We start from the raw sequence: 118,517 nt of genomic DNA, 5'->3' as shown, positions 1-118,517 counted from the left end.
AACCATAGTAAAAGAATTTTGAATTTTAAAAATTCAAATACCAAATACAATTATGTTCATCGGATCAGCCCGTCCAGGTTCGATATGGACCATTAGGCTCATAGAATTCCATCGGCTAAGCTCACAAGATCTTTTCCCTATACATATATAGAGAGAGAGACTATGTGTGTGTGTTGCAGTAGCAGTAGTGAAAAAAAATTGCACCAGCTGTAAGGGAGATTTTAAAGGGGGCACTCCTGCTATTTCCAAAAGTCCAGGATCCTTCAAGATAAGATTGTGAAAACGAAAACACATGGACATCTCTGACCTACTGGAATTAATTCCTCTCTTTCTCTAAAACTAAACATCATCTCTCTACTGTAAAATTAATGGAATTCAACGTACCTCTGATACAAGCCTCTCCTTGTCATGTTCCAACGCTTTGAAGCTGTGTTTTAGTGAGTCATAACTGACTCTAAGCACCCCATATTCTCTCTCTAGCTGTTTGGTTTTCCACCTCGCCCTTCTATTCTGAAACCATATGGCCACTTGCCTCGGCTGTAACCCCAAATCTCTAGCAAGCTTCAGCTTCCTCTCAGGCTCAAGCTTGTTTTCAACATCAAAGCTCTTCTCCAATTCTCTCACTTGCTCTGCACTCAACCTCCTCTTCTTCATCTCTCCACATGGTTCCCCATCAAAACCATCCTTCAAGCTCCATACTCCATCATCTGAAAACCCAACAAAAAAAAAAGAAGAAACTGTAAGATTTTCACAAGATAAGGAAAAATTGAGAGATGGGTTCTTTTTGTTTCTCCCTCTTGATCGCTCATAACATGTTGTAGAATATAGTTCAGAAGAAAAATGTAAAATGTGTTTTTTCTTTTTGCTCTCTCTCTAGATAATCATCACCTGTCATGGGAGGGTATGTGGAGACAGGGCTGCCCAAAGAGTCTTCTAAACTTGGGGACCTCTTCATGGCTGACGAGCTGTGTCACTTTTAGACAGAGAATGGAAGAGAGTGACTTGGACTTGCCATGGATCTAGCTCCTTCTTATAGTTTGGAACTAGCACAGTTCTCTGTAAGAAAGAGACTGGGTTTTGAAACTGTACCCTCTTATTGGGTTTAGAGAGAGAGAAAGCCAAGTGAAAAACACCAAGGAAATTGAAAGGGTATTTGGAGATGAGAAATTGGTCCTTATATGGGTCTGGAAAATAAAAGTTTTTAAGGGTTGTATTTTATAAGTATTTTCAGTGTATAGGGTATGTATTTATAATTGATAATATATAAAGAAACTCACTTAGGTCTACAGTAAATACTTTTTGGTTCACAAAAGCAACGACGGTAGTGGTTGCAACCACATGTCACAACACACAACTCTTCCAAACAGCGTGCCCATGCAACCTCACCGCAACTAACTTGTTTTATTTGGAGACAAAGATGATACAATCATTATTTGCGATTAGATGTGAAATCAAAACAGTAATTACAGATATGTTATAGAAAAAATTTATATGGAGTATCAACTTTATACCGTTGAAATAAAATGTACTTCAAAAATCTCCCTTGAAGGAGACTTCTTTTTTGGATCACCCTCCCATTTGATCATATCGACTTCAATATGATTTTTTCGACAACGATGTATTTCGTTGTGGAGTGAATAATACTATCCACTTATTCCGTTACGTGAAAAATATATAATGAAATTATTTACTTTTGATACAAGGTGGTCATAATTAATGCGGACCATTAAATGTGAAATTAGATGGTAGCATTTATTCCATGACTAAGTTCCAACTTCAAAATAATTTTTTTTCAAATTTTGTGACACACCCAAACTATCAAATAGTCATAAGTAAATGTGACCCCCTTATATTAAAGGTAAATGGACTCATTGTATACAATCCTAAACAAATTTTATGTGCAATTTTGGGATCGACTTAATAATTTTTAAGTGATTATTTTCATAAACAAAATTTAGGATTTTATGTTTTTTAACGGTTTAGATCCTGCTGTCCACACTTGGATGATCTATGTTTTAGAACATTTTTTCAAGCTCATAAATTGTGAGTTCGAATATTTTTCTTTTTAAACTATGTCAATAGGTTGGAGGGGATCCATCCCCAAAATTTGGAGTTCTAAAACACCCTTATGTTGGGGATTCATCCCTAAAATTTGTAGTCCTAAAGCACGCTTATGTTGGGCTATGTCCGAGGGAGCACAGGATCTGTTTGAAAATCCCAAGAAATGATAGTTTTTTCGGTGAGAAAAGCAAAGTAACTTGTTGCTTCGTTTGATTTGGTGGAAGACTTCGATTTTTTTAATTTGATATAATTAAATTATTATATTTATAAATAATAATAGTAATAATTAATTAATTAAAAAAACAATTTTTACATAAATATGTTTTTTGCTTCTGCCGAATCGACCCCAAACTTACTGAAACGGCAGTATTAGGCTTTGTTTCGCTTCAAGCTAAATTTAAAATCCGGCCGAAATGAAATGAATGAGAATACTTTTTGAAAGGATTTAAAATGACAAAAAAAAAAAAATTTCTCATGTACATAAACAATCTGTAATCAATCATCATTTCAAACATTCAGCACCCAAATTCTTACGCATCAAAGGTGGCTCATTACGTACGAGAACGGCCGGCGTACTAAAGAGAGAGAGAATATGTGAGTGATGTAACTGGGTCTGGCGTGTAAGTTATGTTTTTCCTTTGTTTTGCATATATTCATGAGCGCTTATATTAGTGGTCGGAGGAAAAGTTTTTATTTGTTTGATTGATTGATGAAGAACCTCGTGTATAGTTTAGTTGCTAAAGACACATTTTCATGTCCTTGTCATCAAATTCAATATAAAGCAAAATAAGTAAATTCTTACAGCAAAACTTATAAAAAATTGTAGTCTTGGTATCGAAAAATGATCATCTTAGCTTTGGCATTGTAACAAAAATAATAGGATTTCAACATCTAAAAATAATATATATTATAGAAAAAATATCCAATTATTCTTTATTTTTAACTTCTATATCTCATCCGACCCAAAATTTGAAAATATTACTTGTAAGCAAAAAGACTTAATCTTTTCTATCTTTCAACCCCCTAAACCCTTTTGACTACGTATTATTGATCTCAACAACTTATGAAATATCTTTATCTCTCTCTAAAACTTCATCTCTCTTTCACGTCATCGTCTCTCTCTCAAAACTTCATCTCTCTCTAAAACCCAAACTCCATCCCTCTCTCACGTCATCGTCTCTCTCTCAAAACTCCATCTCTCTCCCTAAAACTCAAACTCCATTTTTCTCTTTAAAACTCAAACTCTATCTCTCTCACACATATAAAAAAGTGTGCTCGTGTTTGAGCTCAAGCTAAACCTCTTGGCTGGTAAACTCACCGAGAAGTGAAGAAAGAGAGATGGAGTTTTAGAGAAAGAGAGATAGAGTTTAAATAGGGTATCATTTTAGTGTGGTCAAAAATTTATGGTCAAAAAAGTCTAGGGGATTGTAAGATATAAAAAATGGAGACATTTTACTTACAAATAATATTTTCAATTTTTAGATCTCATGGGATACGGAAGTTAAAAATACGAGATAAAGAGGTCTTTTTTTATATTATAATATATTATCATCAATTTCACTATAAAAATAAGTATTCATAGATCCACAAGATTTGTACTATTTATTAAGCTTCAAACTTTATAGTTGGAGTTGAAAATTGTATATGGAGTTAATCCTGGAAATTTTTAATCCTCAAAATGCCTTATGCGAATTACATCTATTCATAAATTTATGAACCCATTTTTCTTTCTCTCTCTTTTCTCTGACATGGGACAAAGTGATTGGCTATTTGGAGGCCGCGTATTAAAACTTCAAATATTTATGGACCACGTGTCAATTGAATATAATATAGTTCATTTTTCTTTTATTTTTTATTTAACTCGCAAACTTCAATTGGCTGCTGCATTTATCTCACGTGAAGTTCGTTCAGTAAAATTGGGATTCATGAGGTGGCAAACATGGACATGTGAAGTAGCAATTAACCCTTATGAAGCGTGAATAGCATATTTATCACATGGGAAAACAATTATGGGAACTTGTGGATAACCAACCTACGCCTCCCATCGGGGTAGATTGTATACAAATTATGATCAAAAGAGTTATTTAGGAGAATCTTAATGACTTAATATTTGAGGTCCGCTATATAAATCTGAATATATCATTATACTCTAATAAGAGTTATATTCTGATTTCATAACTTCTAATAATATCATCTTGGGTATACTTTTTGTTTTTTTTAATCCTTCCACTTGAATTAATTTACATTTTGTAATAGGTGTTTCACTGGGTATGCGCCTCATATGATCAACCCACCTAAGTATTGACTTGATATTTGGATATCCATTTAAGAAATACTTCATAAAATGGTCATAACTTAGTGTTGGTCCTGCTTGAGCAAGGTCCGCAAAGGGTGAGCTAATAACATTTGACTTATACACAAAGTGGCTGCTCTCAGGACTCAAACTCGCGCTCTTGCGCTAGCTACTGGATCCTTTTACTGTCTCAGCAAGTGACTGCCCCTTCTAACATTGAAATCATGCCTTCAATGAATTGGACAATTCCTATTCAACCCTGGGATGTTACTAGAGTATGAGAAATCCCCGAGATGTTACTAGAGAGTTTGATTTCATATTTCTCAATTAGTCGCTAAGTTCAAGAAGTTATATCCCCAAAACTTGAGATCTTATTATTGAGGGGAGAAAATTCACAATATCTTTTATGAGAGTGGTCATCTCATTTGAGGTCTTAAAACCAATAATTTAAAAAATGTCAGGTCGGCATGGAATCGTCCAGTCCGATCTAAGAATCAGTCGTCCCATTCTTGTTCTACATATATAGGAAACAGTCAAGTCTAGAAGGGAATTGTTGGTTCCGCACAATAAAATGACAATTATCTATAGTAAAACAACGATCCAAACCGTCGATCCACCAATCTGCACTGTTTTTTTGCTTGTTCACTAGTTTTTCATATATTTTTTCACCGATTCACTATTTTTTTGTACAATAAAGTAGCGATCCTAATTGCCGATTCCTCGATCCAAATCAATTTTGTGGGTGCCTTATCAGGGTGATCAGTCCATTCTCTAAGTCACTTGGTACAACTAAACTCTAAGCCCTATATTCATGTGTCATTTTACTCCTCAGTAACATGACTTTTTTTTATAATGAGAACAAAATTGACTGACTGGAAATCGTTTACGCACCAAAAATGAATTTTATGTATCCAAAAAAGTTAGAAGTAAAAAGAGGCGTAGGGGGTTAGAAAGTCAGCAACCGACCACGACGATGCCGACATGGTTGGCGGTGAGGGGGTGGGGATTCGCAAAGGCAGAGAGGGGTGGGCCCCACTCAACCCCCATGAACCTGCTCTTAGCTGGCGTCACCTTGTCCTTTCCCCCCCCCCCTACTCTCTTCTTGGACTAGGGTTTGGTTTCTCAGCATTTCCCATCCCCCCTCCCTAGTCATATCAACTCTCTTTCTCTCTCTTCTTTATGAAGAGTGATATAATTTCTCTCTCTCTCTCTTCTTTATGAAAAGTGATATAATCTCTCTCTCTCTCTTCTTTTGACAGGATATATCATCTCTCTCTTCCCTTTCTAATACCCTATCTCTCTCCTCTTCTGTCTTTTTCATCCTTTCTCTGTCCTCTTTTTTTTTTCTCTCTCCTCTGCTCCCTCTCTCATGAGTCATAATCCAGGCGTGAACCACGATTGTATATTTTTGTCTAATGTCAATTTCAGGAGGTAGATTTGTCAAAGCATGCAATCCACGTACACTTTATTCATCCGTTTCTTGCAAGCACACTCACTGGGTTTCAATATCGTGATAATTTTTTAATTTTGCCCCGCATCAAAAATTTAAGTCCTTTTTATGGAGGCAAAGTTTTCGATGACTTTGGAGCCACGAAATGGGACCTAACAAAAAACTTTTAAACAAAGTTTTTATTTGGCTACTTTGTTTAATTAAATATTTTTTTAACCTCTTTAATTTTTTTGGATACTGAGATCCTCTTATCCTACAATATAGTAAATTTTCGGTTTAGGGGGACATTTTATGTTTTTAATCAACAATAAAGTAAAAAAAAATTGTAGAAAGAAAATCATTTATTGATCATATATTAGGACTAGACATCGCCCACATAAAGTATTAATGACTTGCTAACCTTTAATAGAATGCTATTAGTTTCTTATGTAAATATCTAATGACAAAAAAGCCTTTGCCCAAATAGTTTTTGTATCACCAAGTAAGGGCAATGAGCACCAAATGAATGTTTGGTTGGTTAAGTGAATACCCTATGAAAGGGGGTAGCCTAACAAATTCTTCAAAAAAATTGATTTTAAATTTAAAAAATAAAAATGACACTATGATACCCTCCTACACCCATGTGAATAGGACCCCAAAGAATCACCATTAAATTTAGCACAAATCCCTAAAAAAGTTATCACATGGGTGTGGGACTTTCTAGATATCTATGCCAAATTTAATGGTGATTATTTGGGGTCTTGCTCACATGGATATGGGAGGGTCTCATAGGATCATTACTCGTTTTAAAAATATTAAAATATTTTAAAATACAAATTCCTTAAAAAAATATTTTAAATATTTTAAAATTTTCATATTTTTGTCATGATATAGATCATAGATCCCTAAAATTTTGGATCCAAACCATGTCTAAATGGATTATGGAGGACACATATAATGAGCATACTCATTAAAACTGAACCTTTTACAAAAAAGACCTGGTTTCTATGTGGCCAAGCCTGTATATGTAGAAATGCGGGCCTCTTAATAAATTTGTTTGAGATGGATTTTAAGACTTAGTTTTTTAGGACATGCAATTTCTAACATAGAGATCATAAATATGAATAAATAAATAAATTTTAAAACTATAAATAATAATTCTAGTAAGAAAACATTTGGACCATTAGTTTCCATTGTTTTTAGATGAAACACCTAATTGCATCTATCTTTAAGATTGATGCTTTACACTTTTTGGACCGCATATGTAGAAATGTGGTCTAGCCCACATGAAGCAATTTTCCTTAAAAAAAAAACTATCAGATTAGATAATTATGTTTAAAACAACTATAATTCATAGGGAGTTTAGAATGAGATATTAGCATTTAAAAACACCAATGTCTTGTAAAAAGTTAAAGCCCTTGGCGTATGGGAATTCAAACACAATTATCTCACAAAGTGACATTGAAATATTGGTGTTTGAAAATACCAATATCATGATAACTTAACTTAATGAGATAGTGAAGCTGGATATTGATATTAAAAATATAAATTCCACAGGTGATTTTCTAAAAAGGTTTATTTATTTTGATGAATGGGCAAAATTGAAAAATCGTCAATTCAATTTCTAATCCATTGTTGCCCTATTAATAGCAGTATCTTTTGAGGATTCTTGATGCTAGTATAAAAAAAGAAAATTGTTTCACGTGGACTGCGCACTTCTACAGTCCGTAGGTATAAAGCATCCATCTTAAAAGGTGGTCTAACTTGTAAGTAATAATTCAAATATTTTTTTAATATAAATATTATTTTTATTTTTTATTTTTTATATTTTTTTCATATCATGACCTCTATGTTAAAGATTATATATTCTCTCAAAATTAAGATCACGTCATATTTAAAATATATTTATTACGAAGCCTGCGGTCTACACTATGCAGTCCGGAAGTAAAAAGCGTCCATCTTAATAGTTGGTCTATCTCTACACTATGCAGTCCGGAAATAAAAAGCGTCCATCTTAATAGTTGGTCTATCTTAAAACAATTGTAACTAACGGTTCAATATTTTTTTTTAATATAATTATTATTTTTAGTTTTCATTTTTTTTTCATATTCATGATCTCCATGTTAAAGATTATATATTCTCTAAAAATTAAGATCAAATTATATTTAAAAATATATTTATTGTGAAGCCTGCAGTTCTACAATATGCGGACTGGCCACATAGAGACCGTATCCACAAAATAACTCGGTAAAATATCAAATAAATGTAGTTCTTAGTTTTATATTGTTTTGATATTAAAGTTTATCAAACGTGCCACATAGAAGCACTAATTGTCATAAATACATTATTGGGGAAATAGTCCTTCGCCACACCAATGTGTCTAAACTCTAAAGGCATCTCATCTCACCACCAGAACAAGTGCGTCATTACCACCTTTCAAATCCACACTTGCGAAAAGCCGAAAGATTTTCTACTCCTGTGGGAGTATGTTGTCCCCATCGACTCTCTTGGGCAAAATTCATGGTACATTTTTTAGATCCCAAATTTTGAGCATTAACCCAACGACAAATCTCAAAGCCAAATAAAAAATATTAACTCTCATTCTCCACATGCCTAAAAGAAATGACACCCAAATATCGCACAAGAATCATTTAATTTTTTATCGGAAAGATCTAGATGTTTAAAAACTCAAAATCCAATTTTGTAAATGATAATTAGATTGATCCTGAAATTTAGAATAAAAATATCCCTAAGTAGCTATTTTGGCTGAAGGATTTGTTGTACAATATGCTCCTACAGAAGCATAACGTACGTGCTAGTTGTAAAAACCTCCATGTAACTATTCAACCAAAATCAGTCTCTTTCTCCATAAGCTAAACTAATTATCCCTAATTCCACCCAAGTCCCCAGCTACAAAAAGTGTTACAGAGAAAATGCTTATGAATTAGGTTATTTCAATACCAGATCTTGGAGCTCAAGGGCACACAAAAGAGAGAGGTGCACAAGAATCATTATAATGGAGGAAGGCTGCACAACCATTCTTATAACGGTTCAGATTGAACAAGACCAAAAAGTAATTTTACTTTTATTTTTAAAAAATTTTTTTTATATATATATATATATGAAATTGGGGTATAGAATTATTTTTATATGACTGCCAAATAAAAATAATAGATAATATTTTGAATATAAAGTTTGAACCAAAATACCCTTAAAATATTAAAAGGTAATTTGGTTTTTTTGTTCAAAATGCCAAACTTATCCGTCCTTCTCTATAGAGGGAAAGGTCTGGGTGAGTGGTCCATTTAAGTTTTTGTTCAAAATATTTTTTTATTTGTTTTATTTGATGTGCCATGTAAACATGAATCTACTCCTCAAATTTTGGATAATTATACTTTTAAAATAAAATTTAAGCTAAAAAATATTTTGTACCCGGGCTATCGTTTGGACATTCACTATTGGTTGAATGTTTGAAAGAGGGTTTGGAGGGACATTTGGGCCGTGATGGGCTTTTGTTTCGAGGGATGTGTACCATGTAATCTTCTCCTTTTTTTTCTTTTATTTTTATCTAGCTTCGAAAGAGGATTGCATACATGATCACTTACCTTTTCATACAAAGCGATCATATCCATCCGATGTGAAATCTGATAGCATGGGTGTATCACAAAGTTCGAGATTTTATTTTTTGTTTTTAAATTTAAATTGGGTCAATAGAATAAATGAAACAACCTAATTTCACATCTAATGGTAAATATTAATTGTAACCATCTTGTACCAAATGTAAATGGTTTCATTATTATTATTTTGTAATTCACTAGGAAATATAGACCCCTACCCATTTTTAAACGGTTAGTGGATTTTAAATGTATCAATGGGAATGAAAGCTACAACATGCAACTGATACATGAGGGTGCTACCACCTCGACCCAGCCCCTTTCGTTTATTATATACTTTTCCTTTAAAAAACCCTATATGTTATAATTGGTTAGAAAGTATTAGAGATACAAATTTCAATTTTGCCCCAACAACGAAACCATAGTTCCCAAAAAACAAAAAAACAAAAGGTATGTGTGAGATATTGGTATAGATCAACATCTTCCTCTCAACACAAACCATGAATGCACACCTCAAAGAACGTTTGTGTCGGGTGGTTCTTGAGATGAAGAGTTGGATAAGCAAAAAAAACAAGGAAGAATTGGAAAATTGGGGTTTCAATGGCCTCCTCAAGCAACACAAAAACAGCAAATTCATTCACAAACACAACCCCTTAACTTAATCCTATAATGAAACCCGAGTTGTTTCTAGACATTTCACCAAAACCTTTAGGAAAGTGGACATTTCCTATGGAATAATGGCAAACTATGATAAATTTGAGGGAGGCCGGGTGGCACTGAAGCATCACATGAACTTCCAAATATGGCATCCTCCTAACATGCTATCCACATCCAATTTAACAAACCCTACTCCACCATCCTTTATACCCTATCCGCAATCTATGCTTTCAATAACCACACCACTCAATGGGATCTATGGTTAGTGTAAAGAGTCTCAAGTTTCTCTTAAGAGACTCAGTGTCTATTAATTAATATGAGTATATAATGAAAGACAGACGTATGTGATTTTTTACCAAGGAATACATTTTTTTTTTTTTTTTCACCCCTTTTTTTTAGCAAAGGATCACTTACAGGTGGTATTTATTGTAATAAGATAAATTTCAAAATAAAATAAACAAAACAATAAAACCAAGATCTTAACAACTTGATGCCATTGAAATAACTATGCACTATGCTTGAGAATAAAAGATAAGATTGCAAGAAACAAAAGGAAGAGTTCCGGATATTACTTCAACCGGGCTTATTATACCCCACACCGAGTCACCACCATCCAATGACGCGGGATCAACGGTCTAGCCACACCAATGGAACATGAACCCCTTTGATCACAAACAACAACCCTAGATGAATTCTGTTAACAACCTAATTTGAGAGAAGTGGATTCTCTTTTTGCTAAACGCTAAAACCCTTAGTCATAAATCCATATTTGAGAGATAGGAGAGAATAACTCTATAACCTCAACCCTTTGGTTCTTTTACAATGTCAGAGAGAGATCAAATATAAGATGTTCTTTCGCGAGGGAGAGATCAAAGATAAGAGAGTGATTTGTGCTCCTTTTGTGGGATATGAGAGATAAATATGGGAATTAGGTACAAGAGATAAGGTGTAGAGATTTTTTTGGTAGAGACAAACCCTTTTTATAAGCTTTGAATAAGATTAGGGTTTCTTAAGGTTTTCTTTAGCAAGGGTGACTTGTAAGGTGAGAGATCTGAGCTATTCATTCTATAGATGGGCCATCAACATTATGGAAGGTGCATGAACCATTATCCCCTTTTCCTAAACCATTTTCCCATCAATATATTTAAATAAAATAAATATCATGCATTCTATAAAATTGCATGATCCATGTCACATATTCCATAAGGATATGTCAAATAATATCAAGTAGATAAATACTACCAAATATAAATAAGATAAGATCCGTATAAATTCAAATTGATCATATCTCTTTAAAACAAACCTGCTATAAAATAGATAAAGCCATGGTCAATATATCCCTTCCAAACCACATGCCACAAATCAAACTAACTTTATCTTAAAAGCAAACAAGAGAATCCAAAGAGGGTAGGGCATGCCACCCTTTTGTGGCACATGTGGGCCCCCACCCACATGCCACATGGTGGGCCCATGTGCACTATGGGCCTCATGAAATATTATAAAAAATATATATTATTTTTAAAATTGAATAAAATAATTTTAAATATATATTTGAATTTTATAACTTTGTAAGAACAATAACTGTATTTTTATAAGTCCAAAAATCACAAATGAAATATTGAGCGATTCATAAAAATTCAAATAATAAAACTAAAATCATTTCAATAATAAAATGAACACAATTAAATTAATATGATGGGAAAATGATCCATATAGTTTAGGAATCAACAATCATGGTGCACTCCACCTTCAATTGTGGACTACAGACCGCACTTGCTTTATCAGACCGACCCAGTGTTTCCCATGACCCATAGTCCAAGTAAGGGCGCATTAGCGAGTCACCAAAGTCCGACCGATGAGCTAAGGGATCGCAATCCTAGTCTGTGGATTTCAGGTCCTTCTCTAGAGACAAGTCAAGGTCATCAAGACCTTATTTGACCACAACTCTATGACGTATAGGGGTATCTCTCGCACATGTATACACTTCACCTTAAAAGGTGGATTTCTGGCTTTTTCGAAGATCTATCGATATGTATGCCGTGTGATGGTACATGAATGAGGTTTTGGCCCCTGTCTCTGTTGGTCACCATCACACACAATGGTCACACAGTCTCTCGGCTCACTCATCCGGGCATATTCTCCGATCTCTTCAAGGGCTATCCCATTAGAACCATTCTCGGTTTGTTCTTTATACCCAGGTAATGTGGGTTTTTCCCAACCGACTGGCCTAGATCGTCAAGCACAGTATGGTATCTGCAAACATCGTTTACTTAGTATGGTCCATGAGGGACCACACTCCCACTGAGTTCGTGTTCCACTATATCATTTCATTTTACAGGCACTCAGAAGGCCTTTAAATGCCACATAAACCCAACACACAATCTTGTCTTATATAGACAAATACATATGACAATAATAAAAATAAATTACAGATACCCATACTATACCCAAACTTACCATTAAATACAAGATATTATAACTACCATTCTCGTATATATATTGATTACACCTTCCATATTAACCTAATAGACAATATATACTTTCTTTTCATAGTTGGAACTCTCAAACCTCCTCGAAAAGGGGTTGGGGTCGTGGTGGTAGGACCCCCATTACCTTAGTCGCACATTGGCTCTCCAATCCCCCTGATAGCTTAGAAAACCTAATCATCTAAAAAAATTAGTTGAGGTCTATATTCCCCACTTAATTACCAAAAGAAAACTCTCAAGCCTTCGCCCAATTATAACTTAGGCCACATGGCTAGTCGCTAGTGACTTTAATTTCTCAGCCTATGAGGATGAGAAAAGAGGGGGTTACAACCAATCCTTCAGAAGTATAGAGAGGTTCTTTTGGATATGATTGTGTTCTTATAGTCTTAAGAAGAAAAAAATTCCGATAGATATTATGGAGAAATGGAGCCTCTATCATAGAAAAATTGGATAGAATATTGGTATCCAGCTGAGCCAAAGTATTTTCCCAATTCTAAAATTAACTACCTTCTTAGATCATATCTATAACATAACCCCACCTCAAACCACAATCCCAAACAGCTTCATGTCGACCAAATTATAGATTGGGGTTCAAAACCTTTTAAGATTTTTTAACATATGGTTTAAACACAAAGTGGGGATATAGTAAAAAAGTGTTCATGTGAAAAAAAATAAAGGCCGTACAATATTTAGGGTACAAGCAAAACTTGAAAACACTAATGGATCGTTTGGATCCTAGGGTATCCAAAACCATATTTTATATAGCTAGAGTATGTTGCATAAAAACATGTTTTAAAAGATCATTAAAATCGTGGAACTTGAAGACATTCAGTTGTGTTCACTTTACAATTACGAACTTGAAGATATTGAAAATGACAATCCAGATAATGTGTTATGAAATGCATTATTTTTAAGATTTGAAAACCTTTTTTTTTTCATATCTATATATATCGAGGTTGAGATGATCAATTTGAGAGCTTTCTAGCATTAGAATAATCATTTCAAATAAGTTTTTAGGCACACTTGAATTCTTTGTTCTTATTATTCTCTTATGCAAACCCAAAGCCTACTCTTTACAAAGACAAACCTACTTATTTGTATCTCCCTTTTACACTAAGCAAGCTCAAATATTGTCTTTCTAGAAAAAGCCAATGCTATTGGTCGCCCTCATTCTCTTTTACATGGGATTGTACACAATGAGACCACTTACTTTTGATTCAAAGAGGTCACAATTATTTACAGCTATCCAATGTAAAATCTGATAGGTTAGGTGTATCAAAAAGTTCGAGAAAATTCCATTTGAAGTTTAGGCTTGGTTAATGGAATAAACACATTCATCTAATTTCACATATAATGGTCAAGATTAATTGTGACCACCTTTGAACCAAAGATAAATAGTCTCATTGTATATGTTTCCTACATAAAGTTAATACAACTAGTGCCTCTCTCGATTAAATGCAGACTCTCTCTCTCTTTCTATCTCTCTCTATAGAGTGGGTAGTTTGGTCGAATGCTAGTCTTCTTTGAGAGTACCAATAGGATTAGCTTTTCTTTTATTTAATTTTGGGGAGAGAACAAGCAGTAGCATCGGCTTTTTGAGAAAAAGAGGGTGGGATTTGTGTAAAAAGAGAGATAAGTTAATGAGAAGGGAGAGCATGGTTTTAACTGGCCGGTTCTCCTATGAACCGCCGGTATTGTCAGAAACTGACCGATTCTGTTGAACAAAATGAGTTGGTTCTGCCGTGAAATGGCAGACCGGCCCCACCCTTATGCTTAAAATAGAGGTGGCAAGCGGCCACCCTTCTCACTAAGTGAGAAGCGACCAGCCTCCCTTTGTCAATGCACCCATATTTTTCTTTTCTTCAAAACCTTGGGTGTTAAAAGAAAATAAAATTGTACAATGTCTTCTTTTGAAAATTACCTAATGTTTCAAATAGAATGATGCAAGAGTCCATTATGTAATTTTGGGAGATTTTTGGCGCTTTTATTAATTGTTTTTGGTATTTCTTGAAACAATGCCATTTTAATGTACAACAACTTGGAGTGATAATGAGAAACGAAACAAAAAGAAAAAGGAAAGATCAAGTAAAAAAATGAAGCAAAAGCGGATTTGCAAACAAAATTAACGGGTAATGAGCAAATGAGGGAGTTTCAAAAAACAGATGGAAAAAATTAGAAAAAAATGCTTTGATTCTTAGATTTATACAACTTCATTAAAATAAAGATACAAATGAAAACAAATAAGTCGATAAATTAATTAAAAAAGAGAATAATAAGAAACAACTAGACAATATTCTTATATTTACAAGCACACGTGGTAATGGAGATTATACATATATAAAAACAAACAAAGATGAGTTAGAAAGATCAATTTTATTTCATGAGTTCCATTTTAAACTTCAGTTTGAATATAAAATGGATGTAACAATCAATAAACACTAAGCCATGAAACATATTCTCAGTATTTATATATTTTTCATAAATAATTAAAATTTACAATGCAATGTCCCCACTTTCTCTAGAAACACAATAAACTATATTTTTAATAAATTTTAGGGATTTTTTATTTTTTATTGCTAGTTTATTGATCTGGACCGGCAATTTGCTAATCTGGACCGGTTTTTTAGATAGATGATCCAAGTCGCCATGTTTTTAAACCTTAAGAGTGAGAGAGAGAGGGGGAGAGTAGGATGGCAATTATGCTTTATAAAGTTTATGTAAGGAAAAAGTTTATATAAGTTCGAGGCCCTAAACAATTAAATTAAAGGCGCACCTAAAAAATCCACTAGAATAGGTTATTTTGATGCCCAAAAATCCTCAATTCAATCATCTCGACCTCAAGATGTGTGGACATGAAAAAAATAGATTTCAAGTCTTGGAAATGGCTCATTTTGTAATGTATTTCTGGATCGTCAATTTTCAATATTTTTAAGTGTTCATAGATCTGCTCGATCCACACTATATTTTATTTTAAATTTATAATTAGATATGAAAATAAAGTTTCAAGCTGTTACAAAGATTTCCAGAATGAAAAACATATTCTAACACTATTTTAAGGTACACCTTAATTTAATTGTTTGGCCTCACCCTTTATGTGATATATAGACTTATAAAGTATCCATTATATATAGGAAAAGTATACAAAGAGACTATTTACTTTTCATACAAGAAGGTCACAATTACTCTTATTTGTCAAATTTCAAATCAGATGATTGTAAGAGTGTTATTGAGTAGACTCAAAGTTCAAAAACAAAATCTCAAACTTGGTGATACATCTAAAGCAATTAATTTGACGTCCAATAGCCAGAAGTAATTGTGATATCCTTGTAACAAATATAAATGGTTTCATAACGTACAGTCTCATATTTTCAAAAGTAAAATAAATACTAAGTTAGGTCTTTAATGGTTATCATGAACCTATTCTTCAAGGTTTTTTCACACTTTTATTATATGCTTTTATGAAATGAAAATCAAGAAGTAAAATCTATAATGGTAGAGATCTCTTAAACTCTTTAATAGATTTGTAAGATAATTTGTTCATTTTTAATGTAATCTTGAAAAAACCACACAAGTATGGGTTTACTGCATGACGAAGCAAACTAATAGTACTTTATTTAGCATATGTATGGGTGGACTATTTAGCATATGTTATCTTTTGATTAATTTCAAAATACCATGGAGACATATTTTATTAAGTTGCAAATAATTTATCTCTTGATACTTTGATAATTTTCTCATAATTTATGAGTGATAATCGGCAAGAAATACATCAAAACGAACCATTAAAACATGAAATAGTTTCCGTCCCCCGAAAGATTCAGAGGGGTCAAATCGAGTAGTAGTAGTGTTTCAAAACCCGGATCAATTGAACGGATCATTCACACCATAGATCCTTGTCGGAGTGCTGGATCAACGATCCAAATCTGTCCAAATCAATCCAAATTGGTGATCTAAAAAATATATTAAAAAATTAAAATAGAGGTTTATGGATGGGGATTTTTGGAGATGTTGAAGACATTTGCATACGTTCCAAAAAATAAAAATATTTGAAAGAGGACCGATGTCATTTCAAAACTTATTTGGTCCTTGCAGATTCTGATCCAGATAGGTGATTCCAAGGTTTAAAAAAATGGCAATTTGGATCGGATTTTATATCAGCTATTCTGGATCCCCTCATATATCGAGATCCGACCGTGTCCCCCTAAATCTCCATTCCACTATTTGGGGCACAGAGTCCTAAGTTTTTAAGACTTTCGACCCGCATTTGGAGCTTTTAGATTTTTTGATCTATCTTCAAGGGGCTTTTTTTTTTTTTTCAGATAAATATTGCTCTAAAGTGATTGAGAATTACTTATAACTATTATTCTATCGATTTTGAAAAAACAACATGAGATTTGGCGATCAAAATCGGGTGAAGCTCTTTGTAGAAATCCGCCTTTACATCTATTTCAGCTTCGATTTATCACCAAATGTCCTGAAATTTGGTTATCTTTGTATATAATTAAAGCCTACACAATATTCTACTGCTAATTTGTTTGATTAAACTAGGATTCCCCATTGATTTTGTTTCCAAATTTTTAAAATTGAAAAGATCCTGAAGTTTTAACAATCAACGAAAAATGGACAAAATCAATGGGTATTTCAGTTAAGGGGAAGCTTTCTATGTTCCCCCTACCACATAGAAGTTCTATCCTCCCCTTATTCAACCGTCCATTTTTTAATAGAGGGCTAAGATTGTCCTAGTCACAATGTCATGTCTCTACACTATTTTATTTTTATTTTTTTTTATAAACTATTTTGACACCAAAATTTGAACGTCCATTCCTCTATTAAACTCGCACTAACGAAAAATATAAAAAAAATATTTTCTATAAAATAAAATGATCAAAATATCCCTGAAAGATTCAAGGGGTATTTTGGTAATTATATTTTATCGAAAAATTATTGTTAATATTTTTAATAGGTGCACCCATTTGAGAAGATGGCATGTACCAAATTTCATATTAAAAAAAAATTTATTAAAAAAACTAAAAATAAAATACTTTGAGACGTTGGATCTAAAGATCAAATGGTGAGTGGCTCTCTTGATAAAAAATAGACGGCTGGATGGTAGGGGGAGGATATAGCTTATATGTTGTAAGGGGAACATAGAAAGCTTTTTTTTCAGTTAATTTGGATCAAATCTACATGGGGTTTTGATCTAAAGAGTTTTAGCTTTGATATAAATCAAGTAGATTTCGTATTTATTTTGTAATTCTTTTCTAAATTTTTTTTACATGAAGGTAGCACAAATTAGGGTTACACATTTCAAACTGTTCTCCCTCAAATTTGTATCAAATTTATTGAAACTTGAATCAAAATGATCCTATTGAATCTGTAATATGGAAGATAGATCCAATACAATGTATAAAAATCGAAAATAGCATGGATTTTGGGCCTAATACGGACTGGTGTTTTGGGATGTTGAGAACCTCTATATTTAACAAAAGAAAATTAATGATTTTGTGAAGATACTAGGTCTTTCAATGCATTTAGGTTATTGATTCATATAGTACGTGTTTAGTGTTCACAAAATCAAACCACAATGATTTACCGGATATGGGCCCAAGGCCGGTTTAACCAGCCTAACCGATTCAACCGTTCTAATCGGGCAAGTCCCTGGAGATAGTACTACCGAGCCCTATAATGAAGTATTTGATTTCATTATCACTAAATAGTAGGGTCCAAAATCCCCATTAACTTACCATTTTTTAGGAAAAGAGCTCAGACTTAATTGGTTAGTACTTTTTGAAATGCAATGTCCTAGGCACAATTCCTTTGAAGGGTAGGGGCTCCCTCTCCATTTACTCACCCAAAAGAAAGGTCACAAGCACTCAAAAAAGTGTTGAAAAAAATAAAAAAGATACAAAAGAAAAGCTACTAAAATAGGAAAGGCATATAAAAAATAATTAAGACAAAACATATTCAAATGAAATTGAAAATTAATTGAAAAAATAGATCTTAACGAATTGATTTGTGCTTTGAGGTATTTTTAAAATTTTATGAAAAATATGAGAAAATATAAAAGCAAGTATTAATGACCAAAACAATATTTAATCTTTACCATAATGTAAATAATATTAAAAACACATTGCAAACCAAGTTTCTTATTTTTGAGAATTTATATACATTTTTTTGCTTTTTTGATTTTTTTAATACCGGTCGATTACCAAAACTGCCCAAAACCAGAAACGGCCAGTGGCCGGTTTCAATCTAACTGGGTGGTTTCAATCTAACTGGGTGATTAGCAGTTAGATCACTTGGTTTTTCTAACAGTGTACATGATTCATTTTTTTCATTTTTTTATTTTCCCTAATTTCATGTCATTATTTTTCATTTTTTAGGGGAATTTTTTTTTAAAGATATATTTTTAAAATGTCACATCATCAAAATTTACGAAGGGTTTTAATTTATATTTTGGTAGTGTTTTAAATAGTTTTTGTTACATGTTCGATGTATATACATTAATAACCAAAGCATGTATTTTATTTATTAACTTTTTATATTATAAATTCCATAATGTAATTTTTTTTATAGTTGTAATTAAGATTTTTTAAATTAGATGATATTATAAGATAAAGTTTAAATCTTTTCATACTTGTATAGTAAAATAAAATTGCAAACTATATACTAATAATTTCAATTCCGAAGTATAATATTATAATTGGTTAGGTTGTGATGATTTTGAATGTGTGGAGAGAATTAATAATGTTTGATAAATTGGATCTCATATTAGGTGAGGAGGACCATTAAATTGGACAACCACAATATTAGTGTGGGTGATGGTTTGATTGGCATTTTAGTTTGGGGCAAGCTTTCTATGCTTCCTTTACAATATAAAACTTATATACTTCCCTCATCCAACTGTCCATTCTGAATGGAGGGTTAAGATTGGCCCAATCACAATGTCACATCTCTACACTATTTTATTTTTAATTTTTTGTATATAAACTATTTCGACACCAAATTTTGTACGTCCAGTCCTCTATTAAACTCGCACTAGCGAAAAATATAAAAACAATATTTATAATAAAATAAATGACCAAAATACCCCTGAAAGTTCCAAGGGGTATTTTGATCAAAATATTTTATGGAAAATTTATTTTTAATATGTTTATAGGTGCGCCCCAATGAGAAGATGACACATACCAAATTTTATATTCATACAATTTGTATAAAAAAACTAAAAATAAAATACTTTGAGACGTCGGATCTAAGATCAAACAGTGAGTGGCTCTCTTGATTAAAATTGAACGGGTAGAGAAAGCATAGATCTTCTATGCTATAGGGGAAGTATAGATCTTCTATGTTATAGGGGAAGTATAGAAACTTCTCCCTTTGGTTTCAGTGATTAGTTTACTTGTGCAAAAACCATTAGATGGATACTTAAAACTGAGATTTCAATCAAGTGAAATTAGGTATGTGTGATTTTAGATGAAAAGACATCATTGCTTATCTTGCTTAACATAGAATTTCGTAAAGTGTGTCATCTCTATGTTTGTCGAGAGAGTGAGAGTTGGTTTCTTACATTTATAGTTGAGACTTGAGATGGAGAGAATGTGGTTTGTCATTTTGGTTGGAAAAGAAATCACTCCATAACGCACAAAAGCATTGTTCTCAATTTTTGTAAAATAATAGAAATACATCATGCATGATTTTATTTGTTTGTTTTTTGAAAACTTAAAAGGTACATTATTTTTAATTTTTTTTAATTAATTTTTCGAAAATTGGTTAGAATAAACTCGGTCGATTCTTCAATTCGATTTCCCGATCCGCCTATCCAACACGATTTTTGAACTGACCCGTCCATGTCATCGATCCGTTTTTTTAACCGAGGGCCATTTATTGAGAATCCCCCAGCTATAAAACGCCTGTGTATAGTGCAAGCAGGCGCTACCGGCGAGGCTCTGTGCGTGCTGCTTTTCTTTCTAGGAGCGCTCCTTCGACTCTTTTGCCCATTTACCCTCTCTCGCACGTACTCGCCCCATTGCAGTGGCTTCGTTGTCAGCCATGAGAGATGAGAAGGCAGAGCCCCCCTCCTCCTCCTCCTTCACATGGACCAATTTCTTCAGCCCTTTCACCAGTAAGCTGCTCCTTCTCTCTCCTCTGTATACCCTTCACGCACACACACACACACTTTCTCTCAAACTTAGGGTAAACCGAGGTGGAAATTTTTGGCTGTTGCTCGAAAATGATTTCTCTGTATAACTCTTTCTCTTTCTAATTTGGTTTCTATCTCAGAATGGGATGTATTGCTGGGAATGGTCTCCGCGTTTCACCTTTTCATGGCTCCCTACACCAAAGTAGAGGAGAGCTTCAACATTCAGGTACTGAATTGGATCAGCAAATTCTCCTAGGATTGGTCCATCGTTATACCTTCATTGACCTGGTATATATTGTTATATCTTGTTGAGGATGGTCTGGTGAGCTAATGTTGAATAACTTGGGATAGACTAGAATTGTCTTCTCATTTTAATCATTTTGTGTTTTCGTCCTGCATTATTTGAACTGCGCAGGTTCGAGATTTTAGTGTATGTTTTATGTGTTATTATGGTACTGTGCAAAGGGATTGATATTGAATAATGTTTTATACTCGGTTTATTATCTTGCATAATGTTTGTGTTTTGCCCAGTTCCTTCTAGTGATCAATTTGCATCTAGTCTATGTTTAGTGAAGAATGTATGCTCTCTATATAATACATGGAATTGTGTAGCCAACAATGTCCTCGAGCACAGTTATTTATGGTTGTTCATGAATGTACAACTGATGTATTGAGTTTGAATATAGAGTTTTATTATGCAAGTGACTTTTGACATGTAGAGTTACTCTCATTAAGTGGTGGATTCTTAAAATGCATATTATCAACTCGGGGTACATGATCTTTTTTTTTTTTTTTTTGATTGACTTTGATCAATTTGTACTGGGAAGTATAGACAGATGGGAAACAAGTGTGAAGTTTATGGAAATTAGACATGTAATAAAGCATGCGACAAAAACGAAACTTGGGTAAGTGGGAAAGGATCAATTCCATGAAGGCATCTTTTGCCACTCATTTACTGGAAGATTGGCTTGCCATTATATTGTCATAGGAAATGGTGAAAGGAGTTTTTTGCCATTCGACCAATAGGAGGATTCCTCTACTGGGTTAGCTATCCATTGACTGGAAGCAATATCCTGTTGTCCCATCTAACGATCTCAAGTAAATCTCTCTCGACAAAATTGACCTTCCAAGATGAAAATGGCAAACTTTTAGATCAATTAAAGAAGACTTCCAAAATAATCAAATTCATAAAATCTAACACGCCTCAAGGAAGGACTGGATCTTCTTATCATCACCCAATGGAGCGAGCCACTTTCTACATTCGATTCTTGTCAATCCATATTGGTTGTGGTAATCCGTACACAAATAGCATTGGCCATCCACCATCCATCGTTGTCCTTGTTCTCACTTCTCCGGTTCCCAGCCCTCGGACTCTAGAGACGATGAATCCGGTCTCGCTTCATAAGGCGGTTCGATCACTCCACTCATTATGGATGGAATCCATATCCGGTCGGTCTCGCCCGGTATGGGGTTGGCCAGTCCTCGTTTCATTGATGGGGAGACAGAACCGTAAAAGCCGATGCCAGCGCTCTGGACCCTTGAAGCACCAGGTCGCAATGCCTTGAGGATCGCTCTCCCTGGCTGTAGCAGTTTCCATCATGATTTCCCAACCTATAAAGCCTTCTAATTGCACTAAAGTTGTCACTCAAGAAGCCTACAATTCGATAAGGTTTTGGGTGTCTAATGGAGCTACACTTGAAATTAAGCTTTAGTGTTTATGTAGGTGGAGGTTAAGCCTAGAATAATTGAATATTTCGTTCTCACTCAAAGCTCGTAGTCTTTTATTCTCTGATAAGATTTGATGCTTTAAGACACCAAAAATCCTCTTTGGCAAAAATGCCTACTTTTCAATAAGGTCTCATACCTGAGATACTATAGCTACACTAACGAATACAAAGTACAAAAGCCAGATAGAAAAGACAATGCCATTGTATCTTAACACATGCGATTCTCTCAGGGTTAGAGTGTCACGTAAGGTAGATTTGCTAGAGAATGGTTTAGTTATTTGAATAAATTCTCTTCTTTTTTTTAGCACTTAAAAAGCTGACCTTTCCTCTATCCTGGAATTAGATGACGTTTTTGCCACACAAGATTGTTGAGTGAGCATTCTTTCTTCGTGCTTATAGAGTATTTACCATGAGTCCTATTTTCTTTATCATCATCGTCAGAGCCTTTTTCCAACTGATTAGGGTCGTCTACATGAATCCTGGTTTGCCATTATGCTCTATGAAGGGTCATACCCTAGTGAGGTCATAAATCCCCATATTTTTTCTCACTACTTCCAACCATGTTCTTTTGGGCCTACCCTTGAGTTCTATCGTATGACATGTTTTAAACAAGCGTGCTTGCTTCCTTTGGCCTTTGTTTTTCCATCTTTTGAATATTTCTTCTCTCCATTAGATATTTCCAGTGATAGTGCATGTAATGTTCGAAGTTTTGCATTATATTGCATCCAAATTATCCATTTTCTTTATTAGTAAATTTGAATTGCTAGTTCTTACCTAATTGCCATACTTATGCTTTATTTTTTGTAGCCTTCATTTCATACAAGCCTTCATTTATCTATCTATTTTGTTGCTCTACTGTGGGCTTACACCAAGTTCTTCAACTAACTAGTCTTTGTTTTTCCTGATATTGCATATGCTGCTGATAAAGGCGATGCACGATATTCTATATCATCATCATAACATTGAAAAGGCAAGTTCCTCAATTCCATATTTTTTTGGTATGTGCTTAATAACTAAGTTTAATAAGCTTCCAAGAATAAATTTTAGTTCCCTGAAATGCCATGGCTAAGATCTTGAATTCTTACAGTATGATCACCGTGAATTTCCTGGAGTTGTACCTCGAACTTTCTTGGGTTAGTCATTCTTTCCCCACACATAAACTTTGGATACTTCTCCACTCTTTGTTTTTTATGAAGCATAGCAATTGTTGGATTAAGAATTTGCGTTTTTTCTTATGAGATGTTGAAATTTGACTTATTGTTTCCTCAACTCATTCATTTTATTTATTGATGCTCCTAAAATCATCTGGTTGTACTTTCTTTGAGTGCTTGTTTGACTTTCTAGCTTGTATTAAAGAACTGGTTCTTCATATATTTGTCTAAGCTGGAGGCCTGCTCCCCATTTTTGCCTAATTCCTTTAAGCATTTAGTTCCTTTGATCAAACTTATGACTCATTTGGCTCTAGGATGTAATTCTAGGCAATTAGCTAGGTTTGCAAGACTGATGTTCATAGGTCAATGAGGGAATTGGCTTAGTGATATTTTACTTTTGACAGGTAATTAATGCATGATCCTTCATTCTATGTTTTGAACTCCTTTTGCATTTTTCCCAGAACATTCTCAATTATCTTTTTATAGTTCTGAAAACCTGAAGAGTAGAACTATGAATCCACCAAACGCCTTAAACACCGAGCCCAAGCCACCTGAATAAAATAACCCCATTTATATGGTTATATGACATAGGATGTGCCTATGTGGAAGAGAATAATATATGGATCTAATACGCTTAGGCTGCCAAATGTTTCAACAGTAGGTGCCAATTTTATGCATCTGATTTTCCTCCTTTTATGACGAGTGTATTTCCAGTCATAACTTCTTTTTTCTTATATGATGGCTAACTATATTTTCACTTTTTGCCCAAGTATTGCATTTGTAAAGCTTATGGTCCATGAAATCCTGTCCAAATGTCCTTTTTCGTACATCTAGAGTCAAGGGGACCACTTCTGGGCTCTAAAATATCCATCCAAAGTAGTATGGATTCATGTGGAGCACATTCATTAATCTTTGTTATACATATAGGAAGTTCATGGCTGCAATCATTGATCTTCTTGGTTGTTTCTGCAATAGTATTTCTTTATATCCTTGTCGCAATGGCTAGCAAAATAAATGCTAAAAAATTATAAGCAATAAACAGTGAAAGGTAGGTGAACAAGTAGTTTGGGCAGCATTCATATCGACTTAACTTTGGAGTCCTAGAGTTTGTCAATATCTTATGGCATTATGTCATGGATCTGCCATCCCAATCTTTAAGTTTTGGTTTGTATTTCCAAATGCTTACTTGTGACCTTCTCATCACTGATAGCAGATCTTATCGTTGTTCTTATGCTTTTCATAAGATATCGAGACATTTTTTTTGTTTTGAGAAAAGTTAAGATATTGAGACATTTTGTCATTCAACATACTGTTTTGCCATTTATAATCTACTAGTTTAACATTCATTGATGAGGAGTTATGGATAGAGCTGTTGACTTCATTTTTTTTTTTAATATTGGATATTCTGTTTCTCTTCCCTTCACTTGAAGTTTTTTAGCATTCAAGTTCCAAGGGACTGAATTTCTTAATGCCTACCTTGTTCATTCTTCATAGTTCAGGGGCTGATATGTGCAACTAGACTAATGTGACTATTTTTGCAGGTGCCTTTTTTGTATCACTATTATCATCTCCATTTGTGGTAATCATGCACCTATTGAATCTGCCAAAGCTTTATACTCTTCTTGCAGGTTAGTATACTTTACAGTTTGATGTGCCATGTGCATGGTCTTTGTCCAATCATACCCCATGTGAAAGTAAAGTAATACTATAGAACAAAATAGATACTGAGTTTTTGGTGCCTCATAGAATTTCATTATTGAACAACTGGTGAGGCTTCATACTTCAATAATTTGTTTATACATTTTTAGTTTCACGTCATTGCTGCTGAAGTTATAAAAACACACAACAATGCATTGGTCCAATATAATAGAAACCTTATGGGGATTTATGATTTTTGAGTCATAGTGGGTTATGCAAGGTAATCATGAATCTGAATCTTCAAATCCATTGATGCTATGCAAACAACTTCCTTTTCATTGTCAACTGACAAAGCAAGCATGTGGTGAAGGGCTAATATATGCAAATCATACAGTCAGGCCATATGTGTTAATAGCATGTTATTGAAATTCCAATATTGATGGCTTCGTTCTGGACTGATTTGAACAGTGGGTTCACACAATCATAAGTAATTTTGAACCCTCAAATTTGAACAACTTAGAAGAATTGCTCATGCTTTGAGCCCAGAAGTAAGACTTTATTTTCACATGTCAAATATCTAGTACTAGAATAGGACTAAGTAAACCCTCAGTTTCAAGGAGAATTCTGGATGTCTGTTGGTAGAGTCTGCGTAATTTGCTGATCCTGCAGATAACATTTAGAGCATGCCATTTGACAGTTTTCTTCTCTAGTGAAAGTCTCTCTTGGTGGAGTGATATGAATTTCAAACGTATCTAGGTTCGCTTCGATAGTTTAAACTTTAAACTCACCTTTTAGTCTGGCTTGTAAACTAGTTTCTTTTAATAATGTAAAAGTGTATATTTTATTAAATTAAGTTATTAGTTCTACTTTAATGTGACTGTATGTTTTGCATTGTCCTAAGTCTCAAGTGATGCTGTTGGCGTTTCAATGCATGCTTATCTGGTTCGATCCCTTGAATTTTTTTTTTAATAACCATGCTTTACATTCGTGAATGGTTTTGCACGTATGTATGTATAGTTAGTGCTCTTGCAACTTTTCCTTTTAATCTTCTGGAGTTTCTTGGGTGTGTTTATTTATGGCCATTCTTATTTGGAACTAAAAGATTTCATTATACGCTCCCCTTTTCAATGTTTTGCCTTTATTCATAGAATAATACCATAAATGTATATACCATCTTTTTAGTGTGAGGTTTAGTTTGGAATCAAAAAGTCCTTTGGCTGAAGCAAGATGTATATATATATATATATATATATATATATATATATATATATATATATATGTACATACACGAAAAAGCTGGTGTAGGCGCACTAGCTCACAGCTGCATATGAGCCCAACAGCCTAGATTGAATCTAAGACGATCTAACAGCCACGACCCTGTTTTGTATTTGGATTTCAACTTTTTTTTCTACAAATCCAAATCACTTGAAAATTTGGATGTGGGTTATTCAAAAATAGGAGAATCTAATAAAAACATTAAAAAAATAATTTGCAAGAAATAAATTAACCAAAATACCTCCAAAAATTTGAAGGGGTATTTTGGTCAATTTATTTATTGCGAATTTTTTTAATATTTTTATTAGGTGCGCCTTGATGAGAAGAATGGACCTCTTAAATTTCATGTGATTTGGATTTGTAGAGAGAAATTAAAATACAAAATGAAGTCGTGACTGTCAGATCCGCCTAGATTGAATCTGAGCCGTTGGGCTCATATGTAGCTGTGAGCTAGTGGGCCTACGCTAGCTTTTTCCATATATATATATATATTGCCAAGATGGCTTTCTTTTGGTATTCATTTGTTGGTTATAAGTTTTTATGTTGGGGACTTGAGCTAAAATTTTGTTGTTTTTTCTGTACCTAGTTCGTTTGGTTATGGGGATCATTATGCTGTGGACATTACGCTTTCTTTGCATTCAGGTATCTTTTGAAACTTAAATGTTTATGTTTCAAATTTAATATTTTAGATACGGAAAAGTAGGATAATTATGGAATGAAGGTTTTCATGCTTGCATTTTTTTTGGATAAGATAATTATGGGCTGATGCTTCTTTTTATTTTTTATTTTTTATTTTTTAATGTGGGACCTTGGTAGGAGTGAAACTTCTAGACGCCACAGTGTGGCTGTTGCTCTTTATGCTAACTTTCTTTTAAAGAGATTCATCATGTGTCATTTCTTAGTAAATGAAGAAACTTTCCTGTCCGTAGATAAAAAAATACTCAAGAACTACTTGTTTTTTCCCTAATTAAATCTATCTTATAACTCTCTTAACAAATGGCAGTAAATTCATATCAATTGTGGGAGAGACCTTTCTTTTACCTTACTTGAAGCTACCTTGTCATCTTAATCTGGTTCCCCACATGTCAAAACAGCATTACTTTATAGCTTGTTCTCAGGTCTTTTTTATTATTGTAATTTTTTTGTTTGGTAATTTTTTGTTCTTCTCATCTGAAAATCTGCCCATGGATTGAGTGTTCCACTTCTCTGGCAGTTTGAGTTGACTGTTATTTTCTGTCTCCAATCCGTAAAGGTACTATAGAGGGTGCTGAGAAGTTGAAAATCTATTGTTTTTAATCCCTCCTCTTTTGAACCTCTTCAATGAAATTCATTGTTGTGTAGTATGCCCAGGGAGGATTGGCTGTCAGACTTAGTAAGGAAGAGTAGTGTTGATTTAAAAAAGATGTTGAGATTGTCCTTCTTCACTGTTGCTGTAATGCACAAGATATGTGCTAGCCCAGCCTATGTATTGCAGTCAAAACTGAAAAGTGACCTTCATTAGCAAAAGCTCTATTAGTTATTTGACATAGATCATTTTCTTTTGAAATAATTCCTAGTTTAGATTTGCTTTGGATTCTTAATACTGAATGAAATTCCTGTTGTGTATCTTGATACTGAAAGGAGTTCATGACTTCATGTTTGTGTATTGTGAATTTGTTCATGCACATTTTTCAGAACTATAAAATTGTTTTATAGCTTCCGGCTAGTACGACTTGTAAGCTTACTTGTATTCTCATATTTTGAAAGTAAAGTATTTGCACATCTATATAATAAGATACTGACATAAGGTTATGCTTTATGTTATACAGGTCAAAAGAAAGTTTGGTCATCAAGTTGAAAAGTTCTTTGTATTATTAACAGCTCTCCAATTTCATCTTCTTTTTTACAGCACAAGGCCACTTCCAAACATCTTCGCTCTATGTTTAGGTGGGTCATTTTGTTGATAGAGATGGATAGTCGTTATTATTTTTATTATTATTGTCATCATCATCATCATCGTTGTCGTCGTCGTCGTCGTCGTCATCATGTGTTCCTTTTATTATGTGCCATTTCACTGAGAAATATAAAAAGCTGCAGAAAGTAAGGGCTGCAATGATTTCAAGTGCTGACTGTCATTTATGGGTAGAGTTTTATGTTTAGGAGTTTGTCAGTTGTATCTGTTAAAGCAGAATTTTTTTTCAGTAAAGTTATTTGTTGAAGTAGTTTTCTGGATCATCATCATCATTATTAGTGTTTTGGATAAATCAGTGGGAAGAAGGGTCACCTACCCGTTTTCATTAATAAAAAATAAAAATGCACAAGATGATTAGATCAAAAGATCCTTACCATCAAGCAATGAGATATATCTGAAAGCACGAACATGGAGAGTAAACCAGGAGGCCTAGCATGATCATTATGTGATTTTCCCCATCATCATTGTTTGTATCTCGTCCGTTGTTATGCTTGACAACAGTATATGAAGATCATAGGTTTTGTGGAACGTAGATCGTTTTTTTTGTCAAATGAATCTTGTGGTAGATTTTGATCTAGTTTAAGTATGATTATAAAAACAGTGAAAGGTTGGACTGTTGGTACTGGATAAAGTTGGCATGGCTTGCTCTAGATAACTAAAAACAATGGTGAAGGTGGAATTCATGTCCTTTCGTGCATGTACTCGTTCATCAGTCCATGTGTCTACCCAGCTGTCCTTCCATGTATACATTATCTTCATGAGTTCGATTCATTCATTGATCAGAAGAGATTGATTCTCTTGATTCTTCATTGTGATATATTGTATCAGGTGCTACCCTATTCTTTCTTCCTTTTGGGGTACAGGGGCTGATGCTGTTTTGGTTTTAGGGACTTTTTAAGTCCTTTCTCTGGCCTATGGATAAAGGATTCTCTGTTTGGAGCCTTTGTTTTTATTCAAAGCTCTTCAGGCAATTGGAATTAGTCTGATCAGAATTCTCTTAAACTGGGCTTCACGGCTGGGATGGGGCTGATAACAGCGTTATGGTCCATTTATGATATGGGCAGCTTCTTTGGTTGTTTGATTGGACTTTTGAGTGGCTTTAGTGGTACCTTTGAGTGTGGTAGGGTTTCTCTGTTTGATCCAGTTGGTCACATTTATTGGTAGGTCAGCCATTGGCACATGGAGTTTTGCCTCTAGGTTGTTAACCCAAGGGTTGATGCTGTTTTAGGAGACCTCTGAGCTCTATGAGACAATTGTTATCTGATCATACTTATTGCAGTCCTCATTGAATCGTCTTCTACATCTTTAGTTAATTGTCAATGAAGAAATCATGGAGATGCAGATATGCTCTGACCTTACCTTTCTTCTAATATTTTATCTAATCCTGGCATTCCTTGAAGCAACAAAGTCAGTTGCAAGAATTTGCATGTAACTGCTTCTTTGCTTGATCCTTGTGCTTTGGTTGAAAACTTGCATTATTGTCCTAGTTTGAAATGATGTCTAATATTTAGAACAATAGCGTCTTATGAAAACTGAAACTCTTACTGTTATGTTGTTTTGTTTGAACAGTCAACTTGGCATATGCCTTCTGGTTGAAAGGAAGTCACATAGCAACTCTGAGGTGCCTGGTATGTGCGTTTCTTCCAGTTTTGTGTACTGCTTGTTTGAAATGACTAGTGTCGAATTTTGGTATAGAGACTGTTTGAGAATTTTAATGTGATAATGTGGGATAGGGATACTTCCGGAAAGGTGAGAGGTGTTAAATGGTAGTGGGCTGTATCTTGAAAATTTTGTTTGGAAGGAGAGCAGAGGGTGGGGAAGTGAAATCGATCCTGTAAATATGTCAAATGTTGTTTCCAAGGGTTTTGAGTGTACTATCAGCATTTTTAGTGTACGATCAGCTCTTCATGCAGATTCCTTTGGATTTGATTATTGGATTTTTAACAACCATTTGCATTTCTTCTTGCCATAGAGAAAGAAGTATTGGAATAATCCAGATCCAAAATATCTATAATAAAAAACTTGAGCTTCAATAAGGTTTCCTAGGTCATTCAAGAACATAATGGGAAATGTTCCAACATAATGACTTCATGTGAATCCATATGCATCGGAATATCTCAAAATAAGGCCATTCTACTTAGCACTCCAACTTTCATACTGGTTAATGTTCCATATTTTAATTCTGACCAAGTGTGGGCAAGTTTACCTTGTGGATTCTGAATTAAGAGATATTATTTTCTAATATATGGATTCGACATCCTCTTTCAAGGGTTACTGCAAATAGGAAAGACATCAGAACACAAGTTCTTTTTATAGGTCTTGCTCGAGGGTGCTTTATGACTCCCCATGCATGGTTTCGTGACTTCCATTCTGGCAAATACTTTCCCGTTTCTTTCATCGCCGCTATTTTAGTTCAAACTATGGTTTTTATTTTGCTTTGCTATTTTGAGCTCTTTTAGTTTTCATGATTTTTATCTCAGAATCCTTTGTTTGCTCCTTTGCAGATCTTTGCAACATTGATATTTAGATGTGATATTCTTTTACTCCTGGGACCGATTGGCCTTTTGCTTCTATTGGTATGGCCATCTGTGCTCTCGCAATCGTTTGACCTATTTATAGTTGTAAATTGCCCCAGGATAAAGCTCTATTGAGTTTGCCCACTTTCTGCTCTTATTGTGGTATGCATTGTTTTGGCAAATATATTGTTTCTTGGTTTCTGCTCCATGTCCATGACAATGAAATCGATGGGGAAATAGCCATTACAGTTTTTTTTTTTTTTTGGTGTGTAAAAAATTTATTCCTGATGGAATAGTTCAAAGTTTGGACCATTGTCTTGGCTTGCCATAGACTAGGGAGATAGTTTGAACATGAGGCTGTGGAAATAGTCATCCTGTTTATGAAACAGTACAACTTTGAAATGACAGGAGATGTATCTTGAGCTACTTCATTTACTTTATTTACATGTTCTAATGGAAACAAAAAAAAAATCCAAGTAGAAATTTCATCTTGGGAGGTGGTAATTCTTATTCGACCTACCTCAATATGCAGTTGACTCTACCTGGTTTTGACCTTTGAGTCATGTCTTTTCCTGTTATTAAGTACATCTCAGTCTACCATTTGTTCTACCATAAGAATACATTTTTGTATGCATATAGGTAGAATCTAGATTTTTATGTTGGTGTGATGTAGGATTTGGGCTTGGGCTTGATTGGTTAAGGTGATGACAATTGCAACGCTATGTCCCAACTTCCAAATATATCACTGAACTACCCAACAAAAAATATGTCGGTGGATTGTAGATTCTGGGCTCTTGGCTTGTTGGGTCAGCTCCGAGGGCTTCAATACTTATCCAAAATTTAAATCCCATTTAACTTAAACAAAACAAAATATGCATATGGAATGCTGTTAAAGAATGTTAAGGAAGAGTTATTGCAAAATGAAGTATCTTAGAAATAGGACAAATTTCGGAAAAACAAAAGAAGAAAAAGATCTATGGTTAGTTCTTTGTGTATGCACACATGTGTGTGAATGTGTGCATGCAGTGAAAACAGTTTTTTGAGTGCTTCTGAAATTAAGTCTTTAAAAGAATCACTGAAGAAATAGATTTTTGGTGTGCAATAACCAAACAAAAGAAGAAGAAAAAGATCTATGGTTAGTGCTTTGTGTATGCGCGAGTGTGTGTGAATGTGTGCATGCAGTGAAAACAGTTTTTTGAGTACTTCTGAAACTAAGTCTTTAAAAGAATCACTGAATAAATAGATTTTTGGCGTTCAATACCCATGGTTTTGGAGAAATTCTGCTTTTAAAGTCTGAATTTTTCACTGCAAACCGAGTCCTCACGAATTAGCCAAAGGTAGGGGTGGCTATGGGCCATGCTGCGCATGGCCCTAGCTAGGCCCTAGCCCTAGGCTGGCACAGCCCTGACAGGACCGAAGCGGCCTTGCGACCAGGCCAAAGACTATAAAAGTTAAAAAAAAAAAAAAGAGAAAAAAGGGTTGGGCTGGGCCAAACTGAGCCGGTCCTGGCCCTTGTTTTTCAGGGCCGGGCCAACCAGCCCGTTGCCTGCCCTAGCCAAAGCCTTGGTCGGTATTCTTCTAACGCAAAATTAATGTTTACACTATTGTCATGTAAACAAGATGTTTCGGTATATGTATTCTACCTTTTAGGTCTGAACTTAGTGAAAAATTAATATTGTTAGCTTTTAGGCCTGACATATTGATCTTATACAACTTTGATCCATATTCTTGTCAAATCATTGTGTGACCAAACCCATGAGGCTACTTTTGACTGTTTTCTGGATATATTTGTCGACCTACTTTTGGAATTTGTTATTTTGTGCGAGTCATGACTCAATTGTTGTAGACATCGTTATTTTCTTTATCATTGTATGGTGTGTGCTGGGTGTCAGTTTTTAGACTTAGCCACATGCCTCACTACATGCTCTTTTGTACAACAGACAAAAGCTATTTCAGTTACACAAGCATTACGTTGTGGCATTTCTACTGGCCTTTTGTGCATAGGTTATGCCTTTCCCTCCCTTCAAAATCTGGATCTTTTGGTGATTAATTTCTTTATGGTATGCTTAGCATGCTGCTATAACATACCTCACTTATTACAGGTTGCACAATTCTGGTCGATTCCTTTATGTGGCGAAGGATACTTTGGCCTGAAATGGAGGTTTTCTGGTTTAATTCTGTTCTCAATCGGAGTTCTGAGTGGGGTGTATCCTTATGCAATTGTCCTTGTACAGTTCTGTTTGTATTGATGATTATAAATTTAATCTAAATAATTATTCTTATACTGAGTAATACATAGTAATTAAGTAATATCAATCTGTGGATGTAGCATAGTAATTAAGTAATAATTATTATTATTATTTTTTCAAAAAAAAAATCTGTGGATGTAGCACTAGTTGTATCTGAACTAGATTTAAGCATGATTTCTTACTCCAACATTTTATTAGGGAGCAATTTATCGCTTCGTATGTGATGATTCTTTTGTAGCTTTTTCAATATTTTGCAATAGTGGCGATAGTGATCTTCTGGGCGTTCTCATGAGAAGTTCTAAAAGCTTCAGCATGCCAACTTTCTGCTTTGTAAGGGCACGTAAAAATTCCTGCTTAATTTGATGTTTTTCTTTGATTACACTTATTCTAGACGCATCCCTTCCACTGGTACTTTACATCAGCTCTTCCACGGTCATTACTTGCAGCATATCCTCTTTGCTTTGTAAGTTCTGGAAGCAAACTTTCTTGTTGACGAGATTCACACTATGATCCTCTTTTACATGCTGGTTCTTGCTGTAGTCTGAGAGAATACTGTTGTGGTTGCTGCCACAGTTATAAATGATTCTTTTGTACTATGAATGCAATATATGTTTATGCGCAAAATATGACACATTCAAACTTTTTATGATTGTGTAGAGATATGATAGGCTTTTCCCTACCCAGTGAATAGCTCAGAACTAGCTTCCTTGTTGGAACTTAAGGATCTTTGCATTTTTGGAGGGTTTTGTGGAAATGCTTGAATTGCTTGCATGTGAAATCCATAAGCTGGTTTGCCTTGATACGAGTTGTGGTATGAAGGTTTTCTTTGGAAGCTATTTTTTTTTTTTAATTTATCAGTGGAAGTATAACTAATGATAGCTTCATTCATAGTAAATATATTTGGCTCAGCTTATTTCACTTTGTCAACTACAACATACAGCTGATGTTTTATTATTTGGTTTTATTACTATTTGATCATGTTATTATGTATTAAATTTCAAATGATCATATTATTATTTGCATCCAATTCCACATTCAAAAAAATCATTTGCATCCAATTCTATATGTTCAACTTTTCAATTTTAAATCTGCTAGATTTTTGCTTCATTATGAAATAAAAAGGAGGTGCTGAAATTATATGACTTTGGAGTCTCGAACATTTTTTTAGACAAAGTGGACAATAGCACCTGTAACTACCATTTCTCACTTTTAACTTCGAAAATCCATGATTTGCTTAACCTTTGTACTTGTGTTTGTGTGTATTCCTCATCCTGATATCTCTGGTTTGCCTTGATATGAGTTGTGGTGTGAAGGTTTTCTTTAGAAGCTATTTTTTTTTTTAAATTTCTCAGTGGAAGTATAACTAATGATAGCTTCATTCATAGTACATATATTTGGCTCAGCTTATTTCACTTTGTCAACTACAACATACAGTTGATGTTTCATTATTTGGATTTATTACTATTTGATCATGTTATTATGTATTAAATTTCAAATGATCATATTCTTATTTGCACCCAATTCCACGTTCAAAAAAATCATTTGCATCCAATTCAATATGTTCAACTCTTCAATTTTAAATCTGCTAGATTTTTGCTTCATTATGAAATAAAAAGTAGGTGCTGAAATTATATGACTTGGAGTCTCGAACTTTCTTTTAGACAAAGTGGATGGTAGCACTTGAAACTACCATTTTCCACTTTTAACTTTGAAAATCCATGATTTGCTTAACCTTTGTGCATGTGTTTGTGTGCACTCCTCATCCTGATATCTCTGGAACCTCTTAGCATGACTGTTCTCATTGGTCTCTTTGTGTTCTGTGCATTTTTAAATTTCCTTATAGAGGAAAAAACTTGCTTCAACGTGTATATCTGGTATGCAAGTAATGAAATCAAATGGAAAGTTCGAACATGATTATGCCCATTATACATACCTTTGTGACGTTAGGCAGCCAGTTTTTACTGGTAGTGTGTCCCAGGATTCTGGTGCGACCACAGAATTTGTATGTTGTTTTCCTATAAAATTAGGCAGTAGTATTTGATATTAGTGAGCAAACTCTTGTGATATTATTTCTTGTTCATTTTACCTGGTTACTTGTGATGTTTCTGACATGATTTTTTTAATCATTAGTTGGGGTTCCTGGTGGATAAGAGGATGTTACAGTATACTCTTCCAGTTGCTTCGTTTGTTCTTATTTACTCAAAACTTCCACACAAGGTATTTAACTTATTTGTGACTTCCAGCAATGTTTTTTCTTGACATGTTGATGGGTATATAGTTGGTCGGATTGGAACCCAATACGTCACGTTGTAGCTCCGCCACCCTGACTCACAGGCCTCCCGCTTATTGCTACTTCCACAGTATGTTTTCTAATCTGTCTATTAACAAGAGAGCTTTTGCCATTATTATTTGTCCTTTCATGTCTCAGGAGCTCCGGTTCATAATGGGTGCAATTCCAATGCTCAATTTATCAGCAGCAGTTGCAATTAATCGGATGTATGTGCTAGATTATGGCTATTGTTATTCAAGTATGCAAAGTACTTCATTTTGTATGCTAGATTATGGCTATTGTTATTCAAAAATGCAAATTACTTCGTTCATTGTTACTTTCACTAAAGTATCCTCTTCTTAACAAACATGTAATTAACTTTCTGAGAATTTTGGCATGTAAATGAGCTGGTAGAATTAGGCCCATAAAATACTGTATTTATGCTCCACATAAATCCTGCTTACTTATGCTACATATAAATACTTTCTTATGATTGATGTCTTACAATCTTGCGTTATTTTTCTATTCCATTGACTCAATTTGCTTAGAAGATCAACATATTAGTTGTTACCTAGCTGGCTTTGCGAGTCTGAGTAGCTCGTTGAGTCTCCGAATCCCCAAAAGAGGAAAAAAAGGAATATTGCCCAGAAAATTTGGGTAAATTGAAGAAAATAAAAACGAAGATAAAATGTATTTCTAGGGGAAAAAAGAAAAAAGTTACAGATACTTTAAGCAATCAGGTCGGCTTAATGGATTCAATTGTGGTTCCTGGGGCCCGGTCATTACCCACCTGCAATATGTCAATGACACCACAGTATTCCTTGGCGCGTCGCATCCAGAGCTGGAACCCCTTCGCCTTTTCCTCAAATGTTTCGATCTGCTGTGGGTTTCAAAGTTAACATGGCCAAATCTAAGGTGATTGGGGTGGCCAGGGATTTGCAAGACACATGTATGCCTTTGGGCCTTGGCAAACCCAAGAAGAGACAGTGGTCTAACGTCATCGACAAAGTAGGCCGTTGATTGGCAGGATGGAAAGGTCTTTTTCTCTCATTAGCTGGCAGGGTTACTCTCATCAAGGCCACACTATTTAATATCCCTATCTACCTTATGTCCATGTTCCATGTGCCTGTGGCGGTCACCACCTGATTGGAGCAATTGATGAGAAACTTCCTATAGGCAGGCGATGAGGAAGTATATGCCAGGCCAAACAGTTAGGGGGGTCACGGTATCTGGCAATTAAGGAAACACAACACTGCGTTGCTGGGAAAATGGTGGTGGAGATTGGCGACCCAAGGGAATCAACTTTGGATTCATGTTAACTGTAGATAATATCGTCTTGACCCATCTGCCTGGTTGCCCATAGGCAGACCTTCCAGCAGGGCTTCCAGGGCCTGGAAATCCTTTTTAACCTCTTTCAACCTCTTGCATAGTCTCATTAGATTTCATCCCCAGGAGGGGATTCGGATATGCTTCTGGTCCGACTTATGGTAGGCCATACCCCCCTCAAGGACCTCTTTCCCTCTTTTCTCTCTAACTTTAAACCAAAACTCTATAGTAGCTGAAGAAATGCCTCCTACGGGTCACTCGAGAACTTGGAACCCCTCATTCAGAAGAGCCCTCACTGACTCTGAAACAGCCGAATTCCTCAAATCTTTCTGCCCTTCTCCACTCAGCCTTTCTTGCCCTCAATGGCCTTGACCAAATTATCTGGAGCAGCTCACCTTCGGGATCCTTCTCTGTGTCCACTTTCTACAAAAAGCTGCTCATGCCACCTACCTTCCCCCTCCCACTTCTATTGTCGCTTCAATGTTCAGCTGACAGCAGGTCACCTTGCCGTCCATTCTGGCTCTTTTTCGTTTGACTCAATCGACTCCTTGGCCCAAAGCCGATAGGATCCTGTGGAAAGCCTCAATAACAGCTACCATTGGGGTCATCTGGATTGAAAGAAATAGTAGAATTTTCAAAGGTGAGAAGTGTTCAATGGCTGCTCTCATTGACAACATCGTCGGTCAGCTTCTGCGCTACCAACCACAAAAGGTTCAAAGCCTATCCTTCATCAGCTTTCCTCCAAAATTGGCCAGCCTTGTTCCACACCAGAACACCGTGTAACCCTGAGGTTCACCGCTAGTCCCCACCTCCTTAGGGACAGGCTGAGCTGAACTTCGGTGGTTGCTCCCTTGGCAACCCTGGCCTGGCAGGCATCAGTGGCATCCTCAGGGACCACAACGGACATGTCCTCGCCTCCTACTCCAAGCATATCGGTCACGCTGAACCCCAGTCTGCAGAGTCCTTGGCCCTCCTGGAAGGCCTCAAACACTTTAATCCCCTTTGAAGCCAGCTGTTGATCAGAGGGAGAGGCAAAGAATGTTATTACTTAGGCCTCAGGCTCATGTCCTTGCCCCTGGTCTCTCACCCAGGTTTTTGACGAAATCACTCATATTTGTAAGGGATATGGTTGTCTCATGGAGGCATGCCTGGCGGGAGTCCAACGCTGAGGCGGACACCATCGCTAAAGATGGAGCACACAACAGTCCCACTTGATTGTTTGGGATACTCAGTCTTGAGAAGACTTTTGTATCATTCTGTTTATATCTATAGGGCAACCTTATGAGGTTTGGCCCATTTTTGGTATAGGGTTCCCATTCGGTGGGATGCGTATTTTTTGGGTTGTTGCTCCCGGCTTGTTGGTATCTATTCTCATCTTGAAACTCCCTTACCTTAACTAATAGAACAGTTAACAGTTTCAAAAGAAAAAAGGAACTTCAGGTTACAAACAGTTATTTGTCTGTTTCAATAATTGTTAAACATTCAAGGCCCAATTGAATCATTATTGAATGTATACTACAAGAGTGCAAATGTGCAATTACATTAAGCATATAACAAAATTGTGAGGCTTGTTGGCTCCAAGTGTTCCAAATTTCTTTATTTGTGCAAATAGTATATACATATTATTAGAAAAAACTACATATTTGGAAAAGAAAAAACATATTCTTGCAGTTGCTTGACAAAAGAAAACCAGATCGATGTAAAATAGACCCTAGATTGATGTCGACCTAGAGTTTTGAAGAAAACAAGCCACATCTAAATCTATCATATATATAATATCACATTGAGAAAAAATAAAAATTATGAAATAGAAAGATTGTAAATCAATTGCCAATTGTAGATGTTACTCAATCTTTGCCAAATCGAAGCCCCAATGTTCTGCTCAATTCGAGGTTTGCGGACTCCTTGAGAAACTCAAAGCCTCCAAATCAAATACTTTGTGATCCTTGTTTTTGTTGAAGTTTTTCTGAAAATTGACTGAAGCAAGGGATAGAGAGTTGCAACCTATGTCATCTTTCTGAGGCCTTAATACCCCCCCAATGGCGGCAAAAGAATGAATGTTGTTTTCTTTTTTCTTTTTCTTTTCTTTTCTCTCTTTTCTTTTTTTTTGGCCTAAGGGCAAATAGAGCCTTGATATCATTCAATCTCACTAAATTTTACTTGGCCAGTTGGGCGAGTCCAATGTGGAACTTCTCAGGCCCTTACAGATACTGGAACAGTTCAGGTCGGTGCCCTGGGACACCTGGTTCGTGCCCATTAGGACCTGCCTGTTCTGAGTGAGTTGGGGTGATTCAGAGCCTGAGTAATTGAGTTTTCAAACACTGCCATTAAGTACAAACATGTTGATTTATCTAAATGTGGTATACAAGTATATGTTTATATAAATTAAGGTAAGAACTGAAAATATCAAAAAAGATATTTGTGTCCAAAGTTGGTTCCAACTCATAATTTCCTTTCAATTCCTTGCAGCTACAACAACAGAAGAAAGGGTTCATGGAAGTGGGTTTATTTGATAACAATCTTGTTGCTTCTTGTCAGGTTAGCTCTGCATTTATTGTACAGAGTGTGATTCTTGCAGTCTACATGCATTTTCCTTTTTGTCTGCTAATGCTGCTACTGTTTCATTAGTCTAGGTTGCACTACTATAACAAGCATGGCTTCCTATGAGAACTATCCAAGTGCGTATGCTTTGAAACTGTTGCATCAAAGAGGTAAGATCGTTGTCTAGCATCTCTGTTATTTTTAGTCCGGTAAAATGAGGGAACTAAATCTATTAAATACCATGAGGCAGAATGCTGAAAATACCCCTATGGGTATATAATGGACATCTTTGTAAATTGATTTATAAAAGAATAAACAACGGTCGAAATGCCCACTGGAAGTTACTTCAACACTCTTTCAGTATACGCACTTTTAAGGTTCTTTTGTTTCTGTTGGTCTTTTATTCTATAATTAAGACAATTGAGAATGGACATTATTGTACAGCTGAGTCTATGCTAATGGACTTTCTCTGTCCCTTACTTTTTTTGGGATTGTAGTAACTAAATTTTAATGAACACAGTACATACTAAAATTTCCATAACTACTGTTAACTTTATTCTCTCCAAAAATTGAGTTTAACTTGAAAGCCGTGCACAACATTACAACAATGAAATATTAATTTAGAAATAAGTGCATATCTCACCAGTCTCCTTATTGCACTATTTATTTGCCTCATAGAGTAATTTGGCGATAAAATTGTATAACTGAATGGTTCTCTCATTCGTGGTTCACAATAGCTAGTTGTTCTCCTTTACAGGTCTTGATCCCAATCAAACTTTGGATCAATGGGTTCATATTGATACATTTGCAGCAATAAATGGAATCTCTCGCTTTTGTGAGAATAATTTCCCATGGAGGTAATCTTCTTGGTCTATTTTATTGGTAACGACTCTGTGTATATGTAAACCCCAAACAAGAACCGGCAACAATGCAATTTGTAATAAGAGGAAAATCTGTCGACTTTATAAATCGTGAGGGTTCAAGTCCCTCTATCTCCAATTAAAGAAGGGCCTGGTTTACTCCCTAATCATTCATTCTCCCCACTTGGCAATAGTGAAAGTTACCCTTTATAACAATTTAATTGAGTTTTACATCTTTCCAGATGCTTGTTCTAACCTTTGAATTTAAACATGCAACTTATTTCCAAATTAGTGATTTGTACAGTAATGTGTAGTTATCTCGGAAGTCATGATGCCTACAAGGGAAGCTTAGGTTCCTTTACCGGGAAAATATAACTCAAGAATTTAGGGTTTTGGCATCGAACATGTCTCAGATGTTCGCGACATCTACTATTCAAAAGTCAGACTCTGTGACATGTTCGACATTGGCATGGCACAATTGGAACTTGAATCAGCCTCCAGGAAAGCTGTTTCATGAAAAATAATAGGCAGAATATCTTATCCAAAATTGTAGAAATGCCAGAATACCATTGTGGATAGAGATTCAAATGTTGGTCTTTGTTATATCAGTTATGGTTTTATGCATTACCATTAGTTTTCTGCTTAATTGGTGGGCCTTCAATCTTGTATTTGACGTAGTAGGTATTCCAAAGAAGAAGGAATCACCATCCAAGAATTCCGCTCTCGGAATTTTACATACCTATTGAGGTAGGCCTCTTCTAATGTCCAGCATTTTACGCATCCTCAGTACTTGGAAGGAAATTTTCTTTTCTAGTGTTGCAATAAGTTTCATCAATAGGAAAGCTAGCTAGCGACCCTGCAGAGAAAACGATGCTAGCTGCTTCATATTCCAGGCATTTCGAGCTTTGCTAAATTAACGTCCCATAAAAGAGTCGAAGAAATTATGATTATATGGGAAATTTATGGATTGTCTTATTTTCAATTGAAATATTCTTCTGTGTTATAATTTCATCTGTTTCTATATTGTATATCAGTGAGCATCGGAATATTCCAGGGTATGCCTGTTTATTTTCTGTGAGTGGATTTTCAAGGGTCCAAATTCAACTAACATTCCCTCCCTTTCAACTGGTGCAAATCTTATGCTTCTTTTTTTTTTCCTTATTCATATATGCAAATAATTATGAAAAAACTCATTCTGATACTTTTATATTTAATTGTGTTGATTATTAGAACAGGTGAAGGAGCCAAAAGTTTTTGTTCATGGAAATATGAGAAGCCAAAATTGGCAGCATAAAGACTGGCCTGGCTGTGAGTAAATGTAGGAAGGCCCCTGTTCTTGAGGGCCATGGGGGTCCACCTCTTCTGGCGTTTGTTTATGTTGAAGTTTTCAATTTTGATCGGTAGTTTGGATTCAAATGAACATGTTCACTAAACATAAAAATGTTGTGTTCTGTAGTTAATATAATAATATCCAATGTGTTGCTAGGACATGATTGCCACCATCTAGACATTCGTTCCCCCCCCCCTCCTTCTGGCTTTACTGTTTATCTATCAGGTTGTTCATATTCTTGAAATCAAGTAGTTTCTACTCATGATGCAAGATGTAAATCCAAGTTGGGATTTAAACTCATTAGTAAAATGGAGAGGGAAAATTGTTAGATAATGCGATTCAACATGTACTAATTTCCAACTAGGAAAACGCTATATTGAGATGGGGATCGTGATCTAATCATTGAGGCCAATAAAAGGAGTTCCGGGCTGTCTTACATGACCATTTTCCGACGTCCAAAGTAGAGCACTAATTAGTAGCATTTTAATTTGCAAATAACTTAAATATTCACTGGTTTGTATATCAAACAAAGGCCTCAAATGAGCAGGAAAGAAAATTTACTCTCTAAAAGGGATTTGGAGGTGGTAACACCAATGCGATGAATTCCCCCCCCCCCCACATAAAATGGAGAGTTAAGAGTTTTTATACGTGTTGGAATCTGGTTGTCTATTCTTGGATCATGATACATGCCAAAAGATTATTTTACTTTCAGGAATGGGATGTACGTTTGCTCCCTCAAGTAAAATGCCATCTAAAATCAAAAATCAATTTTAGGACTTGAGGATGTAACCTCTTCAACCCATAGAATAACCTCAATAAATAAAAAATCCTATTTGTACCCTCTACGAACTTGAAAAATAGTAATATATTGAGATTGAATAGATGCCATCCAATTTTTAGATAAGGAGATCTAAGTGTTAGAAAATTCAAATTTCAATCTTTTTGAAAAAATTCATCTACTAATTCTTGAGTCGTTCTCAAAATTTCATATTTAAAAAATGCTGCCAAGTCTGGCTTCTAACGAGGGAGTAGAAATAAACTATGATCCAATGCAACATAGTATACATGCTACAGTATTTTTGAAGTCCCCGCTTCCCCGCTTCCTACAGCTTCCAAAATAGCAATGTAGTGTCTTCCATAGTCCTCATTAGAAACTGCCACTCCGAAAGTTCATAGAAGATGCATCGTCTTCCTCCGCATCAAACACGCCCAAGACAGAGGCAGGAAGCTCACTCAGCCCCTCTTGTGGAGTACAGAGAAGGGGTGGGGATTGTACGATTGTGACAATAGAAAGGGTCATCACCATTAATCAAATGATGAAGTTTCTATAATGCTTAGGTTTTATGAAGACAAAATAAAGCTTTATCTGAAATCCTCATCTCCATCCGAAAAGCACTTTCAGCAATAAAAATCTCTATAATGGCTCTAAAATCAATTTTCAACACCAACAATAAAATTTGAAACAAAAAAAATAGTACAAAATCTTACGGATCTATGAGCACTTATTTTTAGAGCGAAATGAATGGCCTAGATAATTTGTTACAAAATACACTATTTTTAGATCTTTAATTCCTAAATTTTTTTACAAAGATAATGTTCAAGCTGAGATGATCGATATAAAAGTCTTTCAATACTTGAATTTTAATTTTCATAATACTATGAAGTGAGGCTTTACTTTTCAAACCATTTTCCAATATGATGAACGATCGTCTACAAAGATTGAACCCACAAGATGTCATGAGCCTATGGTACGTCTCCTCTCTTCACTCCATCCATGTAACTTGTACGGTGATAGATACTGATGCCTAGTTACCTTTCAGATTTTTATGGTCATATGGATCCCACTGTACTTTCCCCGCCACGAATATCTCAAAGCCAAAGTATAAAGAAAATACAAAAGCCGAGAAAAAAAAAGCAGATATTCCCTTAGATTAGGGTTTCTCTCTCTATAAAGGGATCACTGTGTAACGATATACCCCTCTCTCTCACACACCTGTGAAACTCTTTCTCTCTCTTGGTTCGTAAAGTTCTCTGCCTTTGTAGGAAGATGGAGCTGACGTTCATCATGATCAAGCCTGATGGTGTTCAGAGAGGCCTCGTATTGCATCTATCCCTGTTTCCTTTTCCTTTCTTTTCCTTCTTCCTGATAAGCCTGTTGGTTTCTTGTTTAGACAAAGTCTCACTATTTTTAGGGTTTATGCCTTCTTCTTCGGTTGGACTGGAAAGGGCTATTCAGTCTCTGCAAAAAAAAAGAAAAAAAAAAAAGCTGTCTATTCTCTTCTTCTGTTTCCTAATTTCTTCTACTTTTTGGGGACTGTACTTGTTTGGTTCCTAATTTTGTTCTAGCATTACATGATTCATGAACTCTGTGATGTTGTTGAGTTTTTTTCCACTGATCAAAGGTTGATTAAGGTTTGAATTTGAAATGAATGTATTTTTACTGGAAAGAAGAATCTTTTAGCCTTTTATTAAGCGATCCTGCTGTTTTTGTAGATCAAATACGTCTCTCAAACAATGTGAAAAGGCTAGTAAGCTGGCATTTTTGTTATATTTATGAAAAGCAGTTAGCTTTATTGAGTTGGGTTCCATGCAAAATGAAAAATGAGCGTTACCTCCTTCATTTCTATTGGTTTTTACTTGCTTCCTCATTCAAACAAACTTGCTCGTGTTTGAGTAGTCTGATGGACATTGTCACTTGATCAGATTTATAAGTTCTTGTTCTTGGAGACGAGATTTAAAATTTTTTGCATCAACCTTGAAATTCAGGAATCCATTACTGACATTGAGAGAAATAAATGTATATTTTTACTATTTTGCTTTGTTTCTTGACTCTGTCACTCTTTCGTATTATTTTTCCATTTTTAATGAGCATAATTGATTTTTTTTTTTCTATTTCCTATATTGGAAAATCTGAGCAGCCTATGCCATATTATGTAAATTCTGAGCCTGTGTCTATTGTGCTTCAGGTTGGTGAGATCATTGCCAGGTTTGAGAAGAAAGGTTTCTCCCTTAAAGGTGAAGCTTTTATGCTTTAATTGAAACTTTGTCCTTCTGGGATTGCCCAGTACTTTGTTGTTGGGTTCTTATTGCCCCGAGGGGCCTAAACTGAATTTGAATGTTTTTTCCCTTAATGTAGGCCTGAAGCTCTTAAGTGTTGAGCGTCCTTTTGCTGAGAAGCACTATGAGGATCTCTCTGCGAAACCCTTCTTTAATGGGCTTGTTGATTATATCATTTCTGGCCCTGTGGTTGCCATGGTTTGGGAGGGCAAGAGTGTGGTTTCGACTGGTAGGACGATCATTGGAGCCACAAACCCCTTGGCTTCGGCACCTGGAACCATTCGTGGTGACTTTGCAATTGATATTGGCAGGTAAAGTAATTGATTTTGTCATCGAAAGATTATATGATGTTTAATGCTTGTTATCTTCTGCTTTGAAAGTTTAATTTTGATTTGTCATGAAATCATGGGATTGAGATTTGTAGCATTAGTTTTATTACATCATTTTGTGTGGGCTGTTTGGTTTAGAACTTGTGCTTCTTGATGAGATGATTTTGAAAATTTAAAAGGGGAATTACTAGTTGACTAGAGAGAAAGGGCTGAAAGGAAAAGAAAAGAAATGTCGATCTTACATATGAAGGAAGTAGCATGAAAGGAATGTGCATGATGAGAACTGCATGTGCATCGTTGTTTGAATTGCTTGTGGTTCTAAATCTTTAGTAGAGATTGAGGAAGATATCATACAAAGAATTAGAGCGAGGTGGGTGAAGTGCATATGGCATCCGGAATTTTATATGATCACCACATACCATTGAGATTGAAGGGGCGGTTTTATAGGACGGTTGTAAGACTAGCCATGCTTTATAAGGACGAAATGTTGGGCGGTCAAGAAACAACATATCTATAAGATGAGCGTCTCTAAGATGAGGATGTTGAAATGGACGAGTGGCAAGGCAAGAAAGGATAGAATTTTGGAATGAATACATACAAGAGAACTTGGGTGTGGCTTCAATAGACGATAATATGAGAGAAAGTGGACTTAGATCAGCTGGCCATGTGTGGTGTAGACCTAATACAACATTGGTCAGGAGGTGGGATTTGGTTGTAGAAGGCTCTAAAAGGGCAAAGGGAAGGCCCAAAAGGACATGAATAAGAGTAGTGAGAAAAAATAGTGACTTTTGGTCTTATTGAGGGGTATGATCTTTGATATAGAACAATGGTGGAACATGATTCCTAATCCGTGATAATTGGGATAAAGCTTGGATGATGATGATGATGATGATGATGGTACTAAATATTGAGTTTGACCATCATTGATTAATTTGTTCTTAATTGACAAAAATTTATTGTAATTAGTTAAAATTACTTGTATTGCTGATCCCTGCTAATTGGGATAAAGCTTGGATGATGATGATGGTACTAAATCTCGAGTTTGACCGTCACTGATTAATTTGTTCTTAATTGACAAAAATTTATTGTAATTAGTTAAAATTACATATGTTGCTGAGAAGCATATTTTTTAAACCAATTTTGTACCGCATTACTTGTCATTAAGGCCCTAGTTTGGCACATACAGATGAAACATTGTTAATTGAAGAAAAAGAAAATCACATGTAGTTGAAGTTTACTTTCTAACATTACATACTTGTTACTCACATGTGGATCATAGCTTATTGGATGTTTTAGGGCACATACGCTTTGATGGGTGTCTCGGTTAGGTTAACCTTCAAATGAGTGGCGATATGAACCCGAGATGTAAATATCAACCAATCATATGAGAAGCCTGAGGCATGGGAATAACATTATCAAACACTGAATTGGTTTCATCGAACCAGATATTTTATTGTTCCTCTGTTCAGATGGGTTAAGGTGATCAACCAAAAAGTGTAAATTGGATTAAATAGCTAAACTATAAAATAAGGGGAATAAAATGTTGAGTTGTAATATAGAAAAAGTAAGAAGTTGTAATATCTTGGCCTTCCCTTTACTCAAAGTGACGTATTTATGAATGTAAAAAATATGAGGAATGGGGCTCTGCGGCTATGTGCTTGTTTTTTGAGATCGGATTTTTTTTAACATTGACGTTTTAATGCTAGTCTTGCTCCTACTAACAGTTGTTTAAAATTTAGTAGTATTGGGGATTTGTGGTTGTGTTCATGGGATCACTGCCAGATAGGTATGAGGTTATTTCTCCTCTTTATGCAGTTGAATAAGTTTTATTTGCATTTTTTTTATTAATCTAGATTGACAGCCTAAAGATTAAGCTTTTTGGTTAGAAGAGCTGCTTGCGATTATAGCTCAAATAAAGATGAATCAATGAATGGATTGACAATCTGGCTCTCTCACACTGGTGAATCATATCGCTTCCCATTAAAAGGCCGACTATTGAGCTTTCCTTTTGTAACTTTTCTTTATTGATGGACAATGATAAAAATTGGCTTTTTATGCAATCTGTGATGAATCAAGGGTGTTAAGTAGTCATCCCGTGTTCCATAGAATCTAACGTAGTGGTCATTTGTGGGCAGGAATGTGATTCATGGGAGTGACTCGGTGGAGAGCGCAAAGAAGGAGATCGCTTTGTGGTTCCCTGAGGGAGTCGTTGCCTGGCAGAGCGCTGTTCATGCCTGGATCTATGAGTAAACTTCATATTAATTCTAGATATCTAATTGCTACTGAATGTTGCTTGCCCTGTTTTGAACAATAATTATTGGCTTAGAATAGAAGCCTTTGATTATGTGAGATTAAGCAAAACATCATTATTGGCAGAAGCCTTTTTGAGTATGAGAGATTTTCCATGAATATTTTGATTTAATGTCACATTTCTTCTACTACAGTTTCTGTTTGACATCTTATATAAACTGTCTCAAAAAATATTGTGATGACTTCAAAATTTATTTTTATTTTTAATTATAATGTTTTAAACTCTAAAAATAGTTAAAATCAAGTATATCTATAGACACATGAAAATCTTAAAAATGGATGGTCTAGATAATGTGCTAAAAGATGTTGTATTCTTTGAGACTCGGTTTTTTATTTTTTGATTTTTTTATATTTATTTATTTTGATATCGAGATGATTAATTGGAGGGTTTTTTTATGTCATTTTGATGGAATTTTGAGGTACACTTTAATTCTGAAGGTTGCAACTTTATATAAAACTTTTTCTTGTAAACAAGGGGAATTTGTCAAATTACTCGTAGCTTTTCAACAATTTAACACTTGGCCTTTCCAATTATTCCAATCCATGATGTGCATTTCGATTGGTATTTTGAAATTAATTAAAAAAATATAGGTAAAATATTAAATTTGTGATGGGTATTTTGATATTAATTCAAAACATACGGGAAAATGTTAAATAGTTGAACTCTTATGTGTATTTTGATAAAGGGTAATGATCCTATGAGACCTACATATGTGTATGATTTTAAAGGATTATCATTAAATTTGACGCATATCTTTAAAAAAGTTAAGTTTCACATCCATGTGATAATTTTTTATAGATCTGTATCAAATTTATTGGTGATCTTTGGGGTCTTATACACATGGTGTGGGAGGTTCTCATAGGATCATTACTCTTTGATAAATTTTCTGAAAAATGCATTTATTTTCAAAATAGGATCTCACTTTCGGTTTCACACATTGTGTAAACCCTAAGCGAGAGCATGCATATATCCATTGTAATTTATATTATTTAATTTTTTCACATGAGAATATAGGAGGGATATGAGGATTTCATTTTCAATATATTAAAACAAAGGGTCCGCAAAATGTTGAAGGCAAACATGTTGTCTAAATAAATGAATACGATAGCAAATGTTTTAACATAGCTATAATTCCTCCTTATGTTGGGTGATCTTTATTTAGATTTTGGGATGAAGTTTCTATAGGAACTAGGCTTTTTGAAAACAAAATAAACCCTCCCTATAAATCCTTGTTTGGAAAGCACTTTTGGCAACGAAATCTCCATGGATCTAAATCAATTTCCAATATTGAAAATAAAATTTGGAACTCTCAAAATGATACATGAACACTTAATTTTAGGGTGAAATGGACGGTCTAAATAATTTGTTAGAATATTATTTTTAGAGTTTAAAATCTTAATTTTTTTTACATCTAACAAATCGAGATGATTGATGTAAAGGTTTTTTTTCCGGTACTTGAAATGTAATTTTTGATGAATTATGAGGTAAGGCTTTACTTAATTTGATAGACCTGCAGCCCTATCAAACTATTTTCTTTTATGGTATTTTTGTTTTACAGCTCATTAGCAGCAAGTCGCCCTTTTTCAAGGGCCTATTGTTTGGGGAGTTTGTCCATGGATTAACCAATTCTACCTGTCTTAATGAGAATATTCTCTTAAATATATGCAATTTCTTATCCTTAATTTCTTGAACTAAACTTATGAAATTCAGGGTAATAAACTTCAAATTCTTTGAAAAATATTTGATAGGGCTGCAGCCATATCAAAATTAAAGCCTTGCCTCGAAACGTGCCAAAATTTGCAGTTTTAGTGTTAGAAAATTTTCAAATCAATCATTTCGGCCTTAACCATTATGGTTATGAAAAAAAAATTAAGATTTTAAGCTCTAATAATAATATATATTATAACACATTATATAAACCGTCTATTATATAAAAATAATCCCCATTTTTTATATTTTACCTTGAGGTCTCTTTTCTTGTCAGCAGTCTCCTTTTTAACCAACGTCTACCATCGAGCTTGTAGGTGAGATATACTGAGCCTAGTAGATACTGAGTGCGAACGTATTAGTTTCTTCTTCTTTTCTTTAGTTTCTAAGTTTGTGAAGTATATAATCTCAGTTTTTCAGATATACATCAGCATATATTCAATTTATTGTATCTGATTTTTTAGGAAATAATAATGCCTGATGCATCCTTTATAAATCTGTAATTTTTTAAAAAATAATCAACAAAAGTTTTATAAAAGGAAAAAGTTTACATAGAGTGAGACCTTGAACAATCAAATTAGAGTCCGCCTAAAAAATTTCACTAGAACAGGTTGTTTTAATGCCCAAATATCCTCAAATTGATCATCTCGACATCAAGATGCATGGACATGAGAAAAAACTGGATTTCAAGTTTTGAAAATAGTGGATCTTGTAACACATTCTTGGGCTGTAAATTTTCAAGATTTTTAAGGTTTCATAAATCTACTCGATTTACATTATTTTTTAAGCTTTAAATTTTATAATTAAAGATAAAAATATATTTAAAGCTATCACAAAAATTTCTAGTATTGAAACCACATTTCTTGACACTGTTTGAAGGTGCGCTTTACTTTTGGTTGTTTAGAGTCTCGGCTCTATACAAACCGCACCCTATATATAAAAAAAAGTATGCCTTTATTATGCCCGCACCAGTTGAGAGTAATATGTTTATAGCGTATACGTATCATCCTCATCCCAATAGTGGTTAATGATACGAGAAAATCATGTTGGGACACTATCTTCTCCTTTTTTTAATATTGTATGAATATATTTTTTTGCAAGTATTACAATGACCCCACCCCTTAATTGCTCATTTATCTGGCAATGACAACTCCGGGCGGCAGGAGAATACCGTGACCTATACAACATTTTTATTATTTGATAGTGCACATCAAAAACCCAACAAGCTCCGAGAGAGAGACAAAACATCCGATATTGGACAATTTTAAAAACAAAAAAAAGTTGCTGCAGGGGTGCTCATTGTAGTTTTCACAAAAAATCATCATCATCGTCAAAGTATTTTTTCAATTATTTTAAATCGGCTACATAAATTTTGGTCCCCAATTATGCTCTATTTAGGATCTCTAAGTGAAGCTATTAATCCAAAAAAATAGAGAGAATAAAGAAGATGTCACGCACAGAATTAGAGCTGGGTGCGTAAAATAAAGATATGCAAGAGAAAATATGAGATGGGACAAGAGTTTTGAGAGAAAAAAATTATGATAGTGGAGAAGAACATGATAGGTGTTTAGAGGAAAAATGTGAAAAGATGGAAAAACAAGTCGAGTTTTTAAAGAGAGAAAATGAGATAGAACTTGAAAAATTAGGCTTTTAGAGACGTGACAAAAGGGGTGATAAGAAATCATATAAAGAGATCATGCAAGATGAGAAAAAATGAGACTTGGAATTTGTTTTCAAAAGAGGGCAAAATAGTCCATTTACCTCTTTATATTAAAAAAAGGAAAAAAAAAAAAGAAAAAGAATTTAGTAAGGCTTTTTTTATAAAAACCCTAAAAATACATTTAAGGGTATTTTAGTTCTTTTTTATAAAAAAGGAACAGTTAGCATACGGATGCATCCATAATTGTAGAGATAAAGTACACCTTCAAATTTTATCATGGTACATAATTTTGATGTAAAACGTTTTAAGGATTATCTCGAAATCTATTTTTATATCTAATTATAAAATTTTAAATTTAAAAAATGGTTAAAATCAAATAAATCTACAAACATAAAAATCTTGACAATGGACAGTGTAGATAATATGTTGCAAAATGTACTATTTATGAGACTTAAAATCTTTTTATTTTTTATAGTCATACATCTCAATATCGAGATGATCAATCAAAAAGTCTTTCACCATTAAAACTACTTTTTCCGATGGATTTTTTAAGTACATCCATAGTTCTACATTATAAGCTTCCATCCTTATATAAACTTTTTCCTTATAAGAAGCATTTATTGTTTAGGGGTACTTTGCTTATTTTGTTTAAAATATTTTAATTAAAAGGAACAAAAATGGAAAGTTAGGATACTTCGTCATATTTTACTTTTAATTTTTATACAACTAGGATTAATTTGAACTTTTGGGCATCCATAGCTCTCAATTAGGTACACAAACAATATAAAAAAAAATGCAAAAACTAAACAGACCAAATACTCGTGCATTTTTTTTTTGTGTTGATATGGTGCAAAAACCTTCAACGAATTCACATAATTTGAATGCTGGGAAAAACCTAAAATTGTGGCCATCCATGCTTTTCCCTTGGTTGCAAGGTCGAGCGTCCACACTGGGCTCCCCCTTTCGTCATGGCATTTATAAACCAAATATTATGGAAACCGGAAATTGTACAATTTAACATGTTTTAGAAAATGCACAACTTGCTTCTTAATTGTCGGAGGCAAAATCTAAATCCGAATGAAAGTGACATTGAAACTCCTCCAAGCTTGCAAAGCATGAGCTCGTAGCAAGGGGAAGTCACCTTTTTCTTTGATCAGCTGCCCATGATCAAAGCACCTCCACATACAAAACCCCGTGTTTACGAAAGAAGCATTGATGGATTAGATCGTTAGACGTAATGCATGGTGTTGATCTCACATTTCATAAATCTCAAATGAGAGAATTCCGAAATCACAAAGATGATCGATTGACATCGGAAGCACCCCATTAAAGGGAAAAGATATGACAAACAAAAAAGAACACTCGAAAAGAAAATAAGTGCATAGCTACAAGTAGCCTCCTCACTACCGAGCGAGCAATCTGAATGAGGGCATGTCTTCTAATCGGGTTATGTCTTCAGGAACTAACTCTCTTTCCAGTTGCAACCGTGTGGATTTCATTACAGACTGTAATTAGAGAAAACAGGAAAAGTAAAATCAAAACCAAAATCATCATCATTGTTAGTCCCATTGCTGCTCCTATGATACACCTCAACCAAACCAAAGTCATCATCATTGTTAGTCCCATTGCTGCTCCTATGACACACCTCAACCATTCATTCTTGACATCGCCCAGATGGGGGTTTGCAAGTAGGCTATCTTAACCCAATGCTAGCATAATATACATAGAAACCCTTATTATGATAAATTTGTTGTTGTTATTATCATTACTATCATTCTTATCGTTACTTATTATTATCATTATTACTGTGTTATTGTTAGTGGTAGTAGCAATTAATAATAGTAACAATAGATGAAGATGACGACACAGCCAGATCCCTACATATAGAAGGAGATGGGGCCTAAAGACATGAGGAAACATACATTGAAGTCCATGTATGAGGCATGCATGGCGAGCCATTGCTGATCCATCAATTTGAATGTGATGCAGTAGAGAAGGTCGAAAGCATGTTCATTTTCTGTTTCACAATCAACCAACCATAGGCGAGGTAATCTCAGGAAGTAACAGCTAGCCATAATTCATACATATAATCTAAGGTAAAGTAGTTTTACATGCTCAATTGAATCAGAAAAATCAGATGGGTAATTGTCAGCTTTCAAAAAAAAAAAATTGTTATAGCTCATAGCATTTATAAATAAATCACATACCTTGTCATGAGCACACACAAGAAAATCAGAGGTATTATTCTTAATTTCCAGAGGATAAGGAACATGGTCATTTCACAAGGGTGTGAAGCACTTTAATCAGGTTGAATGAAAGGAAAGTGTGCTATCTCTTTTGTTCCTGAAAAACTCATTTTGGCCCATTTCATAGAGAAAAGGGGGATATTTTCAAAGAAACACTGGCAACTTTGGACAATGTCTGGTAGAAGAAAGAGAACAGATACTGTTCTGAATGTTATTTTTCCATTCCAAAAAATGGAAGTGACTATATATATAGGAAATACAAGTTGCTGACTGTATCGTCAAGTCTCAAGATATTTCAGATGGCCACATATGTTTGCATGAGTGTGGAGCAAACTTACCAGACAAGAGCTTCAAAAATGTTGCCCCCATCAGTGTGCGTGGTTTGACTAGGGAAATCAAAAACAAAAAACACTACCTTAATGATAATATTGCACACACATAATGCAAAGAAAGTAAGCAAAGGGACGCTACAAACCTGCTTGGAGATCAAGCATCTGAATGAGCATAAAAGTTATATTTACCCCAGCTACAGCAAAAGGGTATTCCCACATAGCTCGATTCCCGTCCTGTTTCCGGAGGAGATCTTGGAATGATTTCTGCAAGTGCATAATTATCTTATCAGACAGCATGAAAGGCCTGGACGAAAAGCAAAGGAAACCCAAAAGATATATCGCTACAGAAAGGAGGAAGAAAAAAATCCTTCTTTCTTCATTCCATATTCCTTTCATTCTTTTCACATCTTACCAAAGGGACAGACCCCTAATGTGCACTAAGTACACCAGGCTACAAGCAAGATGCCATTCCCATTTGCTAAAATCAATCAAAATGAACAAAGAAGGCTAACATGATTGGGTTTAAAATTCATATGGAGTTTGGCATCTCTGGGATCATTAAAAGTACATGCTTTGCATGCTTGTAGTTCATTCGAAGAGGAATGTCAGCCCCAACACAAGTAGCATAAACAATAGGAAGATGCAGAAAGGTTATGTCACAGCGAGTGATGTGTAGAAATGAGAACAAGAAATTGAGGAGTCTGTATCTTTTAATGTTATAAGGAAGCATTTGGAATACATTGGTGCAACTAGCTAAAGTATCTTGCTGATATCCACAGACGGTCAATGGCAGTCTCAGCAAGTTTGACATTTACACTTATCCAGTACAATTTTGCATACGTAAAAAACATAAAAGTTTGTGCAATCGCATGATCGTTAAATGCAGTCATATGTGTGTGTGTGTGTGGAGAACAATATTATGTTAGCCTGTAGGTTAACATTGTACAAGTTTGCCCATCCCTCAATTTTGGTATTAAGTGTATTATTCCAGGTCCATTTTTGCACACAAGCTCTTAAACCTAGCTCATATCCCCATGAAAAAATTTAGAAGAAAAAAACAACTAAAAAATGGTACACTTATCCAGGATAATTTTTGCATACATAAAAAAGATAAAGCTTGTGCAACCACATGACCATTAAATGCAGTCATATCTGTGTGCGGAGAAAAATATTATGTTAGCCTGTAGGTTAACATTGTACAAGTTTGCCTATCCCTCAATTTTGGTATTAAGTGTATTATTTTAGGTCCATTTTGCACACACAAACTCTTAAAACTTGCTCATATCCCCATGAAAAAAATTGGAAGAAAAAAACAACCCTAAAAATGGTTCTTTGTTTAGAGCAAATAATGGTGCATTGCCAACTCTCTTTTGGTGCATGTTAGATCTACGATTAGATGTGCTCAAAATCATTGCTTTAATTGTTCAATTAGTTCTTTTAGAACCATCCACAAAAAAAACCTTTTTTTTTTTGGGGGGGTGAGGTGAGCGAACTCCTACAATGTCCAATAGGCTTATGTAACTTTTTTCATACATATGCATATCTATACGGGGAGTGATTTCATGCAACGGTTCTATAATAATATAATGAAACAATCTTCAAAAACCATGTTAAGATTTGTTTGACCCCCAATCCTTAAATATCTTTTCATTTTAACCACAAATCATAAAAAAATAAAATTTGAAAACACACCCTAGTGAAATATAGGACATCCATTTTGGTGAGATAGTTAGATCTAGGCCCTAGAATGATATTTTTCACTTCTAATTTTTTTCAATGGCTTTATTATCATTAAATTAACAATATTAAAAAAGAAAAAATTGATTTTGAACTCATAAAATCCAAGATCTTGAAATTCACTACATGGATGATCGAGATTCATTGTTGGAGGGCACCCATTTTGACCCTATCTAGGATGCAAATTGCATTTTATATTTTTTGGAATTGATTATTGGGAATGAAGAGAAAGTGTGTGCAAAATTTGGGATCATACAAATGCCACAAACATGATTTTCTAGAATGGTGGTTTTATTATATTACAATGACATGGAGACAAAAGATCATTCCCACATATATATATATGGAAAAGTCTTCCTAACGTCTGTAGGCGAAAATGAATAGTGATTTCGCCTATCTTAATCACCGTCCAAAGTTCATCGAACGGTCATGATTGTCCGGTAGTATTTCATTTTTCATTTTTTTCTACAAATCGGAATGACTTGAAATTTGGAGCATATGTACATCTTAGTGAGGCGCACCTAATAAAAATATAAAAAAAATAATTTGCAAAAACAATATTGACCAAAATATCTCCAAAACATTTCGGCAGTATTTTGGTCAATTTTTTTCATGTAAAATATTTATTTGAAATTTTTTGTAAATTTACCTGTTTTTTATGAACACAGGTTCCAAATTTCAAATCATTCCAATTTGTAGAAAAAAAAATAAAAATTAAACACTATCGGACAATCGTGACCGTACAATGAACTTTGGACGGTGATGAAGGTAGACAAAATCACTGTTCATTTTCGCCTATGGGTGTTTTGTAGTATCTTCCATATATATATATATATATAGAGTTTGTCTAGAGTTAACAACCCCTAAAAATACAAAAGTTAAAGTTAGAAGGGGTTGTGATAGGTGCATTTATCAAAAAGATTATTACTTTTTGTTTAAAAAATTATTTTAATATATAACTTAACCATTAAGAAAGGGCAAATTTGAAATTTTTACAAAAGTACAATGGCATTTTGCAAGTTAGTGTCTTGGAATTTTATTTGTAGAGTGTCCTTGTCTTTTAGTAAAAATCTCAACTTTATCTTTTATAGAGATGACAAAAGTACCCTTGCCTTGTAGTAATATTTATAAAATTGCCCTTAATGATGAAGATATCACAAAAAATAACTTTTTTAAAAAAATGGACTATAAAATTAATAAATCCACCCTTCATAACTCTCTCTATCTTTCACCTTTGTAATTTTCAGGGTTGTGAAGTTTAGATTATCCCATATATATATATATATATATATATATATATATATATATATCATCATCATCGTCAAAGCTTTTTCCCAACTAATTGGAGTTGGCTACACAAATCATGATCCGTCATTCTGCTCTATTAAGAGTCATAGCCTTAATAAGGCTATAAGTCCCCATATCTTTTTTCACTACTTCTAACCATATCCTTTTGGACCTAACCCTTACCCGTTTTGAGCCTTCCACTTGAACTAACTCACACCTCCTAACAGGGGTTGTACTGGGTCTGCACCACACATGGTCAACCCACCTTAGTCTAATCTCTCTCATCTTATCGCTTATTGGTGCCACACCCAAAATTTTTCAAATGTATTCATTTTGAATTCTATTCCTTCTTATCTTGCCACTCATCCATCTCAGCATCCTCATCTCCTCTACAGTCATTCTATATATACATATATAGGGTAATATTAATTAAATGGTCAGACCACCTTAGAAAAACATCAAGGTGTTCAAATCATCCCATATAACACTACGATTGTTACTTTCAAGTTTCATTCCACTCAAGTGCCTATATATATATATATATATATAGCCCAATAAAATGCAGTTATAATATCTATAATAAAAACAAGCACACCAAGATAAAGATAAGCACTTGATATAATTGCAACGAAACATTAAAATAAGGCCTAGAATAGGACATAACATACTGGAAAGGTCTTTGCAAAGAACAACAAATTCTCCAATGATATGAAGCCACCTCCCCTATAAAATGAGACCAAGCAAATATATGATTTAGAAGAACTACAGTTTCATTAGAATAAAAGAGAAAGGAAGAGAGGTGCAAAAAAGTGGTAAAGATAAAATAACAGCAACAGCAACATACCTAAAATCTGTGGAAGGGTCTTTCCCTTGCCATCCCATTTCTTTCCACTGTTCAGATATCAAACCACGAAGTTCTTCATCAGGAAATGCAGCATTCCACAGGGCTCTTAGAGCTTCCTACAATAAAATTCCTGTGGTAAGAGATAACTAGTAAAAAAGATAACTCACGCAGTAAAACTGTGGCAGTAGTACACCACCAACCAGTAGAGTTAAGAGGAACCATGGAATTTATTATGTCTCTAGTTCACAAACAGCAGAGCCTTTGATTAACCTTTCCTTTTCTTTTGGATGAAGTACAATTGGTCTGTACGAGAGAAATATTCAAACCCACAACCTAACTCATAAACATTGTCACCTTACTTCCATATCCAATATTTTATGGTTGATTTTGACACTTACATATTTATGCATCAATATTTATGCATCTGTAATCACAGAAAAGAACTAAAGAAGCAAAACAAATGCTTGTGAGCAATTCCTTCAGAAAGTACTCTATGATTTTCTTTGAATAGGTCACCGGAGGGATTTGAATATGGGACGTGAAAGTACTCAATACATCTTCCAGCGATTGTATTCGCAGTTGTTTTAGTTCATACTTCTACAACTGTCCAGTACACTAGAAAACCACCAGGCTCCTCCTCCTCCTGGGTCCAATCCTAGGCTTTAGGTTAAACTTCAAACAACCAGGTTCTTTCTATTCCCAAAAACCAGAAATTGCAATCAAACATGGATGAAAATAAACAATAATAAAACATCAAAAATTTATATGAATTGAACTCCTTTAATCATATGAAAAGACATTGAAAATGTGTGGATAAACCATTCAATAAAGAAAATCACATGCCATACATGAGTTGTAAATGTTAAAAACCCTAACCTCTTGTAATTGTGGCTTAAATACGCATTGAATTTCTGGTAGTAAATCTATTAAAAACCCATTGAGAAATTAGCAGAAACACAAGAATACTTTTCTAAGAATCCTCCACAATATTAATGTGTTAAGACCACATTCTCTGGTAAACCAAGTTTTGGTTAGAAAAGGAGAAAAAAGAATATAGTTCTGCAAATAACTTCAAAAACCTCATTCAACAGTTCAACATTCTCTCTCCAAAAATAAATTTTTCTCAGAACATTAAGAGCCTCAGTGAAACCAAAACAAATGGCCATAAGTTTCTAATGACCAACATGCAGAAACTGGTTTTGGAAGCACATAACAATACAAAAATTTTAGGCTGAAATCATCTTACTTCCGATTTGGAAAATGGCATATGAAGGCCATAGACGAGCTCCCAAGAAACAAGGGAAATGTTTCTATGGAAACCCACCCACATATTTAGTATATGTGACCATTGATCTCAGCCGTCAGATCTGAGTAGATGGCTGAGATGGCTTGAGTCACAATGTCACAAGCTAGCTCTTAACCATTAGATCTTGATTTTTTTATTTTTAATTTTTAATCTATAAATCATTTTAAATCAAATTTGAGGCATGCAGACAAGGGCGGCACACAGGATTTATAATATATATATATATATATATATATATATGTATTTCGGGTGATAAAAATTACCAGAATACCCCTGAAAATTGCAGGGGCAGTTTGGTAATTTATTTTAAAGGCAAAATATTTTTATTTTTGTTCTAGGTTCGACCTAATTTTATGATGGGACGCCCAAAATTTCATCCAAAAAGGTTTTGTAGAAAAAAAATGAAAAATAAAACAGTATTTGGCATGACATTTTGGTATGAACAATCATAATGATTTCAGATGGAACGGCTAAGTAGTGGGGTCACATATAACTTATATGTTGTTGGGGCCACAGAAAGTTTCCCAAAGAAAAAAATTCCTCTTAATATGTTGTACCATTATATTTATTTCTGGTAGATATCAGGGTAATACAGCTAGATGTTCTCACTCAATGCATCTAATTTTAACTTTCATAAGTCGAAATATGAAACAATATATTTCAGTAGTAGAATCCTCTGATAGAAAGTTCGAAGTTCATAGGGACATACGTATCAGGGAAAATAAAGCAATCAAGATGCAAGGATAATAAATTTAATTGCAGATTTTCTTAAATGCAAATACTTGAAACTGCAACATATCTCTAATGGGTGAGCATAAAGATTCATTACTTTATGAGGATATCTCGTAAAGCATTATACTTTTGACATGGTAAGGATGCATCATATACAGCACCTGATGCTCAGGTCTCGAACTGTCATAGGTAACTTCAATCCGGGATTGCAGCCTTTGCAAGCATTCCTCCTGAACCAACGTCAGTAAATGAAAAGTCATGTTAGAAGTAGTGAGAGGTATAAAAGTCACTATATATATTTTCAAGTGCAAAACAACCTCTGCTAGAAGTAATATATCAAAAAGATAACAGGAAACTAATGCAATTGCAGAGATAAATTAGTAATATCTCCAAAGGTACAATGACAAAAAACAAAGCAAAGACATTCATGAAGACCTAGTTATAGCTTGTTCTACAGTTATCTCTAGGTCAAGGACATTGTAGCTATTGTCCCTGTAGAATTTACCATAGTGCACAATGTCTCATCTCCACATCCAACAATGCATTATTCAGTGGATTTTCCAGGATGAATAGCTATGGAATCTTCTCTAGGGGTCAACATAAATCGTCCCGAGACAAATTTGTGACAGTGATTGTTGAGTTAGGTATTCTCCTTGATACAATTTGCATTGGTGTCCCACTGGTAAATGGTCAAGAGGGATTACGAGAAAATATACCTATTCAGATGGATTACAATGCACCCACAACCCTCACAGAACTTCCTTTTACTAAAAATATATACGAAGCAGGCCTCCAACAAAAGACAACTAAATAGTTCCTTGTACGTTTTTCTCATTTTGAGAGTTAAAACAGTTCGAACTTACACTAAAGACAGCATTGCACATACTTCTTCAGGAACTATTGATTTTCAATGACCTTAATCAACTTATGACATTCAAATCCATGCAAGAAATCAGATATAATGCCATGTTTGCTACTTGCAATCAAAATGTGCGGATACATGTACTAACACCTTACAAAGGTGTATACCCATGACCCATGGTCAACCTCCTTGTAATAACACTACTTCTACATATATCACATCCAAATCCTGTAATGATTCAAATAACTTTTTATATTCAAGTGTCTTACATCAGTATCATATCTGCTTTTCTTAGAGGTTAGGACTCCAGGTTAGTTACAGCAATCGTTTATTAACCTGTCTCTCTGAGTGTAGGTGTTAAAGAGAATTTGTATATTCAAAAGTTGTGCCAATCTAGGGATGGATATCAGTATGATTTATCAATGCGAAGCAAATAATTTGCATCAAGGTATTTGTTACGTGGTTTTTTGGTGAATATTAGCGGGCAAGTTCATGAAAGCCTTACAGCATTTCATTCCAATTAAAGTGAATAATTCATACATGAACATTCCATTTAGCCTCCATTTTCCCTCAAGGACAAAGGGTAGATCAAATCCGACATTGAGGAGCAAACAAATACAAGGCTACCAAGCATTACAGCAAAAACAACTTAAAAATGGTAATTCCTTTTGCTAAGATTTCCTTAAAACATATCAAAATAACACCCATAAAACTAGAAGAAAGGGAATAAATTTTAACTCAATCAAAAGAATACCTGTAAAGGAGTTAACTCAAAAGAACCGCGTTCATCACTTTCTTGCCTTTGGGCACAAACACATGAGAGGCCTCTTCCAATCCATGCTGCAGATCCTGCCACAACCTCAGCTGTAGCAATACAGAATGGAAAGCTATTGAAATATGAATTTTAGAAAAGATACTCTAAAAGACAACCTACGTGACATACTACGTGCGAACACACACAAGGGAAAATTACAATCCTTGAAAAAACAATGAAACAAGAAATGTGTGAGGAAAAGAACTCAAATTCTACTCTATAATAAAAAGAATATGCAAATAGAGAAGTGTGCATGATGCACAAAAATGACACAAAAGAACCATCACATTACTCGCGCTACTGCATCTGTCCAAGAAAGTTATAAGAGATTCTTGCTCTCTACAAATATATAGTGGTCCCATGTTATATTTTACTGAATTTAATGCCATGTTCAGCAAGGCATTAATCTGAACCCTTGTAGAGCAGCAGTAGAAAGTTGCTTTGATCAAAACACATCAGAGTTTAAAAATATTAAGGGCACGTGGCAACATTGTCGATGACATCTCCATATTGTCCTAGTTCCTTAGAGGTACTAATCAGAAGTAACCAAAATCAGCTTATGAACTTACATTTTCCCCCAAAAAATAAAAATAATAACAGTTTATGAACTTCACCACAGATTACCTGGAGTAAACAAATCTTCTTTCAACTTTCAACAAAAGGATCCTCCCTCAAAATACTATTATTTTTAGTTGTTTGTTAACAATGTTCCAGCACCTTTCCACAGATAAACCAAATAGTACAGAATAACTTTTTTCAACCATGACTTCTAATCGGTAAGATTGCATCGCATCTTTTATTTCAAATCTAACACCGTTTTCAGTTATTCTCCTAACTTAAACGGAACACTTGTACACAAAGATCTTCACAAACAAAATGCATATCACAAGAATCAAGTTAAAAGGAATGACTTATGGCTGACGGTATGGCCATTGATAGAGCAGAATGGGACTAGGATTCGTGTAGCCGACCCCAAATAGTTGGGCAAAGTCTCTAATGATGATGATGGTTTCAGAGATAATCAGAAAAAAAAAAGGAATTTCAACAATGTCTCTTCCCTACTAAAGAGCACAATAGGTCCCTGGTCAAAATAATCTCTTTAATTAGTTTTCCTGGCCTTTGATTTATGTATGGCAATAAAAAAATATATTAAAACTAGGCTGCTGCATAACAGAAAAAGATCACAAGCAAGATGCAGCAGCAGAACAAGCCGATTGCAGTTTCATCCACATGTTCGCCTGCCATTTACACACATTATACAGATACGAACCTTCTCTAGAAACAACAACAATAACATTGAATTACAATTATAATTGTTATTATTAGTATTAGTGTTATTGTTGTTGTTGCTATTATTATTATTATTATTATTGCATTGAGCTTCTCTTTAGATTAATTTGGGTTTTTGAATACAGGGTAGATTTTGGTGCAACTACTTACACTACTCTTTTGGACACATTAACGCATTCGTTGAGGTCTTACCCACCCAGCGAATAAGAAATTTATGTTAAAAAAAAAGAAGAGTAAGCAAATAAAAAAAAAAAAGGCAAACAACTGACTTAATTTATTTCAAAAAATTAAATGAAAACAAAACAACATATACAATAGCCCTATACAATAACCCACCTACAACCAAAGCGCGTCTTAGAATTCTGAGAAATATTTATATTACTAAAGGGCTTAAAATAACAAGCAAACCATCATTTTCAATACCAGCTAAACAAAAATGATAATCAAATTTATGGGAAAAAATAAAATCCTATAAAACCAAAATAACAGGCGAATCAGCATAAAAATCAATAAAACATAGTGGTAGACATTGGATCAAGACTCAGCCAAAAGAAACCAGAGCTACAAAAATGGCCAATTGAAAATCAAGATTTACGTAACTGAAATTACTAGAAATAGAAGCAAAAAGCAACTTCAAAAAAAAAAAAAACCCTGTAATTATAAGAAAGAGAAATGAAAAGAACACTCAAAACCTAAACCACAAAATAATAATAATAATAATAATAATAATAATAATAAAATAAAACAAAAAACAAAAACAAAAAACAAAAAACAAAAACAAAAACAAAAACAAAAACAAAAACAATAAAACAAAAAAAAAAAGACGAGAGGGAAGATAAATTTTCAAAAATAGGGGGAGAGAGAGATTGGAACCTGAGCTAGTGTGGCACGCACTGCTGCGTTCAAGCCCCTGAGAAATCCTTCTCACTGCTACGAAGGATCCGCCATGTTCACCCATGGCCAAAACCACATCAAAGAAAACCCTAATTTATCAAACAGCCCCCTCAATTACATGAAAGAAACCGCTAACTCCAACTCTAACCCCAAAAAACAAGGTCCTGCCCCTTCACAAAGCTGACATTTGCTTCTCTCTCCTCCCCCTTCTTTTCTTCTGCTCCTTTCAGAGGAGAGAGAGAGAGAGAGTAAGTGGTTCAAATGAATCTCTCTCTACGTGACGAGATGGTCGACCATTAACAAGTGGAGAGAGAGAGAGAGAGAGAGAGAGAGAGAGAATGTGGGAGAGTTCGCCGGTTCCGCCTTTCTTCTTGCTTGCTAAATTTATGGCCTCGCACGTGGAGAGAGAGAGAGAGGGGCGTATCTTTGCTGGATTCGAGATTATAGGCTCATCACAGATTGATTAGAGAGAGAGAGAGAAATCCGTTTTGGAGTATGAGAGAGAAAGAGACACTTGTGGGATGGAGAGAGAGAGAGAGAAGGTTATGGGATTCGAGAATAGGGACCTAACAACATGTCTTGACATATATTATCAGTTGTTTTTTATTTATTATGACATGTAAAATATAGGTTGAGATTCCACGAATATGTTATTATTATTATTTTTTATTACGGGGGTGACAATCCAATTAAGGGGCACTTTCAAATTTTATTTTGGTATAAAAAATTATTAAGATTATCTAAAAAATTATTTTTATATCTAACTATAAAATTTTAAACTCTAAAAATAGTTAAAATCAAGTAGATCCATAAAATTATGAAAATTTTGAAAATATATGGTCTTAATAATATGTTGTTAGATGCATTCGTTCTGATACTCAAAATCTTCTTCTTCTTTTTTTTATTTATTTTTATATATATTTATACATATGGAGATGATCAGTTTTTCAACTTTAAAAAACATTTTGTAATGGATTTTTGACGTTTCTCTTCGATTTTACATTTTGCTCAATATGAATTATTGTCTTATTAAATCCTATCTCGAAATTTATTCGATAAAATAAGGGCTCTTTTCCAATGAAAAATTAATTTACTTAATTATTATTGTGTAGACTTATCTTGGGGAAAGGGTGGGAAGGCTAAGTCCGTTGGCGTCACGTGGGCCTCCTTTTTTGAGTATGTTCGGCACGTCCTCGGATGCCCGATTGTGTCTTCAGATTTTGATAATACTTTATTATCTCTCTCTTTTTAAAAATATTTGAAAATTAAGTCGGCCGGTATTTTTTATTTTGAAAAATACCTTACTGTATTTCAAAATACCATAATATTTTATGTGATTTTTCTACATTTTAAATTATGTTGAGAGAGAAATGAATGGGTTTTAACCCTGCCTTGCAGCCTTACAGAAAGGAATGTAGATTAAATGATATTTAAATATAGGCATTTTCGTACATTTTGTTTTTAAAGTAAAAAAAGAGAATAATGGTGCATGTTGAAAGCACATGAAAAGGTCATGACCTGTGCTCTCGCACATGTGAACCAAAGAGGAGTGAGCGTTGTGTGTGTGAGACATTTAACACGTGAAATTGTTCACAGCTGCCGTAAACACTAAAAGCGGTAACAATATGAAACTCTTCACTTGAATAGTTAATTCACAACAACAGGTAATTCCATATAATGGGTCATTATTTTTCCTATTATGTGTATGTTATTTTCAACATAACCTTGGCACTCATTTCTCTCGCACTCTCTCTAATCGTTTTTTTCACTTTTTTTTTGTAAGAATACAATACTCTGGTGCTCTACATCCATCATTTGGTTCGGGTGCATCAAATCTAAAAGAAAGCCAACAAGAGACATTATGTTTTCATGTATCCCAAAGACGAATGACCCTTTTTATACAATTCATTTACAGTATTGAAGATGGGAAAATATCTTATCGAGAAAGCAGTCTTGCATGCCAAAAAACATAAAAGAAATTCATTTAATGTTGCCTTTTTTTCACCCAAATTTTTCCAAAAATATCATTTTCTTTTTATAGTTGAAAACCATACCATCTCTCATTATTTTAGAATAGTCTTCGACATGTCCATCTCTTGCTCATTCACGAGAAGAACTCTCTCTCTACGTTTATTTATTCGTAAAAGAATTGCTCATATTATCAAAAGTAGTCAATCTAGCTTGTTTGACCGTCGACGAGTGTCCCAACCAATTTGTTCTAGAACAAAATTTGGGTTTGCTAAGCATCACCATCATCAAAGCTTTTTTTCAATTATTTGGAGTTGGTTTTCAAATCATCGTCTATCATTCTACCCTATCAAAGACTATACCCTTAATAAAGTTGTAAGTCCACGTATCTTTTCTCACTACTCCAACCATATTCTTTTGATCCAATTATATTCTCCGTTTTTAGCTTTCAAAACTAAGCAAAACCAAAATGATCAGTTTTATCATGTTAGATTCACTCGTCTTAACTGATTGAATCAATCAAACAAAGTTGAGTATATTTGGAATATATCTTATATTTCAAGCTAATAATAATCTTATTCTTTTAAAAGGGTGACCATCAAGTTCCACCAACATGAACGAGCCAACTTTAATCGAACAAATTATCCAACTGATTCGATGCCCTATCCACTCATGTTACCGCTGTTTTTTAAATTCATGGAAATTTTACAAATGTTTGATGAATGTCAAGAGGTTATTTCCTAAAATTGAAGACACACACACTCTTTTTTGCATTTATAGTGTCTAAATGCGAAGAGCTTCTTTTGCCATTCCTATCTTTCTCTTATTTCATCAAAAGGAAAAACCCTTTTTGGGTGCCCCTGCCTTAGGGTGCGTCAAACATTTTAGAGAGAGAAAGAGAGTCAAACATTTAGTGGGATAGAGAGAGAGAGAGAGAGAGAGGGGTACGGAATGAGTAGGTCTGCTGCCACTTTTGGAGTTTGGAGTGTTGTAAAGCATGGTTTCGTGGGATGTTGGCACATGGGATGCCTCTTTCTGGACCACGTCACACGATGCTTTTGCGTGACAATAAAAACACGGTTCGCTCATTTTTGCAACGAAAATTGACTCGTGCGCGGTCTACACGTGCGGTCTAAAAAGTATAAAGATCATGGATGTTAAGTACGTGTTCCATCAAAAAAACAATAAAAGTTATTTACTTTCTTATTAAAATTATTATATCTAATTTTTAAAATTTATTTATTTTTTTATATTATATAAATAAAAAATAAATCTCCCAAAGTTAGTATTTTACCGAAGGGAGTAAATTATAGTATGCTCCCGAGGGAGCCTCGTATAAGTGCTCTTAAAACTATGTAAAAAGGTAAGTATTAAAGAAACGGACCTGAGATATTCTTGAGTGAAGATTGGTTTGATGGATGTTTTGGATATGTGGGGAAATCGTTTTGGTCAACGAGCAGGTAGTACGCCTCGGAAGTGTAAATAATAATAGATGTTAGCATTATCCAAGTATTATTTACCCCAAAAAGAAAGCAGCATACCCATGCAATATATGGAGTAAAGAATCATTAACAATTTAGGAATGAGAAAGGGTGTGAGAGACAGAGAGGTTGAGTGGATCTCACCGTTGTTTGCAAACTTCGCCGGTTCAACCCAAAATCAACCCGTCAAACCATAATTGGGCAAAGTTTAGCTCGTTTTGGTAGTTCAATTGAGTTTTTTTTAAATAATTATATATATAGATAATCTAAACTTCACAACCTTTTAAATTATAAAGATTAAAAATAAAGAGGGTTGTGAATAGTGAATTTACTAATTTTATAGATTATATTTTTAAAAAATTAATTTTTGTCTTATCTTTATCATTTAAATAAAAACAATTATATATATATATATATATATGAAAAATGATCTTGCCCACACCCATATGTGTAGGACACCAAATGATCATCATTAAATTTGATACATATCTTTAGAAAAGTTAAATCCCACAACTATGTGATAAATTTCTACAGATCCGTGCCAAATTTAATCATTTAGAGTCCTACATACATGGGTATGGGAGGAGGGTCTCATAGGATCATTACTATATATATATATATATATATTCTAAAAAAATAAAGAATTTGTTTGTAACGTTGTTTTAACTTTTTTTTATCATATTAGCCCATATTGGAAATTGTTTTGGCCATGAATATTTATTTTTATATTTTTCTATCTTTTAAAAAAAAAAATTGAAAATATCTTTGGGTACAAATCGTTTTTTTAAAGTCCATTCTCACTATTTTTAAATTTTATTTGAATGTGCTTTAGTTAATTATGCTTTAAATATATTTTTTATAATTTTTTAGATTTTATTTTGTATTTTTTATTTTTTAACATTTTTTCAACAGCCTAGGACGTGCCCAATTAACCCGATGAATCGGCTGGTTACTCTGACCCGGCCCTTGAGAGAGAGAGAGAGAGAGAACTTATTATGTAAAAAAATAAAATGAGATGGAGAGAGAGAGAGAGAGGAAGGTGGAGTGGATCGTACAATATACATCTAAAATTCTGAGACTTGGAGAAATCCACGAGGTAAGGTGTGGGAGTTTCCAATGTCGAGGGCGTTGCCCTCAACAGCTTAAAATAGGAGAGAGCCTATTGCTTACATAAACATGAACTTGTTTACCATTATTATATTTAGGACCCGACGCTTTGTAGAAATGCGGGCTTATTAATAAATCTATTTTTGAAATAGATTTTAAGACGTAATTTTTAAAGGCATGTAATCTCTAAAATGAAAATCATAAATATGAATAAATAAATAAATTTAACAATTACAAATAATAATTCTAATAATAAAACATTTGGACCGTTAATTTTTATTATTTTTGGATGAAACACGTTGCATCTTTCTTTAAGATAGATGCTTTACACACATATGTAGAACTGCGGTCCCGCATGAAACAATTTTTTTTATTTTTATTCATTGGTCCTCACCTTTTATATTTATGGTTTAAGAATAATATAAGCTCAAGAGATATAATGTTGATTCCCAGCTCAACCACCCAAAAAGAATAAATTACATAAATATGGGTGAGGGAAAAGTTTATATAAGACTTTAAAAGGCAGAATTAAGGTGCATCTAAAAAAAACTTAAAAAAAGCTATTTGATGTTGAAAAACCATTTAATTGATCACATTGCAATACGCTATCTAGACCATCTATGTTTTAGATTTTTATATGTTTATAGATCGACTTGATTTGAATCATTTCTGGACTTTATTTATAATTAGAAATAAAAGTAGATTCTCCTACCATCCTAAAAAAATTTATACATCATATGACAAATTTTGGAGATGTGCCTAACTATAATTGTTTAAGGTTGCAAACCGTACCCATACATATCTCCTTTTTATTTATGATAATATGGTGCCCCATAATGATACCCCTGTAAGGGAAATAAACCAAGTGCATATAACGTACTCTTACGGGAGTACACTGCACATATGCTACCTTGAGCAACATGCATGCTAAGGAGGATTTTTAGAGCTAGAAGAGTATTTAAAAATAAAATAAAATTAGATTTTGACTTCCAAAATACTTGGATCTGATCGTCCAAAAATTAGATGATCTTTTTCCAATCTTACAACATTATTTAGAACTATATAAAGCATATGAAATTTTTTTTGGGAAATTATCATAAATATAACTTGATTTTTGTTTATTTAGAAAAAAAAAATCTTTAACTTTCATGAACTTCACCCATACCTTTTTTCGTTAATTTTGGCATTTTTTTCACATTAGTCGTGTTACGGTGAAGCACAATTAAGGGACTTTTAAGTACTGTAAAAACTAACCCATATTTTGCTGCATTTTAAGTACGGTAAAAACTAACTCATGTAACCGTTTACTCTTTTCTACTATTTATATTTATCTTTTTCATCATGTTTATATTTATCTCTTTCATCTTTTTAATTCTTTTTATATTTATCGATTCTTTTTATATTTATCGATTCTTTCTCTCTCTAATTCTTTTTAATATTTATCTATTTTTTTCTCTCTAATTCTTTTTAATATTTATCTCTTCTTTTTTTGTCTGATTCTTTTTTATCTCTTTCTAACTATCTTTCCCTCTCTAAAGAGATTTGTATAACAACCTGTGCATATCTTGCCATCCCCTATAAAAACTCCCTTCAACCCCATCTCTCTTGCCATCCCTTATAAAAACTCCTTTGAACCCTATCCTCCTTACCATCCCCTATAAAAACTCCCTTCAACCCCATCCCCTACGATTAAGTAGAAAGAAAAAAAGAGTTAGTGAGAGAAAGAAAAGATAAATATTAAAAAAAATTGGAGAGATAAAATAGAGATAAACATAAAAAAAAATTAGAGAGATCAAAGAGATAAATATGAATAGAAAAAAAGGGTTAGTTTTTGCGGTATTTAAAATCCCATATAACATAGGTTAGTTTTTGCTGTACTTAAAATGTCATATAATATGGATTAGTTTTTACGGTAATTCAAGTACCGTAATTGACTTCACGGTAAGGTTTATAAAAGTTAAAGTTTTTTTTCTAAATAAACAAAAATTAAGGTATATTTGTGACAATTTCTCAATTTTATTTTCTCTCTTTTTTATTTTTATTTTTATTTTTTTTGAAGTTCATATCTTTAACGAAAAGGTTACATCTCCAAAATTTTGGATATTGAAATTACTCCTAACTAAGATTTCATCCAAGAGTGTAAATCCATAAAATACTCAGGATTTTACAAGAGGGAGTACCTGCTCCCAAGGATTATGTAATCCTTAGGCATAAACTACATACAATGAATATTAACCATCAACAATAGTTCGTTTTATCTATACCATCCATTGCTGATATCTACCCTAATGCATAGTTATGGAAAAGTATACCATACACAACCCGTATGTGATGTACAGTACTCTCTGGGTTATCCGCCCTATGCTCCCACGATGAACAATCCCAATGATAGGCATTCACACATTATGGTCAATCTCCACCGTCCATCACAAATAATGATAATTGGATGCTTGTGGTATGCATGCATCATTGCGGTATAACTTTCCTATAGACTCTAGTGGAATTTTTGAAAATATTGCTTTAAAAGAAAGTATATAATTAAACTTTCAAATTTTGGTACAAAAAGATCACGATCACTTTTAGTTCGTCTACTGCGGAGTGGCAGATAGCAAGTCATTGATCGGTTTAAAGTCCGAGAAAAATTTATCAGACTTTTAATGGAGAAATGACACACACTCAACTTCCCAAATCCACATATGTCCACTAAGAGTAGTGATTGTGATCTTAAGATAGATAATATTACAATATACAATCCAAAAAAAAGGGCTCACATATTGCTTCTTAAAAAATTGTTGCCTATTGTTATCTTTTCTTTTATTTCCATCATAAAAAATAGCTTTCTTAGATATGATAAAAATCATGAATGACCTTGACCAATGTTCTCATAAATACACATTGAAACTAAAGAATATCAAAACCTTCTCCCCCCTTCCATGAGCTGCTTGCCAAACAGTTTGTTCATCTCATCAAAAGAGGCAAAATAACATTTACCCTTACCCCAATGGCTCCTAATATATATCTGAATGGCTGTGTTTGGGTGATGGTTAATCTTATCATTGAGTGGAATAATGTATAGTATTTTTTTAGCTATTTGCATTAATATTGATTAATTAATTAGAATTCAGGTATTTTGAACTATTTTTAGTTATTTCAGGCTAAAACCATGTGCCTTCAGAAAATTACTTTGAATAAAGTGAAAACTACATTTCAAAAAGATATATTTATATGTAAAAATTCTTATAAGGTCGATAATTTTATGAGGGCTACAAACAAACAACATATAATTCATTATGAATATAAATTTTAACAATGAATTATTAGTGATAACAAGTACATTTAAATAAGCCATTAGCATGCCCATTAGTGGCAAATGAGAAGCAAAATAAGTTTTGAAATTTCTACTTTGGAAAGAATGAATCATTGATCCAAGGGTGTGCAAAGAATCTGGCAATCAGTTTTTGGTGGGCAAACCACCCATACTATCATCATGGCTACTCTTAATATTAATAGTAGTGCTAACTGGTGTTGTTCTTGTTGTTAATGTTGTTGTTGTGGTGGTTAATACGTAATATTGTCATCAATGAGATTTTAATTAAAGATGGCCTAATGAGGTGATTGAAAATAGTGCCAACCTAAATAGTTACACCTAACACTAACTCCTTTTGGTTGTTGGTTGATATTTGATACAACAAAAACTAGATAAATATTTGATACAGTGATTACATCGTGAGAGCGTTCGCCTAAAATACCATTTTATTGATAACAAAGACAAATACTAATGGATAAATGGAAAAAATTTATATAAGGTTGCAATTTTAAAATGCAGAAGTAAAGATGTACCTCAAAAAATCCATTGAAAAAAGTTGTTTTAATATTGAAAAACACATCTAATTGATCATCTCGACATCGAGATATATGAATATGAAAAAAAAGAAGATTTTGAATATCAGAAATAGTGCATCTTGTAACACGTTATTTAGACCGTCTATTTTCTAAATTTTTATATGTTTATAGATATACTTGACGTAACATTTTTGGTGTTTAAAATGTTGTTTTAATGTTGAAAAACCTTCTAATATATCATCTCGATAGCGAGATGTATGAATATGAAAAACAAAACAAAAAAAGATTTTGAGTGTCATAAATAGTGCATCTTGTAACACATTATCAAGACCATCCATTTCAAGATTTTCATATGTTTAGAGATCTACTTGATTTTAGTATTTTTGAAGTTTAAAATTTTATAATTAGAGATGAAAATAGATTTTCAAATAATCCTAAGAATTTTTTCCACCAAAATTACATATTATGATAAAATTTGGAGGTGTGCCTTAATTAGATTTTTTAAGATTGCAACCTCATACAAACCGCACCCAATACTAATTGATATACTATCTTACTCATTTAAAAATATTATTTTATTAATTAAAAAAGATAATACCACTTGATGTATTATATAAGATAAGATTGTTTATTTTGGAGAGCTAAAGGGGACCACCCAACCCAGTATCAATGTTTGGTCTTCTTCTTGTGGTTATGAATGGATGGTTTGGGAAAAGTATAAAGAAACCAATGACACAAGATGAACAGTGGTCATGACTCATGAGGATGGTGACAATGAAAGAGGATTAAAGAGTAGAAGTGGGAGCCCATCACCAACAAAAGGAGAGAGAGAGAGAGACATCTTTTTTAGAGAGAGAAAGAGAGAGAGAGATAATGGGGAAGAGAGAGAAGTAATGGTAATGCATCTCTTAAAAAGATGAACCCACCTCATCAGCTGTCACTGAAGAAAAAGGAAAAGTATATAGACTTTTGAGTAATGGGATTTCACCAATAGACAATGCCCTTTATCTTGGAGTCATGTGCACTACTTCCTTCAACTTTTGTGGACAGATTCCCCATTCTTTGTTTATTTGATGTCATATATTTGACTTAAATCATGTCATCTAATGAACACCATTCTCTCTTTACAAATTAAAATAATTTGGAAGATATTGATTTAGCATACTGCTCTAACCTGGCCCTACAAATCTCAAAATCGATGTTGAGGAACTCTTAGCATGGGCTCCGGATTCGGGTCCTGCCTGAGCCGAGTAACTCAGGTGCGTCCAAGTGGACATGCCTGAGTTTGTGTATATGGCAAAAAAAACACCTTAAAAATAAAAAATAAAATTAAAAATAAAAAATTCTTAAAATAAAAATAAAAATAGTGAAACTAAGATGAAATAAAAACATCCTAAAAAATAAAATAACTATAAAGCATGGACTTAGAAAAAATTGGCTGCAAACATTTTAGAAAGATTTTAAAAGAGAAAAATATAAAAATAGGGCATATGATAAGAAAAAATCACAAATTATAATAAAAAATTATCCAAATTACATATCAAAATATTTATACATTGATTTAATAAAACGGTGCAGTTTGTATAGAGCCGAGGCTCTAAACAATCAAATTAGGGCCTACCTTGAAATAGTGTCTAGAAATATGGTTTTAATGTTGGAAATCTTTGTGATAGCCTTAAATATTTTTTCATCTTTAATTACAAAATTATAAACTTTAAAAATACTGTAGATTCTATGAAAACTAGAAAATTTGAAAAAATTGATGGTCCAAATATGCATCACAATATGCACTATTTTCAAAACTTGAAATCAATTTTTTTTTTCTCCTGTCCATACATCTTGATGTGAAGATGATCAATTTGATGATATATAGGCATCAAAACAATTTCTTCTAGTGAAATTTTTTATGTGGGCTCTAATTTGATTGTTTAGAGCCTCAGCTCTATATAAACTTTTTCCTTTGTAAAATAACACAAAGTTTTATATTTTTAATTTTTAATTTTTATTTTTTATTTTTTATTTTTTATTTTTTGACTTTCAATTTTTTATTTTTAATTTTTAATTTTTAATTTTTAATTACCCCAAATTTACCCATGTAGTTTGCTCGCAAGGGCCAAGTCAGAATAACTGGGCTGAGTTTTAATTGAACAGGCAGGCAGGCAGGCAGGCAGGCAGACCCGTTAGAAAGCTGGTCTGCTAAACCATGCTCTACAAACATCATAGCGAAATTGAAATATAAACGAATTCATGGAATTCTTGCAATTGCATCTTTACGTACCCTGCAACTGTCATTCAACTAACCAAGTATCTTAATTGTGATATTTAAACCTAATTGGCTCTACTTATTAACAAAATAAAGCATAATTGGCTCAACTTATTAACAAAATAAAGGTCACCAGTAATTTTCTTTTTTCCCCTGGTTTTTAGGTCAGAACTCCAAGAACCGACCCCGAAACTTTTGTGAAAAAAACCGGGTCGAAACATGGAGTTCCAAACTAATCTTAAAAACTTGTAATTCTTTTGAATGACTAGGTCGATCTCCAACTTCAGACCTGTTTTCTTGCACAACTTTTTTGAAATAAAACAGGGTAAAAAACACCAATTTTTTTATTAGGAAAAGTACACAATGATTTGGTACAAGGTGGTACTGTACAGGTTGTATTTCTTTTTTAATGACTCAGTTGGATTTCAAACTTCCAACCTGATTTTATATGCCAATATTTTGCTTAATAACCTGGTCAGTGACACATATCTTAAAAAACACTTCTTTTTTTTTGTGTGAAAGATCAAATTGGAACTTCACATTCGGACGCCGAAGTTCCAAGTCAGAACTTGGGAGTTCCGATCCTAAGATTGAGTTCAAGTCAGAATTTGGAGTTCCGATCCAAAGACTGACAAAAGGAAAGAAAATCTGGAGTAATATTAAGTAGGTTCAACGGAAAAAAAGAAAAAGAAAAGACCAAATGTAAAATTTAAAATATAGAACACATTTCTTAAATACGAAAAACGGATGTGCATTTATAGAAAAATCCTTTTAATAAACGTGCAAAACATTGACCATAAATTTTAAATATAGGAGACATTTTTAAATACCAAAAAGGACATAAATTTATGAAATTTTCCATTTGGGAAATATGTTAAATATGGAATAGTTGGAGATCGGCCAGGTGGCCCGAGTCAGCCTTATCGAATCTTCCTGGCTCAAAAAGACTAGGGCATGAGTTATAAAGTGTAGCCGGAAGGCCGGCCCCAGTGTTGGGCCATCACAGTCCAAAGGTAAGGCCGGGCTTGGCCTCTATGGTGGCCCAATTAGGCCCTGGCCCCGTCCTTTTTTCTCCTCATTTTGTGGCCCAAACCTTAGCCTTTTTATGACCGGGTGACAGGTCAGGTCCTAAACATTGAACGCATAATCCACATACTCTTTGCCTGTGATGGAAACCATGCTACTCATGGTTCATGTTGAATATATAATGGCCATATGAATTTTAAAAGAAAAGGCCAAATTTAACAAATTATTTATAAGAGATGAATAATTTAACTCTTAACTTACATCTTATAATTAATTTCAAAATGCCTATAAAACTATACATGGTCTTAATTTCGAAAAGTTGCAAATAGGCCAAAGAGTCATGGTGAGGTCTAAATAAGTTACCTCATTCTGTAGAAGTAAAGGCCATCTTTAATTTTTGCTTGAAAATGTAGTTCCAAGGACATAAGACCTATAATGGCTTGAAAATCATCCCCAACTATAAAATTCAAAATTCCTAAAATAGTACACTGAAAAATTCTAAAAATAAACTATTTTTACGACTTAAAATTTATTTATTTTTCACATCCATATATCTTGAGCACTCAAGTCAAAAAAGATTTTAAGGTAGACGTGTCTCTTTAATAATATAAAATTGATACCTTATATAAAGTTTATTTAAACAATAAATAGTTTCTTTCTCACTGATATTTTGACAAGGGTGTCGTTTTTATAAGGCAGCGGCTCTAAATAATCAAAGTAAAGTACACCTTCAAATAGTATTAAAATGTGTTGTTTCACTACTGGAAATCTTTTGTGATTAGCTTGAAATTTAATTTCATCACAAGTTATAAAATTTAAAGTTTCAAAAATAGTTTAGATCGGGCAGATCTATGAACACTTGAAAATCTTAAAAATTGACCGTCCAAAAATATATTACAAAATGCATTATTTTCAAGACTTGAAATCAATTTTTTCTCATTTCCGTATATCTTAAGGTCGAGATGATTGACTTGAAGAATTTGGCATCAAAACCTCTTCTAGTGAACTTATGAGGTACACCTTAAATGTGATTGTTTAGGACCTCACCCTTATATAAACTTTTTCGTTTTGATAAATGTCCCAAAAAAATATAATCCACGGACAGAATTTTTACATCGGTTGGAGAGAGTGAACTATACAGGAGATTGCTCAGCGGAAAATCAGCAGAGAATGCAGGGTTGAAATCGTAAATGCGAGTTACACAATGTTCAATCTTTTTTTCTTCAGTTGAGATAGACAACAATTAAATTGTTATGCCCACCAATTACTTCATTTGATGATGGTCCCTATTTCCAATGGTATCGTGAAACAACCAATTCAAGATGTCTGATAAATTTAGAATTAGAATGAGAAGTATAGAATAAGATCATTTACCTTTGCTACAAAGTGATCACATTAATCTTCACCATTGGATGGGCAATTGGGTGATTGCAATTATTTCATTTACCTTTACTACAAGGTGATCACATTAATCTTAACCATTGGATGGACAATTGGATGCCTGCAATTATTCCAATAACCTAGCTCAAACTTCAAGAGAATTTTTTTTTGACTTTGTGACATCCAAGCCATCAAAGGTAAATGGTGTAAATAATTGTAACCACCTTCTATCAAAAGTAAATGGTGACATTGTATACAATCTCATTTGGATATAGCATGGGCAAATGGGTATAAGATAAAAATTTTCAGGAAAATGTTTTAGTGAGCACATGTTTAAGTGCAATCTCCTTTGAAATTCCATCTTGGAGATGGTCTTCGGATTTAAAATTTTATAAGCTGATAAACATGACCACCAAGATCATGAATCTGAAGGATCAAAAACAAAGTTTCAAATCATCAATTGGAGTAAACATTGACATGTCAACTTTTAGATTCAAAGTAGAACCATATCTAGGACGAATATGGGAAAAAAGCACATGAATAGGGAGTCAGCTGACTTACCAAAACCCGACCCTGTTTTTATCCATTATATTATATCGAAATGTATAAAATGAGACCATTTACTTTTCACATAAGATTAGCCACGATCATTACTGACAATTGAGTGATTGGAAATGTATCATTGATTGGGTAGAAAGTCCGAAATAATTTTTTTAAAATAGTATCATTTTAATATATTAGATTACACATCTAATGGCCAAAAATAATCATGACTTCGTTATAACAAAGGTAAATGGTCTCAATACTAAATCCCAATTATAACTATCCAGGAGGAGAGCCACTTTGACTATAGCCAAATTATTGGGAGATTCCATAAAGTTTAAGACCCAAAATACGACTTAAAGGAAGCAAAAAAACACAAGAAGAAACGGACCAAAAGAATTGGCAGCCAGAGAAAAAGAACGATGACACAAAACCCCAAACAGGAAATCCAACTTACCAAACAGCTGCATAAAATAAAATTTCTCTAGTTGAGTATGTCCCACAAGTAGACCACAAAATTCTCATAGAAACAAAAACAAATAAAAGTAACATAAAGCACGTCTTAAGTCCAGTACCATATGATATTTAGCTTACCCCAAAAAGACTAATGCCCAAAACTCCTTATATCCTAAATTGCTTCCATAAATAAAGCGGCAGAATCAAGTGACGATCTCCTTTTCAACATCTTCGAGAGTGATGGCCTTTGTGGGCTTCCCCAAAAAGTCAGTGAACTCCTGGAATGGGGATCTAGTGAAGCGCGTCTCCATCCAGAAATCGGGCGTGAGGAAAGCATATGTCTTCAATAAGCAATCAAAAGTTGCCTGCACATTATCAAATACGGACACATCAGGTTTACACCGTAACCAAGCAAAGAGATCCTTCTAAAAGATATAAATCTCACTTGATAACACAACATGCCTGCAACGAAGTTAAAAAGTAACATGGTGAGAGAATGTAACCCACCAATTGTGGGTATACTCTTAGCCTTTCCATCCATCGTTCCAACAGGTCATGACCCAATTGAAAGCAATGGGAATATGGGACTAACAGAATCAATGGAACAGTTACCGAAAATCGTCACAACAGATGGAACAATAATAGGAAGTCATGATTGAGAAACACAGTTATTAGATCATATGTTGCATACATTCATAGTTTATGAACAATGAAATGCCACTTCCAAAAGCATTCCTAGAAGAACTAGCCCTAACATCATACAACATATCCAAACAGAACTCGAAGACATATATCAAACACGGAAGACTTGTTGGAAAATAGCCAAGAAAATGAGAATGGAAAAAACAGTTTCTTGAAACAGGGAGAAGATATGCTTCCACCATTTTCATGAGAGAATGCCTATCCAATGCTACACTATTAGAACCAGACCAATCAATGATTAGATAAGGATTTTGGTCCATCAAAACCGGTATGTTAAAAGATTCAGAAAATATGAATCTTCTATATATAAAAACATGAGCAATTTCCTGACCAGGAATTCACCTTAGGTTTGGAGTTTGGTTAGGATAGAGAATAAAGTGAAGTTAGGTTAGGATGGGAAGAATTAGCATGAGGAAGGGGGGTGTACCCACGTGTCCATCACTCATTACCTAGGTCCATTCATTATTACATATAAATGGGACTAATGCTAACAAAATAACATAGAAGTAGATCTTATATCTCGCGACAAACGTTTACAAAGAACTCAAAATTTAAATTTTTTCTTTTTAAAATACATATTTAAAAATAGATCCCCATATTTAGCACACATAAAATATTACTTATAAATATTTTTCTTGATGGATCAGCATACATCTTCCGCGTGCAGGGGACTGGTGCACAAGCATTAAATGAACAAAAAAAAGTCAATTTTTATTCTTCCAAAATAACCAATACCCCTTTTATTCTAAAAGACAATACTATCCTTATCTTTAATAATATAATAATATACAAGTAATTTTTTATTCGAATAGTGGGAAAATGAATGTAAATTTATAACATACATAATTTTTTAAATCAAATATGTTGTTTCATTTTAAATTTGTTACATATTTTATCAAAGTGGAAGTATAACTTTTAATACCAAATTATAAATTTTAATTTATTTTAGCTTTTAAGTAAACTTTTGAATTTCAAAAGTATAATAGATATAACAATGTGTCTTAATTTTATTACATAAAATTTGTAATAGCAAGTTTTATTTACGATTTTAATTATTATGTTAAAATTAATAATAAATCAATTTATTAATAACAATAGAATGAAAAATTAAAGAAAATACTAAATACTTGTATATTCGATAATAACAATGAAATGGAAAAAAAAAATTATATACTTGTACATTATTATATTATTAAAAATAAGGGGAGTATTGTCTTTTACAATAAAGGTAATGGTTATTTTGGAAGAATAAAAATTGACCTTTTATATTTCATTTAATGCTTGTACATCACTCCCCCACACATAGAAGATAGAAGATGTAAAAATATAGTTCATAAAGTGAGTTCACACATAAGGACACTTTGTACGGTTGATCCATCAAGAAAAATATTTATTAATAATATTTTATGCATGCTAAATATGGAGATCTATTTCTAAATGTGTATTTTAAAAAGAAAAAATTTAAATTTTGAGTTCTTAGTAAAAGTTTGTGGTCAGAGATCATACACCCTTGGGCACATAAGATCAACTTCTATGATATTTTGTTAGCATTAATTCCATTTATATGCAATAATGAAAGGACCGAGATAATGAGTAATGGACACACGAGTGATGTAACCTATTCAGGTATATATTTGTAACTTATAACTTACACATATTTAAATTATTTTATAAGTTATAAAAGCTATAATAAATTATAACTTTTAATTAGAAGAAACTCTTAAAAATTAATTAATAAATCTAATGGACTTAAAAAACATAACATTAACTACAATAAAACCACAATAAAAAACTTCTATTTTTTTCTTCCACGCAATTAAAGCCCCCAATTAGTTTGTAATGCGCATGCGCCTTTCAAGTATATTATAACACTATTCATTTTGAATAAATTCTACATTCATGTTGACTTCTTTGAAATAAATTTGACACAAGTTAAGCAAGTAACACAACAAGGTGACAACATAAAAATGACACATTGCACTACTACAAGATTAACTAAAAACAAACCTATAATAAAATCTAGCAAGATCATAGTAAGTTTATAATTTGTAAGCAATCTAATGAACATGTCCCTTTAATCTCTATAATGAAACAATATGTCCACTTTAAATAAATTATACATTCATGTTAATTTCTTAAAAATCAATCTCATATGTCGAGTAGGTAGCACAAAACAGTAGCACCACAAAAATGACGCTTTCCACTACTCAAAGTGGTGGTTTACTTAAGATTAGTGCTTCTTTAAAATAATAATACAAGTTGTGCAAGTAACAGAATATAGTGCCACCTAAAAAATGACATATTGTTCTAAACAATAGTTTACTCAATATTATTTATTCCTTTATAAGTATAATATCAACTTATCAGTCAAATTATAAAGTTACAAAGTTACATTTGTTCTAACTCAATATAAGTTACGTAGGTTGTTCTTACATGTTCTTACAATAGAAAACTTTCACTATTACTTTTTCCTAGGTATCTCAAAAGCCACTTATGGTTGACACTGAAACTCATCACACAAATTGAGTTCGCCACACAATAAATCAGCACCATAAACATAACGCTCTTAAAATGTAGAATTAAGGTGCACTTAAAAAATCAAACTAAAGACTATTTTTAAGTTTGAAAACCCTCTAAATGATTATCTCTCCATACAGATGTATGAATCTGAAAAAGAAAAAAGATTTTGTGTCCTATAAATAGTACATCTTGCAACATATTATCTGAACCGTCCAGTTTCAATATTTTCATGTGTTTATACATCTACTTGATTTGAACCATTGTTTTATTCTAAAATTTTATAATTAGATATGAAAATAGATTCTCAAGATATCCTATTAATTTTAAACTTTATATAAACCACACCCTTAATAAAAACCTTCTAATTTATTTTAAGAGAAATCAAATCACGTGTTCCATTAGTAATAGTTAAAAAATATGAAACATCAAAAAAAAAAAAAAAAAAAGTCAAACAATATGAAATAATGTTAAAAAATTTGCCAATCCTATTTAGCAAGCTTAACATATCAAAACTTATCAGTTTGACTGATCAAACTCTAGTTTTGACCAGTTTTCAACTAAACTTGGTTTTTACTTTAGACTAGACCGGTCAAGATACCAGTTGGCGGTGCTGGTCGCATCCGGTCTTCATAACCATAGCCTAACTACACAGTAAACCCATTCACTTAATTGACAAGACTATCACTGCGTTTTCCAGATTATGCTAGTGCCTCAAGTTATAAGCTCTTATCTAGATTCCATGATTGGCTAATTACAATGAAAAATAACAACAATAACACAATGTAATGTGAAGTAACATAAACATATTTAGCAATGCTGTAATTGTAGATTCCATGATTGATTAATTACAATGAAAAATAACAACAATAACACAATGAAATGTGAAGTAACATAAACATATCTAGCAATGTTGTAATTTTGAAACCAAAACACGAATATACAGGCAAAGTTGCATCCATCCAGTACCTGACGCAAGTAAACGATACACAAACAAATCAGGAAAAGCAGCAACTAATTAAAAAAAAAAGGCTGTGAAATACAGCTAACTGCCAATGGTGTAATTATACACATATACGAAAATGAATAAAATACATGATAACGACGAACTTCGAATCAAGTTGGAAAGAGAGGCTCAACATCAAAGAGAAAGCAAACAGAAAACCATGTTGTATCAAATAACTCAGGTCAGTCTAAATTAAATAAGATCACTATCTACAATGGAAAGGAACTCTAAACACATTGACATCCTCCACAGCATCAGTGTAATCTTCCAAAGGAAGATAGCGTACTACCAAACCCACCTAGTGATGTTACGTAGATCTTCATCAAAGAGCAATCATAAAACAAAACCAGCCAGTTAAAAGTTGTGGTTTTCAAATGGCAGAAAGCCAAGAAGTGCTACGAACAGATGTGTGCTGCCTTTACTGAACCATGATTAAAAATAACATCAATTCCTTGAATGACCAATCCCACCAAGGTCCTCAAGGGATTTGTCATTATATGAAAGCATGGCGTTGAAGTAAAAAATAGATTCCCACCAATCCATAATAAGATTTCTATCTCTATTACCTTTAACACATGGCCCTCAATGTCTACAAGCTCGACCACTTCCGCTAAAAAATTGACCGGTTCTGCTTCCTAAAAAAAATCCAAATGACACACTGGAGACTCCACTTCCAAAGAACTCAACCATTTTCCACCCAACCCAAAAATGTGAAGCGCGGTTCTCCAACCCACAGCATGGAGAGCCATACTTCAGACATGTGATTCACCCTTTTTTTTCACTCCCTATTATATTCCCATCACAGAAAATCATAACCCCTCTCATAAAGGTAGTCTCTCACCTCTCACCCCACTCAAAACAGCCCCTCTCACAGTGCACCTTCCCGAAGTAGGAACCCTGCTCCGAACTCTCTCCTCCCACCACTCAGCTTCTTTTCCTCTCTGGTGCCAGGCTTTCTCTTCTCCCTCTCTCCTCCCTGAGCTCTCTCCCCTACCTGTTCTCTCATTTCACACATACTTGAAACCATCTCTCTCCTCTCTCCTCTCTCTCTCTCTCTCTCATGTTTAGAAATCCAGGGAAATACTTGAACCTGACCAGGTTCATGTCCATGGGTTCTATAGTTTCTAGCATCTACTGTTTTAAACCAATGTTTCTACATTCTCGTTTTCCAAATTGTTTATCTTTGTCGCCTTTTGTTGTTTCACGCCTCTTCTTAATCAGTGTTTATTTGAGATGGATTTCTTTGCTAAACATTTTGTTCTTTTGGTTTGGCAAGTAGTATATATGCTAAACCTTTGGAATTAGGCCAATCTCTTCCAATGGAACTAGGCACACTTTCCTTTTTTATCCAATTTCTTATGATCTCTAAACAACAGAATGCCGATCCTCACAATCAACAGAACCTCTCGCTCCAAATCCCAACTCATCAACAAAAATCCCTAGTCTTCTAAGCTCGAACTCTCTCTAAACGCCATTTGCTTCCATACACACTCCCTCTCTAGGTATTATGACCTGCATTCTTAACACCATTACAACTCCATCAAAAGCTTTGTTTTCTTCAAATAAGCGCATAATTATCGCTTCAAACTCAATGGGAACACATATTTCAAGATGTCGGAGATTTTGGGACGAACTAAAAACTCAAATTCAGCAAAGAACTTGATTTTGAGCATGCACAAATATGGGATTGATTATGAAGACAGATTCTTTAACAGTTTGACGAGAGGCTATGGGAGAGCAAGGATGATTCAAGGGGTTATTAAAATTATCAGAAAGATGAAAGAATTTGGGGTTGCCCCATCTGTTTTAAAATACCATAATCTCTTTAGAATTCTATCGCGTCAAGGCCGAACAAATATGGTGAAGAAATTGTGTGGAGATATGAGGAGACAAGGAACATCTCCAGATGTCTATACTTTCAGCATACTCACAAGAGGTTTTCTTGTATGAATTCAATGATGGAAAGTTTTCAGCTTTTCAATGCCATGGTTCGCCATATTTCTGTACTGATAAGGTCACATATAACACTCTCTTAGATAGGTTTTGAAGAGCTAAGAAAGTTGAAATCGCTCATAAATTGTTTGATGGTTTGTTAAGGAAATGAGAAGCTCTGGTTCCTAATGTCACCTATACTACCTTGATCAGACGTTATTATGAGAAGAGATTGATTGAAGAGGCAGACAAAGTTTTCAAGGAAATAGTGGATGGCTTAAAACCTAACAATACAATTTATAATACTTTGATTCTAGGCCTAAAGTTCAAAAAATAGATTAAACTAGTAATTTATCATGCCATCAAGTTTGATAACTTCCAGGTGCACAGATTGCCAAGTTCCCTCTAAATTCCAGAAAAGTTACCAAACACAACATTCTCCTATAAGAAGAGCCAAATAATCCAGCTTCATAGGAAGAAAAGAACATCCAGGTTCCACATAAAATCCTGCTTCCAATTGTCAAACAGGCCCTAAAAGAAAAAGCAGATAATTAACTTGATAACTAGTGATAGGTATCCAGAAAAGCTCAACACATTTTTGAACCTCATTATCACCTCATATTTTGAGCTTTGGCATCAGGACACATCCCCGCACTCCAGGCTACTGGCTTCCACAAAAAGTGAACAAAGCCTCAACCTTAAACACATGCCGAACACTGAATGGAGTGCTTATTGTTACACAGCACCGTCAAGGGAAATCTTAGGCTGGCAGAAGTCAATGGAATAATGAGTGGGTGGAGAGACTCAAAAATGCAGAGAAAGATATCTGGGAAAGTAAGATTCCACGAGGAGAGCAGCTAACATAGAGCTGGGTGGTATTTAACATTTTACTGGAGATGGTGAAGGATCTGCGGTTGTGAAGAACCTAGAGTCATCCAGCTTTCAGATGTGCTCAAGCTCCTCAGAAATTAGGGGTTACCCTCTTGAAAATATGAATTTCTTGCTGAATGTAGCAATTTCATGTTCAAACTCATTTTGCTAACGTGGGGAGAAAAAATGTGCTGCCTAGAACTGAACTTTGGATCATCCTGGGATATACAGAGTACATTGGGATGCTTGGCGACAATTATACTTACCACCTTCAGTTTACTTCTATAAAAAAAAATCATACTTACCACCTTGGTTGCAATTTTTATGTAGTTACCTTCACAGCATGAATATGCACGAGGAGCAATATGAACATAAACAGCCCGCAAATACAAAAATATTACACATGGAACAAAATAGGGAATAAGGGGGGTGACAGTCAAGGACTAGGAAATAGCAACTCAAGCCTTTTGACGAATTCCGTTGCTAAAGAATCGGTAAGAATGCTACATTTTTGCCGCCATGTGTAGAACTGACCTCAGACTTTGTACATCTATCAAAATTTCCTCAAAACAATCCAATTTCCAAGGGCAGGCCAATTCTTTCTAGACCCATAGAGATCACATTTTGAAAACCTCCTTCTACAATAAGAATATTACGCTCTGGCAGTTAGAGATAAATGGCTTCTAATAGACTGGTATCATCCTCATTTGAATCATAACAACCAGTGAAGGTTAGAAGGGTGGAGTCTGTGTCTGAAGCTCTGAAAAAAAAGCCCCCTATGGCAACAGGGTCAGGGATGCCTTTAGCACTCCCGTCATGTTAAGCTTGTAGCACCCAACAGGTTGTGAATTCCAAACTGAACAGTGAATTGGTTGGGGAAAAATGATCCAAAGCAATCCTACCCACTTGTGGATCCAATTAAACAACCAAAATTCCTCATAGCTCTTCCCAACTATTACCCAGGTCAGAATTACATTTCAGGTCCCTTCCTTAATTTGTGTATTTGGCATGTTCTCCCTAAAAGGTCTTTTTCCTTATGGTCCAACAGAAGTGACCATAAGATAGCAGTCATACTAACTCTCAACAAGAACAGCCCTTTAGATGACAGTAGAGGCAAAAGCCATTGTTTTTACGAAATCTTCAATGTAATTAGTGCAAAGCCAACTGAAACCAAGATAGATGTACCCAAATTACAACGGAGGAGTAAATTATTGAAGTCTCATGCTCTCTGTTTTGTAAGTGATGAATGGTTAACACCTTACCAACTTCAGCTGGTCATAGAAATTCCAGTTTTCTGTGTAGGGGCCAGGAATTCTCCAAGCCTTGTCAACTATTAAATGCCCATTTAAGAATTTGGAGGAGTATTAAAAATGGTTTCATGGTTTCACATGAAGTTGTTGCCGCTACTTAGTTCCCAAATGAGAACGTCACCTTAGGTACATCTCATACCGATGGTATGACTTTCTCAAAACTATCAATCCATTTACATGAAATCCTTAATCCTTGTTACATGGAAGCCATTACACGTCCGTATTTAGGTCATATCAGAATGTTTAGTACAACAAGGCTAAAAAGTCAATACTTCCCGACATGTCCATACAAACACTTTTGTTAGAACATACTTTTATATATAATATTTTACTCTTATTTTGTAGATAGTTATGATAGCATGGCAGTAAAATATGAGAAACGTTAAAGCAAGAGGGAGCATGTTCAAAACCACTACTCATTAGCTTTTAATTTTGAAGGAAAAACAATGCTTATGTTATATTTATAAAATCTCATTTTTTACATGAAACTCAAAGTGGGGGTGGTAGAGCTTGGCCTTCATGCATCGGAGGTCTTAGCTTCAAACACAAGCTAGGTAACATTTTTATTCTAAATAACATGATATTCATATATGATATATATCATATATAATATAATATCCTTTTATTACATCAAAGCCAAAGTAGCTAAGTGATAGAGCCATACTGTACTCATACATGCGGTTTGATGTTCAAACCCCACTAGTAACTTCTTTTACTTCGCTCTCTTAAAAACAATTAAATCCGCCAACAAAAAATTAACTAAGCCTGAGAAAAAGGGTTTAAATGCTAGGACCTGGACCCTAACGTGGGGCATCAAACACTGGTTCACTCTACCAAAAAGTATTACCACTTTAGATGTAATAAAATGCAATAACTTTTATAATAAGAAGCCATAAATACTAAGATATGATGACATAATTCAACACATACAGTCAACATGTTGATCCTGTGTCTTCAAGTGCCAACACATGTCTAAGTGCCGACACATGTCAACACGCAACACCGAGCAAAAAGCAAGGTGTCTAGGTAACACCAAGTAAAATAAATAACTTTTTTTGTGATGTGTGAGAAGCTAACAAATATTTAATAATAACACATGTTTATGGTTGGAATCTAGGATAATTTCAAATGAAACCCTCTCTATCTCATGCTTTCACCTTAATTAATTAAATTTCAATAGAGGAGTGGGGTCTGTAGAATTACGGTTAAAAGACATTTAATCTTGAAAGATCAGCACCCATTGAGAAGCACCAGCTTTAGATCGTGCAAAAACAAGAAAAGAAGCCACGAAAACAAGGAAATAAGAATTAAAGAATTAAAATTATCTAAAAATTAACTACATAAAGGGAAGAGAAGCTTACATGGGAAAACTTAGAGTTGGGGCCGTATCAAGACCACATGTTCATTTACACCTTTGGCGCCTTCTCTTTTTATGGAAGAATTGGCTTTAAAGGTTTGTTTTGGACCTAGGATTTTTTATTCCTAGAGTTTTGTAGATTTCATAGAGAATTCTGATGGTAGAGAATTTGGGCTTGTACAGAAGAACTAGGGACTCTAGCCTAAGGTTCCCCAGATTTAGAGTTCAGTCAAGAGGGAATTTGAATGGATTTTCTTAAGAAATTTCTAAGGATTTGGTTGTCTAAATTCAAAGGAATTTTTTAGATTTTCTATGGATCTTTTATGTTTTTTTCCGAATTTTATAGGGATTCTCCTGTGATTTTTGATTGATTTGCTACACAGGGTTAGAGGGATTCATATAGGCTTTGAGGTCCATGTATCTTCTAAAGAATATTCTAAGGCTAGAAAGGGTTTAGCGGGGCAAAACACATCCAAGAGCTAACCTAGAACATCCCATTAATTTCTGGAAAGCCCCAAAACATTCCAAAATTTTCTGAAAAATTTTATGACAGTGTCGTTAACAGTTTCCAAGTCATAAAAGTTGTTCCGGAAATTTCAAAAGTGTTCTAGAACTTTTTGGATGTTCTAGGTCGGCTCTTGGACTCATTTTGACCTATTAAACTCCCTTCAAACCTAGGAATACTTTCCGGAAGATGACTAGACCCAACTCTATATAAACCCCCCTAAACTCCATAGAAAATATCCAAAAAATCCTTGGAAAATCCTAGAAAAACTTAAAATTCCTAGAAAATCCCCAAAAAACACTAAAAAATTAGGAATACAAAAACCCTAAAAAATATTAGGAAATTCCCTAGAATTAGTAATTAGGAAACCCTAGATCTAGTAAATATCCAAACCTACTTCCTACAATTTCCATTGCCAAAAGGCCTAAAAAAATAAAAAATTCTCAGCAAAACATCCAAAAAAGGAGAAGGTGTGCACAAAGAACAGCCTGATCCAAGCCCCCAACTCCAGGTTTTGGAGTTTCCAGTTAAGTATTTTCTTTTATTTTTAGTTAATTATTAATTTTCTATTCCAACAGTTTAGATCATTAAGTTTGAACTTTTAAGGATTATTTGGTGTGAAAACTTGGCTTACACTTGTGGTGGTTCGCAAAAAAGTTTCTCAAAAAAGTTTGATCTTTCGAGATGAAAAGCTCGCCTTAGATCCATAATTTGACCGATCCCCACAATCTCTATCGATCAAAAAAATTTAATGTATTGTGCACAAATCTGAGGAGATTTATACTGTGGTCTCTTTTAGATTTGACACAAAACCAGTTTGGCACCCACAGTGGGCAACCCCAAAGTAACATTCAAGGTTAGTCGACCACAGATTTGAAATCCTACTGAGTTCCGAAACTAAGAAAACCAAGAAATATGATTTACATAAAATCACACAAGAAGCAAAGAATGTTGATTACAACTTGAGGCCTAGAAACCTCAACTTCATCAAACACTCCAACACCTAGCATATGTTTAAATTTTTTATAAATAACATATTAACAATGCTAACCATACGCTTCGCTTTTGGCTTGGTGTCGCATGTCAACACGTGTCGACACTTGGACACATGTCGACACTTAAAGACACATGACTGACACTTGACTGCACATGTAAGATCAGGTCATCACTTTTTAGTACATATCAACACCTTTTAGGTAAGTGTCTTGCATTTCACCACAAATAAACCCAAGGCTCTCATGGTAGAGTGAACTAATGTTTCATGACCTAAAATAAAGTTCTGAATCTTAGCAACTTAAGCCTTGTTTTGTAAGCTTAATTAAACTTAATTTTTTTAATAAATAAGAGCAGTAAAATAATTGTCACTAGACATCTTGCACCATTACAGTATGCTCTTTGCAACATTCGTTTGAAACTAGAAGATACAGTATTACAAAAAAGTCTCATGTCCACTTCATGTTGACAGTGGAAGGGCGCACAAACACCCTTCCAAAAGTCCTGATTGAGCAAGGCCTCACGCAATGAACACCCTCGTCTCTTTAGTTTTAGTCTTTTGAAAGCACATTATCTTTTATATAATATACTTGATATCTTTTTTAGAATAAAAAGAATTATCAAGTAACGAGTTTGAACTATTAACTCGCTTAAAGCCTTTGCACATTCTACCGCTACCACTATTACAACTTATATGCAAAACAAGTGGAAACTGCAACATATAATATAATTGTTTCTCACAATAAGGTTTGTACAGAAGTGTGGGGAAGTACTTACATTATAGCCTTGAATACTAGTACCGACGTGTGTCGGTGTTTAGCACTTGGGACCAAACGTTAGGCCCAAAGTTAAGGAGAAGTCCAAATCCATCTTATTGGAATGCAGAAAATAAAAATTTAGAGATGGAAAGAACCAATATGTTTAGTATAAACACTATGAAACATTAAAAACCCATCAAACCAAGTCCAATTTTGTACTGTTGAGAAGAAAATTACAAGTAAAATAATGATAGTTAATAAAAACTTATCACATAAACCAAGACTTAGAACCCACAATGTCATATGTCAAAAAAAGATGGAAGAAAAGATGACAATTGTGATGCCCACTAAATCATTAAGGAGAATGTTTCACATCATTGTCACAATACCATCAAACTGAAACACATACAACACACAAAGCATGAAAAGAATGCTCATCCATTGTCCTATTGTGGGGAGCATGTGATCAAAACCACATGATGTAGTGGAGACTAAGAGGGTTAAAATATCCAAAAAGGCTTCAAGGTTTCACCTTATTCATCCATTTCAAATGTAAAACTCACGATAACATAGTAGCAGTGAGATAGAAGCCACAAAGTAAACAAACTTCAAATCACAGTCCCAATCAACATGCAGAAATCTTATTATAACCTCACAAGTTTCCCACAAGTAAAATAAACAGAAAAAAATATTCACAACAAATAAAAACTTTAAAAAAAAAATGTTCAGTATATATCACAAAGAGAAAAGTAAACATAACCCTTAAAAACAAAAAAAAAAAGGATAAAACAACAAAAACGAGGTTAAGGGTTCTTTTTTTCTTTTGGGTGGGTAAGTGGGGACACTAAATAACAAATTGCAGAAAATTTATGACACAAAATTCACAAAACACCATTGAACAAAGCTCAAGATCGCAAGTGAAAATACTACACACAACCATCAAACACAAGCAAGTGCCATGAAAAAACAAAAATCGCCCAAATCCAACTAACCAGGTAAAAAAAAACAAAAAGAATGCAAGTAAAAGAATAAGCACAAAAAATAACTGCATAAAAATTAATGTTCAAATTAATAACCAAACCAACACTATGAAACCGCAATCAAACACAGTCATGAAATGCTAAACAAAAAAGAAGAAAAAACTAATCAATCAAAATCAAATCCAAAACATCAGAAACAATCCAACAAATAAATAAATAAATGACAGGAAAAAAAAAAAAAGAAGAAAACTATAACACAATGCATCAATGACAGATGAAAACTCGTCGACCTCATTAAACTCTCACACAATTCATGATCAATGTTGAAAAAAACATAAGGCGACATTCGAGCAGCCAGAGGGGCTCGCCACATAGGTGTGGTGTTGTGTAGGTGCCTAGGCGAAAGCTTTAGTTTCAAAGTGTCCATGAGTGTGCACACATATGCATACTCCAAACACGTATCCCTATATCCCTAACTTGCATGCGGCTGAAACACATAGATAAACAATCAAACATGAAACTTGTCACGAAAATAGATTTGAGGAGATTCTCATGCTTACATTTTATCCCAAAAAAATTTACAAAATCTTCAACGTTTGAATTTTTTTTCCATTGTGAAATAGGCATGGAAATATAGTTTGGGAATTTAAAAGACTCCCAAGACGCAATCAAGGTGGGAGCCTCAGCTGAGGCGCAATGCAGCATCCTAGAAGGGCAGCGCCGGGCATTTGGTCACCCGACTCGCCTTGTTGCGCCTTCCTAGGCACTTTTTAAAAAAAAAAATTGTCATGATAACTGAAAATTTCCTAGATGCCAAAATCAATGACCATGATCCAAAGAAAATAAACAAAAATAACCTCCCAAGCCAACTAAAGTAAATAATCCAAAATATATCTCAAGTAAATATATCAACATGTACCCTGCATTAACAAAATCTAACAGAGTATATTAACGGCCTAACAAAAAAAATAGAGCATTGTCAAATGATTCAAAACAAACAAATTTCTACTAAACAAAACTCAACGTAGCAATAAAAATAGATACCACCCTTCAAATCACGAGAAACCCAATAACCAAATACACATCTAGAAACCTTCTTCAGATAACACCCAAAGGCATGCCAGAGCATTTTCATATATGTTGGTACAATATCAACATACATTGCCAAACAAAAAATCCCAATTACTCAGCAATAGGAATAGATTCCGTGTCAATTAACATGCAATCATTGAAAAAAAAAACAACAGTAAAGAACACAAGCACAGACGAAGAAATAAGCATCATTGACCAACACAAGCATGCAACACTAAAAGAAAGAAAAAAAATCAAAATCATAAACAAAAAGCACGATCCATTCACACAAATAATAATAAATCCCAGAAACAAAAAACCCCAACAACAAGAAAAATATAGGAAAAAAATAAGGGATTCAAAGCAATTGACCTTGACAAAGTTACCAAGGGTCTTGGTCGACCCCCTTGACGAAGTGAAGACATCCTCAATCCCCGCAAACTGCAGCACCTTCTTCGGGACCCTAGCTGCCACAATCCCCGCCCCCCTGGGGGCTGGCACCATCCTCACCGTCACCGACCCACACTTCCCCGTAACCTTACATGGCACTGTGTGAGGCTTACCAATCTTATTTCCCCAATAGCCCCTCCTGACTGGGATCACTGACAACTTAGCCAAAATAATAGCCCCCCTAATAGCAGTGGCGACCTCTTTACTACACTTGACACCAAGTCCAACATGTCCATTTCCATCTCCAACCACCACAAAAGCTTTGAACCTAGTTCTCTGACCTGCTCTGGTTTGTTTTTGAACAGGCATGATCTTCATGACCTCATCTTTGAGTTGAGGCCCTAGTAGGGTCTCGATAATCTGATGTTCTTTTACAGGGAGAGAGTGGAGGTAGATTTGCTCAAGAGACCTGATCTTACCGTCTTTGACAAGGCGGCCAAGCTTCGTAACAGGTATCCACTTATCTTCTTCATCTCTTCGAGGTCCACGACCCCTTCCACCTCGCCCACGGTCGCCGCGCCCGCGGTCGCCACGGCCACCACGGCCAAAGCCTCGGCCGAAACCGCCCCTTTCGCCCCCGCCGCCTCTTTCCGCCATTGCTTGTGGTTGTAAGGTCCCAGAAGGAGTAGAGCAAATGGGTGATTGAAACCCTAGAAAATTAGGGTTGCACTTTGCAGTGTATGGATCAGTGAGTTTGCGTCGGACGATATTGGCATTTATATATGGGCACCTTGTAAGAGGGATCCTCGTGGGCTTTGCATAGTTGGGTTGGGCGTTTGGGGTATTTACGATTGGTTAGTGACTATGATTTTTCCTGAACATTGAAATTTCTATGGTCATGGGTTTATTCTACCGTCCAAGCAATTGACCAACGCTGATGGAAGATGAAGGGAGTACCACTTGGCTCCTACCTTCTGGATCTACCGTTTGTTCACTGCCGCGCTATTTATTCAACGGCAATAGACACGTGACCATAGATTCTTTGCAGTGCATAGATTGTATTATCAATTTGTCAACTGATTATAGGCTTTTTGGTGCAGATTGGTACTCGTTATCTTTAGTATTTTGTTACTTCCCCTTATCCAACCGTCCATTTTGAATGGAGGGCTAACATTGTCCCAATCACAATGTCACTTCTCTACACTATTTTATTTTTAATTTCTTTCTATAAATTATTTAAACACCAAATTTTGGATGTCCGATCCTCTATTAAACTTGCACTAATGAAAAATATTAAAAAAATATGTCCAATAAAATAAAATGATCACAATACCCCTGAAATTTTCATTGATCATTATATTTTATCAAAAAATTATTTTTAATTTTTTTTATAGGTGCGCTCCAATGAGAAGATGGCACGTACCAAATTTAATATTCATACAATTTGTATAAAAAACTAAAAATAAAATACTTTGGGACGTCGGATCTAAGATAAAACGATGAGTGGCTCTCTTTATCAAAATTAGATGGCTGGATGGTGGGAGAAGCATAGATCAGAAGTATATAAACATTTCCCTTCTGTTATTTCAACAAAAGTATAGAAATATCCTTTTAAATTACTGACATTAAAAAACCCCCCTGAAAAAAAAAATATTATATTTATACTATTTAAAAAAAAAAATCAAAATATTATGACTTTTTTTTGGGTAAGTAAAATAATGTGACTTGGAAACTTATGATGTCCTTTGACCCATATTTTATTGAAAAAGTTTTATGACCTTTGGTCCCCTGTGGGTGCAACAAGCACGTAGCCTAGCTGCATTCCAAAGAGGATTATGAATTTTCAAAATCCAAGATACAACAAGCATACAGGTTTGCTGCATGCCAATATACTCCATTGAGCATCTCGGATTTTGGAATTCAAAATTTTCTAAATTTTGGATTTTGAAAATATGAAAATCTTTTTGGACACTTTTAAAATAAAATTTGTTACACACGGGGCTGGACCGCATTTCTACAATATGCGGTCCAAAGGAATAAAGCATCCATCTTAAAAATGGATGCAAATAGGTGGTCCATCTAAAAACAATTGTAACTAACTATCTAAAGGTTTTCTCAATATAATTATTATTTATAGTTTTCAAAATTTATTTATTTTTCATATTCATGATCTCCATGTAAAAGATTATATATTATCTAAAAATTAGGACCAAATTATATTTAAAAAATATATTTATTGCCAAGCCCGCGTTTGTACATGTGCGGGCTTGATTGCATGCTAACCGCGTCCTTTCAAAAAAGGGGTGAAAGAGACGGAGTGTAATTTTTTTCATGAAAAGGGTTAAAGGAACTTCAGAGTTAAAGTTTCGAATTAGGGCATGTTGTGAAAAAAAATTGATATGAATATAAAATTCAAATATTTGCAATAAAATTTAATAAGGTACTTTAAAGGAATATTAGAGTAAATTTCTCTAAAAGTAATACTTTTAAATAATTATATATTGTTTGGTAGTGTCCATAATAAAATTATCTGAAATATACTTACATATAGTTTTACAATTGTCTTTTTTTTTTAAAAGCACTATTTTACTTTATTCGCACTAATTTGATAAAAATCACTTTTTCTTTTTTTATCATAAATAGCTAAAAATAATTAGAACTTTATGATAAAAATATATAATAATGTACATAATGCAAGTTACGTGCCAAACAACTAATAACATCATTTACTTTTGCTGTAAGGATTCATGATCACTCTTGTCCGTCAGATTTCAAATCCATGGTTGTGAGTGTATATTTGACAAGGTTTGAAATTAAAAAAAAAGTTTCTCGAAGTTCACGATATATGGAAAGTTGTCCAATTCTTGGTTTCAGGTTACTCTATTCCAAATAAAATTACTTATTGTCCAAATATTCTATATGACAAATTTGATAAGAAGAATTACAAGACACCCCATTCGGAAACTTGTTTTTCTATATGGGTTATCAATGAATACAACTATCCAATAATGGGGGGAGGGGGACTTCTACAACTCCGAATAAGATGTGAAGGGAATCAAGAGAAGATCAAATATTGTTTTTTTTTTTTTGATGAAAATTATCAAATTTATGGTTATAAATTATCTGTATTGATGAATAGGCAGAGAAGAAAAATATAAATGTTCCTTCATAAGTGACGTCCAAATTTGGCCTCAAAATTGTGGTACGCATATTGTAATCTCATGGACAATGTTGTTTATGATGTTTCAAGCTATATTCTTTTTATTTTTTTTCTTCTTTTTTTTGGAGAAAGGCTCCAAGCTATATCGACTATTCATTTCCCATGACGACGTGATGAAATGTGTCAATAAATGTTATCTCAAACCATCCATGGGTGCCAATGGACAGTAGACATATTTTTGGGCCCCATTTGGATGTTCAATAGAAGACTAGGGACCTTGGGTGCTTGGTGCAAGAGCACCAGTCTGGGCCCGTCCCAACAACCAGGGCCCATTTCCTTTCTCATACTTCGATACTAGTTTTATTTTTTCGATGTTAACAAAAATTCATTTGTTATAAGCACAATTGATGTTCAACGAGGTTGGTGTACAAAAAATGCTGAACAAATTAGTCTCAAGTTTCTCTGAATAGTCCCTGTGGTAATATATAAAGGGTGTAGTTTGTATAGAACCAAGGCTTTAAACAATAAAAGTAAAGCACACCTTCAAATAGTGTTGAGAAATGTGGTTTTACTACTGGAAATCTTTGTGATAGCTTTAAAAAAAAAAAATTTCATATTTAATTATCAAATTTAAAGCTTAAAAAATAGTGTAGATGGAGCAGATCTATGAAAATTTTAAAATCGTGAAAATTGATGGTTCAAAAATGCGTTACAAGATGCACTATTTCCAAAACTTAAAACCTTTTTTTTTTCTTATGTCCATGCATCTTGATTTTGAGATGATCAATTTGAGGATATTTGAACATAAAAACAACCTCTTCTAGTGAAATTTTTGAGGTGACCTCTAATTTGATTGTTTAGAGCCTTAGCTCTATATAAACTTTTTTTAAATATAAATATACAAACTAATCTTATATAGATATAAGATATTACAAAAAAATAATCATAGACAACTATACTACATCTACGGTTACATTATATACCTTCCATAATAACCCTATAAACGATATATACGTTCCTCAACAATTTATACACTCAAACGAGAAGGGGAAACAAATTTTAATCTCAATTTGGTTGAGATGATCTGCTCCAGAGTTCCTTTCTCGATCGACATGCTGAAAACCTACTTCTTACTTCTGAAGTGCATATCAAATCCCATCTACTACTGAAAGTATACTCCAAGGAGTCAGAGCAGTCCCTTTATTATTTTTATTTATTTATTGACGAAATGCCGATTTACACTAATTTCTTTTGATGTTTCTCTATCCACACTAATTAATCATCATTGTACAATCACCCTCAACTATAACTTTCTCATGAGCAAGAAGAAGGTAATTAACACCATACAAAACTACTCTCTGCATGATTAGAAGAGCAGTGGCCACAAGGACCTGTATGAGTTATCGAACTTCCATCAGAATTCAATTTAATCCAGCTTCTTTGTGAGAGAAGCCATGCATCAGATTTGATGTTATTATTTTCTTTTGATCTTGGTACTTGGAACATGTCATTTACAATATCTGTTTTCAACAGGCCAAAAAAAATCCATCCTCACTAAAGCTCACTCGTCAATTGAGGCCCTAAACGGGGGTACACTTATTTTTGGAAATAGGACCTTGCTACATTGTAAAAAAAAACTGAGATATACCAGAGTCGAAAGACAAAGTATAATACAAAAAAGCTTAAAATCCAATTTCAAACAAAAGAGCGATGTAAAAACAGGTGGTTGTACTTTGTTGCCTCACCAGCCTTTCACATAAGGCAATTGTTTGGTATGAGTAAAACCCTCTTTCTTAGCTGCTCAACAAAAAGAGATCTATTGTGAATTGCTGCCATAAAAAAAGTTTGTGTTTTGTGTATTAGAGGCACATGGAGATGTTAAGAAAGGGTTGGAATCAAGGATTTCAGGGAATTATGGTTCAGAATTTCACCCATACATCTATGTATTACAATGTCTTTCTAAAAAAACATTATCTCTCTCTTGTAACTCACATGTCCCTCCCTCTAATCCTATTTATAAACCTTCCTCTCTCCACGCATTTCCAATGCGATAATCTATACACACACTCAAATTTGTTTATTTCTTCATCTGATGCCCTCTCTTTCCACAACCAATACTACTTCTACTCATATAAAGAAAGAGGTTGTCACTCCGCAGAACTCGTTTTCTCTCTCTCTCTCTCTCTCTCTCTCTCTCTATGGCAAGCAAGCCTGCTACTCTCCCAAACTCTCTCTAGAAAGTGGGCAAGCAGACCGCCTTATTCATGGGGTTAGGACAGGGGGAGAGCTAAGTTTCTAGGTTATGATATATAGTTTGTAGATAATAATATACATATATGGAAATGTATATGATGAATCCATTACAAGATGATCCCAATTAATTATGACTATTGAATGTGAAATTGGATGATTATATCTATTACATTGACTAAGCACAAAATTCAAAAGACATTTTCTTGAACTTCTGACACATCCAAGCTATTAAATATCACATAAGATGTTCATAAGTAAATAGTATTCTATTAAGGAAAAAGTTGTTTTAATGTCGACAAAAAACTCTAATTGGTGGTCTCAACATCGAGATGTATGAATATAAAAAAAAAATAAAAAAACGGATTTTGTGTCCAAAAAATAGAGCATCTTGCAATACATTATCTAGACCGTCCAGTTTCAAGATTTTCATATGTTTATAGATCGCCTTGATTTTAACCACTTTTAGAGTCTAAAATTTTATAATTAGATATGAAAATAGATTTTGAGATAATTCTAATAAATTTTTTCACCAAAATTATATGTTACAATCTGGAGGTACGCCTTAATTGGATTGTTTTAGGTTGCAACCTTATAAAAACCACATCCTTTATAATATATATATATATATATATATATATATATATATATATATATATATATATATATATATATATATATTGAGGTAGGGTAATATCTGACCATTTTATGGTTTTAAGTACAATCATATTTGCTTTTTCTATGTTTGTTTGAAATAAGATAGTTTGATCTTTTTGATCAATCTGCATAATATTAGGACATAAGGTATTCATGACTTTGTAATATATTCTATATACTATGGCTAGGTTTTGAGAACCTTGTATCATATTAAAACCATGTGTTTTTAAATTGATGGTTAGAATATCTAAAATATTTGGGTCAGTCAAAGAAACAGAAAAATTTGGAAAACAATTAAAACATATGGGACCACTACAGAGGCTGGATTCAACCATCCCGAGTAACGAGTCTGTGAAAATATTGTGTCTTGTATCTCTTAAGCATACAAGCACAGAGGTGTTTATATATATATATATATATATATATATATATATATATATATATATATATATATATATATATAAAAGGTTTATGTGAGCCAATGGGCTCACAAGAAAAAATGAGCCCAATGGTCCAGATTGAATCTGAGCCGATCTAACGGTCACAGATATCTGTCAATGTTTGAATTTTAATTTTTTTTTCTACAAATCCAAATCATTTAAAATTTTAGAAGTACGTTCATAAAAATAGATGAATCTTCAAAAAATATTAAAAAAAATATTTTACATGAAATAAATTAACCAAAATACCCCGAAATGTTTAAAGGATATTTTGATAATTTTATTTTTGTGAATAATGCTTTTTTATATTTTTATTAGTTGCGCTTGATGATAAGAACACACATTTAAAATTTAAAGTGATTTGGATTCATAAAAAATTAAAATTAAAACTCAAACACTGATAGACATCTGCGACCGTCAGATTGACCTAGATTCAATCTGAACCGTGGAGTTCATATGAGTTAGTGGACTAACCCCAACTTTTTTCACATATATATATATATATATATATATATATATATATATATATATATATATATATATATATATTGGTAGTGTATTTTCTTAAAATCCTCAACATTTTTTAAACACTTCAAATAACCTTATCCGATTATATTTTACGTAATTAATCAAGAGTAAAATAAAATTTTTTAATAAAAACAAAATTATTTATTAACAATAGTGGACAATGACATCACCGACATGATGTGTGACATTACCATGCCTTAATTATTTTTTAATTACTAATAAAATTAATTGTTTTTTAATTACTAATAAAATGCAATTATTTTCTTATAAAAACATTCATTCTACCCTCCCAAGTGATAAAAATATTCTTACTTCAAAAATTTTGTATTACAATCCAAGGGTATTTTTATGATACAAGAATCACTAGCCCAAATCAATAATATGCTCTCATGAGATATCGTACATTTATTCCCTCAAGTAAAATACTATTTAGGAGTATTTAGGAGTATGCTTAGGACGCTCCAAGTTTTGGAGATGTAACCTCCTCAACCCGGTAACCAACTAAAAAATGAATAGACATTGTCTTCTTAGATAAAATACAAGTGTTTAGGGATTCAGATACTTATGCTTTTTATTAAAATAATGCTGATCCCAAAATTTAAAAAGAAGAAAATACTCCAAAACAGATATTTTGCTAGAAGAAGCACATGTTTGGTGTGCTCCCATGGTGGGGGTGGGGGGATGAGGGGAACTTTATGGGCATGCAAACACCTCGAATCAGTAATTTACATCTCTTCTTTCTAAAAGTATAGGTAGGGACACAGCTTACGAATTAGCAATTTACATAACTCAAGTCATGTGAGTATACAAACAGCTAGCCATTATGATAGCGGAACCAGTAGCAAGATATTCTCTATCAAATCTCAGATCTCAGCCATAGCATCTGATGGGGTCGTTGCAACCTTTGTCAGCCGACTGCTTGAAACCGAAGCGCCCACCTTTCTCCAGATATTGTTGATGATACTCCTCTGCCTCATAAAACTTCTTTGCAGGTAAAATCTCAGTCACAATCTTTCTATTTAACACCTGCTGCCTCTTCTCAAGAGATTCTCGAGCAGCCTTCTCTTGCTCAGGTGTGTAATAGTATATACCTGACCTATACTGACTTCCCACGTCGTTTCCCTGCAAGATAAAAGAAAACCGTACAAGATAAAGAACACAAGTTTATAATTGGCGAGCTTTTCTAGAGGTGGATTCATTTTAACAAAAGTTAGAGAAATGCATAATATGATTCATAATTGATACTGCTATTTTTTATTTATAGCCATCATCAGCTATTTTTGTTGTTTTAAAATGAAGTCATGAACTAGTTGATTTGTATGGGATTAGCATGGAAACCCATTTGTGAGAAGACGGTATGCAAATTCAAGCTTCAAAAATCAAAGCTCTAATACTAAAATATTTTTCAGAATTTCATGCCCTGAAACACATACGAGAAATCTCCAGTGAGCTTGGTCAAACTTCACAAAAATGCACAGATTTCCTAAAGCACAAACTCTTTCATGGCAACTCGCAGCTACATCATGAAAATACAGTTATGTTCAATCTCAGAAGAATCTAACATTAGTTGCATTATAAATGCACTTGGATACTTTCTAAACATGAAAATACAATTTAGTTCATCCCAGACGAATCTATCATTAGTTGCTTCAACAATGCACTTATTGCTGGTTGCTTCAGCAATGCACCTAGATATTTTCTATAAAAGCAAATAACAAAAATCAATCAAAGGTAAAAAATAAATGAGAAGCAAAATCGGCATTGTTACAAACTGAAGCATCCTGCCCAATCTAAGGGTGTGCTTGTTTAGGTGGAACTTTTGGGTAGGGAGACCCAAGTTCTACCAAACGGACTCCCACGTTTGTAGCACGTTCGTGGAAGCCGCACGACAGAACCTGCAGCTTCCATAAAGCGTGCACAAACGACGTCTTTTAACCTGTGGCAGCCCCTTCATCTGTAAACAAACATGCCCTAAGTGATTGGAAAGAGGAAAAAGGAAAGAAACTTCTGGCATTCTTGGCCTAGGCTGGCAACTCATACATTGAGTTCCAAGAAGAAAGCTTTAACAATCAAACAAAAGGGTTTAAAGAAGAGACTTATCATATCACACAAACAGTAAGAAATTGTTGAACTCTATCCACTTTCAATCTGTTATATTCCTTATAGTTTCAAATGTGACATGCCAAAGCTATTTATTTTTTCTTGACAATACCCTTCTAAAGCAAACTTATTTATTACCCTGACGAAGCAAATGAACCACATAAATAGCGCGATATATCAAGTTGCAAATAAGAATGGATTAAGCAAATTCTGTAAATACCATTTCCCATATGGCACTTATAAAAACTTACACACCACCAAATGGAAGATTTAGCATATAATGGGGGTGCAACAGTGATGGCCGGCTTCAAAACCAAAAAAGGGAAGGAATCAAGTCAATTTGCCTAACATTATTCTTTATGCATCAAATCTTGTCAAATTTTTTGTCACAAGTCTCTAGTCTCTAATTCAGATAAGGCAAATACAAACAATCCCCAGGACAGAAAGGAAAGAGCTACATAAATATTTCTCTTTAAGATCACAATCAATAAGGTTAAAAGTGTATGTCATCACTACAGGATCCAGGACCTCCCAAAATAAAAATATAGTTCCACTAACAGAAATTGAGAAGGATCCACTACCTCACTCCCTCCCTCCAAGAACTCTTGAATAACATTCTAGAGATCCCAAAAATCAGAATTAAAGTTGAAAACAATGAAAAGAACCCCCTCCCTCCCTCTCAAACTGCCTGTGGTCACCAAAGCCCCTGAGATCTCACAAAGTCACCTTTCGCAATTTCAGATATCCATTAATCAAAGTAGAGAAAATCCTAAACAAGCATATGTGTAGTAGTATAGATCTACACTACTGTATAAGATTTCGCTGGTGCTAAGGTTCTTCCAGAGCTGGAAATTTCCAGGCTTCCAGTCCTGCTCCAAGCCTCATAGGGCTTGCATCCTCTCTTTTATTCCTAATAGGTAAAAATTTCCTGGATAAGAGAGAACCACGGATAATTAGAAGAGGGGTAAGAAAGAGAAATTGAAAGTATGAAAGAGGAGACAAGGATTCATCGAGTCCAGAAGGGCAATCTAGAGTCTCTCATGTTCAAGTTGGCCAGACCTAGCCAGCAGGAATGCTTAAGGAACACTTGGGGCAGACTGGCAGAGAGTTGATTTCTTGTAGGAATTGCTTAGGAATTGTCGTGGAAGCATGAGATTTGGAAGCCACAGCACCGCCAAATTGAAAAGGTTCCTCAGCTGAGTATCAGAATTCAAATGAGAATAATTGAAATTACCTAGTAGGCATTGAAATCCCTCCTAGAGATTCCAATCAGATTTTAACACGTCCACAGTTTAGACTAACCAAATACCATTTTCTTTTCTTTATCAACTAGCCTGTTTGAACATCATTAACCTTAAGGAACTGTCATTTGAATGATCGGATAAGAACAACAGAAAGTAACTCTCCAGACATCCTACCTTCTTTCCACCTCCATAGAGTTCTAAAGATTTGCGATAAACTGAAAGGGTGCACAACCCTAACAGGGTCCCACACCAGATAGAGGCACTCTGAGAGGCAGTTGGCCCCTAGAAAAGGTAAGTTCTTTTTCTATGGAGGTAGGACCAATCTCAGTGAAGACCTGTAGGAAAAATCTTCCAGTTTACTTCAGGTCATCTTTTGATATGCCAATCGAGTAAATAGAGAAGCCTTCACACACACTTCCCTCAGGTAAGGGTCAGACTTATGGTGCATTTGGTGAGAAGGGAAGAGCATGTAAAATCAAGGTGGATAAAGTCCTTTGTCAATAAAATCCCCAAATGAATAGCTCAAAGGGGAAGAGAGAAATTCCAAGTTTTTTGTACAGATGATACAATAAGAAGGCAAAAAAAACATAAGAAACATTCAAGTGGAGGCCATCATGACAGAGAGAAGAGGATGACAACAGAGATGGTGCCAATTATTTCAGTGAGCACCTTATTTTAATCCTTCTCCCATTACCCTTTCAGAATCTCAAACATACTTTTCTTATTCAAGACTGATAATCCTAATATGCGAATATCTGTAAACATGGAAAAACTGAAAGAGAAGGTGTATAGCCTCACCCATGCTGCTGGTTGCGCTGGGAAATTATCAAATAAGACTTTGCATGGGGAATGAAGGAACTGTACTAAAGGCACTCAGCCCCACTGCTATTCACCTGATTGCGAAGTCTTGAGCCCTCACTACACCATAATGTTAAATCCGGTCCAAACGGATTTAGAGCTATATGGCTCAAGATCATTTTCCAAGCCAAGGTGCCGTTGTTTTAGGATGACCCATATGTGCCCAAGGCAATAGCCAGACCGTGATGGTGCGAATTAGCATCAACCTCTTTAATACATGCCATATCGTGGAAGAGGAGTTCCTCTCTACCATCATGACAAGATGTGACTGTATTTGGTTGTAGTCAGCATGGTATTGGACAAATTTATGGATGTATTTCCAGAACCTTATTCTAAGTGGTCATTGACAGCAATGCCATGTGGTCTCAGCCAAGAAGACCCCTCCCTACTAACTAGTCATCATTGTGAATTAAGCTTTGATGAGAACAAATGGAGGGAAAAACTATACTTATTTTTAATTTCTATTCTATTCTAAAAGATGTATATTTTGATTTTAGTTTTAGGATTTATTTTGAGGATTTTAAGTTTTTTTTGGGATTCTAGCATTTTCTTGTATTTTTTTTATTTATTACTCACGAGTACTATTCATTGTATTGTTCACATGTTATTGTTCATATGGGTATTTTTGAAAATTTTAGTATTGTTTTAGCGGAATATTAGAGTCTTAAATTTTTACTTGGATCTCAAGTTAAATTAAGGTTTTTTAAGCTTACAAAATGTCATATTTTGGGAGGCATATGTTATGGGAATGAGTTTTATTTTACGAAAGATGAAAGTTCTTCTTCTCTTGACTTGATTTACAGCCATGTGCTTGCTCCATTATTGTTGATTTTACTTATTATTGCTGAGTTTACTTGTTGAGGTTCAGGAAAAAGGTAGATTTAACTTCTCACATTTCCTTCTTGCATCAAGTGGTATCAGAGCATGGTTATAAGGCGGCTCAAAGATTGAGATGGCTGGTCGTGGAGGTCTTAGTCGTAGGGATGCTGCTCTGATCCAACTGTGCAAGGAAATCAATAACTTGACGGAGAGGGTTACAGAGCTATTGCTGTCCAAGTGAGGTCAGCAACAACATGCCCTAAACGAAGAGGAATCTACAGTGATAGATCCAAATCGTGAGGGTTGTTATGGAGAATGGCACGAATCAGAGTCCAACTCAGAGTTGGAGCGAAATGATAAACCTGCCTTCGACAACCCATTCCATGCACGCGCTCTGTTGGGAGCCTCATGTTCAGGAGAAAAAATCATATGATTTAGTAGATCTATATGATTTGAAGGAGAACGGGGTTGATTTTGGTGTAGGTCGTATCGAAAATCAGTAGGATGTAGATTAGGATCTACCACCAATTTTTTAGACATATTTAGATGATGAACAAAATCTTGTAAGAGATCCAATCCATGATGATGATCAAGATTTTGTGAGCGAACAGATCTTTGATGAAGAAAAAGATGAAGATCTTAAGGATATCAAAGAGGTGGAACATTTAGTAGATTTAGGGCATTGGAATCAAAGTAGCGCAGTGGAAGTGTGGTCGACTCAAATTTGCAAATTGTGGCCCCAATTTCAGAGAGTAATGAAATAGATAAAAAGAAATCCTCTAAAGGCCAGAAGATTAAATTTGAGATATGGAGCTTTGAATTATGCTTGTGTTTGGCTTTGTTTCTTGTTAATTTTACCACTTCCTCAAATTTTCCTGCATCAAATTGGTATCAGAGTCAGGTTTCGATTCCTCAATATACATATCTGGATCCGTTTCTTGAGGAATTATTTTTACCACGAATAATATTTGATCCGACAAAGAAAAAGAAGGTTGAAGAATGCAGTTTTGAAGCTGAATTCATCTTAGCACTCAAAACTCAAAGACGAGTGTTCTCCAACCAGAGAAGATTATTCATGCCAACAAAGAAAAGAAAGATTGAAGAATGCATTTTTGATGCTGAATTCATCTTAGCACATTTCAAAACTCGAGAACGAGTATTCTCCAACTAAGGGATAATGATGGAGGGCAAAATTATACTTATTTTTTATTTCTATTCTATTTTAAAGGATGCACATCTGGATTTTAGTTTGAAGATTTCAAGTTTTTTTTTGGGTTTTCTTATATTTACTATTCATGGTACTGATCACATTTACTGTTCACGTGTCACTGTTCACATGGGTATTTTTTGAAAATTTAGTATTTTTTTAGGGGTATTTTAGAGTCTTATATGTTTACTTAGATCTCAAGTTAAATTAGAGTCTTGTAAGCTTATAAAAACTTGAATTTCATATTGTAGGAGGCATATGTTATGAGAATGAATTTTATTTTATGAAAGAAGAAAGTTTTTCTTCTTTTGGCTTGATTTACAGCCATGTTCTTTCTCCATTATTGCTAATTTTACTTGTTTAAAGCTCCGAAAAAGGTGGATTCAATTTCCCACATTTCTTTCCTGCATCAGGAACCAATGTATATACACTTTGGGCATGGTCATTGTGACCCCCCTTTGCGACAAGGCACCATTTCTCCCTAAAGTCAAACTTACAAGGCTACCTTGCAAGGTTCCCTAGAGAGGTTATATTGTTGTTCCAATAGCAATTCTCTACCCATCCACCTGTTGTGTTTATAGAAAAGGTACCCTTTTGTGTTAACTTTCTTATGATAACATGAAATATCCAAGAAGAACATCCTAAAAAATCCAGAAGTGATAGTCTAGCCCAGGTGCAGTAACCGCCAAAAGAAAACACAAGCTAGGTAAAGTACAGAAAGAAACACAATGATGGAAAAGAAAACGACACAAAAACCAGACAATTTAATTGAACGAAACTTGCAGTTGTGAAATATCCAGCCCAATCATACAAAAAGTAGTGACCCTTTTTTTTTAGATCATCAGCACAAACAATAACATAGTAAAAATTCAAAACACCCACAAATGCCAGCTCTACTTATCAAAAGAAAAGCAGTTCGACAATAAAAATAAAATGAAAAAATAAGTAACAAGATTCATCATGCCAATGACCAATACTCTCTGACAAAAGGAAAACCACAATTCATACAATAAACTAATAATAATAATAACTGCAACCAAAACATTTTTTTCAAAAAAAAAAGCAACAAAAACAAGCAATATAGCCCTGCTGCATGCCCTAAATCATAATAATACAAACCATTACATCAAGAAGAAGGATATCTCCAACATCTAATTCCAAAACCCAATTCATAGAAATAACATGGCAATAAGAACAACACCAAGTAAGCAAAAATATGACATAACACTGCTACCCAATTCGTAAAAACAACTACTGCAAAGACAACTACGGCAACTACAACAAGGATAGCCCTAACATCAAATTGCAAAACCCAACCAATTCATCAAAAGACAAAACAAAATCACAAAAAATAACTACTGAAAATCAATAGCAGGAACAGCTTTTATACTGAATTCTAAATTCAACCACAGGTTCACCTATACCTGCCGATTCGGAGTAGTAGGGTCATGGTGACTCCAGAAAGCATCGAGCAAGGCATCATAGTTACAATCCTTTGGATCAAATTGAACCCTAACGACCTCCGAGTGATTTGTGGTTCCAGAACACACATCATTGTAAGTTGGATTATGGAGAAAACCCTGGGTATAACCAACCTCAGTCTTTGTAACGCCAGGGACTCTCTGAAAGACAAGCTCAACACCCCAAAAACACCCAGCTCCAAACTGAGCAAACTGTTGGCCTGGAGCTGGTATATCATCATCAGGGCCTTGAGCCACACTGTTAGATGAGGTCTCCATGGAACCCAAACCAGCTCTGTTTCCAAACCCCAATTTGGAGAGCCAATTCATGGGTCCTGCTGCAACAATGGGGGAAATTAGGGTTTTCTTGGGGTTTAGAGAGATGGGGTTTTTGAGGGAGAGTTTGTAGAGAGAGAAAAGTGGGGTTGCTGAGAGATGAGGAGTGTGAAGGAGAAGGGTGAGTGAAGGAGATGAAGAAGCGCTCAATTGGAGAATCATGTTGTTTTGATGATGGTTTTTTCCACTCTTCTTCTTTTTCTTATTGGTTTCCTTTTTTTATTCCTCTCTCTGCTTTGCCTTTAAATTAAAAAATGATGTGAAGGAATAGTGGTTGTTGAGTTTTATAGTGAGGGTTGGGCAAATGTGGCTAATATTTGCTGTACATTTGGATGCCCAAATTCTGACATATAATTTGATATTTTTAAAATAAAAAATAGAAATTCATTTTAAAATATATGATTATTATCAAATATCAACCAAACAATTATTAACTAATTAGATCGATTGTATAAACATTTTTTTTTATATATATATGGGGTTTGTCTAGAGTTAACAACCCCTCGAAATACAAAAGTTCAAGTTATAAGAGATTGTGATTGTGCATTTGTTAAAACAATCAGTATTTTTTATTTAAAAATTATTTAAATAGGTAACCTTACCATTAAGCAGGAACAAATTTGAAATTTTCACAAAAATACAATAGCATTTTGGAAGTTAGTGTCCTAAAACATTGTTTGTATGATGTCCTTGTCCTTTAAAAACAATTAGCCATTTTTTAATACATCAGTAGAAACAGAAAGGGAATGGAAACCTAGACCGGTAATGGTGGAAACGAAAAAGGAATGGAAACCTAGACCGGTAGCGGAGGACTTAGACCGGTAACTGAAGTTCAAGTAATGTTACCACCACGACCTCAACCCCATTTCGAAAAAAAGTGATAAGTCAATGGAGATTTGTGCGTCTACCCCTTGGTAAAAATGGAGTCAAAGACTTTACCACGAGCCTCTATCCTGTGGTGAAAATGGAGCAAGAGACCTCACCAAGGACCTCGACCCTCTTGTGAGTATGGTTTATAGTATTTTGATGAATACGATATAGGATGATAAACGGTATGCTTAGAGCACATGTATGGTGCATGAAGGGCTAATTTAATATTCGTATGGTGCATGAGGACTAATTTATGGTGAGCATGGTGCATGAAGGAGTATGGTGAGTATGGTGCATGAAGGACTCTAATGAGTATGGTGCATGAAGGACTCTACCCTCTGGTGAGTATGGTGCATGAAGGACTAAATTATTTTTGAAATTTATATTCGTATCTGTACGGACACATGTATTGATGTATTTGTATAAGTACGAGCTTAGAGAGAAACATGGCACAATTTAAATGCTAATTAGGTGAACATTCAAAAAAAAAAAAAAAAGAGCTAATTACCTATATATAAATATTTGCTAGGGAACTAACCCATTTCGAAATGGCAAATTGTTTTAGGGACACGTTTGTAGTCCCCGAGGGCATACAACACCCATCTTAAAGATGGATGCAAAAGACGGTCCCTCTAAAATCTAAATAAAGTTAAAATTACCATTCTAAATATTTTATATATAATTATTATTTTTAATGTTCAAATTTTTTACATATATTTACGGTTTCTGTATTAGAGATTACATACTCCTTAAAAATTTTGTCGAAAATCCATCTCAAATATAAAATATTTAAAAGAGGACTCATTTTTACATATAAGTCACTCACAGAAACTATGTTCTTGGATGATATATGTCGAGCCTCCATAACAACCGATCCTAAAATGTGAAATTTCTAACAAAGGGAATGCTTTTAAAGAGAAAAAAAGGGTTTGGACAGTTTGAGCATTGCAAACAAGAGAGAGAAAAAGGAGTAATTGAATGAATACCGATGGCCCATTTAGATATCAGAATGGGTCTTAGGGAGACTCATTTCCTTGGCATTGGGCATTTTTTTTAGTTGACTATTGGATGCCTTTGTATATAGAATATATATCTTTGTATGGATATCAATCTCTATGTTTTGAGGCCAAAAGGTAGAGATGCGTACTCCACCAAATAGGTGGAATAGAGACCTCCCATAAGCCAGCTCTACACAGGGGCCGATCTTCAAAAAGCAGGAGTTCAAACCGCCCAATAATAGTATTAATAATAGCAATAATAATAGTAGTAATAAGAAAAAATAATATAAATATCCGTTATATTTTGCGTTAGTATGAATTTATCAAATAGTTTCCGTTATTACATATATGTTCGTTTTTTACCTTTTATAATGTAATTTTTTTAAAAAGACGATTTTATTTATTTTTGGATGTTGAACAACCGAATGGGAGGGTTTTTCGGATGTTCAACATCCGAAAATAGGCCGAAAGTTTAACATTCGAATTGAAGGGTTATGTTGATACATTGTATTCCTTGTGAAAATGGTTTCGGATATTGGACATCCGAAAATATCATATTTTCGGATGTTCATCATCCGAAAATGACTGCGAAATTCCATAGACTTTCTGAAAATTCAAAGTCATATTTTTGAATGTCCAACTTCCGAAACCCTTTTCGGATGTTCAACATCCGAAAAACCCTTCTATTCGGATGTTCAACACCAGAAAATGAGAATGTGAATGTTAAACTTTCAGCTTATTTTCGGATGTTGAACATCCGAAAAACCTCCAATTCAATTATTCAACATCCGAAAAAAGGTAAAATAGTATTTTTTAAAAATTTACGTTATAAAAAGTAAAAAATGGACATACATGTAATAACAAAAACTATTTGGTACATCCATAATAATGCAAAGTATAACGTAATAAAACTATTATCATTATTATTATTATTGTTATTACTAGTAGCATTTATAATATACAATAATAGTACTTATGATGTTTATTATTTATATATTCTGCTATTATTTTTATAATAATATTGTTAATATTATGGTAGTATAATAAATTGATCTTTATGGTGCTCCATCTATCAATTAGATCTTTTATCCATAAAAATCAGTATATAGTCCATATCCATTTATTTATATCTCGGCTCCTATGAAGTCTCTTTCTTTGCTACAGCTAACAAAAACCCTTCCTTTGCACTGCAAAATGTGAAGTGGAGAATTCTAGCATGAATAGTAGAACGGCATCTGTAGGTGAACCTGGACTGCAATTAATTATGCATCACTCTGATATGCCCATAACATGAAGAGCTCTCAGGGTGTAGTGCCTCACATTCTCACCCAGGGATAAACAATAGTTTTCCCCTCCCAAAAAATCATGTTGTTCTTGCAGGCTTTCTCATTGGAAATAGATCGAATGCAATACGCTTCAAAGTGGCTATAATACTAGAGGTTTTTAGGGTGCTTTGTCCTGTCCTGTATTGAAATTTCTACCAAGGGACTTCAAGATGGCTATAATGTCGGAGGTTTTCAGGGAAATTACTACCCAGTGATACTCCCCCTCAAGGTCATGGTCATGGTCATGGTCTTTTAGAGAATTTTTGCATTAGGAACATGACTAATAGGTATCCCTTCAATGAACTTTGGCTGCAGTCAATGTGTCGGGGCCGAAAGACACGTGGAACATGCAAGATTTTTCAGGAAATTTTCTCCCAGAATTCTTATAGAGTCCATCACCACATTCTTATAATTCCTCCCTCTTGCAATATGTGAATCGATAGACAACAATGGATTTCTATCCTCACTGGGTGTGGGATAGTAAATTTGTTGTTCTAAATGTATGCAATGCGTGAAACATGGCGAGGACGCTCGTACGCTAGAAAGCTATATGCTTAGGGTTGAGAACCGCCGATACCATATTGAGAATTGGGCTAACTTAGATGGCTCAAAACACACAAGGTCTTGTGAAAGGCAAAGTGATCAGTTCGAACATCCACGTCCTGCATGTGGTAGGCATGCATGATAAGACTATGTACATCGGAAAACTTCTTCCAAAGGCAATTGAATATGGTAGGCATGCATGATAAAGCTATGTACATCGGAAAACTTCTTCCGAAGGCAGTTGACTTTTCTTTAAAAGCTTTCCTTTAAAAGGCGTGTGGTCTTTAGTCGGCTACAAAGAGCTCTGTGGAACATGTATTGGAACAGGTAGTAGCAAAGCAGCTGCACGTGAATTCTTGGGTGGCTGCAGAGGTGTTTGCTGCCCACAGTCTTCATCCACCTCTAAAAATGGCCTCTAAAAACGGCCAATCTGTACTCTCTGCTGAGTCCTTATTCAACTCTCTGCCGAGTCCTTCTTCGACTCTCTGCAAGACTCTCTACAAAACAACATTTGTCTTTGTTCTAGCTTGTGTTCTGGGCTGCGAGTTACTGAATTTGTCTTGGTTCCTTATCGAATTCTGTTGTCTCTTCCAAATGCCATTATGTGCTTGTTCTTCAAGCAAGAGACCACTGCTTCTATTGGTCACACCATGCACGTGAAGACTTAAATATCCAACTCCTTCGTTTATGCAACTTATTGTTCAAACTCCAGACTCCAGCTGTTTTTATACTGCTTTGTGTAAAAGCATCTTGAGTTTGAAGAGGAGTATTAGAGTATGCTTCGTTTATGCAACCTATTGTTCAAACTTTAGGCTCCAGCTCTTTTGTGTAAAAGATTATGAGTTTCAGGGGGAGTATTCGAGTATGTTTAATTTTATTGATATACTTTAAATGTTTAATTTTATTGATATACTTTAATACGAATACATAATGAGATATGTATATGTATGACATATATCGCTTAGGTGCCCATCGATTATGATAATATTAGTTAGCAGTTATCCATAACTATTAGTATTTATCTCTAATTGTTACTGGCCGGGTCTTGTATATTCTTGATCAATCAATAAAGAGAGAGTTCTTTGCAGTATTCTGAAATAATCTTCCATGTAGACCTAAAGCCCAAATATATAGAAATACAGTTTCTAACATAGTATCAATGTATTTCTAACACAGTCACCAAGTAATTTTGGGCACAGCAGACCATGGTCACCATGAAATTGGGTTGTAGTAAAGCCACGCAAGTGCGGATCTACTACAAAGACACCCTATGTCTTCCAAACCCATACGAGTGCTTTTGAGGTATTTAACGTCCCCGACTTGGAGAATCAAATATGCAATTGGTTGTGAACTTGTAATTAAAGTACATTCAAGACACAATCAAGCCCAGTGAAGTATGATGTCGTTTTCAGTTTTCTTTGAGTTGCATGCTCAGGAGAAGTCCATGAATACATAGTCTCCGTATTGATTTACATTCCATGATGGCATGGCTTGTGTTAGGCTTCAATTTGGAACATGAAGCGATTTCATTAAGAAAAGGACCCGGTTTCTATACAGCCAAGCCCGTATGTGTACAAATGCGGGCCTTTTAATAAATCTATTTTTGAGATGGATTTTAAGACTTAATTTTTAAGGACATGTAAACTCTAACATGAGATCATGCATATGAAAAAATAAATAAATTTTAAAAACTAAAAATAATAATTTTAATAAGAAAACATTTGGACCGTTAGTTTCCATTATTTTTAGATAGAAAACCTACTTATATCCATGTTTAAAATGGATGCCTTACATTTTCTGGATCATATATGTAGAAAAGTGGTCCAGCCTGCATGAAACAATTTTCCTTGAGAAAATAAAAGAAATATTATGTTTTCAGTTGATAGCAACAAATAGTTGCCAGTTTTAGTAATTGTAGTCAAATGGAAGACGAGTGAGGAAGTAACACATTTCAATAACAAAAGGGGTATTTACATAGAGTGACTTGGTTAATTACAGTAAAAAACTATTGGACGTTGAAACAGTGAAAGACACGTATAAGAGATAAATGTTAAATGTGGTAAGAAAGCACAAACGTGAATGACAATACAGCATATGCCAATGGGGAGAGAGAAGATTTTTAGCCACAACCAAAGGCTTGAACCCCAAAGAGATACGAAAGTTTCATGATTGTAAAGAGACCGAGGATATGTCGTTAGGGGTGGACCCAGACCCAGACCCGGATTCAGACTCAGACCCAAATGTACTCGGGTCCAGGTTTTATGCTTGGACCTGACCTGTCGGGTCCAAAAGTTGGACCCATACCTGTACCCGTTGGGTCTCGGGTGTATCCCATCCAGTCTTGGGTCTGGTCTTGTCCATTGCCACCCTCACTATGAGCTTCTTCTTTTTTTTGTCCTTTTTTTACCATCATATACCCTTATTATTAGCAACAAGGTCAAAATCACCGGTCATTAAATTTCAAGCCGTCTTATTTGTTCTTTAAAAGGTAAAGATGATTATAAGTTTTTATTGTACACGAACTGTAATACACCCAAACGAATAGGACTTGAAGTATTTTATCTCCAACAGTTTACGGGTACAGATAGGGTCCAACCAGATTCAGACCCGGACCCAAATAATGCTCAGGTCTAGGTTTTGGACCAGACCCGATGGGTCCCAGGTCTAGTCCGGGTCCGGGTCCATTGCCACCGCCATATAAAAGCTGTCCCTTAACCATACATTGCCTTAACTTAGAAAAATCCCCCCCAAAAAAATTAAATTCCATAGTTATTTTGAAACACTCTTTGAAGGGGCACAGTTTGTATAGAGCCGAGGCTCTAAACAATCAAAGTAAAGCCCATCTTCAAATAGTGTCGAGAAATGTGGTTTCAATACTTAAAATCTTTGTGATAGAAAATATATTTTTGTCTTTAATTATAAAATTTAAAGCTTCGTGTAGATCGAGCAAATCTATGAAAACTTGAAAATCTTGAAAATTGACGGTCAAAAAATACGTTAAAAGATGCACTATTTCCAAAACTTGAAATCCATTTTTTTCTCATATTCATACATCTTGATGTTGAGATGGTCAATTTGAGCATCAAAACAACCCTTTCTAATGATTTTTTTGAGGTGAGCTCTAATTTGATTGTTTAGAGCTTCGGATCTATATAAATTTTTTCCCTCTTTAAAAGCTGATGTAATCGTACCAAAAAAAAAAACTCTCGAGTACCATTGTTTAAATGGAAGACATAACTTTTGACCTTTTTAGAACTCGTCTGTTGGAAAATAAAGGCACTTGTATATGTAAGTTTAGGCAGGCAACAAACCGGGCTAGTCCATGGTTGGACATCCTTGCCCTAGCCTAGGTCTAGTTCCCATAGGGCAGGCCCAAGCCCGACCTGATTTGGATGGGCCAAAGAGTACCAAACCCTATTCGAGCTGGACTGAGCTGAGCCGAGCCGAATATAATCAAAGGAAAAAAAAGAAAAGAAAAAAAGGCTAGGTTGGACCGAACTAGCTGGCCCTATCATGGTCTTGGCCCAGGCCCAGCCCTTTGGCGATTGTAGCCGGATCCTCAAGCTACATTGTTTACATTTTGTTGTCAAGAACCCTATAATTGGTAAGCTTTCTAAGGCAGCCTTCCCACTTATCATATAAGCGGGTATTCCATGAAATTTCCTTCCATTGTACCTTATTTGTAGGTCAACATTTCCCTGGGAAAACTTACAATCAGGTGTCCTAGAAGGATAAAAAATGGCACAAGTGCATTTTAATAGTGAGAGCAGGACTCGGATTAGTGTAGCATGTCTTAATGGCACGTAAAGGCTCACTCCTGGGAACATATTACCATTTAAATATGCATAGGAGACTTGAAGATGTTAAAAAGGGATAGTGAGGTTGACCTTATTAGAGGAAGTTTTATTTATTTAATTAAGGGTGCGGTTTTTATGGAGTTGATGCTCTAAATAATCAAAGTAAAGCGCATCTTTAAACAATGTCGAGAAATGTGGTTTCAATATTGGAAATCTTTGTGATAGTCTTAAAAAATGTCTTTATCTTTAATTATAAGATTTAAAGTTTAAAAATTAATGTAGATCGAGTAGATCTATGAAAACTTGAAAATCTTGAAAAATGATGGTCAAAATATGCATTATAAGATACGCTATTTCCAAAACTTGAAATCCAATTTTTTTATGAAGTTCATACATTTTGATGTCGAGATGATCAATTTGATGGATGTGAGCATTAAAACCATTTTTGAGGTGGGCTCTAATTTGATTGTTTAGAGCCTCGGCTCTATATAAACTTTTTCCTTTAATTAATACATGATTTAAAATATAAGAAAGCATTTCAGCTTTTGGCTCCGAGGATCCACTCGGTGCACGTAAAGCTAATGAGACTCTACTACGGCCACCCTAACTCACCGTGACCTAAGCTTCAGATCCGTTGTGTGTATAAATGGAAATTGAAAAGAGAAAAAGATTTGGTGGTGTGGCGAGACCACCATTGACATATGGTCCCTCGCCTAATATAGGGGACTTATTTTGATGTGAAACAATCAATTTTGATTATCTTTACATTTCCCTGATGTAAAAAGGACCTAACAAAGGATTAGGACGTCAAAAAATGCTTCAAACCTTGAAGAGTGTTGGAACTATCCACTCGAGGGACCGAACGACTTTATGAATAGAGAGGTGTTGAGATTTGGGGTGAAGGCATCCATCTTGTCTATGTCAAGGTGATTTTTTTTTTTTTTTTAAAGTATTTTTTTTTTTTTTTTTTTTTTGGGTAATTCAGTGCGGATGATGAACCTCTACCTGATTTTTTAAATCACTAGTGGTTTTTGAATACGTTAGGTGAGAATGAAAGCCTAGACTTTAGCTGGGGCACAAGTGATGCTACCAACCCCATTCTCGTGTCAAGGTAACTTTAGCCAGTGTTACGTGCATATTGATTGAGTTTTGTGTCTAATTATGTTTCTAAAGTATCTAATATGTTGATGCAAAAATGCTAGTATGGCAAGACACGACCGTATAAGAACTATTTTAAATCAAATAATATCATTTTTCTACATATATGTTTTATAGGTCATGAGTTTTAACTTCTTTGTGAGTTATATACCATATAGCATATATTGATACACGACAACAAGCCTATCTTGGAGTGTGAGGTAATTGAACGGAGGATCTTGAGTTAGGAAAACCCACCATATCACTACCTGAAGAATTAGTTTTGACAATCTAATTGAGGGTTTTCTAAGGTTGGTAAGATTTTTCTTTTCCTTTTCTTTATTGACTCAAGATTATTCAAAGGTGAACTAAAGATGGGATGAAAAGTTTGTAAGTTCTCTGCACTAGAGTGACCACACAATCATAACCATTTCTTAAAGGGTGCGGTTTGTATAGAGACTAGGCTCTAAACAATCAAATTAGAGCCTAGCATGGAATAGTATCGAGAAATGTTGTTTTAATATAAAAAATATTTGTTCATATTTAATTATAAAGTTTAAAGCTTCAAACTTAGTGTAAATCATATCTATGAAAACTTGAAAATCTTGAAGATTGACGGTCCAAAATATGTTACAAAATACACTATTTCCAAAACTTGTAATCCATTTTTTTCTTATGTCCATGCATCTTAATGTGGAGATGATAAATTTGGATATATTTGAACATCAAAATAACCTCTTCTAGTGAAATTTTTGATGTAGGCTCAAATTTGATTGTTTAGAGCCTCGGTTCTACATAAACTTTTCCCTTTCTTAAATGGAAAAGTAAGTCACTTTATGCATACCACATTAGTCGTGTGATCTGCTCCATTATCTTTCACCGTACTCCTCTTTACAAATTAAATATTAAAGGGATCTTTTTCGATTTCTCTTATTGAAAACAAGTAAATATAGAGGACAAAGGGAAGAGCTTCTTTTTTCAGTCCCTAAAGAAAATTTTGATTTAATGACTATCTTTGAAGTCAACAGGTCCTTATTTTTGCATTATTTAACTGAAAACATATGCCATGCCCATGTGAATCTCTCATGCAAAAAGCCTATACTTCCCTTCAATTTTCTTAATGTACAATCAAACACTTTGAATTGAGGCTACAAAAGGGCATGCTTTATGAGCCTTCTACAACCCATTCATCCAACTCCACTACCAAAATTTCAGTAGCAACGATTATCTTCATACAGTTTACTAATTAGTTGTGCACGGATGAGGATTAGGACGTTCATTGTGTTGAGTGCTTGCATGCATGCCAGTGCTTGCGTTGCTTGCCCGTGCCGACGATCCCCACCAGGGGGGTCCTCAATCGGATAACGGGCGACCCAACTCTGAGAAGGGGGGCCCTGACCGGGTCGGAATCGGAGAATGGGGGGCCCAATCAAGGTGAGGGCATGCCCGGACCAAACAAAGGGGGCCCCAAGTCAGGCAATGATGGCTCTAATGACGGTGAGAGGGGGCCAGGCAACGAGGGGACGGGGGACTAGGCAATGAAGGGGGACATGGCAACGGGGGATCCCAACAAGGCGGTGGACCAGGCAACTGGGGATCCCAACAAGGGAATGGGGTGCCCAAACCAGGAGAGGGGGCACCTAAACCAAGCATTGGGGAGTCCCCACCAGGCAACGGAAGGCCCAACTTAGGCACCGTGGGCCCCCAACCCAGCATTGGAGGATCCAATCCTGGCAATGGAGGGCCTCAACCTGGCAACCAGGGACCAAATCCAGACAATGGGGGGGGCTGTTCCAGGCAGCGGGGCACCCCAACCTAGCAACGGGGGGCCCAAGCCAGTTGGTGAGCCACCCCAACCAAACAACGGGGGGTCCCAACTAGGCAATGGGGGATCCCCCCCAAGCAACATCGGACCCCAGCCAGGCAGTGGAGGAGCCAACCCTGGCAATGGAGGGTCCCCCCCAAGCATCACTGGGCCCCAGCCAAGCAGTGGAGGAGCCAACCCTGGAAATGGAGGGCCTCAACCTGGTAACCCAGGACCTAATCCAGACAATGGGGGGCTTGTGCCAGGCATCGGGGCACCCCAACCTAGCAACTGGGGCCGAAACCAGGTAATGGGGGGCCCGAGCCAGGCAACGGACGGCCAAAACCGGGCAACTGTGGACCTCAACCAGGTAGCGGAGCGCCCGAAGCAGGCAAGGCAAAGTGCAAAGTAAAGGCGTTCCCCGCATGCTACCAATCGGAGCACACCTGCCCCGATGCATGCCCACATTATTGCGAGGTCGATTGCGTTTAAGTCATCCAACATGACAAAACACACACCCCCACTCTCTCTTGAAGAAAGATGAACTGAATTTGCATACTTATGGTTCTTTCTTTTATTTTTCTCTTTTCTGGTTAACATCTTTCTTTTATTCTCTTTTATACTAGGAAGTTTGGGATTCAATTTAAGCTGCATTTCAACCCCAAAACCAACATCATGGTGTTGGCCTTTCTTACATTTCAGAAGCTATAACTGCTGGTTCTCAAACTCATAAGGTCCTAATTAGCATATCCTAAAAATCTTCTTTAAATTGCACAGAGAAGCCTATCGTGTGTCTTATATTGACCTCCAATGGAAATGTTACGAGCACTAAGAAAATGGAGGGAGGAAATGCTTAGTGCTGAGAATGGGTCGGATCGGGTCTAGATCCACCAGGCTTTGAATCCGGAGCCAAATAGTGTACTGAGGATCTGGATCCGATCGGATCTCAAAAAAGTAGTTTATATATTATTTATGATGAAACCAAATGCAAAAAAAAAGAAGGCTGCTGAGAAGAGTCTTGGTTTATCATCTATAAGTGCGATGAAAGAGTGTATGATCATGTTGTCTGAGGCTAGAGCTAAGTATGTGCTTGCTATTAGAAATACTACTAGGCATGGACCAATTCTTTTTTCTTAAATGTTTAAGTTACTTACTTGGAATGCTAGAGGTTTAGGTAGCTTGAGACGAAAATCAGAGCTTTTGTCTTTGGTCAAAAGAGAAATACTTGATTTTGTTTTGATTCAAGAAACTCAGGTCTCTAGTACTAGTTTTTTTTTTATATTAGAAGTATCTGGGATAATATATCTTTTTGTTTTTGTATTAAAGAATCTGTTGTTTTGGTGGGGGGTTTATGGACTGTATGGGATCCTTTGACTTATGTGTGTGAATGGTATGCGGTGGAAAAATGGTTTATCTCTTGTATTTTTGTTGATATTTCCGTTGTTTTTTTATTTCTTCTTTCAAGTGTTTATGGTCCTAATGATGATAGCCTGATATTTGAATTGTGGGATGAACTCTATAGGGTGGGTAGTTATTTTAGTTTACCTTGGTGGATTGGAGGGATTTTAATGCTATTAGGTGGCCTACTGAGTCTGGTGTGGGTCA

The 118,517-nt window shown here is 34.5% G+C and overlaps 6 protein-coding genes across 59 annotated transcripts in view; 2 read left to right on the top strand and 4 right to left on the bottom strand.

The window, feature by feature from the left end:
* Positions 1-1,124, bottom strand: part of LOC18429229 (uncharacterized) — a 2,118-nt gene extending 994 nt beyond the window's left edge. Inside the window, exons 1-2 of the mRNA XM_006838520.4 lie at positions 889-1,124; positions 385-707 (exon numbers count right to left, since the gene is read on the bottom strand). Of these exons, the coding sequence (XP_006838583.1) occupies positions 385-707; positions 889-955 (390 nt within the window). The 5' untranslated portion in view covers positions 956-1,124. The remainder of the gene's footprint in view (positions 1-384; positions 708-888) is intronic.
* A 19,190-nt stretch (positions 1,125-20,314) lies between these two features.
* Positions 20,315-41,671, top strand: ALG12 (homolog of asparagine-linked glycosylation 12). 50 transcript variants are annotated; one of them, XR_016051565.1, is made up of 21 exons: positions 20,438-20,662; positions 20,821-20,906; positions 23,336-23,377; positions 23,495-23,540; positions 25,100-25,186; positions 27,058-27,113; positions 28,280-28,397; positions 29,992-30,050; positions 30,927-30,998; positions 32,879-32,942; positions 33,041-33,144; positions 33,579-33,650; positions 35,318-35,404; positions 35,616-35,683; positions 38,951-39,058; positions 39,252-39,320; positions 39,416-39,493; positions 40,081-40,180; positions 40,865-40,930; positions 41,218-41,311; positions 41,419-41,671. XR_016051565.1 is itself a non-coding variant. In XM_088861213.1 (21 exons), the coding sequence occupies exons 1-21, from the start codon at positions 20,590-20,592 to the stop codon at positions 41,497-41,499; spliced, it is 1,635 nt and encodes a 544-aa protein (XP_088717339.1). In that variant the 5' UTR covers positions 20,438-20,589; the 3' UTR covers positions 41,500-41,671. The 50 variants fall into 50 exon arrangements, 22 of the variants coding, with proteins under 22 accessions (XP_006838582.1, XP_088717339.1, XP_088717341.1 ...); XR_016051566.1 differs by having other exon boundaries at positions 40,862-40,930; XM_088861213.1 differs by having other exon boundaries at positions 39,411-39,493.
* A 1,804-nt stretch (positions 41,672-43,475) lies between these two features.
* On the top strand, positions 43,476-47,340 carry NDPK1 (nucleoside diphosphate kinase). The gene is made up of 4 exons (XM_006838518.4): positions 43,476-43,611; positions 44,480-44,528; positions 44,650-44,881; positions 47,035-47,340. The coding sequence occupies exons 1-4, from the start codon at positions 43,561-43,563 to the stop codon at positions 47,147-47,149; spliced, it is 447 nt and encodes a 148-aa protein (XP_006838581.1). The 5' UTR covers positions 43,476-43,560; the 3' UTR covers positions 47,150-47,340.
* A 4,465-nt stretch (positions 47,341-51,805) lies between these two features.
* Positions 51,806-63,206, bottom strand: LOC18429226 (uncharacterized). Of its 5 annotated transcripts, none has more exons than XM_088861225.1 (9): positions 62,901-63,206; positions 60,678-60,787; positions 59,159-59,291; positions 57,024-57,139; positions 56,848-56,902; positions 53,299-53,419; positions 53,162-53,209; positions 52,500-52,594; positions 51,806-52,082 (listed from the first exon to the last, which is right to left on the bottom strand). In XM_088861225.1, exons 4-9 carry the CDS (start codon positions 57,059-57,061, stop codon positions 51,981-51,983), a joined length of 459 nt encoding a protein of 152 aa, XP_088717351.1. In that variant the 5' UTR covers positions 57,062-57,139; positions 59,159-59,291; positions 60,678-60,787; positions 62,901-63,206; the 3' UTR covers positions 51,806-51,980. The 5 variants fall into 5 exon arrangements, with proteins under 5 accessions (XP_088717351.1, XP_006838580.1, XP_088717352.1 ...); XM_006838517.4 differs by having other exon boundaries at positions 59,223-59,291; XM_088861226.1 differs by having other exon boundaries at positions 60,678-60,772.
* Positions 63,207-76,974: 13,768 nt separating this feature from the next.
* On the bottom strand, positions 76,975-92,129 carry LOC18429225 (uncharacterized). Its single transcript, XM_006838516.4, has 2 exons — positions 91,362-92,129; positions 76,975-77,353 (listed from the first exon to the last, which is right to left on the bottom strand). Exons 1-2 carry the CDS (start codon positions 92,034-92,036, stop codon positions 77,192-77,194), a joined length of 837 nt encoding a protein of 278 aa, XP_006838579.1. The 5' UTR covers positions 92,037-92,129; the 3' UTR covers positions 76,975-77,191.
* A 6,830-nt stretch (positions 92,130-98,959) lies between these two features.
* LOC18429224 (peptide methionine sulfoxide reductase A1) lies at positions 98,960-106,779 on the bottom strand. Its single transcript, XM_006838515.4, has 2 exons — positions 106,067-106,779; positions 98,960-99,536 (listed from the first exon to the last, which is right to left on the bottom strand). The coding sequence occupies exons 1-2, from the start codon at positions 106,598-106,600 to the stop codon at positions 99,285-99,287; spliced, it is 786 nt and encodes a 261-aa protein (XP_006838578.1). The 5' UTR covers positions 106,601-106,779; the 3' UTR covers positions 98,960-99,284.
* Positions 106,780-118,517: the final 11,738 nt, after the last annotated feature.

This window comes from Amborella trichopoda, chromosome 3, assembly GCF_054954075.1.
Source record: "Amborella trichopoda isolate Santa Cruz 75 chromosome 3, AtrichopodaSantaCruz75HAP2 v2.0, whole genome shotgun sequence".
NCBI lineage: Eukaryota > Viridiplantae > Streptophyta > Magnoliopsida > Amborellales > Amborellaceae > Amborella > Amborella trichopoda.
This window is presented reverse-complemented; position numbering and strand designations above follow the sequence as displayed.

Coding starts and splice junctions, on each gene's coding strand:
- LOC18429224 (XM_006838515.4), bottom strand. CDS start 106,600: ATGATTCTCCAATTGAGCGCTTCTTCATCTCCTTCACTCACCCTTCTC. Junction 99,537..106,066: donor CTACTACTCCGAATCGGCAG/GTATAGGTGAAC, acceptor TTTATCTTGCAG/GGAAACGACGTGGGAAGTCA.
- ALG12 (XM_020664237.2), top strand. CDS start 20,590: ATGAGAGATGAGAAGGCAGAGCCCCCCTCCTCCTCCTCCTTCACATGG. Junction 25,187..27,057: donor GCTTTATACTCTTCTTGCAG/GTTAGTATACTT, acceptor TTCTGTACCTAG/TTCGTTTGGTTATGGGGATC. Junction 30,999..32,878: donor TTGGCCTTTTGCTTCTATTG/GTATGGCCATCT, acceptor TTTGTACAACAG/ACAAAAGCTATTTCAGTTAC.
- LOC18429226 (XM_006838517.4), bottom strand. CDS start 62,985: ATGGGTGAACATGGCGGATCCTTCGTAGCAGTGAGAAGGATTTCTCAG. Junction 57,140..59,222: donor GTTCGAGACCTGAGCATCAG/GTGCTGTATATG, acceptor ATTTTATTGTAG/GAAGCTCTAAGAGCCCTGTG. Junction 52,595..53,161: donor ATTTTTGAAGCTCTTGTCTG/GTAAGTTTGCTC, acceptor ATTGTGAAACAG/AAAATGAACATGCTTTCGAC.
- NDPK1 (XM_006838518.4), top strand. CDS start 43,561: ATGGAGCTGACGTTCATCATGATCAAGCCTGATGGTGTTCAGAGAGGC. Junction 44,529..44,649: donor GAAAGGTTTCTCCCTTAAAG/GTGAAGCTTTTA, acceptor CCCTTAATGTAG/GCCTGAAGCTCTTAAGTGTT. Junction 44,882..47,034: donor TTTGCAATTGATATTGGCAG/GTAAAGTAATTG, acceptor ATTTGTGGGCAG/GAATGTGATTCATGGGAGTG.
- LOC18429225 (XM_006838516.4), bottom strand. CDS start 92,036: ATGGCGGAAAGAGGCGGCGGGGGCGAAAGGGGCGGTTTCGGCCGAGGC. Junction 77,354..91,361: donor CCCTTGGTAACTTTGTCAAG/GTCAATTGCTTT, acceptor GATAATGTGCAG/GCAACTTTTGATTGCTTATT.